Source organism: Oncorhynchus kisutch, linkage group LG17 (assembly GCF_002021735.2).
Source record: "Oncorhynchus kisutch isolate 150728-3 linkage group LG17, Okis_V2, whole genome shotgun sequence".
NCBI lineage: Eukaryota > Metazoa > Chordata > Actinopteri > Salmoniformes > Salmonidae > Oncorhynchus > Oncorhynchus kisutch.
Genome location: NC_034190.2, coordinates 33,628,944 through 33,755,195, shown reverse-complemented (window position 1 = coordinate 33,755,195; position 126,252 = coordinate 33,628,944). Strand labels below are relative to the sequence as shown.

The window sequence follows — 126,252 nt, the reverse complement described above, 5'->3', positions numbered from 1 at the left end:
GGAGAGAATAAAGTAGATGTCACGGGTCAAAATTTGATTGATGACCCTATGTGAACTCTATGTGAACCCCTATGTAGTGATGACGTGTGCATGTCTTCTGGGTCAGGCAAGCCTGGTTAGGTGGGGGCTATGGGGTGAGTAAGGGTCCATTTGACAGGCCGTTAATGATTGATGACCCAAGCCTGATAGACAAGCCTGGTAGGTGGGGGCTATGGGGTGAGTAAGGGTTCCCTTGACAGGCCGTTAATGATTGATGACCCAAGCCTGATTTATGACCCTATGTAATGATTTATGACCCTATGTCATGTAGAAGGGTGCATGCCCTGGGTTGAGTAAGTGACCATGTGTCAGGTCAACCTGTTACGTTTCTCACGGTTTGGGTTGGTTAAGGCCCCTTATAAAGCCGCTGAACAATACCTTTTAAGAGTGCACAAGATCTTAAGAATAACCATGGAATTTGGGATCGGTACCAAAGCAGTGATGACTGTAACAACTGAAACAGGCCTTCGGGTTGCCCATAGATCAAGGGCAAAGTATCAACCAGCAATATATGATGCGCCAAAAAAACGTTTTTTAAATGTGTATAGAACCCAAATACCGCCAACAAATGCTCTGACAGATCAAGTGTTGATGTCTAATGGCCAGCAGTGGGGTATCGGTTTGATTACCTGGCCTGTAGAGTGACCCTCTATACGGTAGATGAAGGAGAAGAATATACAGACCAGACTGTAGGCTTGGAATATGGTGTTGAAGACTGGTCGGTTTTTCGCAAGGTTGTGTGTCCTGAACTGAGCCTTATCACCAAGGGGTATAGTGTGTTCACGGGCCACGAGACCCGTTGGGAAGGTACCCCGGACTCCTCAGGACAAATATTTCACAGGGTGAAAATACAAAGAAAGAATGGCCGACCGTGCGGCAGCGTGGAGTTCTATATCGGCACGAGGCAAGCCGAAACCACAAACTTAGGGGTGGTGGCCTGACTGGGGATACCCGAACTGCGTCTGCTTATTCCTTTTAACAGTTGGGATGTACTGGAATTGAAAATGTTGCAACCGTTGGATGCTCTCTTTGTACAGAGCCAACAGCGTCAGAGCCTTGTTCATTTAAAGAAGTGCATAATATATACGAATCGTAAAGATTACGATGCAAAAGAGCCTCAAGAAGATACAGCGTCAGAAGAAAACTAAGTAAGCGGATGCTTTAACCCCGCCCCCCCAGATACCCAAGGGCCTTGTTCTACAATAAAAAGAAAAAAAGCAGACAGTTCTTCATTTCAGCATACACCATGGATCTCCAGACCATCTACGAGGAAGCCACTACGTCATGGGGGCCCGACACTAAAGACTCTATGCACGAAGCCCTACACTCTACGCACCCCTGGCAAGACCCGTGACACCCCCGACATTTACCCAGCCTGAGGATGTGTTTGATGGGGTGGCCAGTACTGTTTTTGTGGATACAATCAAGGCCTCTGTAGCTACACTTTTAAACGTGGTGATTGGCGAATATATACGAGAAAAATGCATCGGCTGTGAGATCAATCATCCCAGCCAGCGTCGTCATCCTTGCCTCTACGACCCTCCTAGATACTACTTTTTCAATCATTTTGAGGAGCTGGTGAAAAGACTGTGGTCCTGCCGTTTATACCAGCGCTGGTCATCGCCCTGGAGTCTATGGGTATTGCGCCGTCTATCCCTAGAGTTTACGGGGTAACCGAAGCCTTCCTACATGAACTGAAGGAGGCCCTCTTCATCCATGAGAAACTCAAAGAAATCCGACACACCCTGGTGGACGACAACAAATACAGGGAAGCTGTGATGGCTGATGTGATGCTTTTCTGGCTCAATAAATCCCAAGAGACCGAGTGACATTTTGTTTATTTAGAGCTATGGGTAACTATGTGTCTACGATGTTTGAGCGAATAAATACATTTTTTCTTTTGAGAGACCTTACAAATGTTATGCATCAGATTATTGAAAATAAAGTGAACAATGTAAAGTTCTACACAACCCACAATACAGGGGTTATTGTAGAGCGTGTGTTAAAAATGGAGCAAATCATGAAACATGTCCGACATACGGGCGAGAGTTTACAATGGTCACATATGGTATCAAGGCTTGTTGAGGATTCTGAAGAACTAGAAATAACTTTGGCTAAGATTTTACATTATTTGTTTGAACCACCCTTTAATGTGAATGTGTATCATATTTGTTGTTTATATACTTATATATCAGACGTGTGTGTTTTAAAAAATTCAGCGAAACAAACCTGTAAATCTAAACAATATATACAGGGTGTTGCATGCTGTGATTGTTGAGAAAACGGGGACTTGTATCTTGCAACAAATCCTGAATTGTCTGTATACGTAATAATTGTTGCATTCTTAAAATAAAAATTCACAAACTGAAATGTTGTCGTTATATGAAAGTGGCTCATTACAGTTATTGTACCTCAGAGAGGCAAGAAGGATGGCTGAGCAGCTGTTGAAAAACATATATTATAATCCCTCTAACCCCGGGTCTTATGGGGGTAAAGAGCGTTTACAGAGAGCTATAGTCGAAGAAACAGGTAGTCTGTTAAGCGATGCTAAAGTGAATGAATGGTTATCAGAGCAAGATGCCTACACTCTACATAAACCTGTAAGAAAACATTTTCCAAGAAATAGAGTTTTTTCTACGCATCCATTATCCCAATTTCAGGCGGATCTATGTGACATGCAGTCCCTTGCCGATAAAAATGATGGAAATCGCTACATGCTAACGGTTATAGATATTTTCTCTAAATTAGCCTATGTAAGGGTGTTAAAAAATAAGAGCGGGGCAGAGGTGACCAGGGCCTTTGAATCGATCTTGAAGGCAGGAGGCGCCCCCAAGAAAGTGCAGACGGATGGCGGAAAAGAATTTTTAATCAAACATTTCAGAAGCTAATGAATAAGTATAATATAGTACATTTTGCTACAGGCTCTGATTTGAAAGCTTCGGTTGTGGAACGCTTTAATAGGACTTTGAAAGAGCGGATGTGGCGCTATTTTACAGCTCACAACACCAACCGATATACAGACATAGTTCAGGATTTAGTAAACGGTTACAACCACAGCTACCATAAGACTATACGTATGAAGCCCTCGGAGGTCTCTTCGGAAAACTCTTTTCAAGTCTTTAAAAAATATGTATGGTTTGTTCCCACTTCGCCGTAAGAAAAAAATGACTTTTAAATTCCTAGTGGGTGACTTGGTGCGTATATCAAAGTTGAGGGGTGTTTTCGACAAAAAATACGAACAAGGCTTTAGCTCGGAGTTGTTTACCGTTACCGAATGTCTGCCACGCATTCCGCCGGTCTACAAATTAAAAGATTATGACGGGGATCTTATAGAGGGATCTTTTTATGAGAAGGAATTACAGAAGGTCCAGTTGGGTAAAGACAAAGTCTTTCACGTGGAGGAGATTCTAGATCAGAAGAGAGAAAAGGGTAAAAAATGGTTGCTGGTCCGCTGGAAAAACTGGCCTCAAAAGTTCAACAGTTGGGTATTGGAGCAGGATGTGGTGGAGGCAACGGGGGTTAATTTAAACCCCTAGTCATGATAACTAGCGCATCATTCGCGTGTACACAGTTGGGCATCATGGAACACAGCGGCTTCTACCTGACTCTCCCCAGTAATGCGTCGGCACAGATATATCGTAATAATCAGAGTTCGAAGTATACAACCAATTTTCCAAAGCCTATAGAGTTATCAGAGGCTTGGGAAGTAGGTCTCAGCGAGATTACATACCCCCATAGTTGGTATAATATCAAAGCTAAGGACCGTGATTTTTATTGCAAAAGGTTCTCGGAACCTGCGAAACTTATTAAGCTTAAAAAAGGTTTCTATAGAACCGTCGACAGGATCGTCTCAGAGTTGAATGAACACCTAACCCTGAACAAGATGGAAATATTCCTAGTCTACAATCCAATCCATAAAAGGATACAAATCTCAGGGCCTGCTAACGGAGGTATAAAGACCAGCGGTAATTTATCCTACATGTTGGGGATGGGTCCCAATAAATGGACGTATGTGAACGATAAATTATTCCCATTCCCTGCGGATATACATGCAGGCTTTTACAACATATTTGTCTATACCGACATCATAACCTATCAAAGGGTCGGAGACAGCTGTGTGCCCCTCCTGCGAACAGTTCATATAGACGGCAAGGATGGGGACATCGTCACTGTCAATTATGACAAGCCGCACTACGTACATGTCAGCAAGAACTATATTGAAAACATTCTGGTTGAGCTTAAAACGGATCAGAACGAAAACATTGAATTTACTTATGGTAAAACGATTGTAAAACTCCACTTTAGACCCACCAAAACCTCTCTACATATATAATAGCTGTATTATATTTATAAACATAATACAAATAAAAGGGTTATGGAGCACCATCAGCTCGACCCTAACCGTTATGTTTCATACTATGTGGATCAAGTGGGTAATGGACTACCAGGATATCATGGAGCGCCGACAATGTATGGTTCGGGGATAGGAGGTATATTCCGTAACCTCTTCAGGATGGTTTTACCGTTTATGAAGAGAGGCTTCAGCATAGCCAAACCACATTTAAAATCAGCGGCTAAAAATATAGTAAGTGAGGTTGTAGCCAATGCTATGACCCGAAGGGCGTCACCAGAGGTGGAGCATCAAGAAGGCTCGGGGCTTATGATATTGTCTCGAAGGCCAAAAAAGAGACCTCCTGGTTTAAGGCGTAGACCTGCACCTAAAAAGCGGCGGTTAACTGTTAAAAGAACCTCAGTAAGTCAAAGACGGGGTAAAGTGAGGAGGTCTGTACCAAAACAGGCTAAAAGAATACTAGGAAGTATTTTCTAAAAGAATAAGTGACATGGCTCTTTTACATCGAATGTCCTCTGAAGCTATAAAGACAGAACTTGATCTTTTCACGGCACCGTTAACGCAGCATTCAATAGATAGATCCAGTTATGTGGAGATAGCCCCTCTCTCTGCTATTACCGATAACGGGCCTATCGAATTTTTCATACCAGGCCATGGTGACAACTATCTGGACCTCAACAACACCTTGGTGCATTTACGTCTAAAAGTGACCAAAAGAGATGGGTCTAATATTGCAGACGATGCCAAAGTGAGTCTCATTAATTACCCCTTGGCCACCATTTTCTCCCAAGTTGATGTGACTTTGGGTGAACGCCTAATCAGTCAAAGCAGCGCTACATACCCTTATAGAGCCATCATGGAGTGTTTACTAAACTACTCCGAAGACACTCTCAAAACCCAATTTAGCGCCGGGCTGTTTAGCAAGGATACTGCAGGAGCCTCTATGGAATCGACAGACCCTTCCACCGGTGCAAACAAAGGACTAGCGGCACGAGCTCGCTACTGCGCCGAATCTCGAGAGTTTCATTTGCTAGGCCCTATACACTCTGACATTTTCTTTCAAGAACGGTTACTCTTAAATTCGGTTGATTTAAGATTAAAATTAACCAGGGCCAAGGATGATTTTTGCCTGATGTCTCCCCAAGACGGGGATTTTAGTTTGAAAGTGTTGGGGGCAACCCTTTTTATTAAAAAAGTATCTGTATCTCCGGCCGTGCGCCTGGGTCACTCACATGCTTTGATGAAAGGAAATGCCCTTTACCCTCTCCAAAGAATTACCATGAAAACCTTTAGCATACCTGTGGGCAGTAGAATCTGCAGTCAAGAAAACCTATTTCTAGGCCCTTTACCTAGATATGTGGTTATAGGTCTGGTTGATCACGCCTCTAATACGGGCAGTTTAGATAAAAAACCCTTTAATTTTCAGCACTTCAATGCAGAGTATGTAGCGCTCTGTCAGGACGGACGTCAGGTTCCGGCGAAGGCTTTCCAACCACAATTTAATAACAACATATCTGTGCGAGAATTTTACAATCTATTCCTGGCTACAGGGCGACATCTAAAAGATCTCTCTTTACCTATTGACAGAAATGATTTTGCAGAGGGTTACACATTGTATGCTTTCAATTTATCACCTGATGATGACACCTCAGGAAATCTGTCTGTGGTGTCCCAAGGTAACCTCAGGCTGGAAATGCGTTTCCGTACACCTTTAGCCTGTACAGTTAGCATGATTGTTTACGCATGCTCTGATTCAATCTTGGAAGTGAATGCCCGAAGACAGGTCTTAGTGGATTATTATTAAGGACCTTTGAACAAAGACATGAATACCCAAGAGTTGGACGGGCTCATGAGCCGCTTGATTGGAAAACAATTTTGTGGAGTGTTGGCTTGTGATGAATTACCTATGGAGATATGGTCTGAGAGGCCTGCAATGTTTATTGTCAATACCCATCCTAAACACATGCCTGGTGAACATTGGCTAGCTATGACATTAGAACAGGAAGGTGGACGAAAAATCTCAACTTTTTTTGATTCCTATGGCTTTCCCCCCGGTTTTTCACATTTCCCTAAATCTATTAAAGATTTTTTGACCCTAAACGGTACAAAGATCTACTACAACATCAAACAAGTGCAAGATAACCTTTCCACTACATGCGGTCACCACTGTGTATTTTACCTGTGCCAAAGAGCCCGGGGAGTTTCTTTTGAAGATGTTATGTCTCTTTATAAGGATGATTTAAGAAGTAATGATAACCTTGTATCTTGTTTTGTTAGAAAATATCAAAAGTGTTCAAATGTGTGTCCTTTAAGAACGCGTAATCAAGGCGTATGCTCACGTCATATGTTTCAAGAATGCCACAAATGTTAACTTGCTTATTTTTCAAATAAAAAATTTATTGAATTTAATCATAGTCATTCAAAAGTCATTTTCAAAAGTCTAACCACGCCGAGAGATCGGGTTTAGGAAAAGGTCCTGAGACGTTCATGGGAGTAAATGAGTTAGCATCATCGCTTTCATATGGGGCCGGTGTCGTTGGGGCATCTTTAGGGGTGCTGTATCTCGTTGAAGGCTTTTGTTTTAAAGCTTGAATCTGTTGACGAAGCTTATGGTTGGGTACACCGGAGAGGGGGATGTTGAGGATTGCCAGGGCCTTAAGAAACTGACGCCAGCCGGGAGGCCTTCGGTCATCAGCAACCTTGTGGGCAGCCGTGGTACTTTTAAGCAAGTCCTGCATATGGGACCCCCTAACCACAGAGCCCTGAAGGATAAACTCTCCAGAGTCGTTCCAAGCAGCTATCCCCTTTGAGTCTTTTATCTTGTTCATAATGTATTTAACATTCTTCCTGTTACGTAAAGGCACATGTGTCAGTAGGTCATGCATAACTTTATCTTCAAATGGCATTTGAGCTTCACCCGACATATTATCGCCACTAGGTAAGATCGACGGTACAGGCCTTACAGGGGCATGGCTATCGTTAGGTTCGACATCTGTTAAAGGGTCCGGTAGGGAAAGGGTTAAATGGTTAGTCTCTCTCTCCCCTTGCTTTACCCGAGTCAAATACCTTTGCATTAGGTTTGTGTATTTTTGAATCTTATCATAGGGGTTCAATCCTTTTCGGTTCAAAACATCCTTCATGGCCATATCCAAATCATTTTCCGCTGTTTGTCTGATATCTTCAGGACCCTGCATTTGTTTTTAAGTCTATCCAACTCTTGTTGAGGCACCAAGTACATTTTAGTGGCCATCACACCCCGTGTTCAACCACCACGTCTGGCCGCAATAAGGCTGGTGATGAAGGGCACGGCTATACTGAGTAAAGGTAGAAGAAAACCCCCAGACTGTTGTATACTATGTCTTTTCTTTTGAAGACTGGCCCTTTTATTGGCAAAGAGTTTGATCGTTGTCTTTTGTCTCCTTAATTTTTTCAATTGGTTCAGGGTGAGTGGAATGCGTCCTTTGAGAAGATTCAAAGCAATCTCACATAGGGCTAATATGAGATCTGAAGAACAGCGACCCAAGATGGCCTTCCGTTCTTTAGCTGTAGAACCTACTAGCCTTCTCAAGAGGGGGAGGTTTCTTTTTAAACGCAGAGACATAGCGTTTACTTTTTAGGAAGGTATGCAGCAGGCCTCTCCCCCGGAAACAGCCCTGTACGTAGCCTAAGGTGTTCTGGAGTATTTGCTTTTAAATCCACGATTAAATAAGAAAATGGCTCTTTGGTAGCGTCCTCATAGCTCTCCATAAAGTATGATTTCCGTCCAGGGTACATCTGCTGAGCTAGAGTGCTAATTTGCAGTTTGTCTCTAGGATTTTTAAACAATACCATGTAGTTGGCATTCAAGCTAATGGTCCGACTATTTTTACCTTGGTGAAACACATTCTGGACCAAGTAAAGCACGGACAGGTTTCTATGATGAGTATATTGGGTAAAAGCTCGTGCAATTTCAGGGTGTTCGCTACCAGCAAATAGCATATCGTCCAAAACCAGCAGATTATTTACATGTGGGGGGAGAAGTTCATCATCAGACAGAGAATCGGGTATTCCTTCAACAAACTTGATTTTTATTGTCTTCAATAATTCATCATACAGAGGTTGGTAACATGAATAACACCATACAATATTGTCAGGCTTTTGAGATAACACATGTTCAGAATTCTCTAAAATACTTTTTACAAAAAAAGTTTTGCCACTGTTTGAAGGGCCGGCAATTAATGCTGAAAAAGGCAATTGTAGCCGGGGGTCAAAACCCTCGACAGCAGTCATAATATCTTAAGCTTTAAGACACACTGGGGCTTGTAGCATAAGTCAGTAGCCAAAGGGCAATGTGGTACCGTCAGGCAATAGCTGTCTCTTGTCATAGACTACCCTGAATCTTTTAGTGAGTGGTGCGTTTCTTAGATGGAACCCCTTTTTATCCCTCACTATTTTGTTGTAGGAGCTCAAAATCTCCAAGTCACTATTCTTGTCCTTTACGAACCCCTCGACCAAGCGCGTGATTGATTCCAAGTTTACACGCGGTGCATTTTCATAGTTTTGAGTCACGCCTTTGGCTTTCAACACCACGTGATTGGCTTTAGTCCTAAAAGCATAGCTTTTTGGACCACATGAGGACCATTCTGTAATATGGTCACCCTCTTCGAGTTCACTCGTTAAACCCCCAAGATAGTTGCTAAGTGGGGGGGTCCAATCCCCCGGTTTGCTTACATAGACCACAGAGTCTGTGTCGTGGTAAAGAACCCGCCTCTGAAGCTGTTCCATGAGGGTGTACAGTTCAAGGCGGCCATAGGCTGTGGTAAATGCTGCAAGAAACACATTTACATTACCCGGGGGTAGAACCCACTTTTGGTGGCGCCTCCATTGCACCAAGGCAATGTCTTGACTCAAGAAGGAAAAATGTGAAATTTCGTATTGGTCCGAAAAAACAAATTCCAAAAATTCTTCGGGGTCTTTAATGATCGAAGTTGTTAGCATATTGCATCTCTGCGCTAATTTCCCCCAAAGGGAGTTCAAGTACAATTTCGACACATTTCTTTTGGTTTTGTTGACCTCTATTCTGTCAGGGTCAAGAAGTATGCCTTCTCTGTCATGGTAGTCTTGAATGTACTGGTCTTTACTTTCTTGATCTGTGACCGATGCAGGATAGCCTGAAGCCATCTGCTTGCATCTCAAGAAGGTTTTGATGTACTCTTTAAAAAGTGTGTCTGATTTCCTGGAAAAGTTCCACACTTCAAAGATTTTGGCCACACGATACCCCTTCTCTAAAGCCTTAGAGAATTCTACAGTGACCCATACACCGGTCAGGGCTCTTTCTTGATCTGTGTGATCACAGGGGTTTTCCTGGTTGTGGTTTTCACAGCATGTGCGACAAAGGGGAAAGAAAAGTTTTCCTTTAGGACCCTTGTAAGGCAACACAGGTATAAACAGCCCCCTAGGAGGGTAGACAGTCGCTTTGATTAAACCAAAATAATTTTGGGGTTCGTCAAAGTCGCTGTGAATAATTTCAGGATGCCCTATAGGATAGAATGAGGAACTCATTACATGAGGATATAGGGATGTAAAATCTACATAGCCTATTGTCTCGTCGGGTTGAGCTACATAACGCAATGTCAAAGCATTGGTCCGGCCTCCAAACAAGGCCTGTCGCGGTTCCAGGGGCTCTGGAGGGTCATAATGGGTAAGGAAGGCCTTAACACTAGGATCTGCCTTTTTGAGGGCTGTCCATTCGTGCTCCCACAAAACCACAACTTTTAACCCGTAAGTAGCCTTTAAAGAATTCAGTTTGTCTTGAAACTCTTGGTACATTTCCCCAAAAGTCTTTTGGGTTAGGACACACAAGGTGTGGGGGACAAAGCATAATTTACAACCGTGGAAGAAACAACCGTTGTACTCATACACTGTCTCAACCCCGTCAATCTGTGTGTATCCATCTACATGGTAAGGCCCAAAAGCCTTCTCCCCCCGATTCAAAGCATGTTGGATAAAAATATCTTTATCCTGGGCCAAGTACTCCAACCATTGAATGGAACCACTAGAGTAGGCCTTGAATTGGCGTCGGTAGTTGTCTGGCGATGGGATAGCTATAGATTCAGGAGTTAGATAGTGTGTACGATAGGTTTTCATGCACGCTGATGCAATAGTTGTACAGCTCCAGGGGTCAATGCCCGCATCTTTGATTACCTCTTCTCTGAATCTGAGGCATCCTTCACGAAGTATAACAACGTCATTGTCACAGTATGATTCCATCTCTTTATGGAAATCAAAAGTGCCATGTCTTACGGTCTCGTACCATGTCATGAATCTCTCACGCTCTTTGGGAGACATTTGATCACACCCGTACATTTCGGGGGCTGGATAAGATCCTATATAATGTAGATTCTCCTCAGATGTGAAGAAATGAGGGAAATAGCCTTTGACAGAGTTTTCAAAACCCAAGGCCTCTGGCATTTGAGCCAATCTCATGGGTAAGAAGCTTAAGCTGTCAATGTATCTCTGTTTGAAGGCGGGGTCAACAAAGCATAATATTTTACTCCCTTGAGCTATGACACTGGGTGCCACGCCTTGCTGTATCAAAGGGTTCAGAAGCAGATAGGAGTCATAGGCCCTAGCATTGTGAGCTATAAACGTGAAGTTTCTGTACTGGGCTTTTCTAAAATGTTTTAGAAAGAGTCGGGCACAATCGGGTCCCTCGGCCGACCATTTTTCACCCTTGAAAGTCATGGTTGACACAAAAATAGGCAAATGAACCCCTGATTGCTGAGTTGTCTCAAAATCATAAAACACATATTTCTCTGTATGTTCATCTTCAGCCAAGGGCTGAATGTAACACTCATGTGTTACTTCTTGAACTGCTTCCGCGTCTCTGCTTTTCAAAGGACCTTTACAGATTGGGCAGTGTATAATTCCACAAACATGAGGTTTAGGGCTATCTATTTTAAGGTTGTAATTGCAATGACATTTTGGACATTTCTTGTTAATGTCACAACTGCTTACAGATTTACATGCCTTGGGATGCCATGTTTCAGTTTTGTGTTTTTCGTAACAGTAGGCCGAACGACATGTGCGGTGACAATCCGCACAGGGGGTCAAGTTTAGCGGCTGCATAGGGCAATGTTTATCCAGACATACTGAACAGTTGTAACGGCACGAGTGCCCCCCCATGCGTGTGTAGCCGGTATGACAGGCTGGACAGACATATGGCGCGCCTAAAAAGGCTGTGATGTTAGTTACGGCATAGTAATGCTCATTTTGCACATAAAAGTACATAGTCTTAGGATGTGGTTCGGGTATATTTTGGAACTTGAGGAGAGCGTCATTAGCCCTACTGTGGTACAAAACCACAATCTTGATGTTCAGAAAGTTTTCAAATTTGACTATGTCTGAGAAAGCCACAGCATCCTGTATACCGAGACCCACCGCAGTTTGTAGCTCGAGAGCTTTATGTAACGCGGATTGATCCGTACATCCTGGGCTGAGTAAGTGGGCCAAACCTATGGCAAAACATAGCTTATTACCTGGATTGTGAACGTTTATGAGATAGGCCCTTTTATTGCTTATGATTTCGGACTGCATTAAACTCTCGAGCTTTCGTCTCTGACCCCCGCCCCCTTGTGGTTGGCGTACTAATTGTACTACAAGTTCGAGGGTCCTATCTGCTAGCACGTTTAAATTTGACTGTACAAGGCGTTCTAGCAGTTTAACAAATTGTTCAAGCTCTGCTTCACCATTCTGTAAAATAAGCGATACCTTGCTCTGTAGACTGTCTCCACAAATTTCCAACTGTAAGAGATCCCTAGGTTCGCTATAATCTCTAATCCTCGCTAACAGTTCATTCAAAGTGTCCATAAGCATTACGTAAAACACAGCATATTCCCGAATCTGACCCCCCCATGCGAAATTGAAAAACTGGCGAACCTCAATATTGTTGAATTTATTTCGACGCAAAACATGTACACTTCGATCAAGACCTCCCCCCTCCAGATTTACTAGGCAATTGTCCAACTGTTCAAAAACATCGTATTGGGTTTCAGACTCTTCGGACATTGGTGTTAAAGGCGGATTTATAGGTGTCTGGGGTGCCGAATTAAACCTAGCGCTCTCGTTCTGTACACTGATCTCAAGACCGCCCCCCTCCAGATTTGCTAGACATTTGTCCAACTGTTCAAAAACATCATATTGACTTTCAGACTCTTCGGACAATGTTGTTAAAGGCTGTCTTAGAGGTGTCTGTGGGGCCGAATTAAACCTAGGGCTCGCGTTAAGCTGGGTAATTAGAGATATGATGGTTTCGGGAATCTGTGTTAACATGTTTTCCTCGGAAGGCCCTGACTCATTCATACGTGTAATAATGTCTATGAGTTCGGAGGGAATCTGGGATAATAGATTTTCATCTATTGTCCTTATGTCAATTACCCCCGAATCATTCATATGGTTAACTATATCTTGGAGCTCTGTAGGGATCCTGGCTAAGAGTGTTTCAATTGTCTCACTTTGGTCTATAGGGGGCGCCATCTGTCTAATTAAGGATGTGTGTGTGTGTGTGTGTGTGTGTTTACATGTGTGTTTTTTAACGGCGGTATTTGCTTGTTTTAGCCCTAATGTTTTTTAACATACGGGGTAGCTCGCTACGCCAGAATGACACATCCTGATTGTATTGATGCTCGAGTAGAATACACATGCGCCTCTGGAGTAGAGCCTTTCGTGATTTTAAACCCAGGGTAAACGCTTTGAAAAAACGTTCTTGGTCTATTTCAGAATCTGCTGTTTCCCCCACAGAATTGGCCGATTCAAGAAGGTTGGCAGCTTCACAGAACATCAAATCGTCTACCTCAGAAATGTCATTTAAATCTTTGACATCATCAGGTTTCGCTGGTGTCTTTGGAGCCTCCTCGGGGATGCTTGTCTGGGCATCCTCCGATGTTTGTGCGTTGTGTTCATAAGCCGGTGAGGAGTCTGAAATAAAAATAATACATACACAAATAGGTTATTAACCCTAAAATATGTTAAAAATGCCAAATACATTTCAGATATAAGCCTATATATTAACAATACATTAATTAAATACCTCGGCTTTTTTGACGAGGGCTGTTCTGAAGAAGCTCTGAAACCAGGGGCTTTTGTCTTTGTTCAACCTGTATTACAACATCTGCAGGTCCGGTAGATGGGGAGCCTGAAAAAAACAAAAAAACAGCATTAGGCCTTGTTTTAACATATTCCGGCATAAAAAAAATATATAAATATTAAAATAATAATATATATAAATAATAATATATAATTGATTCATACCTAGTCCTTGGAACGACGTCTCGTGAATATCGGCCAAGTAGAATTGTTCGGGTGAAGCGGAACTGTGGATCTGAGCACTAATTATCCTTTGGTGTTTAGAAATATGGGGGACAACGTTGTCCTGGCCAAGGGGAGTTGACCTGCCGTTTAAAGTCTCTGTTCGCTGCTTTTGGGTAAATACATCCTGGGAGTAGGGCAGAATTGTCTCGTAGTCATATGCTTCGCAGAAACCGTTCAGGCTCCATAGGGCATCGTTTAACCTTCTAGGCTTTAGGTCCTCTGTAAACATATAAAATAACTTTTAATATAAGATGCCCACACTTTTTGTTTTTAAGGTATAAATATTTTTATGTATGGAATTCTTGGAGCTTACTTACGTTGACAATTCAGGGCAGGCGTTTGTTTCGGAGCCCCATGGGATGATTCGAGCTCAGTTATACCTCGGAGTATCTGCGTGAATGCTTCAGAATCTATAAAACATTCGACAATATTAAAGCTATAATCACTTTAGCTAATATTGCCTTGTTATACGGTAAGCATACTGATCCTAATGATTGTTTAATATTTCTATAACATCCCACGCTTTTCAAACAATTCCCCACAACAATCAAATCTAATAAAGATTTATTTCAAGAACTCACCTTGCGATAGATCCATTAGACTGTTTTCCCCGATTATCTTTTTTAACGCTTCAGTCCGATAACGATTCTTGGAGTTTCTGGAGGTGCTGTTTGCATCGGAACTAAAACGCTGCTAACATTGCCCATGGTTTCTAGCGCTTTTGTACCCTACGACCTAGAGAAAAACCCCTGAATGATTTTTTTACATAGCATTTGGGGTTTGTCGTTTTTTTTGGGCTATACCCCCGCCCATGGTATATTTGACACATTTCAAACACATGGTATTGGGTGTGTCTAAACATTAGGATCCTTTTGGAGCTTCTAAAATCTCCGGGGTGCTAGCACCTAGATGCATGGGGGTGTGTTGTTCTCGACATCGCTGGGATGAATGACTTTTTAGCCCACCTAAAAAAAATAGTTTTATGAAAGGCCTTTAAGATTAGGAGTCGTAAGACACAATATTATTGTTGGGGGGTAGGCATCTGTTTTGCAGGCTAGTGTAAACCTTGGTTTCAAACGACCCACCAGGCATGCATGGGTATTTTTTTAACAAACAACCCGCCCCCCTTTTTCTGTTTTTGAAACACACACACACACACACACACACACACACAGCCACTACCGAAAACTCCCTCACGCACATGCGCGCGCACATGGCTTTTTCCGCAAGATTTTTCTCAGGGACAGACTGCGCTAAGAGTGAACAAACGCGAGAGTTCATAACGTGGTGAGATTCTGATTTTAAAACCATTTATTTCATTCAAAATATTTAGTACATACATTTTATATCGTTACATTCTTAAGGTATTTTACGATGCCTTTCTTACAGATCCTGGGAGCTTATGCAACCAACCGCAATTGTCCGTGTCGAGTTCACCCTCAAAAGGCAAGGCTCTCTTGCTATGTCCATCAACACATGGTAAGTTTTCACTCCAGGGGTAGATCCGCCGTCGGGCCTTTTGGTCTTGACTCTGTCTCAAGGAAAGCCTCGCCCAGCGCTTTAACTGTTCCCCATTTTGGAAGAGAATGTCCAGCTTATTCATAAGTGTTATGAAAATTGGATAATCCACCCATTTAAAACTAAACACAGGAATAAAAAAGTTTACATGTTTGCGGGCTCTGGAAGCTACCGGAGAATTGACAGACTTTGTAGCATTAGCCTTATCATAAAGGTCACAGGCTAAAATTGTCACTTTGTTGTCAGGGCTATAGTCCATTGAAGCAATTCTTAGAGCCTTGAGATCACTGCGGCCGCAGACCTGTTCTTCCAACGCATATCCTGGCACATTTGTAACACTTAGGACCTGTTCAATTTTACAAAGAGCCAGCCTGATGTTTAGCCATTCTCTCATCCCCAGAGCCGGGGGAAAACTCCCAGGTTTTGCAGGATAAAGGGGTTTGGGTCCACGGTCTGTGAATATCTTTACCGTAGAATCCTCCGGGTGGAATATGTAAGACATGTGGCCCTCACTCGTACCCAAAAATCCTTTAAAACATTCTGGAGCTTCACACAGAACTTCTTCAAGGCTTTGGTCACTGGGTTCATGACAAGCCGAGCATAACATCCCTAAAATTGGCATAGGTGTCATTTTTGTTTAATATTCAGGGGGGTTATCATGTACAGTCTTAAACAGGTATTGTTCAGCGGCTTTATAAGGGGCCTTAACCAACCCAAACCGTGAGAAACAGTAACAGGTTGACCTGACACATGGTCACTTACTCAACCCAGGGCATGCACCCTTCTACATGACATAGGGTCATAAATCATTACATAGGGTCATAAATCAGGCTTGGGTCATCAATCATTAACGGCCTGTCAAAGGGACCCTTACTCACCCCATAGCCCCCACCTAACCAGGCTTGTCTATCAGGCTTGGGTCATCAATCATTAACGGCCTGTCAAATGGACCCTTACTCACCCCATAGCCCCCACCTAACCAGGCTTGCCTGACCAGAAGACATGCACACGTCATCACTACATAGGGTTCACATAGAGTTCACATAGGGTCATCAATCAAAATTTTGACCCGTGACATCTACTTTATTCTCTCTCACCACTTTATTTTAAGAATGTGAAATGTCAGAATAATAGTAGAGAGAATGATTTATCTAAGCTTTTATTTCTTTCATCACATTCCCATCGGTTCAGAAGTTTATATACACTCAATTAGTATTTGGTAGCATTGCCTTTAAATTGTTTAACTTTGGTCAAGCGTTTTGGATAGCCTTCCACAAGCTTTCCTCAATAAATTGGGGGAATTTTGGCCCATTCCTGCTGACAGAGCTGGTGTAACTGAGTCAGGTTTGTAGGCCTCCTTGCCTCCACACGCTTTTTCAGGTCTGCCCACAAATCTTCTATAGGATTGAGGTCAGGGCTTTGTGATGGCTACTCCAATACCTTGACTTTGTTATCCTTATCCATTTTGCCACAACTTTGAAAGTATGCCTGGGGTCATTGTCCATTTGGAAGACCCATTTGCAACCAAGGTTCAACTTCTTGACTGATGTCTTGAGATGTTGCTTCAATATACCCACATAATTTTCCAACCTCATGATGTAATCTATTTTTTGAAGTGCACCAGTCCTTCCTGCAGCAAAGCACCCCCAACAGGATGCTGCCACCCCCGTGCTTCACGGTTGGGATGAGGTTGTTCCCCCTTTTTCATCCAAACATAACAGTGGTCATTATGGCCAAACAGTTCTATTTTTGTTTCATCAGACCAGAGGACATTTCTCCAGAATGTATGATCTTTGTCCCCATGTGCAGTTGCAAACCGTAGTCTGGCTTTTTATGGCGGTTTTGGAGCAGTGGCTTCTTCCTTGCTGAGTGGCCTTTCAGGTTTTGTCAATATAGGACTCGTTTTACTGTGGATGTACAGTGGGGCAAAAAAGTATTTGGTCAGCCACCAATTGTGCAAGTTAACCCACTTAAAAAGATGACAGAGGCCTGTAATTTTCATCATAGGTACACTTCAACTATAACAGACAAAATGAGAAAAGAAATTCCAGAAAATCACATTGTAGGATTTTTAATGAATTTATTTGCAAATTATGGTGGAAAATATGTATTTGGACACCTAAAAACAAGCAAGATTTCTGGCTCTCACAGACCTGTAACTTCTTCTTTAAGAGGCTCCTCTGTCCTCCACTCGTTACCTGTATTAATGGCACATGTTTGAACTTATTATCAGTATAAAAGACACCTGTCCACAACCTCAAACAGTCACACTCCAAACTCCACTATGGCCAAGACCAAAGAGCTGTCAAAGGACAACAGAAACAAAATTGTAGACCAGCACCAGGCTGGGAAGACTGAATCTGCAATAGGTAAGCAGCTTGGCTTGAAGAAATCAACTGTGGGAGCAATTATTAGGAAATGGAAGACATACAAGACCACTGATAATCTCCCTCGATCTGGGGCTCCACGCAAGATCTCACCCCGTGGGGTCAAAATGATCACAAGAACGGTGAGCAAAAATCCCAGAACCACACGAATGACCTGCAGAGAGCTGAGACCAAAGTAACAAAGCCTACCATCAGCAAGGGCATTGAAGATGAAATGTGGCTGGGTCTTTCAGCATGACAATGATCCCAAACACACCGCCCGGGCAACGAAGGAGTGGCTTCGTAAGAAGCATTTCAAGGTCCTGGAGTGGCCTAGCCAGTGTCCAGATCTCAACCCCATAGAAAATCTTTGGAGGGAGTTGAAAGTCTGTGTTGCCCAGCAACAGCCCCAAAACATCACTGCTCTAGAGGAGATCTGCATGGAGGAATGGGCCAAAATACCAGCAACAGTCTGTGAAAACCTTGTGAAAACTTACAGAAAACGTTTGACCTCTGTCATTGCCAACAAAGGGTATATAACAAAGTATTGAGATAAACTTTTGTTATTGACCAAATACTTATTTTCCACCATCATTTGCAAATAAATTCATAAAAAATCCTACAATGTGATTTTCTGAAAATTTTCCCCCTCAATTTGTCTGTCATAGTTGAAGTGTATCTATGATGAAAATTACAGGCCTCTCTCATCTTTTTAAGTGGGAGAACTTGCACAATTGGTGGCTGACTAAATACTTTTTTGCCCCACTGTAGATACTTTTGTACCGGTTTCCTCCAACATCTTCATAAGATCCTTTGCTGTTGTTCTGGGATTGATTTGCACTTTTCGCACCAAAGTATATTCATCTTCAGGAGACAGAACGCGTCTCCTTCATGAGCAGTATGATGGCTATGTGATCCCATGGTGTTTATAGTTTGTTAACAAGACATTTGTGGAGTGGTTGAAAAATGAGTTTTAATGACTCCAACCTAAGTCTATGTAAACTTCCGACTTCAACTGTATATCATACTTTTTATGTTTCTACTTTACAGACATACTGTCCATTTTCATTATGTAGTTCTCATTACTTTATATGAATATGTATTTCAATGTGATTTTTTTTTCTTTTCTATATGAAACTGATTAAGTTTGAAAAAGTAACAGTATGATTTTGTGTGTTGTACTTTGTCAATTGAAAATGTGCTTAAGAGTTTTGAAACAACTGCCTTTTTGCTTTGACAGTAACTGGGTTTGATATTGTGGTTATTGTTAAACTAATTCAAAAACAGATGGGGTTTTAAAGGAGAAAAAAAGTGTCATTTATTCACCTAAATCTGTTTCTATTGGTTTATTAACAGTCTCTTGATGTATTTCTGTTTTTGATTCATTCATTCTGATTTACATACTGTAAATAAATATCTGTTGCGATGTGATGATGTCTCCCACATTTTGAACAGAAATGACAAGTTATGAAAACAATGCTGGAAAAAAACTATTCACTTTTGCTAGATGTTACAAACTAAGTGCTATGCTGTAACACACTGTCAACACGCTGGAAGAAGGAGTATCACTACTGTCTTAATGAAGACTATATTAATAACTTTGAGGTTTTTCTTTAGCTTTAGGATTATATTTCTGCTATACAGGTATACCAATAAAAAAAATGTCATCTGGAAATTGTTAACATCAATGTAAAACTAGTTATAAAACTATAATGATGCCACCTTCTTTTTTTTTTGTGTGTTTTTTTGTTGTTGTGTTTCTTACCCCTTTTCTCCCCAATTTCATGGTATCCAATTGTTGTAGTAGCTACTATCTTGTCTCATCGCTACAAGGAAGGTTGAAAGTCATGAGTCCTCCGATACACAACCCAACCAGCCGTACTGCTTCTTAACACAGCGAGCTTCCAACCCGGAAGCCAGCCGCACCAATGTGTCGGAGGGTACACCGTGCACCTGGCAACCTTGGTTAGCTTTTACTGCGCCCGGCCCGCCACAGGAGTCGCTGGTTCGCGACATCCCTACCGACCAAGCCCTCCCTAACCCGGACGACGCTAGGCCAATTGTGCGTCGCCCCACGGACCTCCCGGTCACGGCCGGTTACGACAGAGCCTAGGCGCGAACCCAGGGACTCTGATGGCACAGCTGGCGCTGCAGTACAGCGCCCTTAACCACTGCGCCACCCGGGAGGCCCATGATGCCACCTTTTTAGGCTACAAATATATCCCTGGGTTTTTGTGATACATATTCCATGGTGTGCAGTAATGCGCCGCTACATCATTGTATAGCCGTTTTAAATCAAATCAAATCAAAATGTATTCGTCACGTGCGCCGAATACAACAGGTGTAAACCTTACAGTGAAATACTTACTTACAGGCTCTAACCAATAGTGCAAAAAGGGTATTAGGTGAACAATAGGTAGGTAAAGAAATAAAACAACAGTCAAAAGACAGGCTATATACAGTAGAGAGGCTATAAAAGTAGCGAGGCTACATACAGACACCGGTTAGTCAAGCTGATTGAGGTAGTATGTACATGTAGATATGGTTAATTTGACTATGCATATATGATGAACAGAGAGTAGCAGTAGTGTAAAGGATGGGTTGGTGGGTGGTGGGTGGTGGGTGGTGGGTGGTGGGTGGGACACAATGCAGATAGCCCAGTTAGCCAATGTGTGGGAGCACTGGTTGGTCGGCCCAGGTAGTATGTACATGAATGAATAGTTAAAGTGACTATGCATATATGATAAACAGAGAGTAGCAGCAGTGTAAAAAGAGGGGTTGGGGGGAGGTTTGGGGGGAACACAATGCAAATAGTCTGGATAGCCATTTGATTACCTGTTCAGGAGTCTTAAGGCTTGGGGGTGATAACTTTTGAGAAGCCTTTTTGTCCTAGACTTGGCACTCCGGTACTGCTTGCCATGCGGTATTAGAGAGAACAGTCTATGACTGGGGTGGCTGGGGTCTTTGACCATTTTTAGGGCCTTCCTCTGACACCGCCTGGTGTAGAGGTTCTGGATGGCAGGCAGCTTAGCCCCAGTGGTGTACTGGGCCATAAGCACTACCATTTGTAGTGCCTTGCGGTCAGAGGCCAAGCAATTGCCGTACCAGGCAGTGATGCAACCAGTCAGGATGCTCTCAATGTTGCACCTGTAGAACCATTTGAGGATCTCAGGACCCATGCCAAATCTTTTTAGTTTCCTGAGGGGGAATAGGTTTTGTCGTGCCCTGTTCATGACTGTCTTGGTGTTTGGACCATTCTAGTTTGTTGTTGATGTGGACACCAAGGAACTTGAAGCTGTCAACCTGCTTCGCTACAGCCCTGTCGATGAGAATGGGGCCGTGCTCGGTCCTTCTTTTCCTGTAGTCCACAATCATCTCCTTAGTCTTGGTTACATTGAGAGATCTGGCACCACACAGCCAGGTCTCTGATCTCCTCCCTAAAGGCTGTCTCGTCGTTGTCGGTGATCAGGCCTATCACTCTTGTGTTGTCTGCAAACTTAATGATGGTTTTGGAGTCGTACCTGGCCATGCAGTCGTGGGTGAACAGGGAGTACAGGAGGGGACTGAGCATGCACCCCTGGGGAGCTCCAGTGTTGAGGATCAGCCTGGCAGATTTGTTGCTACCTACCCTCACCACCTGGGGGCAGCCCGTCAGGAAGTCCAGGATCTAGTTTCAGAGGGAGGTGTTTAGTCCCAGGATCCATAGCTAAGTGATGAGCTTTGAAGTTACTATGGTGTTGAACGCTGGGCTGTAGTCAGTTCTCACATAAGTGTTCCTTTTGTCCACGTGGGAAAGGGCAGTGTGGAGTGCAATAGAGACTGCATCATCTGTGGATCTGTTTGGGCGGTATGCAAATTGGAGTGGGTCTAGGGTTTCTGGGATAATGGTGTTGATGTGAGCCATTACCAACCTTTCAAAGCACTTGATGGCTACGGACGTGAGTGCTACGGGTCTGTAGTCATTTAGGCAGGTTGGCTTTGTGTTCTTGGGCACAGGGACTATGGTGGTCTGCTTGAAACATGTTGGTATTACAGACTCAACCAGGGACATGTTGAAAATGTCAGTGAAGACACCTGCCAATTGGTCAGCACATGCCCGGAGCACACGTCCTGGTAATCCATCTGGCCCCGCAGCCTTGTGTATGTTGACCTGTTTAATAAAGGTCTTACTCACGTTGGCTACGGAGAGCATGATAACACAGTCGTATGGAACAGCTGATGCTCTCATACATGCCTCAGTGTTGCTTGCCTCGAAGCAAGCATAGAAGTGATTTAGCTCGTCTGGTAGGCTCGTGTCACTGGTCAGCTCGCGGCTGGGCTTCCCTTTGTAGCCTGTAATAGTTTGCAAGCCCTGCCACATAAGACGAGCATCGGAGCCATTATTCTTAACAATTCTGTACAAATTATCTTCTCATATCATTACAGTTTTATAACAGCCACATTGGGGGTGGCCTGAGTGCCAGTAGGTTTGTGCTATCATGCCAAAGAGTTGGTAAGAGAGCAGAAACAGTACCCAGGCTATTTAAAAAATATATTTTGTGATTTATTTTTCTATGTAACTGTTAGGTTGAGGATTACAATCACAAATGTGTATATACGGTTGATTTACTATCTGATGACATCACACCTCATCAGATACTGTCCCCTTCATTCTCTGGTACACAGGCTATACTGTTGCCCTCACAGTTCATCTAGTTACTTGACCTTTGACCCCGCAGGCCAGACATCAACATGGCTGTTAAGACACAGTTACTGTTATCACTAATCAGACATGTATGAAAAGAATACACACAACTACAACCCTCATTATAGTTCACCCATGGGAAGCAATATGGCAGACAAGGCAGATCTATGTCATAGACAGCATAGACAGAATGACCAGTTGTCTACTGGAGAAAGACTAGTGAACTGGTGTAGATTATGTAAGCATTATTGATGCCTACATATCAGTGGTTCTCAAACCTCTCCCCAGGAACCCCTATAATTAAATGTATTCATCGGTATCACCATTAAAACATCTCAATAATCAATTACATTTACTTGCACTTTCTCTTTCAACTTATGTTTCTCAGTTCTGCCTGGTGCCTGATGACATTGTAATTCTTTCATCTCCTATTGGATCATAATTCCTCCACTGGTGTGTTTTCATGTCATCTACATCATCATACCCAACAGTCACTCATTATGTTTTAGGTGTGAAATAAACATAACACCATAGCAAACATTTGGTGACTGTATTGGCAAGAAATAGTCATTATACAATATATATAATTAAGTGATCCTATTAAGCTTCTAATGTCATTCAAAATGTAATCTTGCTGAAATATTTTTATACATCCAATTAACAGAAGAAATCAGATGCCTAATAAGGGAAGCTCACCCTAGATCGATAACTAGGGGAAACTTCACCTGACAGACACCAACATTTAAAATGACTCATCATGTGATTTCTTTGAAACAAGTAGTGAGGAGAGTTACAGTCTACATATAGATGGCACTGTGGCATTGTTTATCCTTCACTGTAGCCTGTGCGACGGCTGGTTTGTCTCTTATTGTTCATTTCTGGGACTTTCCATTCACAAACTGAACTTGCTTTGGTTATTCCCGTCACGCACATACCAGAACACACTGGGAGTGGGCAAGATTTCCAGAACATGGTTCCATCTGGTAGAGAATGTGTAAATATTGGTGAACAATAAGATGAGACCTGGTTAGTGCTGTAGTTACTTTAAAACATGGTCAAAGAGTTCACATCTATTATCTCCTGCCACTGTATTTAATTTAACATGTACGTATTTACATAGAGTGAGACAAAAAACCCTTGTTGAATAGCGAGATTGTATGTTCATGACAATAACAAACAAATCATATTTATCAATGCAAAGCATCCCACTCAGCAGTATGGATATGAACAACCGTGTATAGGCTACTAGAACTAGATGATGCTTCAGTGTGTCGGCCATCTCATGATTGAGGATAGATAGACACAAGATGGCTGCATACTGACACTCTACTGGAAAGGGTGTGGGACTTACCTCAACACTTTTGAGGTGTTGTGTATAGCCAAACAAAAACGTTTTTTTTTCTTCTAAATATCAGCTTGCTGGCTAGCATTTATGAGGCCAGCTAACACATGCAACTACTGTTTCGACCACAAAGCGACTTTTGTGATTCTAGACCTGTCTTTTCAATGTGATCTTCATATTCTGATAGCAGAAGTTGCATGTAAGTGTCAAGTGTAGACACGACCTGAGATAGCTCTATTGTGCAATCCTCCCAAACCACAAGCCCCCTGAGAATACTATAGGAAGAATACATTGTTTCTCCTCTTTCACTTCAAAGTAATCCTCCTCCCATGTTATTGATTTGAGTCACGGCCATTGTAAGAACTAAACCTACAGCAGCAGATTGCTATAAGATCTCCCTGTATGTAGGCCTACCACCATACGCTTGCAGGTTATCTAGACTGGCTTGTCTTAGATGAGAAATATATTACTTTATTGTCAATTGTCACAGACTATTTGTCTATTTCTTTTATCCCAATACGTCTGACATTTGCCAAAGAATGACCTGTCAACGCGTTGTGGTACATTTTAGAGCTGGGGACCTACTGTATAACTACATGAACCTGGCAAAGATCAAGATATGGCTTCTCATTCCCAAGTCGGACCATAATACAGGTCATTCTATAGAGTGTTAGGTCCTCGCATTGATGTGGTGACCTTTTACTGTATGTATCTGTATTACATCCGTTGAACTATCACAGACTTAATGACATTATGACTGTCAGTCCTTTTCTTCTGATTCAGATCAAATACAGTTTTACATTAGTTTGCTTGTCTGTCCTCATTTCCCCCTGCAACATGTGCTGTGTTTTCATGACAAGCTGACACTGAAACCTACGAACTCATATCCGTGCTGGAGTGATGCTGTTTGGGACACTGCTCTGTTAATATACATGATATCAGTCTAACAGGAGGAGGAATAGAACAGAGATGAACAACAGCCTCACACACTAGTGCTGATGACCATGACAATGAATCAGCATACTCTAATCTAGACTTCCAAGGGGCACGTGAGGTAATGACATAGATATTGACATAAATAATATGTCATTTGGTCATTTATAGGTCTTTAGTTTGTCACTATGTCTGAACCTACATGCACTCTCTGGAGACACTGTTTTAGGTCTAATGGTTGATTGAAATTCATACTACTTACTTTCAGATTCGTAAAACATTGTATTTTTTAAATCAAGCTCTGCCGGTTGGTTCCACACAGATTTTAGGCTACTGGTGCTTGAGCTAGCTCATTTGGAATTGGTAAAAAAATTATATACAAGCTAATATAGTTTTTTTCTAATAATTTGTGCTTGATGCCTCAAGAGGGAAAGATTGGCAGAGAAAACACATCAGGAATCCAGGGGCCAACGTTAAAATGAAGGGTTTTATCCTTCTTGTGCTGGGAATAGGCCTTGTAACAACGGTTAATGGAATAACACTGGTTAATGTAATAACTTTTCTATTTGTAATAACTTTTAGATTTTTTTATGTAATATAACTGGTTAATTGAATAACTTGCCGGTTAACATAATACAATTTTGAGCGGTTAAGGTAATAACGTTTTCCACTAAATGTAATAAGTTATTACATTAACCGATGAGGAACAACTTTTGGGATGATGTAATAATGTAATAACATTCACCATAATACTAAAATCAACGTTTTATGTACTACTTCCCTCAATATGAAGCACATACCACCACCCACTGCCAATCACAACACAAACAAACTCATGCACATCCTGTATGCTCATACATAGAGACAGCCAAGGACACATTGAAATGTACACACCTGCACAGTCATAGCCCCAAGGCTGGGAAATGCCAGAGACCTCATGAAACGATATTATCACGATACTTGGGTGCCGATACGATATGCATCGGGATTCTCAAGATTGTTTATGTATTATGATTCGATAATGTGATTTTTTTAGCAATTCGATGTTCCAAACATACTGCTCATTATGTCTGCTGCAGAGGGACAAGAGAGAGACATGATAATATGAGTTTTGATCAGTAAAAGTGCTGAAGACAAATTGGCTCCCTATTTAAAAAGAGAGTGAATGAAAAGCTATGAAGGAAAAATACTGGAGTTTTAGTGCAGGTACCACAAACAAAATGATCCGACATATTGTAAAAAATATACTAATATCCCAATATGTAACTGTATAATTTTTTCCCCATCCCTAATAGACACACAAACACACACACACATGCATCCTCTCTCTCTCTCTTTCTTATACGTCTATCTAGCCTCAATCAGAAGATGGCCTACACACTGAAGCATCATCTAGTTCCAGTATCACACACACACACACACACACACACACACACACACACACACACACACACACACACTCTTTATGTTTCTTTCTTTCAGGCCAACAGTGACTACCTGCCTTTATTCTGCTTCTGACGTCATCACTGAAACAGAAAGAAAATGCTTCATCCTGTCGTTGTTCATCATTTATCTTCTGACTTTTCACACTGTAGTTCTGAAGAGACTTCATTCACAAGTGTTTGCTACTGGCAATGGATAGATATTACACACTAGACAACATACCCCTTCATTCTCTGGTACATACTGTAGGCTATACTGTAGTCCTCTCTGCTCTCCTCTCATCTAGTTACTTGACCTCTCAGGCCAGTCACCGACAGGGCTGTTAAGGCACAGTTACTGTCATCACTAATCATACATGTATGAAAAAGAAAGCACATATCTACAACCCTCATTATAGTTCATTCATGGGAACAAACATGGCAGACCAGCCAGTCCTGTCATAGACAGGATTTGAATGACCAGTTACCTAATGGAGAACGACTTGTGAACTAGTGTAGGCTATTAGTGAGGCCTATATACAGTATATCACAAAAGTGAGTACACCCCTCACATTTTTGTAAATATTTGAGTGTATCTTTTCATGTGACAACACTGTTGAAATGACACTTTGCTACAATGTAAAGTAGTGCGTGTACAGCTTGTATAACAGTGTAAATTTGCTGTCCCCTCAAAATAACTCAACACACATCCATTAATGTGTAAACCGCTGGCAACAAAAGTGAGTACACCCCTAAGTTAAAATGTCCAAATTGGGCACAAAGTGTCAATATTTTGTGTGGCCACCATCATTTTCTAGCACTGCCTTAACCCTCTTGGGCATGGTGTTCACCAGAGCTTCACAGGTTGCCACTGGATTCCTCTTCTACTCCTCCATGACGACATCATGGAGCTGGTGGATGTTAGAGACCTTGCACTCCTCTACCTTCCGTTTGAGGATGCCCCACATATGCTCAATAGGGTTTAGGTCTGGAGACATGCTTGGCCAGTCCATCACTGCTACTTAATATAATGTTTACATACCCTACATTATTCATCTCATATGTATACATATATACTGTACTCTATATCATCTACTGCATCTTTATGTAATACATGCATCACTAGCCACTTTAAACTATGCCACTTTGTTTACATACCCTACATTACTCATCTCACATGTATATACTGTACTCGATACCATCTACTGCATCTTGCCTATGCCGCTCTGTACCATCACTCATTCATATCTTTATGTACATATTCTTTATCCCGTTACACTTGTGTATAAAGTAGCAGTTTTGGAATTGTTAGTTAGATTACTCGTTGGTTATTACTGCATTGTCGGAACTAGAAGCACAAGCATTTCGCTACACTCGCATTAACATCTGCTAACCATGTGTATGTGACAAATAAATTTGATTTGATCTTTACCCTCAGCTTCTTTAGCAAGGCAGTGGTCGTCTTGGAGGTGTGTTTGGGGTCGTTATCATGTTGGAATACTGCCCTGCGGCCCAGTGTAACTCTGTGTTGTCTGTTCACACTGCTATGCTTTATCTTGGCCAGGTCGAAGTTGAAAATGAGAACTTGTTCTCAACTAGCCTACCTGGTTAAATAAAGGTGAAATAAAAAATAAATAAAAGTCTCCAAAGGGAGGGGATCATGCTCTGCTTCAGTATGCCACAGTACATGTTGGCATTCATGGTTCCCTCAATGAACTGTAGCTCCCCTGTATGGTTTTGGCCACCGTGCTGCAGCTCAGTTTCAGGGTCTTGGCAAACTTCTTATAGCCCAGGCCATCTTTATGTAGAGCAACAATTATTTTTTTTCAGATCCCCAGAGAGTTCTTTGCGATGATGTCCCATGTTGAACTTCCAGTGACCAGTCAGTATGAGGGAGTGTGAGAGTGATGACACCAAATTTAACACACCTGCTCCCCATTCACACCTGAGACCTTGTAACACTAACGAGTCACATGACACCGGGGAGGGAAAATGGCTAATTGGGCCCAATTTGGACATTTTCACTTAGGGGTGTACTCACTTTTGTTGCCAGTGGTTTAGACATTAATGGCTGTGTGTTGAGTTATTTTGAGGGGACAGCAAATGTACACTGTTATACAAGCTGTACACTCATTACTTTACATTGAAACAAAGTGTCATTTCTTCAGTGTTGTCACATGAAAAGATATACTCAAATATTTACAAAAATGTGAGGGGTGTACTCACTTTGGTGATATTGTCACGCCCTGGTCAAAGTATTTTGTGTTTATCTTTATGTATTTGGTCAGGCCAGGGTGTGGCATGGGGTTTTTGTAATTGTGGTGTGTTTGTCTTGGGGTTTTGGTGGTGGTATTGGGATTGTAGCTTAGTGGGTTGTCTAGCAAAGTCTATGGCTGTCTGGAGTGGTTCTCAATCAGAGGCAGGTGCTTATCGTTGTCTCTGATTGGGAACCATATTTAGGCAGCCATATTCTTTGAGTTTGTCGTGGGTGATTGTCCTTAGTGTCCTATGTGTACTCTTTGTCAGTTTGCACCAGATAGGCTGTTTCGTTTATTGTTTTTGTAGTGTTCGTGTAAGTTCGTGTTTCTTTGTTTCATTAAATATGTATCTCAATCAACACGCTGCGTTTTGGTCCGATCCTTGTTCTACCTCTTCGTCAGAGGAGGATATAGAAGAAAACCGTAACAGATATAAACAATAAATATCTTGTGTGATATACAGTATAACTATAAACAATATATAATGTTATTTATTCATCTGTATCACCATTAAAACATCTCACTAATCAATGACATTTACATGCACTTTCTTTTTCAACTTATGTTTCTCCGTTCTGCCTGGTACCTGATGACATTGTAATTCTTTCATCTCCTATTGGATCATAATTCCTCCACTGGTGTGTTTTCATATCACCTACATCATCATACCCAGCAGTCACTCATTATTCCATGATGTTTTCTTTTTTATGTGTGAAATAACATCCATAACACCACAGCAAGCATTTTAACCATAACGACTTTATTGCTAAAACATGGTTTTTGTTATAATGAAGAGATCCTATTCAACTTCTAATGCCATTCAAATATCGCCTAATATGTTTTATATATCCATTCAACAGATAAAATCAGCTAACTTTTGAATAGAAAATATCTCATTTTTCAGTCTTCCCAAGTCGGAATGTCACAGAATATACTGACTGTTTGCAGAATGCAGAGAAACAAGGTAACGAGAAGGATTCCATGACCTGATACTTTCCACTGATTAACAAGCTATGGCTTCTGCTCTGATGATCTTACTTCCTGGTGCATGTGCCAAATTCCAGTTCTCTGTTGACAATAACAACTGGCTTTGCCAGAGGGAGTCGATAGAAGTTTACCCCAACCACTTTACCCCAAATTTCTTTCACCACCCATTTTTTATGTTAGGATTGGAAGTAGGGTAATCTGATCCAAGATTTGTGATGAGAGGCAACTCCTACATTGAGCATGACCGAGATGGAGTAGGGGGAAGTTGCCCTAAGATGCTGATCTTGGGTCAGTTTTGCATTTGGGGGAGGGGAAGCGGATCCTCGATCTGTTCCTAGAGGAATCTTTGCCCTGGAGGGACAAAAACACCCAAAAGTCAAGTGACTCATCAGGTGATTTCTTTGAAACAGTAGTGAGGAGAGTTACAGTCTACCTATAGATGGCACTGTGGCATTGTTTATCCTTCACTGTAGCCTGTGGTTTGATCCCTTTTATGAATCTTATCAGGGGCTTTTCATTCACAGACTTATTAACTAACTGAACTTGATTTGGTTATCCCCTCCACATACATACCAGAACACACTGTGGTAGTGTTAAACAATTCCAGAACATATTTTCACTGGGGAGAGAAAATGTGAAAATATGATCAAAGATGACTTTGTTGGACCTGTAGTTACTGTAGTTATGATCAACGAGTTTTCAGCTGGTATACACTGGCTCTGTTTAAAAGAAAATCAGCAGCCTTTGTGAGACAAAAGCACTTTTTAAATGAAAATAATGTAAGCTAACGAGCAAAGAATGTTTCAACGTAAGGCATCCTACTCAGCAGTTTGATTATGTTAAACCATGATGCTTCAGTGTGTCAGCCATCTCAGGGTTGAGGATAGACAGACACAAGATGGCTGCATGCTGACGTGCTTACGGGAAAGGGTGTGGGACTTACCTCAACACTGTTTGACTCCACTTTCCATTGTATATAAAAGGTACTTGCCATTGCAATTCAATGCTGTATTATTTTATTGCTGTGTTTTTCAATGTGATGATATAAAACCATTTCCTATCAAATGGAACTAGATCCAACACAATGTACGTCCTTCAATGGGTCACATAAAGTATGCCAAATAAACCTCCATAGACCTTACCCTGAGATAGCGCTATTGTGTCATCCTTCCAAACCACACACAGCCCATTGAGAATACTTTACACAGGCTATAGGCATAGGTTTTTCCTCTTTAGCATCAAAGCATGTTATTGATTTGAGTCAAGACCATTGTAAGAACTAGGCCTACAGCAGTAGGTTGTTGCCAGACCTCCCTGTATGTAGGCCTACCACAATATGCTTGCAGTATCTAGACTGGCTCGTCTTAAAATGATTTATTGTCAGTTTGTTGTCAATTGTCAGAGACACTGAGATTTTATTTTTCCATTATCCAAAAACACCTGACATACTGTTTGCTAAAGAAGGACATGTCAAATTTCAGAGGTGGGGAATTACAGCTGAAGTCGGAAATTTACACACACCATAGCCAAATACATTTGAACTCACTTTTTCACAAATCCTGACATTTAATCCTAGTAAAAATACCTGTCTTAGGTCAGTTAGGATCACCACTTCATTTTAAGAATATGAAATGTCAGAATAATAGTAGAGAGAATGATTTATTTCAGCTTTTATTTATTTCATCACATTCCCAGTGGGTCAGAAGTATTTGGTAGCATTGTCTTTAAATTGTTTAACTTGGGTGAAATGTTTCAGGTAGCCTTCCACAAGCTTCCCACAATAAATTGGGTGAATTTTGGCCCATTTCTCCTGACAGAGCTGGTGTAACTGAGTCAGGTTTGTAGGCCTCCTTGCTCGCACACGCTTTTTCAGTTTTCCCTACAAAGTTTCTATAGGATTGAGGTCAGGGCTTTGTGATGGCCACTCCAATGCCTTGACTTTGTTGTCCTTTAGCCATTTTGCCACAACTTTGGAAGTATGCTTGGCGTCATTGTCCATTTGGAAGACCCATTTGCAACCAAGCTTTAACTTCCTGACTGAAGTCTTGAGATGTTGCTTAAATATATCCACATAATTTCCCTCCCTCATGATGCCATCTATTTTGTGAAGTGCACCAGTCCCTCCTGCAGCAAAGCACCACCACAACATGATGCTGCCACCCCCGTGCTTCACGAGTGGGATGCTGTTCTTCGACTTACAAGCCTCCCCCTTTTTCTTCCAAACATAACGATGGTCATTATGGCCAAACAGTTCCATTTGTGTTTCATCAGACCAGAGGACATTTCTCCAAAAAGTACGATCTTTGTCCCCATGTGCAGTTGCAAACCGTACTCTGGCTTTTTTATGGCAGTTTTGGAGCAGTGGCTTCTTCCTTGCTGCGCGGCCTTTCAGGTTATGTCAATATAGGACTTGTTTTACTGTGGATATAGATACATTTGTACCTGGTTCCTCCAGCATCTTCACAAGGTCCTTTGCTGTTGTTCTGGGATTGATTTGCACTTTTCGCACCAGAGTACGTTCATCTCTAAGAGACAGAACATGTCTCCTTCCAGCGGTATGACAGCTGCGTGGTCCCATGGTGTTTATACTTGCGTACTATTGTTTGTACAGATGAACGTGGTACCCTCAGGCATTTGGAAATTGCTCCCAAGGATGAACCAGACTTGTGGAGGTCTACACATTTTCTTCTGAGGTCTTGGCTGATTTCTTTAGATTTTTCCATGATGTCAAGCAAAGAGGCACTGAGTTTGAAGTTCGGCCTTGAAATACATCCACAGGTACACCTCCAATTGACTCAAATTATGTCAATTCGCCTATCAGAAGCTTCTAAAGCAATGACATAATTTTCTGGAATTTTCCATGCTATTTAAAGGCACAGTCAACTTAGTGTATGTAAACTTCTGACCAACTGGAATTGTGATACAGTGAATTATGTGAAATAATCTGTCTGTAAACAATTGTTGGAAAAATGACTTGTGTCATGCACAAAGTAGATGTCCTGACCGACTTGCCAAAACTATAGTTTGTTAACAAGAAATTTGTGGAGTGGTTGAAAAATGAGTTTTAATGACTCCAACCTAAGTGTATGTCTGACTTCAACTGTACATCTACAAGAACCTGTCAACGATCAAGCTGTCTTTGCATTTATAAGTCTAGTCATAAATAATACAGGGTCTATCTAGCAAAGGGCTAGGACTTCTTACTGAGTCGATTAGGTGTGTTAGCAGTGATGCTGGTTGGGACCATGTTCTGTTTTTACATGATCTCAGTGTAACAGAGAGATACAGCACAAACAGAACAGAGATGAAGAAGAGCCTCAAGCTCTAGTGCTTTGACTAACTGACCATGAAAACTGATCTGCATCACTCTCTAGAGACTCCATTTCAAGAGGCAAGGGAGGTCAAGTTAAAAGTTGACAAAAATCTTTGATGTCCTTTATGCACTGGAATATCGATGATTGCATAATTTCAGTAAAATTACATTGAAAGTATACTGTGTAATCAAAAACATCTGCAATGACAAATGTATTTTTGATATATAGTCAATGAGAAAGGCGAAAGAAAAAATGTGTATGTTTTTCATTCATAGACCTTTTGTTTCTCACTGTATTTGAACCTGAACACACTCTCTGGATTCATACACTACCGGTCAAAAGTTTTAGAACACCTACTCATTCAAGGGTTTTACTTTATTTTTACTATTTTCTACATTGTAGAATAATAGTGAAGACACCAAAAACTATGAAATAACACATATGGAATCATGTAGTAACCAGAAAAGTGTGAAACAAATCAAAATATATTTTATATTTGAAATTCTTCAACTAGCCACCCTTTGCCTTGATGGCAGCTTTGCACACTCTTGGCATTCTCTCAGCTTCAGCTGGAATGCTTTTTCAACAGTCTTGAAGGAGTTCCCACACATGTTGAGCACTTGTTGGCTGCTTTTCCTTCACTCTACGGTCCGACTCATCCCAAACCATCTCAATTGGGTTAAGGTTGGGAGATTGTGGAGGTCAGGTCATCTGATGCAGCACTCCATCACTCTCCTTCTTGGTCAAATAGCCCTTACACAGGCTGGAGGTGTGTTGGGTCATTGTCCTGTTGAAAAACATGATGATAGTCATGTCCAAACCAGATGGGATGGTGTATCACTGCAGAATGCTGTGGTAGCCATGCTGGTTAAGTGTGGTTGGAACCAAAAATCTCCAATTTGGACTCCAGACCAAAGGACACATTTCCACCAGTCTAATGTCCATTGCTTGTGTTTCTTTTATTTAATTTGTTACTTTTTTAATTGAATATTGGAAAGATACAATAGACTTGCAGTGAAGCCGCTCAACAACTACATCATACCAACAGATTCCTATTCAGAGCAACACACAGAAGCATCCAGGGTCAATGCCCTGCTCAACTTACGTTGACCGATCTACCACCAGGCCAAAAAACGTGAACCCGAACCCTCCAAGATCCCCCCACAGTTCCTCAATAGCTGTCCCTCAACCATTCGAGACCCCTTCCACAGTCCTCCCCCAGAAAGAAAAAATAAAAATAAAAAATACAATTATTTCCATTCCCCACCCCAAAGAACCCCCCCCCCCCCAATGCTGTAATCAATTGGTTGTACTCTTGGATTGAGCAGACCTTTCCGTACAATTCTGATAACTCCATGAAGGACATAACTCTACCATTCCATTTTACAATGTTATTTAAGAACAAAATACCCTTTTCAAACATCTTTCCCATAAATACAGGTGTTTTATCAACCAACACATTTGAGTTCAGCCATAATATTTGCTGTAATATTTGTTCTATTTTTTCAGGGGGATGAAATTTAAATTGTAGCCAGCTCTGAAATGCTTGTTTGAAAAATAGAGATATTTTGAAAAAAGTATCATTTTCAATTAATCGAAAATGAGATATGGCAATCTGCACAAAGGCAAAAAGGTAATTTTAAAACAATGGATGAGCTTTTCTTAGTAATCTACTTGAGAACCATTTAGGGTTCAAATAAAACTGTTGAATGAGTGAAGCTTTTAGAGAGAGGTTCAGTGCTTTTATATTTAATCATCTCAACCCACCCAATTCACATTCATTATATAGATAGGCTCGTTTTATTTTGTCTGGTTTAGCGTCCAGATAAAGCAACATATTTTTTGCTCATATGATTTGAAAAACAAATCACCAGGAGTAGACAGCTCCATAAGTAAGTGTGTAAACTGACATATGGAGTTAATCAGGACAATATTTCCATAAATAAACAGGCATTTACCTCTCCATGGTTGCAGGATCTTGTTTATTTTTACAAGTTTTCTATAGAAATTCATTGTGGAGAGCTTATGTGTTGTGATCTTTTTTGCTCGTGTTTCTTGGCCGAAGCAAGTCTCTTCTTCTTATTGGTGTCCTTTAGTAGTGGTTTCTTTGCAGCAATTAGACCATGAAGGCCTGATTCACACTGTCTCCTCTGAACAGTTGATGTTGAAATGTGCCTGTTACTTGAACTCTGTGAAGCATTTATTTGGGCTGCAATTTCTGAGGCTGGTAACTCTAATGAACTTGTCCTCTGCAGCAGAGGTAACTCTGGGTCTTCCTTTCCTGTGACAGTCCTCATGAGAGACAGTTTCATCATAGCACTTGATGGTTGTTGCGACTGCACTTGAAGAAACTTTCAAAGCTCTTTAAATGTTCATTATTGACTGACCTTCAATGTCTCAAAGTAATGATGGACTGTCATTTCTTAGCTTATTTGAGCTGTTGCCATAATATGGACTTGCCCCCCCCCCCCACCACACACACACACACACACACACCTTGCCACAACACAACTGGTTGGCTTAAACACATTAAGAAGGTAAGAAATTCCCCAAATGAACTTTTAACAAGGCACACCTGTTAATTGAAATGCATTCCAGGTGACAACCTCATGAAGATGGCTGAGGGAATGCCAAGAATGTGCAAAGCTGTCATCAATGCAAAGGGTGGCTACTTTGAAGAACCTCAATTATAAAATATATTTTTGATTTGTTTAACACTTGTTTGGTTACTACATGATTCCATATCTATTATTTCATAGTGTTGATGTCTTCACTATTATTCTACAATGTAAAAACTAGTAAAAATAAAGAAAAAGCCTTGAATGAGTAGGCTTCTAAACTTTTGACCGGTAGTGTACATTATCTTGAGTTGCAGTAAACCATCAAAGTTAATCGTAAAAATATATAGACCACCAGCCCCAGGCCCAATGAGAGCACTATTTTTGGCTGAATGGTTTACTGACGACACACAACTTACTTTCAGTTTCGTAAGTGAACCTTTGCTGCTCAGTTCCGACCGGATTCTATTGACGCTTGAGCTGGCTAAATTATCATTGGCTCAAAAAACGACAGACAAGCGCACTATAAATTGATGCGAAAGAAAAACGTCACCACAGTCGTATCCTTACTACTGAAGTGGGTAACGCAGTGAGAGAATCTGAATATAATATCTATCCGAGTTAACACGTCGTCAACATGAAGGGTATTATCTTGCTGGTGCTGGGAATAGGCCTTCTTCATACAGCATCTGCTGGTCAGTATAAAGTTATTTTAGATGTTACATAAATATATTTCGTTTATGTAGGTAATTTATTTAAGGCCTATCGTTATGCTGATATTAATTATACTGGATTTTAGCAATGAAGTCTTGTATATACTTCCTCAGAGCCAGATGAACTCGTAGATATCATTTTTATGTCTGCATGCAGTTTGAAGGACGTTGCTAACTAGCGTTAGTTAGCGCAATGAGTGGAAGTCTATGGCTACAGATAGTCATTGCGCTAACTAACGCTAGTTAGCTCGCAAAACTACCTTCATTCTAACTTTCATTCGTACTGGATGCAGAGACATACTACAGCCTAGGTCTATGTTCTTTATTCCGATACAAAAAAATATGATTGATGGATTTATGCAATATGGTAATTATAAATAAAATAACATGTAGATCTGTAGGAGTTTTGGATATTCAAAATCACTTTTGGGGCTGCCACCAAAATTGATTATTTTTTTGAACCTTTTATTTAATTTGGCAAGTTAGTTAAGAACAAAACTCATATTTAAAATAACGACATACCCCGCAAAACCGTCCCCTAAGGAAGCTGGGATAATTGTTATCCGGCCTGTGGGAATCCCGGCCGGGGTTCGAGCGGGGTTCGAACCATGCTCTATAGTGACCACTACTTGCACTGAGATGCAGTGCTTTATGCCGCTGCGCCACTCGAGCTTCTTTGTTGAATAGTGTTGAATTTATGGGAATGGAAAAACCTGAAGATTTGCTGTCCATTAAGTTACGTGACTCCCCCTGTCCTGCCAAGTAATACCTTGATATGACTGTTCCCTCACCTAACTGACCAGATGATAGTGGGTTGTTACTAGATAAAGTGTTCACCTGAATGTAATAAGCGTATGAGGGGTGTAATCACGGCCCGGGAATGTGTACTGTATTTTTAATATTTTTAAGTTACAGTATGTTCAGTTTCAGTTCCAATATTTTTGTGATGAAGGTGAAGATGTAGGATATTATGAAAGTACATCAATTTGGCCTGCAAGGAAAATAAATGTGGCATGTTATTTTGCAGTAACATCCTCAAGGTGGCAGTATAATACCAGAAATAAAGTTACTCTGCTGTCTCTTACAGAAGTAAGCATCCCTTTGCCTCTCAAATCAAATTTGTCACATGCGCCGAATTCAACAGTTGTAGACTTTAGCGTGAAATGCTTATTAAGAGCCCTTTCCCAACGATGCAGAGTTAGATTAAAATAATAATACAAGTTAGATATGAACATTTTAAATAAAACACAAGAGGAATGAAATACACAAGAATGAGTCTATATACAGGGAGTACCAGTACCATGTCGATGCACAGAGAGAGGTACGAGGTAGTTGAGGTAGATATGTACATATAGGCAGGGTAACGTGACTAGGCATCAGGATAGATAGATAATATATATATATATATATATATATATATATATATATATATATATATTTAAATAGTAGCGTTGGCATATATGATGAACATGAAAGTGGGTGGTTGTGTGTTGAAGGGAAAAAATATTTCATTATTTTCTTGAACAAGAGAGTTAACCCACTGTTCCTAGGACATCGTTGTAAATAAGAATGTGTTCTTAACTGACTTGCCTAGTAAAATGTAATTGGTCAGACCTGGGCAGAAAATGGTTCTATTTTGTAGTTTATTTGAAAACTTTTAAAATACTCAAGGTTGTCAACTATACTTTATATAGTTTCAACTAAAAGGCAACTATTTTCATAGATATTCAAATACATGTCTCAGGAAAAAAAATGAATATTTGATAGTATTTTGAATACCTCTCAGAAAACTATTTGAATATATGCAAGTTATTTGAAAAAAATATATATATTTATTTGGTGTGTGTGTGTGTGTGTGTGTGTGGCGTCAGTATGTCTGTGTGTTATGTGTCTGCATAAGTAATGTATGTGCGTGTGTGTTGGTTTGTGTGAGCGTGTGTGGGTGGGTAGAGACTTGTGAGTGTGCATAGAGTCAGTGCAAGATAGGGTCAATGCAGATAGTCCAGGTAAGGATTTGAAGCTCACTCAGAGCCTGTTGGTCAGAGAACCGATGCTCCTGTACTGCTTGCTGGTCTGTAGTGGAGAGAACATTCTATGGCTTAGGTGGCTGAAGTCTTTTCGGGCCTTCCACAGACATCTGTGATGTACTGAGACACGGGACGATAGTAATTTAAGGTTCCTTGGAGTTTCTGGGGAACAGAGATAATGGTGGTCAGCTTGAAATATGTTGGGATTGCAGACTGGGACAAGGAGAAGTTGAAAATGTCTGCGAAGACCCTTGCCAGTTAATCTGCGCATGCTCTGAGAATGTGCCCTGGTATTCCGTCTGGCCCAGCAGCCTTCAATCAAACAATCAAATGTATTTATAAAGCCCTTCTTACATCAGCTGATGTCACAAAGTGCTGTACATAAACTCAGCCTAAAACCCCAAACAGCAAGCAATGCAGGTGTAGAAGCACGGTGGCTAGGAAAAACTCCCTAGAAAGGCCAGAACCTAGGAAGAAACCTAGAGAGGAACCAGGCTATGAGGGGTGGCCAGTCCTCTTCCGGGTGAAGATTATAACAGAACATGGCCAAGATGTTCAAATGTTCATAGATGACCAGCAGGGTCAAATAATAATAATCACAGTGGTTGTCGAGGGTGCAACAGGAGTAAATGTCATTTGGCTTTTCATAGCCGATCATTGAGAGTATCGCTACCGCTCCTGCTGTCTCTAGAGAGTTGAAAACAGCAGGTCTGGGACAGGTAGCACGTCCGGTGAACAGGTCAGGGTTCCATAGCCACAGGCAGAACAGTTGAAACTGGAGCAGCAGCACGGCCAGATGGACTGGGGACAGCAAGGAGTCGTCAGGCCAGGTAGTCCTGAGGCATGGTCCTCCGAGAGAGAGAGAAAGAAAGAAAGAGAGAATTAGAGAGAGAACATACTTAAAATCACACAGGACACCTTGCGAGTGTTAACCTGTTTAAAAGTCTTAATCACATCGGCCTATAGCTTGCTCAGTGCCAACAGTGGGGTGCTACTGACATAATCAGAAAGAGGCTAAACAGTCAATTCTGCCAGCTTTGAGAAACAGAATTGACCATTTACCTTCCTCTCTGAATATGATGTCAGTGTCACACCACAGTACTGTGACCATTGATAGGTATTTCCCCTGGACTACAAAAATCAAGAAAATGTTAATGTGTTTTTGCAGTTTTCTCCCTTTAATGAAATATAATCCGCTAATAGTCTATCATAGAAGTCTATTTTGATGCCATATTACATTTAGCTGAGTCTGCACTGAATCAAATAGTATAGATCACTTGGTAGTTCCTATCAGGGGATGAATACAGTATAAGGTTGAATGTATATGTGCTAAAAAGTAGTGCCATCTTATCTATTAGTCTTACAGTGATAGTGGTCTTGGGCCTGAGTTATTATCAGTGTAAGTCTGACACATTTGTTCCGAACATGAACACATACTGTACATTTGGAAGGGATACCATGCTTTCACTTGAGTATATCACAGGTAATGAATTCACAGAAATATCTGCTGTGAATGTCACATTGTTCCATTTCAGAATACTTTTCTTAATGTTCAGTGTCTCCATCTATATATCAGACCCTGATTCCAGATAATTATCTTGATAAAACGTTATTGTCTGATACACAGCACGTGTAATATCTTGGTGTTACATGGTGTCTTAGCAACTTTCCTTTTAAAAATGTCATCCTGCAGTATAACAAAAACACCTATTTTGGTAAAAAAGTAAAAGTGTTCAAAGTAATATGTAATAAACAACCAGTTTATTTAACAGTAGTGTGGAGGAAACTAAAATCGTGAATGTAGAGAAAATGTAAACCTCAGTTTTGCGTATATGGCTTTGAAAAATGATTCAGAATTCAACATTAACATTGTCTGTCTTTCCCTCTAGTGACTCACTCCCTGAAGTATTTCTACACCGCATCTTCTGAAGTTCCCAACTTCCCAGAGTTCGTGGTTGTGGGGATGGTGGATGGTGTTCAGATGGTTCACTATGACAGCAACAGCCAGAGAGCGGTGCCCAAACAGGACTGGGTAAACAAGGCAGCAGACCCACAGTACTGGGAGAGGAACACTGGGAATTTTAAGGGGTCCCAGCAGACTTTCAAAGCCAACATCGATATTGTAAAGCAGCGTTTTAACCAAAGTGGAGGTAAATCTTTCATCTTTACTTCATCTGATCAGTTGCACTTGTGTGTGTGCTTATAAACTATCAAAACGGGCACTTCCTTATTCTAGGAGACAAGTATTACACAGGATTAGAGAAGTGATCGCTAAAGTTACAAATCTAGAATATCAGGCATGTACAGATCCGCTCCTCCCGTCCTGTTTCTGTTTTCTCCACACACTTACCACACAGCATAATTTGCTGATATCAGTATTTCAAAGCATCTAGCATGGTCTCCTTTGTTTCTCTGCTTATGTTTACTGTATGTATGGTCCCAATTCTTTCTCCTGGACACCAGCACAGCATTCATTTTATTACTACTGTGTACTGTTTTAAGTGCGTGAGGTACAGAGGACAATGACCATACCACTACTGTAAATGGCATCGAACTATAAGCATGCCATCTTTATGCTTGTATGGCATTGGTAAGGTCACTCTCCAATCACCTGAGTGGCAGGTTGGTGAATGTCAGATCTCAATGTGATTTCTCTTTGAGATACTTGTGTAGGTTTAATTTGTCAGTCATTACTTCAGCGAGTCTCTCTAGTCTGATCTGTGGGGCTTCATGCTGTGTATGTACTGTGTGTGTGTGTGTGTGTGTGTGTTATCCACACTACCCAGCTGTGTGCTCCCAGTCTGTGTCCCCCACAGTATAGCTGTAGTCTCCTCAGCCTCCCTGAGTGTCTCTCTGATCTGATGGGACTGTAGAGCTGTAGTCTCCTCAGCCTCCCTGAGTGTCTCTCTGATCTGATGGGACTGTAGAGCTGTAGTCTCCTCAGCCTCCCTGAGTGTCTCTCTGATCTGATGGGACTGTAGAGCTGTAGTCTCCTCAGCCTCCCTGAGTGTCTCTCTGATCTGATGGGACAGTAGAGAGAAGCAGAGGAGCAGAACATGGTGATGATGATGGTGATAGTGATGATGATGGTGATAGTGATGATGATGGTGATAGTGATGATGATAGTGATAGTGATGTGTGTTTAGTCTTCTCTGCTCTAATGGACCAAAGCTCCCAGTGACTCCCTGTGGACTCTGCTGCTGGAGCTGATCAGGCTTCTCACAGGAAGGAACTCTACTAGGGCTGACCCCATTTAGTCAACTGGTTGATTGTTTGATCGCTAGGCTGTTGGTCGACTGAGATTTCTTTAGTGGAACAGTTGCAAATTGTTCGTTTTTTTGCACGGTGCACACGCCATCTGTCTGATTTGCTCTTATCTCAGTAGACTAATCCATTAAGGTGATGATGCCACAGTCCTTCAAAGACATGCTACTGAAATTGGATATGTTTCTATTATATAAGAATAACGGTGCAACACTAATAAAAGTTATATTATTTTATATCAAATGCGCTTTCACCCACGTTGGTAGTTGTCGCTGTCCGCAGTCCTGAAAGATGATCTACAATGCGCCATTGAATTGGCGCCTTTCCCTATATGTTGCTATGTGCATAATAGCTAAGTTAACCAGCGTATTGGTGTTGAGAACAATGTGGCGGAGGCAGCATAGAAGTGAGGAGACGAGGAAACAGCCCTTGCCTTAATTGTGAAAGAAAGGTGAGGAGAGAGGAAACTCAACTTAATTAGGTCCGTAATCAACAGCCCAACTGTTAAACGTTCCTGACTTTGTAAATCATCCATATATATCTCCAGAAATAAGACAGATCCTGCTTGTGTTGCCTGATTGAGTGTTTAATAGCCTACTGATTCCAAGCGTCGTGCAACTGCAACATGTCGGATAAAACAGTTTCACAAATGCGGATGTTTTTAATATTTGCTATGCTGTAATAAAGGCATTACTATTATTATTTTTTCGTTAGAAAAGACTGGTATTACTTATACTTGATTTAGTGTTGTTTACTCTGTTTCAAACAGGCAGAAAAATTATATTGTAATCTAACAGCACCTGTTTTGTCACACAATATGCACGCAGCTCTCACGCCTATACCCTCCTTTATCTTGATCTCCTTCTCACTGTTATTATTAAAGTTATTATTGTGATCATCATTATAATAATAAGTCATGAAGTTATCATTAGTAGGCTTCGTAGAGTAGTAGCCTTGTATAACCAGCATTGAGCTGGAGGCCTAAGAGCGCGTCCTGTTAATACCGTAACTTACTTACTGGCCAGTATTTCAATATATAGACCACTGTATCAATCGATCAATCATTCATTCATGTCATCACACAGACCAGTCATTCATGCGTTGAAATGCAATCAAGCGTTTTAGTTTTAAAACTAAATAAGAAAGGGAGAATTTAATAATTAGCCTAAACAATAAATAAACCACAATCCATGAATGCATGCAGCTGTTTTTGGTCTTTGCTATTGTGTTGATTCCCTATGAACAGGCCCTGACACAGGAGAGAGCTGTACAAAACACATCCACAAGAATCAGCTTCCCAAATGTTACTCTTTTAGGGTGAAGTTCCCATTTATTGCGCATATCTAATATAAGTAGCTCTAATACATGTTCCTGTAGAAAAGGTTCAGAGAGATGCTTCTATCAGCTGTGTCTGTGATACAGTAACAACTGTATGTCCTATTTTCTCTCCTGTACTAACCCTTCCTGGTCACTTGTCCTAGCTATATACACGCACACACACACACACACACACACACACACACACACACACGTGACCAGTGACCCATGACCCCAACATATAGTCCCCTCTAGTGTACAAAACAGGTTAAAATAACCCTTGACAAACAACATACACACAACACATAAACAGGACAAAATGGCTCCTTATTGTTCTCTGACTTAAGCAAGAAACAATTATACAAATGCAAAAAAAGGAGCCAACAATGTTTGTGTCTTCATGGAGGGATGATCTGCAGGACCAGAGGTTGCTAGCACTTAGCCCCATCTCAGCCTATAACAAGTACAGCTCTGTAGTCACTTAGCCCCATCTCAGCCTATAACAAGGTCAGCTCTGTAGTCACTTAGCCCCATCTCAGCCTATAACAAGTACAGCTCTGTAGTCACTTAGCCCCATCTCAGCCTATAACAAGGTCAGCTCTGTAGTCACTTAGCCCCATCTCAGCCTATAACAAGTACAGCTCTGTAGTCACTTAGCCCCATCTCAGCCTATAACAAGTACAGCTCTGTAGTCCCTTAGCCCCATCTCAGCCTATAACAAGGTCAGCTCTGTAGTCACTTAGCCCATCTCAGCCTATAACAAGGTCAGCTCTGTAGTCGCTTAGCCCCATCTCAGCCTATAACAAGGTCAGCTCTGTAGTCGCTTAGCCCCATCTCAGCCTATAACAAGGTCAGCTCTGTAGTCGCTTAGCCCCATCTCAGCCTATAACAAGGTCAGCTCTGTAGTCACTTAGCCCCATCTCAGCCTATAACAAGTACAGCTCTGTAGTCACTTAGCCCCATCTCAGCCTATAACAAGGTCAGCTCTGTAGTCACTTAGCCCCATCTCAGCCTATAACAAGGTCAGCTCTGTAGTCACTTAGCCCCATCTCAGCTTATAACAAGGTCAGCTCTGTAGTCACTTAGCCCCATCTCAGCCTATAACAAGGTCAGCTCTGTAGTCACTTAGCCCCATCTCAGCCTATAACAAGGTCAGCTCTGTAGTCACTTAGCCCCATCTCAGCCTATAACAAGGTCAGCTCTGTAGTCGCTTAGCCCCATCTCAGCCTATAACAAGGTCAGCTCTGTAGTCGCTTAGCCCCATCCCAGCCTATAACAAGGTCAGCTCTGTAGTCACTTAGCCCCATCTCAGCCTATAACAAGGTCAGCTCTGTAGTCGCTTAGCCCCATCTCAGCCTATAACAAGGTCAGCTCTGAAGTCGTCCAAGGCAGCATCCTGTAGCATGGAGCGTGTCGTTCCTGCGTGTCTCATGTAGATGGGGTGGGCAGTAACAGCAGGGCAGCCAATCTTTCCCGGGTTGTCACCACCTTCTCCTAAGGGACCGCCGGAGACCCACACCAATCGGGTCACAGCGGTGTGAGGTCCATCTCCAACACTGTCGTTATCAGTGGGGCCAATGGCCCGTGGAGCATCGCTGCCAATCAGCAACTCCACGCCGGCCCCAATACGACCCTGCTGTACATGGTCAGACTGCCCCTGTTTCACACAGTCCACAATTTTGAGTATTCTTTTTCATTATACATCTGTCAATATCTTAAATGTTCTGCGGATATCTTCAGTAAACATCTTCTCAGAGCAGTTGTTCTGGGAGAGAACGTTGTTCTACACATCCTTTACAGTCCGTCTTCATCTCACGCAGCCCATTCAGCAGAATGTTTATTCAATGTTCAGTGTTAAGTGTTAAGATAATACAGAGCCCAATACTCTGTTCTAATGCTCAGAAATGAAGCATCGACATACCGGATAGCATTTCCCTATGAAACACTGGCCCCACTTCCTATTCCACAATGCTACAATTGACAAAACAGTGTTCAACTCGCACCGCACAGCACAAGAGTGAAGCGCAAGTACCCATATCCTTTTGGTGAGCGACGGCGCGGAGGATTTGGCTCCTGGATTCTTCTCGTTTCTCCGGGAAATGTTTGCCACGACCCTTGTTCGTTGTCGTAGGCACAGCAGGAGTGATTCCAATAATCTGACGTGCTGCATGCAAAGATCCATTAGTCCAGTTTCCAACGAGAGTTAAGTTCTTACTGTTGTAGTGGCGATTCCCTATGATCAGCCTCTGACACAGGAGAGAGCTGTACACAACGCGTCCACGAGAATCAGCTTTCCCAAACGTTACTCTTTTAGGGTGAAGTTCCTATTTATTGCTCATATCTAATATAAGTAGCTCCAATACACATGTTCCTGTAGAAGCATCTCTCTGTACCTTTTCTATCAGCTGTATCTGTGATACGGTAACAACTGTATGTCGTCTCCTCTCTCCTGTACTAACCCTTCCTGGTCACCTGTGCTCGCTATATACATACACACACACGTGACCAGTGACCCATGACCCCAACATATAGTCCCCTCTATTGTACAAAACAGGTTCAAATAGCCCTTGACAGACAACATACACACGACACATAAACAGGACAAAACGGCTCCTACAGCTGTAATAAAGGCTTTATATATATTTTCTGTTTTATTCATTGGAACAGACTCTCTGGTATACTTATCAGTTATTTAGTGTTTACACTGTTCCGCATGATCAGAAAACATGATATTGTAATGTAACAGCACCTGTTTGTCACCCGTCACACAGTGCTTTCTCCTAGACCCTCCTTTTATGTGATCTCCAGTAGTTTCCACCCATCTGACTTCCCGTTTCCCTCCTGAGCAACCAGTAAACATTCCCCCGTTTCCAGTTTCTTTTTTTCCGTCCCCCGCATCCTTTTAGTTGTGTTGCGGTGTTGGGTGTTTGTTCTAACCAGTGTGTTGATGTGATTATGAAAGGCTATAGATCCGGCCCTATTGGTCACATGCATGCGATGCGTACACGCGTCACGTAAAGAGAGCGAGGGTTGAGGGAACAGGGAATGTTTTTCCTAAACAAATTAGGGATTTCGGTTTCAACTTCTCCCAGTCCGAGAAACAAGTTAGAAACTACACGGCTGTAATTGTGAAGCTTCAGCGCGGACAGCGGCGATAAACGCTTGCTGTGCTGTGGTGCCTGTTCGCTGCAGCAGGGAGGAGAGAGCGACAACGTGCGCCAGTCACAGGCAGTAGCTGTCATTTTTAACACAGCGTAGTCCTCCTGAGTCATTTGTTTGTCTTCAGTATTTCATCAAACAGTCTATATATAGAAAAATATACACGTTTTGACAAAGAACAGACGACTCTCGGTCGACCAAGATTTTGTTTTGTCAGGGGGCAGTCCTACTCTACACACTCACACACACCCACCCACACACTCAGGATCTGGGGATCACACACACACTGTATTGCTCCAGTAGACTCACGTTATTGAGAGATCATCTTCCTCATGTGAGTCTCTCCATCTCTCTCCTGTTGTTCCTGACTGAACAGAGGATCCTCTCTCACTTCCTCTATTTATCTCTGACATCATCACTAGAGGACAGTCTTCATTTATCAACAGGGTTTTATTCATTGACACACCTCACTGAAAACAGTCTTATATAACATCCATTAGTTAGAATAACACTACTCTACTGAACACGACGTGCATCTTCAACACAGTAGACAGAACCAAGCCAACATCAGCTGGTGTAGAATAGATCCACACTCTCTGAGTCTCCTCATCAACTCTCTCTGTCTCCGTGGTGAAGGTGTGACATCATCATCACACTGTAGAGGTCTGAGCTGATCTGTTTTATTCCAGTCTGAACAACTAACACATGATGATAGAGATCCCACTGGCAGACTGAATCTGGAGGACAGATGGAGCCGTTGATTTACTGTGTTGGTGTGTGTGTGTGTGTGTGTTCCACACGGCCCAGCTGTGTGCGCCCCCCTACAGTGGTTCCTTGTTTAAAAGTAGTGTCATACTGCAGCACAGCTTGCAGGGTGCTGGGGTACGGTACAGCATGTCACAGTGCTTGACGTCAGAGTATTCTGCTGTCAGCCGTTGTTGCCGTTAATGCTCGTTGAAACCTCCAGCGGGCGTCTTTGAAACCTCCAGCGGGTGTCTTTGAAACCTCCAGCGGGCGTCTTTGAAACCTCCAGCGGGCGTCTTCATAAAGCTTTGCTTACTTCCCCAAGTAATCCTACAGAGGTCCATGCAGGCCAGATGTTTTGATTCCTATACCCTATCAGAGGTCCATGCAGGCCAGACGCTTTGATCCCTATACCCTATCAGAGGTCCATGCAGGCCAGACGTTTTGATCCCTATACCCTATCAGAGGTCCATGCAGGCCAGACGTTTTGATTCCTATACCCTAGCAGAGGTCCATGCAGGCCAGACGTTTTGATTCCTATACCCTATCAGAGGTCCATGCAGGCCAGACGTTTTGATTCCTATACCCTAGCAGAGGTCCATGCAGGCCAGACGTTTTGATTCCTATACCCTATCTGAAAGAGCATAACAACGTAATGAATTTCCTTGACATGAAGCAAGCCATAGCCTCAGCTACTACAGCACAGAAATACATCTTAAAACACGCTATTCTGTTCTTTTGAAGTAAATAGTCTTAGTATCATGTTTAGTCATTTATGATATTTATCTTAATGTAGGCCTACTGCTAGAGTGTAAGATACACGTGTTTGGGTAAATCCAGGGACAGGTTTTGATGTGGAGCTGTAGGACTGTTTTACTGCAGCTGTCTGAACATAACTTACATACCGCACTGAAGGCCTGCGTCAACATACTGGACATCAATCATTCATTCATGGATTTGTGCTCATCATCACCCCAGGTAGCACACATACTGGTCCCGCGTGGGAGTCAAACCCACAACCCTGGCGTTGCAAGCACCATGCTCTACCAACTGAGCTGCACGGGACTGGACTAGCCTTTTAGTGACTTTGTTTTGTGGGTGAAATGAAGAGAGAAGATTCATGTTCATGTCTCGTTTATGAGGATATTGCTACACCATCAAGTTGTTAAAAGAACTCCAGCACCGAGAAGAGAAAAGGAGCCGTGAATAACGGTAAATCAACCGGCAACATGTCGGCTAAACCAGGAACCAATTCAACTGTTATTAATCTTGGCTGTGCTAAAGACTTTAAAACCTCTTCTGTTAGAATAGACCAAATGGGATTGATTCTAATTTGTTAGTCGGTTATTCTTGTGTTTGTTGCGTTTCCACGGTTAGAAATGCTCGGAGAACAGATGAATCACGCGCTCTGTAATGAGCAGGCAGAGCTTGCTCCTCCTACCCTCCTTGATCTCTGTCTTCACGTCATTATCATTAGTAGATAAACATCCATTAATACATCTCAAGTCCCTAAAAATAGAAATCAACTTGGCAAGAGTCGTCCTGCTAATAGCCCATCGTGGATGGATGGATTGTTGCCTCTGCCTGTCTGAGGTGGACTTCCAGAGCTCACTGGTGTGCCTGGCATTGTGACTCCCATCTCGTTCCTCGCCCTCTTCAACGCCTCATTCTCCGTCAATGCCGCCTGGCTCTGGACCAATGCATCAGCTGTGACCCGTGTCTCTGCCCTCCGAGAATGTTTCTCTCTCTCTGCTGGTCTGCCTTCGATGACTCGATCTCCGTCTTCAAAGTTTGAGTCTGATCCGTGTGCACCTTCATCAGAGGAGCGGAGTGGTACCGCCCTGAGCCCCCATCGATTACAGTTGGCTATGATAGAAACAGTAGGTCAATGATGAATTACAAGCGGCGATAAACACTCTCTACTCCTACACACAAATGCTGTGTACAGAAACACATTTTAAGAATCTAGCAAAACACACCTCTTTCTTGGCAACCATGTGTTTTTGGGGTGCGCCCCGTTGTTCAGCCCTTTGTCCACTGATCTCCACGGGACGGTTGTCGGCATGGTTGTATGCTCTGCAAACACACGTTCACGTTTTTAAGTGCACAATTATCGATTTTATTACACAGTATGCCTACACATTGATAGGCTATTTTCTTGTATAGAAAATGCACTGAAATCAAAATACCTTTTTAGTTTCAGTGATCCTCTCAGCTCCGGCTCATTTTCAAGTCCTCTGGTGGTTACGGTCCTAAACCCTGGAACGGGTAGCACCACAGAAAGAAGCTGGCTCGCTGAAAACTATGTCCACTCGGTCTGTTCTCTTTGGTCGCAATGAAACAATTCTGAGGTAAACAGATGATTTTTGAATGGTAACTGTGTTACGGGTGGAGTTTGGGGCGGGGTGAGGAGTACTGGAAAGGTGTGACTCTAGGTTACGATAGGCCATCAGTCTACAGCAGACCTCCCACTTACCTCACTGGGATGATGCTGTAACACATAATGTAGCGACACGACCAGGATCTCTATTCAGTGAAGTCAGCTGATTTTGGGCTTTCAGGAGGAATGGAAATGTTTCCAAAATACTATTAGACTTGGGGGGGATTACGGTCACGGACAGTGCTATTCTCGCAAACTCTATCGTCAGACTCCTGTGTTACATCCAGTTACAGCTTCTTCTGACAAAGTAGAAACAAAAAGAAAAGTGTATATTTTTAAGTGTGCTCGCGTGGGACAGAGGAAGAGGAATTCTTACGCTGTTGTTTTTTAAATTCAATCACTCTCTTCTTCTTCGTCCTCATCATTCAGTTCACTCAAATTCAATTGTAATACATTTAGTCTCTCCCGTTCAACAACTCCAAATCGCTTCTGCATGTGCTTCACAGGGATAACTTTGACATAACATGATATAGGTTCATGAAATAATCAACCCTCTACACATTCACCTGTCACCCTCAGGACCTGGGGGTCACACACACGTACAGCTCCAGTAGGCTGACACTAGAGCCTATTCCCCTGAGAGAGAATGAAAAAAAGCGACCTGGCTCTACGTATTTGACTAGTTTGTGACTCACCGACTCTGCCCCACGGTTCGAGGGGAATAGGGGATAGCCGAGGGTGACGGGGGGGGGGGGGGGTGTTGTAGAGAGTTTCCCTGAGAGGCCTGAGCAGCTCCAGCAGCCGATCCCACAGGGAGCCACTGGGAGCAGTCCCAAGAGTTAACACACGGGAACTTGATTCACACACAGGAGAACATGAACACGGGGGTTAAACGGTAGTGGTTCTGTAATGGACAGAAACAGAGGGAATGAATACACACATACCCAATGACTACAGCAGGGCACAAAGGCAGAGATACAGAATGTTACAGAATACAGCAGTAAAGACTGTATAGATTGCGTATGCCACCTGCAGAGTATTACAGCACACAGTAAACTCACGAGGGGCAACATGCAATAGACAACAGTAGTAACTAACTATGAAGAACGATATACACACGTCACAACTCACTTCGGGCAGCACTCCAACCCATCCAGAGATATGAGTGAGTCCAGTTGTTGACGGGTAGAGACAGAGATGTTGCTCTCTGCCACTGCTTGAGGGAGACTGACAGTGTGACCTGCAGAGTCAAGAGGACGGGGAGATGTCCAGCCCCCTAGTAACCTCCCTAGCAACCTATCAGGGAACAGGTCATTCAGGTCGGAGAGAGTTTGAGAGGCAGGTTTATGGTACCCTCTAGATCAGTGTTTCTCAGCTGGTTTTGCCTGCAGACCAAAATTTGACAGTGACAATTGAGTCGCGACCCAATATTATGGACTGTCGATGATTACCTTTTGTAATGTTGTGTTGCAGCTGCCTTCCTGGGAAAGCTTCAGCTTTGTAAAATAGACTCTGTCTCAGTTATGGTGGTAAAGAAAGTCATTACACAGCCATGTTAACTAGGAAGACATTTATTATCAGTTCAGGATAAAAAAATGTTGTAACAGTATTTTTATTGGAATTTCACAATTTTCACCCATATTAAGAGATACAACAACGGATACAAAGCAACAAAAAAACAGCACTCACTTACACATACCTACACATATATATATATATATATATATATATACATACACACATACACACATGCATATACACATATATACGCGTTCACACATACATACCACACACACCCATACATACGTACACCATTTCCCTCTTCCCGCTCGGTGCTTCTCTCACCCCATCCCCGTCATTGCGTCTCTCAATACATACATTTTAAACAAACTCACAAACAGAAATTAAACAAAACAAAAAAGCTCCGTTTAGAATGAGCCATTTAATTAGGAGGCCCGTTCAGGAGTGGGGTGTAATACATGATCAGACTCAGAACATCAAAACCAGTCCAATAATGTCAATGAACAGTAACACATACCAGTGTTTAAAGTAGAGAAAACAACCATCATCAGGAATTCTTAATCCTCAAGTACCATGGGAATAGTTTCACAAGCTTGAAATGTCTTTTTAAAGGTGTTTTTAACCCGTTCAATGAAATGTCATGAATGTCAGAGCTAATTAACCATAATAATTAACATAGTGAACAATAACTAATTCACCTGTTTATTTATTGTGTGTGTCTGAGACCTATCGGTGGGGGGGAGGTTTCTGCAGTTTGATAAGTTCACTGAAGTCTGAGGAGATGGTTGACAGGCCAACTTGGAGGTCATGCTGGCTGCCCAGTTTGTTTCTGCTTTTAGTTTTCAGCACGGCCTTAGCAGAGGAGCCACTTTCACACAGACGGGTAGTGCTGAACGGCAGCATGACTCATGACAGGCGAGAGCAGGATACTCTCCCATTAGGCTGCAGCAGAACTGTGGCGGTGTCACTTCCCGGGAAGCGTATGCTCAGTCCGCCATCAAATGACAGCACCATCAGCAGATCCTTTTCGTTGCCTGGCAATGTGACGCTTCCCATCTCCACTCGAAAGGGGTTACCTGTCCAGTCATCTAGTCCCCTGTTCTCCTACGGGAAGTGGTCGCTCTCCTCCGGGAAGTAGTCGCAAAACCTTCCCAGCAGCTTGACCAAGATGATGTTTAAGGGTTTTTCTTCAGTGTGACGCGGTGCGTCACCAGGAACTGGTCCTCCAAGTTGTTATCCCAGACGTGTCTGACATAGACCATTAGAATGGCATGGTTAGCCACATCTGTGGATTCATCCGGCTGCAGTGCGTTATGGCCATTTGCACTGATGCTCTCTGATGTCTGGCGTGTTTTGTCCTCAGACATGTCCAGGATTCTCCTCCTCGCGGTGTCATTGGATAGGGGGTGTGGTTTGAAGTGTGTTGGCGGCTGACACTCCTACGGGTTCAAGTGCACATATCAATCGCAGCAGGGAGAATGAGATCCTCTGCGCTGGTGTGTTTTAGTTTTTTTTGCACTTAGCAAATGCTGGACGACAAGGTATGAAGGTGCAAAGTGCCTTTTCTTCTACCGTTCAGACGTTGTTCAATGAATCGTGTTCAAGGCCTCCAGATACTGACATTTCCTTTAAAAAAAAAAAGTCAGCTGTCTTATCTTTGTGGCTTGTATCTTGGTGCCCAGATGCCTTTTCATGTTGGAGAGTTTCCTGCTCTCATTAGCTAACAGCTGGTTGCATAGGACCCGCTGCGGTCTACACTCACCCTGACTGTCTTCTATATATGTAAAACCATATTTGATGAAGTCGGGGGCGGCGTACTCTCTTCTGACGGGGACCGGTGTTGTCTGCCTTGTTGGTTGACGTTGGAAGCAGCGGTAGATGAAGAGGAGAGCTGCGCGTTTTTAAAATTTTACTCTGACAGCAAGCCTACATGATTTAAATGACAGCTGACTATCCACATGTGCAATGCCTGCAGAACACGTCTGCATAGTTATCTGTCAATCAGAAGATCTGTATTATCTGATTGGACGGGTCACATTTAAAGCTAAACAATGTTGCAGAACGACGTTTTCATTGGATCAGTGTGTCAAGTCAAATGTTTATTGGTCACATACACGTATTTAGCGGATGTTATTGGGCGTGTAGCGAAATGCTTGTGTGTGTGTGTGTGTTGAGAAATCTGTAATTTCATTGGCTCAGTTGTGTGTGGGGCGAGAACGTTACTGTATTGGCCAGCGAGTGAGTGCAGCGTGAAAACCCTCAGAGTCTGAGCGTAGCTAATCGTTTCACCACTGCAGACGCACTGCATCTGTTAAGTCAGCAACAATAAGCGGTGCAGCGGTATCTTGTCAAAATAAATGTTTTGGTGCGGCGGTTACCTTTCAAAATAATGTTGTTTAAATTTTATTATAATAAGTCTCGCGGCCCCTTAAAATCCTCCCATGGGGGTCACGACCCCCCAGTTGAGAACCACTGCTCTAGACTGTCAGGCTCCAGTCCTGGGGGGATGGGTAGGGGAATGTGCAGCTCCAGGTTGTGAGGTGCTGATAACAGTCACCAGCAGGGAATTAGTAACAGTTAATCTTCCTCATGTTAGTCTCTCCATCTCTCTCTCCTGTTGTTCCTGACTGAACAGAGGATCCTCTCTCACTTCCTCTATTTATCTCTGACATCATCACTAGAGGACAGTCTGAGGCGCTACTGCAGCCTGGGGTTCGATCCCAGGCTGTGTCCCAACCGGCTGTGACCGGGAGCCCCATAGGACAGCGCACAATTGGCCCCGTGCAAGCTGACCTCGTGTTTCAGTCGAACAGTGTTTCCTCTGACACATTGGTGCGGCTGACATCTGGGGTAAGAAGTAGGCGTACTATGTTTTCTGAGGGTGCATGACTCAACCTTTGCCTCTTCCAAGCCCACTGTTGTGGGTCGGGCCTGGTTAGTACTGGGACGGGAGACCACCTGGGAATACCGTAGTGTAACTAGTGTTACACTACCCAACATAAGCTTGTGTAGACTAGATACACACACTGAGTCTCCACATTAAAAGGTCAAATGGGATGCTTATATTTGTGTAGTGTGAAATGGAAATATGTTTTTTTGCACTCCCCCTGAGTCAGAGCCAGGGATCAGCCAATGACAGCTATCCTGGAGCAATTAGGGTTAAGTGTCTTGCTCAAGAGCAGATAGACAGATTTTTCACCAGGTCAGCTCAGGGTTTTGAACTAGCAATCTTTCGGTTCCTGGCCCAACACTCTTAACCTGCCGCACTGTAGGCGATCTGCCACCCATTACTGTAACTTCCTCTGTCTCTGTGGTGAAGGTGTGACAACATCACACAGTAGGGTTCTGAGCTGGTTCTCTTTCTGTTTTTATTACAGTCTGGTTAAATCGTTTTGTTTTCTGTTTAAAGAACTACTAATAAATGATAACGGAGATCTCACCATCAGACTGAATCTGGAGAGCAGCCAGAAGAATGCAGAGTTCATCCTTCTCTCTCTCTTCCACTCTCTTTCTCTCAGGTGTGCACATTGTCCAGATGATGTACGGTTGTGAGTGGGATGATGAGACTGGAGTCACAGAGGGGTTTGAACAGCATGGATATGATGGAGAGGATTTCATAGCATTTGACCTGAAAACAACAAAATGGATCGCTCCAATGCCACAGGCAGTCATCACCAAACACAAGTTGGACAGTAACACAGCTAACAATGAGTACAAAAAAAACTACTACACCCAGACCTGCATTGATTGGCTGAAGAAGTATGTGGACTATGGGAAGAGCACTCTGATGAGGACAGGTACAGAGACACATGACATGATGTAACTCTGTGATGTTGCAGAGTATAATATCATAATGTATTGTATTTAAGTCATATAAAATGGTACTTTTGAAGAACAAAATTATTATCTTAATTTTGTAATTTAATCATTTTTTTGTCATTAACCTTGCGTCCACAATACTCTTTGTTATTTTCTCTCCCATCTCTATCTCTGTATGTCTCTCTCTATTTCCTACACTACGCTTTCTCTCTTTCTCTTCCACACTCTTCTTTTTAACTCTCATGTTCTCTCTTTTTTTCTGCCACCCGCTCTGTCATTTTCTCTTTCTATCTCTGTGTGTCTGACTATTCCCTCCCCATCCCCTTCTCTCCAGTCTGTCCCTCAGTGTCTCTGTTCCAGAAGACCTCCTCCTCTCTAGTGACCTGCCACGCGACAGGTTTCTACCCCAGTGATGTCATGGTGTCCTGGCAGAAAGACGGACAAGATCACCATGAAGATGTGGAGTATGGAGAGACTCTCCCCAACGATGATGGAACCTTCCAGAAAAGCTCCCACCTGACAGTGACGCCTGAGGACAGGAAGAACAGCAAGTATCAGTGTGTGGTTCAAGTCAAGGGTATCAAGGAGGACTTCATCAAGGTTCTGCCTGACCTGGGTAAGAGGGAGAGATTCAAATATACGCTATACCCAACATTCCTACTGAATGTGCCCAATATTCTTAATTTCTAAGTTCACTCATCTGTTTAGGGGCGCTACCTTTCTGACTGCATGTTCTCCTTGACCTCCTGACCTTTTATTGACATTGACAAGGATGCTGCTTACAGTTAATTTTTTGATGAAAATGTACCATCTAGTACTAATTTCTGAATGCTCTGTTCTGATGATTACAGATGCCGCCAACGTTGTCCCCATCATTGTAGGGGTGGTAGCTCTCCTCTTGGTCGTCGTTGCTGTTGTTGTTGGGGTCGTCATTTGGAGGAAGAGGAGCAAGAAAGGTGAGTGAGGAGAGAACGACCCTTTCTATTTTCCTATGTAGGCGACATTGTCATCTTAGATATTATCAGCAGTGTTTTAGTTAGCTTAGAAGTAGTTTACAATCAAGTGTTGTAATTAGTGATGGTAGAGGAATGTTTGATTGAATCTGATTCATGTAAATAAAGAGGAATGTTGTATGTGATGTCTGCAGGTAGGATATGCAGTAGAGATACAGGATTCAGAATACTCTCAAACTGATGCTCTCTTATTCCACCAAACCAAGCTGTCAGAGTCAATAACAACATCACGTTCATCTCTGTGTTTCAGGCTTTGTTCCAACCAGCAGTAAGTGCCTTCCTTCATGTTGTTCTCCATTCTGAAAATATCACTGATTTGTGTTGTGTTGGACTGTATGATATCCATTTTAGAGTATGGCTGTCTTTTCCATGTAGATTCTAATGCTGGTTCAAACTTAGATGTCAATTTATGTAGCTACCTAGTTAATATGGCTGCATTTACTGTGAACCATGCGTTAGGATCTTGTGAATGAATCTTTTTTAAATATTTTTATATTGGGGTTTAATTTCTTTTAGCTTCCGACACTGACTCTGACAACTCTGGGAGAGCTGCCCCGCAGATTTGAGAGACCTCTGCACTTCTGTAACATCAGAGTAAGTCACTTAAGGTCCCCTCGTATTAATGACCAAACTGATACCACCATTACCACACTGGTACACAGTCTGACTGTGTATACTGTGTTTATGTGTGTGTGTGACCTCTCTCTTCTTATGTGTTGCAGGAAGGTGCTGAAGAGGAACTTCTCAAGAACATAACACACTTATACTTGCACACACACAACACAGGAGGTTGGTGTCACCTTAATTGGGTAGAGCGGGCTTGTGGTAATTGCTAGAGTGGAATGAGTGGAATGGTACCAAATATATCAAACACATGGTTTGATCTACTCCGTTCCAGCCATTATTATGAGCTGTCCTCCCCTTCAGAAGCCTCCTGTGACACACACACACTGTAAACACAGATCCATACATCAATGACAAAAATCTGCTGTCAAAAATATTATTTGTTGATTTTCATTTGAACAGTTCTACTTTCATTTAATCTATGGTTTGGCTTTTTAAAGTATTGTTATGTGTTTTTAATTGTTAAATGTTAAATGTTATATTGCCACTATGAGGTTTCTCATTCTTACAGGTATACTAGAATCATTGTTGTGAGATGTTAAATTAAGATTTGAACTTAAATTGTTCTACAGATAAAACACAAATTTGTTTGATTTTCTTTTAACCGAAGCCATCAAAACAACCACATTTAAAAGATATTGCCGGAAAAAATAAATGACTTTGTGTGTGTAGCTGCACATGTGTAGGTTTTAGTGGGATAACAGAGTAATTGTGTGACATATTCAAACTTTGCTCACTCTGTCTTGTTTAATTGTATGGCCATAAACCAGACAAGGCCTATCATCAACATGTTCCATTTGTAAATGTTTCTCTTTTAACTAAAGTGGCTTTATTGCTGTAGTTTTTATGATACGTTTGATTTCTGATATTTTTTTGGGGGGGGTAGTTAGTTGTGTAGAAATAAGTTGGTGATGGGGCAAGTTGAACAATTATTTTATTACAAATGTTTGTGCTTTGTACATTATGGATGCTCCACACAAAGTAATGATCGACCAAATCTAATGCAAGTCCAGAAAACAGCATGGCAAATTTGATCCATTTAAGAGATAGATAATGAAGCAGCGAAACCACAAATTAGAGACCAAATTCATGCGTTCTGTCATAATGCTCTTACACTTTTCAATAAAGTCTACCAAATTTGAATCAAAGTGTCATACTCTGCCTTTTAATAATGTTTGCAGTAAGATATGTTCTAAACAGCAAAGGATTTGAAGTGAAACAAATATCATTTTGTATATGGGTTTAAGAAGAAGTAATATATATTTTGATGATCTGTATGAAAGATGCTGGGGTGGCAGGTAGGTTAGTGTGAGTGTTGGGCCACTAGCCGACTAGGAAAAAATCTGTCTGTGCCCTTAAGCAAGACACTTAAACCCCTATTGCTCCTGTAAATTGCTCTGGGTAACAACGTCTGATGACTAAAGTGTCAAATATAAATGTTTGAATAAAATACTTCTTAAAAAAGGGGGATAATCTCTACACTGTTTATTTTGTCCTGAACATTACCATATGGTACAGATTAGGATAAATCACCGCTGGTTTTCATTTCTTCATTATCTTCTGATCAGGGACTGAGTCAGACCTGGAAAACCAGGTGAGTGAACTTTGGCCATTGAATCAGTGATATGTATTGATCAATAAACAGCCAGACAGAGAAGCTGAAGCAGTACATTGCCTTCTAGGGCTGAAATGAATAGTGCTATAAAAACCTGTTGCACAGAATCCTGCCTGGCAGCATGACATCAACGTTGGGTTCATTTTCAAATGGGCTGCTGTTGATACTGAAGACTTATGGAACGGTGTTGCTATAAGGGATGCAATTCTCTTTATAACAACCCATTGGGACCTATACTATACTCTCCATGTAACTACTGTATAACACACTGGGACCTATACTATACTCCCCATGTAACTACTGTATAACACACTGGGACCTATAATATACTCCCCATGTAACTACTGTATAACACACTGGGACCTATACTATACTCCCCATGTAACTACTGTATAACACACTGGGACCTATACTATACTCCCCATGTAACTACTGTATAACACACTGGGACCTATACTATACTCCCCATGTAACTACTGTATAACACACTGGGACCTATACTATACTCCCCATGTAACTACTGTATAACACACTGGGACCTATACTATACTCCCCATGTAACTACTGTATAACACACTGGGACCTATACTATACTCCCCATGTAACTACTGTATAACACACTGGGACCTATACTATACTCCCCATGTAACTACTGTATAACACACTGGGACCTATACTATACTCCCCATGTAACTACTGTATAACACACTGGGACCTATACTATACTCCCCATGTAACTACTGTATAACACACTGGGACCTATACTATACTCCCCATGTAACTACTGTATAACACACTGGGACCTATAATATACTCCCCATGTAACTACTGTATAACACACTGGGACCTATACTATACTCCCCATGTAACTACTGTATAACACACTGGGACCTATACTATACTCCCCATGTAACTACTGTATAACACACTGGGACCTATACTATACTCCCCATGTAACTACTGTATAACACACTGGGACCTATACTATACTCCCCATGTAACTACTGTATAACACACTGGGACCTATACTATACTCCCCATGTAACTACTGTATAACACACTGGGACCTATACTATACTCCCCATGTAACTACTGTATAACACACTGGGACCTATACTATACTCCCCATGTAACTACTGTATAACACACTGGGACCTATACTATACTATACTCCCCATGTAACTACTGTATAACACACTGGGACCTATACTATACTCCCCATGTAACTACTGCACACAATATTCATATCCACAGTGACTCATTTATCAACCTGAGAAAATACACATAATATGGGAGAACTAGGCTACTTCAGGTTGTAAGGTTGTAAATGTATTCCAATAATTTAAGTGCCTTATTAGAAAACGTCCTCTGATAGCACAAACATGGTGTTTGTAGAATTTAATTTGCACAATTAACTACAAAACTAGGGTGTAACTTTATGGTATGGTGCCAATCAGAAGATACATGGGTCCCAGGTAAACAATTATGCTGTAAACAGTGCTTGACTTGGGAAGGAGCTCACTGCAGCTGAGTACCGGAACCTCAAATGTTCTACTGCTTGAGCTCCTGTTCCTCTTATTGTAAACAAGCGGCAGCGTAGCCTAGTGGTTAGAGCTTTGGACTAGTAACCGGAAGGTTGCGAGTTCAAACCCCCGAGCTGACAAGGTACAAATCTGTCGTTCTGCCCCTGAACAGGCAGTTAACCCACTGTTCCCAGGCCGTCATTGAAAATAAGAATGTGTTCTTAACTGACTTGCCTGGTTAAATAAATGTTAAATAAATGTTAAATAAAAAAGCATTTTATTCAAATGTCTTTCATACAGAACAGTTCTATTTTTGCTTCATTAGACCAGAGGACATTTCTCCAAAATAGTACGATCTTTGTCCTCTGGTCTGATGAAGCAAAAATAGAACTGTTTGGCCATAATGGCCATCGTTATGTTCGGAGGAAAAAGGGGGAGGCTTGCAAACCGAAGCACACCATCCCAACTGTGAAGCACGGGGGTGGCAGCATCATTTTGTGGGGGTGCTTTGCTGCAGGAGGGACTGGTGCACTTCACAGAATAGATGGCATCATGAGGTATGAAAATTATGTGGATATATTGAAGCAACATCTCAAGACAGCAGTCAGGAAGTTAAGGCTTGGTTGCAAATGGGTCTTCCAAATGGACAATGACCCCAAGCATACTTCCAAAGTTGTGTCAAAAGTCAACAAAGTTGTGTCAGACAACGAAGTCAAGTGATAGAAGAATTTATATGTTTAAGATAATGACTAAAGTATTCCACCCTGAAACCATATAATTGTATGAAATGTGTTAGAGTCATAATCCAATAATGTGTGTGACTAGGCCATTGTGTTACTATTTCACAATATGAGCAGGGTATAGTTGAGACATTCAAGGACATCTGAACTGTCGACTTGTGATAACGGTGAAACTAATAACTGGAAAGAGAACTCTCCACCCTAGGGAGGAAAAAACTGTTAGAAACGGCTAGGCTTGCGAAGATGATGAAACATGTTGCAGAAGTGTGATAAACAATGTGTGTGGAAAAATACAGCCCACCTAAAGAGAGGTGGAGTTTCTACTGATGTGAGTTAAGTTGTGTGTGTGCTATAAAAGACTGGCTCTGCATTTGAGGGGCAGAGCGCTCTCTGAATAAAGAATTGATCTATTGCAGGCTGAGGGTGTCTATTTCTTTGAACTGGAGATTTACAACCTTCAGGAATTAGACAGAGATATATAATTGTTCAGTTAGAACATTTGAGATAGAATTTCTTATGACATCAAGGTATTGGAGTGGCCATCACAAAGCCCTGACCTCAATCCTTGTAACGGAATTCCTCTTCTTCTTCAGAGGAGGAGCAAGGATCAGACCAATGTGCAGCGTGGTAAGTGTCCATAATGATATATTTAATAAATCAACAGAAAACTTAACAAAATAACAAAAGTACACGCAAACAACCGAAACAGTCCCGTATGGTGAAAACACTAACACAGGATACAACCACCCACAAAACACAATAGAAAACAGGCTACCTATATATGGCTCCCAATCAGAGACAACGACTGACACCTGCCTCTGATTGAGAACCATACTAGGCCAAACACATAGAAATATAACAACAGAACAAAACATAGAAAAACAACATAGAATGCCCACCCCAACTCACGCCCTGACTAAAATAAAGACATAAAAAAGGAACTAAGGTCAGAACGTGACAATCCTACAGAAAATTTGTGGGCAGAACTGAAAAAGTGTGTGCAAGCAAGGAGGCCTACAATCGAAACTCAATTACACCAGCTCTGTCAGGAGGAATGGGCCAAAATTCACCCAACTTATTGTGGGAAGCTTGTGGAAGGCTACCCAAAACATTCGACCCAAGTTAAACAATTTAAATGCAATGCTACCAAATACTAATTGAGTGTATGTAAACTTCTGACCCACTGGGAATGTGATGAAAGAAATAAAAGCTGAAATAAATCATTCTCTCTACTATTATTCTGACATTTCACATTCTTAAAGTGGTGATCCTAACTGACCTAAAACAGGGACTTTTTACCCTGATTAAATGCCAGGAATTGTGAAAAACTTAGTTTAAATGTATTTGGCTAAGGTGTATGTAAACTTCAAACTTCAACTGTAAGTGAACTCTGGCCAATGAATCAATGATATTTATTGATCAATAAACTGCCAAGGAGAACAGAGCAGCTGTAGCAGTACTTCTGTCCTCTTCCATGCTGAAATTGAATTGCCTATTGTAAGGTATTCACCAAGACCTGTTGCACAGAATCCTGCCTGGCAACAGATGACATCGATGTTGGTAGACTTTTATGTAATGCAGTTGCTATAAGGGATGTAATTCACTTTTTATCATAACATGTTGGCACCTACAGTATACTCCCAATGTAATGACTGCACACACTATTCCACTATTCATATCCACAGTGACTCGTTTATCAAGCTGAGAAAATGAACATAATATGGGAGAAATAGCCTACTTCAGATGTTATGGCAAATTCATCACATTAATTAAAAGCTTCCTTTGATAGCACATTGTGTTTGTAATGTTTGATTTGTACAGTGAACTCCTACACTAAGATGGACATTTACAGAATGGTGCCAACCAAAAGCAACTGGGCGAACACATCCGACTGGTTTGTGACATGTACTGTACTTGTGTTTCAGGAAACAGTTTGTTTTACGCTTGACAGGACGATAAGGACTTTACTTACTCCTTCAATCGTTGGTTATGAGGTTATGTTATTTGACCCTTTTGCGTGCTAAAATACTTGACTAAACCTCTTCAAGTCACAAAGTTGTCAAGTCCCAATTTATTTAACGTGTATTTCACAAGTCTCAACAGACTACAGAGAAAATACAAATCCAGGTTTGTATGACTGGCACTGGGAAACAACTGGTCGATTCTCATATACCAGGGTTCCCCAACTGGTGGCCCGAGGGTGAGTTTTGGACATAAAATACTTGAAAAACACCAGCAAATCAGCTCCAAGTGATTCTAATTTGGGAAATCTGTTCCAAAGTATTCCCACGCATAAATATAGATACACTGAGTGTACAAAAATCTAGGAACACCTTCCTAATATTGAGTTGCAAGAAAAAAATTAATCTATTCATCTGGGAATGGACTCTACAAGATGTCGAAAGCGTTCCACAGGGATGCTGGCCCATGTTGACTCCAATGCTTCCCACAGTTGTGTCAAGTTGCCTGGATGTCCTTTGGGTGGTGGACCTACTTGATACAAACGGGATACAAGAACAACCCAGCGGCATTGCAGTTGACACAAACAGGTGTGACACAAACAGGTGTGACACAAACAGGTGTGACACAAACAGGTGTGACACAAACAGGTGTGACACAAACAGGTGTGACACAAACAGGTGTGACACAAACAGGTGTGACACAAACAGGTGTGACACAAACGGGTGTGACACAAACGGGTGTGACACAAACAGGTGTGACACAAACAGGTGTGACACAAACAGGTGTGCCTTGCACCTACTATCATACCCCATTCAAAGCTAACTAAATATTTTGTCTTGCCCATTCACCCTATGAATGGCACATACACAATCCATTGTGCACCGCCTGATGGGTTTCCCGGTCACGGCCAGCTGCGACAGAGCCTGAACTTGAACCAGGATCTCTAGTGGCACAGCTAACACTGCGATGTAGATGCAGTACCTTAGACCACTGCACCACTCGAGAGGCCCGTGACAATTTACTTGACATAAACATGGTTAGGCATGTAAGATCTCCAGGTTAAACAATAGAGGCCAGAGTATACAGTTTGAAAACCGTCTTTATTTGGAGCAGTGTTGGGATCAGTTGAGAGAGAACACAGTGTGTCTGTGTGGGTGTGGAAACTGATCTGGGATCAGAACATGCCTTTCCTGTAGCGGTGGATCAGCTCTGAAACGTCTTCTTTACACACCTTTATCCAGCCGTCCTCCTGCATGTGGTACACTGGACAAACACACAGACAGTTACACATACATGCATTTAAAAAGACATAAATGAATTTAAAGCTATTGTTTACATTTGATTTTTCCTTTGGCTTCAGCATATAATAAATGGTTATGAGATAAGATTATAATTGAACATTTAGTTCTAACCTCTTACATGGAATTCACACCTGGAATTTACACAACAAACACCTATCTTATGATTCACATGCTCACACAAGATATGACTAAGTCAAGTCAAATCAAATCAAAATAGTCACAGAATGAGTATAGGTTTAGAACAAGGTCACTCACGGTTGACCACTCCTCCGGAGTAGGCGTCTCTGTGTGTGGCGTGGGTGATACCGCGGCGGCCCAGCTCGTACGCCTCCTCTACCGTCATGTCCTCACGGTAGCCGCTGTCAATCACTCCGTACGCATAGCTGCTACCACAACCAGTAGAGAACATGCGACCAGAGAGACGTGTGGCGTTGTCATCCACATAGTACAAACCAGGGCCCTGGACAGCAAGACACAAATAAATTGAAACTCATCAACAGACGTGACAATTGGAGGCACTCAAACATGTTGGGTACCATAAGGATGAAAACGGAGGCCTTCTAATACACATGCAGGCTCGCGCACACACACACATACCACACACACACACACATTCCACACATACACGCACATTCCACTCTTCACTCCCACCCACCCTGTACCTTATTGTCCCAGCCAACGATCATGCTGCCCATGGAGAGGCCCATGCCCCTGTAGCCCAGCATCATGTTACACAGCAGCTTAGAGGCTGCAGACACTGAGATCCTCTGCTTGTTCCTCAGTTTGTACAGCCTGAGACACAAAGAGATGGAGGGTCAGTCACTGTATGAGACAAGGCGGTCAGAGTGCTAACACACTGGTTTACCTCCCGATACATTTTAACAAATACCTAAAGGGTCAAGGCATTAATATGGCTTAGAAAGCAGACCAAGAAGACTAAGATAGGGAGAGGGCGAGTCTAGATCAGCATTATGGACAAAACGTTAATTAGATGGTAACCACAAAGTCACTGGTTGATACTGATATGGTTGTGAGGTAATTACTTTATGTCTTGTGCATTTGTTGTGAGTGTAAGGAAATTGATTGGTAAATGTTCTCTTCATCCAACCCATGCCTACAAACCTGACTTACACCGACAGGCATTGATGACTGTGATATTAACGCCGTGTAACTGTATAGCGGGACTCAATCCCAGAGACAAGCTCCAACAGACCTGCACTCCTTAGCCAGCAGTCTCTCCCAGTACTGGCAGTCAGCAGCACTACCGGACATGGTCCCCAGCAGGTAAGGGTTGATCTCTATCACCTTGTTAGCCTCCTTCGACTCTGCAGGGAAAGACAAAGACACGGCAACAGGGTTAGAGAATGGTTGCTTTATGTTTGGTTATAGATGTCCGGGGAAACTGAGATACATTCTGCATCTGGAGGTGTCGGATGTGTCTACGACTGCTTCTGGAACAGAACTCTAAATGGACCAACTCAAGGCTAATCACATCAACCTTCCAAGGTAAATCACATCAAAATGGATGAGCTTACAAACACCACTTGTAAATTTGGTTTAGTACTCGCAATACAGTGGGCAGTTATAGAAGTAACAGTAGTATGTCATAGATCCTTTATAGCTTAGATGGTAGAGCATGGTGGTTGTAACGCCAGGGTAGTGGGTTCTATTCCCGGGACCACCCATATGTAAAATGTATGCACGCATGACTGTAAATCACTTTGGATAAAACTGTCTGCTAAATGACATATATGAAGTATATATGCTATTACTGGTGTATTACTGTGTATAGGTGTTGTCAGATGAACACAAGTGTATGAGAGATTAAAGCTAATTTTCTTAAATTATAAATCTGAACCACATGCACTGAAGACTCCGCAAGGCTGATGGGGTGAAGCTAAACCTTATGGAATATGATGTTTACCAATGTAGCTGCCAGCTGAGGCCCTCGAGTCCACAGCCACAATGACACCATGGCGGAATGTGAAAGCCAGGGTAGTAGTACCATGGTTCAGATCTATGGACACACCACCTTCACGGCTGCATGACTTGAGGAACCCTGAGGGCTAGAGAGAAAGAGAGCAATATAGAGGGGAACTGAGAAATAGATGGATCCAACCGTTTAAAAATGAGTGAGACAGCAGCTTTAGTCAGCATCTTTTCTGGAGCGTGCGCGCACATGTATGGTTGTGCGTGGCGTGCGTAAAACTGTGCCTGAGGTGAGTTGTGCTTCTCCATTGAACCATGCGTAATTCTATAGTTCACTTCACATAAGAATAGTTCACTTCACATAAGCACCACAGAAGAAACAGAAACTACGTGCAAATTGAAAGAAGCTTAAAATTGATTTTGGCACATACCCAAGATCACGGTCTCCTTTAACAAACTAATACGAAGACTAATTGATGCATTGCCATTTTTTAAAATTGAATATCATGAAATACAATTTCCAATATTTCTTATTAAAAATGAATAGGATACTCACATCCACTCCAACGGGAACAGAAAATTGCTGATTCGGTCGGTCGATAAAATGCCCTACTCCTGTTCCAATAATCTGCCCACGAAGTTCCGAGTGGGATTTATAACCACTTACATCGAAAAGGGCCATACTGATTCAATCAAATATACGAATGTAGGCTCAAATATAACAATATATGCTATCTCTTCATTAAATCTGAAAGAAAAAATACAGCCTTACTTCGCTCGGTTGCATCAAGGAAATGTCTTTCCTTACAATGCACACGAAACCGAAAGGGTTTTTAAGGTAATTTCTCATTCGTGATCGTAAAAGTTACCAACACAGCATCTATAGGCTAATGTGTATTTGACAATAGCCTAGCCTAGCCAAGCCTATAGTCATACTGATAAACAAGTGTTCATAGTCTTGGAAGTTTTGCCATAATATATCACAACAAAATACAGTAAATTGAGTGTAAATGTATCACACATTTTGCCAATCGCTGAGCATTATTTGTGGCATCGTCGTCAGTAAATATGGAGACCTGTTAGGAGGTTTCATGTGGTTAACATTATGGTGTATTGCGTTTCACAATTTGTTCACTATTTGAAACATTTAAAATATCGAAATCCCCTGGAAGGTAGTAGCAGGTATATTCTTCATTGGTGAACCATGGCAAGATTATTAAAAACACACCAAAATGAAGATGATGTGAGAACTGTGCTAAAAGGGAAAGCTAAAAGTGAGGAGGGAAAACTCAACACATTTTCATGAAAAATAATGTAGACTTTTTATTCAATCAATCACTTTCCAATATTTCACCCACTAGCTTAGGTATTTTATACCTGTTCAAAATGTATCGCTGCCTACAGTTCATTCAACTAAGATCTTTATGTCACAAGGTTTTTATGGCTTTGCATTGTAGTGTCACCTTGTAGTCAAGTCTTGTCATTATTAGGTGTCTTTTATTCATTTCTTTTATGTCTGAATATTGTGATTAGCCTCTGTGTGACTGTCTCCAGCCTCTCTTTGTCGTTTCTGAGTGGTCAGGTTCAGGCAGTATCCATCTGCTGGACTGTCTCCTGCACTACCTCCAGCTCCAGAGGGACTATTTTCTCTGTCAAAATAGATGTTGTACCTGGACCATACTTGTATCTCTTCTGCCTGAATGAGAGAGGGTGAGAGAGAGAGAGTGGGAATGAGAGAGAAGTGAGAGAAATGAACCACTGTTTTGACAAACAACAATAATTTTCGCAAATATGCTGTCTAGACTAATACTTGAAGCAGAATCTGAGGATGGTGACATCATTTACCTCTTGTCTTTGTACTCTGACTCCTGGTACGGCCTGATGTAGTCCACCCCCTGTTTAGTGATGACACAGATATCTATGTTGTTTCCTGAGCCCAGGTCACTCATGATGCCAGAGTGGATGGCATCCCGGACCAGCTCCTTAGCCTCCTCCATCTAGTAGGACACAGGAATGGGGAGTGAATGAAGGACTGGGATGGGGGAGGTAGGACTGCAAAACATTCAGATTAATGTAAACAAATCTCATGCATTCTTTATGGCGAGTCCATTGACTTAACTCTTGAGACTTGAACTCTGTTGACGCGATAGCATATGAACTAAATGTATGACAACTTCTAGCCTGCCTAAGGAAAAGTCACAAACCTCCATATTAGGTTTGAACCTGTCCTCCAGAATCCCCAAAGCAGCCAAGTCTCCAGACCCTACACAAAACACAATTCAAAGTAAAACACAAATATGAATCAACTAAATGTAATTATTTATAGATTATTCATGACTAGTTGATTAATCAACTAATAATGGCCCAAACAATAACAGTATATGGGTGTATGCTTATGTATGCTTGACACAGTAGCAGTCCCTCACCCATTGCAAGGTATGGCACATTGTCTATGCTTCCATAGGGCCCCACTGTGTAGAGGTGATTGCCGCTGCAGTCCACCCCTCCTAGGATTAGACTGGCCCCTATCTGGCCCCGGTACCTATGAGAGAATTATGAGATAGATTATTAACAAACAAGAATTGCTATTTTGAAGCAAACTTATCTGACATGAAAGGCTGTTACATTGGAGCGTGGTTGAGGTGAGTTTTTTCAACAGACAGTCATGTTTAAATGGGCAATCTGCGATTGCTACATCCATTTTTGGACTTTTAAATGAATGATATATACCCATTGATTCTTGAAGAGTGTAACTTATAAATGCCTCATGGGCTTATTAGCTCAACTGTCGTACCCCTATCAGAACCCAAAATAGAAGCATTTTTAACTCCACTGTTTATAAACAATGTATTTGTAGACAAACACTGGAATAGCCTCAAAACATGGGCCTAGATTCAGTCAGTTCAGCTTTAACCAGCGATAACCGACAACAGCATAGCATAGCTTTTGTTTAGGCAATGTCGGAGGTGTAACTGCGTTGGAGTGGTCAAACCCAGAAGTGGTTCGCCGGCGTTATACCTATCGCCGACATTATACCTATCGGCGACATTATACCTATCGCCGACATTATACCTATCGCCGACATTGCCATAGGATGCACTAGAGTCGCAGTAGTAGAAATCCCATGCAGCCGTGTTACAGGTTTGAACACCGGAATGTGCGACATAATCTACACCTCGATTAGGCTGATAGAAACCCTTATTATTTTGTTTAATGATTTCCAATTTGAGCGTCATTATTTCTACAGAGCCTACACTTTCTCGTTCTGAACTTGTAACGCTAATGGCGTGGCTTTGTGACAATAACCACACGAGCAGCCGCTCACCGAATCATTAAACCTCTGACATCGCCTGAATAAAAACTGTGAAATGTGATTGTTGGTTATCGCAGGTTAACACTGATCTGATTGAATCTAGGCCATAGTAAAAAATATTATAATAACTGACCTCGCAGATGGTCAGTCCTTTCATCCATTGCTTTGTGGATTAATTTGAGAGTGGTTCCATTTCTCCAGCCCCATCCCTCAGCTGTTTACCAAATCTGTGTCTGGGTAACTGCTTTGTTGTTTTTTAAACTGCAGATTGCCACTTAAATGCTCTAACAAAGTGTAATGTTTAATACTCCAATGCAGTGGTTCCCAACTCTGTTCCCCGAGTACCCCCAACAGTACATATTTCTGTTTTGGCCCCGGACAAGCACACCTGATTCTACTTGTCAACTAATCATCAACCCTTTGACAAGTTAAATGAGGTGTGTTTGTCTGGGGCTTCGACAAAAACGTGTGCTGTTGGGGTTACTCGAGGACCGGAGTTGGGAACCACTGCTGTAATGGAGAGTGGTAAAGATACACACACTCGCACACACACCTGAATAGCATGTCCTGCAGTATGTTTACTGCCATCACGACACGTGGGTTCCTGCCGCTGTTCATAGAAAAGATGGTGAGGTTGGAGGAGAGCAGGTCGGTCGTCTTCTCTGTATCCGCTGCAGTTCCTGCACCACAGCAGCTGAGAGAGGGAGTAGACAGGAGAGACAGGACAGGAGAACAATGGATGTGCGTGCAGGCATGGATATCTCAAATAAAAGGGACAGCCTCCATTTTTTTCACTACTCTCCCACTTCTCTCTTACACACACACGACAATCAATTCCATTCTAAACATAAGTCACACATTTACTATCCCTTAAAACAGGTGTAGGCCTACTCACTATATATTGGGGGAGATGTAGTGGATCTTGGCGCACATCTTATCAGCCACCACTTCACCGGAGGTGGCCCGTGTGTCTGCTCCCAGTACCACTCCCTCCTGCCCAAAGAACACTCCATTTAATACCCAATTAATTTCAATACATTCTGTCCATCATTATTGTCTTTTTTAAGTCACATATAGACAGGCAAGGATCATGATAAGGTACAGGGAACAAACATGTAAACACAACATGCAACAATTTCAAAGATTGTACTGACTTACAGTTCATAGAAGGAAACCAGCCCATTTAAATATATTCATTAGGCCCTAATCTATGGATTGCACATGACTGGGAATATAGATATGCATCTGTTGGTCACAGATACCTTAAAGAAAAAGTAGGGGCATGGATCAGAAAACCAGTCAGTATCTGTTGTGACAATAATTTGCCTCATGCAAATTTGACTCATGCAGCGTCTCCTTCACATAGAGTTGATCAGGCTGTTGATTGTGGCCTGGTTGTCCCACTCTTCGTCAATGGCTGTGCAAAATTGCTGGATATTAGCGGGAACTGGAACTTGCTGTGGTACACGTCGATCCAGAGCATCCCAAACATGCTCAATGGGTGACATGTCTGTGAGTATGCAGGCCATGGAAGAACTGGGACATTTTCAGCTTCCAGGAATTGTGTACAGACCCTTGCGACATGGGGCCGTGCATTATCATGCTGAAACATGAGGTGATGGCAGTGGATGAATGGCACGACAATGGGCCTCAGGATCTCATCACTGTATCTTTGTGCATTCAAATTTTCATTGATAAAATGTAATTGTGTTCGCTGTCCGTTGTCAATGGCTGTGCGAAGTTGATGGATATTGGCGGGAACTGGAACATGCTGTGGTACACGTCGATCCAGAGCATCCCAAACATGCTCAATGGGTGACATGTCTGTGAGTATGCAGGCCATGGAAGAACTGGGACATTTTCAGCTTCCAGGAATTGTGTACAGACCCTTGCGATATGGGGCCGTGCATTATCATGCTGAAACATGAGGTGATGGCAGTGGATGAATGGCACGACAATGGGCCTCAGGATCTCATCACGGTATCTTTGCGCATTCAAATTTTCATCGATAAAATGTAATTGTGTTCGTTGTCCGTCGCTTATGCCTGTCCATACCATAACCCCACCACCACCATGGGGCACTCTGTTCACAATGTTGACATCAGCAAATCACTCCCCCCCCACACATCGCCATACACATTATTTACCATCTGCCCGGTACATTTGAAACCGGGATTCATCTGTGAAAAGCACACTTCTCCAGTGTGCCAATAGCCATCAAAGGTGAGCATTTGCCCACTGAAGTCAGTTATGAAGCCAAACTGCAGTCAGGTCAAGACCCTGGTGAGGACGATGAGCACACAGATGAGCTTCCCTGAGATGGCTTCTGACAGTTTGTGCAGAAATTCTTTGGTTGTATAAACCCACAGTTTCATCATCTGTCAGGGTTGACTGGTCTTAGATGATCCCGCAGGTGAAGAAGCCGGATGTGGAGGTCCTGGGCTGTCGTCGTTACAAGTGGTCTGCAGTTGTGAGGCCGTTTGGATGTACTGACAAACTCTAAAATGATATTGGAGGCGGCTTATGGTAGAGAAATTAATATTAAATCCTCTGGCAACAGCTCTGGTGGACATTCCTGCAGTCAGCATGCCAATTGCATGCTCCCTCAAAACTTGAGACCTCTGTGGCATTATGTTGTGTGACAGAACTGCACATTTTAGAGTGGCCTTTTCTTGTCCCCAGCATAAGGTGCACCTGTGTAATGATCCTGCTGTTTAATCAGCTTCTTGATATACCACATCTGTCAGGTGGATGAAATTGTTCACTAACCGGGATGTAAAACATTTGTGCAGGCAATTTGAGAGAAACTGTTGTTTTGTGCATACGGAACATTTCTGGGATCTTTTATTTCAGTTTATGAAACATGGGACCAACACTTGACATGTTATATTTTTGTTCAGTACAGTGCTTGACTTGGGCTTGTGCTCACCAGAGCTGAGTACTGGCACCTCAAATGTTCTACTGCTTGAGCTCCTGTTCCTGTTATATAATATTATCTCAAAAGTATTGTGGAGCACCTGCACCTAAATATAAGAAGTACCAGCAACCAAAATAAGTACTTGCACCTACAGTATGTCAGTCCAAATATGTCACAATCAAATATATTATTATTATTATTAACAAAAAACACAAATATAACTTGAGAAATTCAATGCAAGCACTGGTTCATTATATTATGTTAAATTTACTTAAAATACATTAAATGGGACCACTGAAAATTGGCCCGCTATATGGATCTTCCACTTATTAGAGATTCCTTCCCATTTCAGTGGACATCACTCTCACCTTGCACACTAGTCCAGCTATGGTGGTCCCAGTCTTCATAGGCTTAGGGGTCTTGGTCTGTCCTCCCTCAAGCAGGCCCTCCAGAGCAACATTTCTGTTTGATGAAGATATAAACCAATCAAATACACAATACCAATACAGTGTACCACAAAATCATACAAAGAAAAGCCCTATCTAATGGTGACCAGATCAATAACATTGCAATCAGCTGATTAACACACAGTAGTATGACTTTCATTAAAAGAAAATGCAGAAAGAATCAAATGCAGCCTTAAAAATGATTTAGTCTTGCGGGTCTTTTTATAAAACATATTTTCATAGATAATACGAGATTTATTACTTTCACTTTTGACATAGGCTTAGTTTGGATTACGATTTACAAAACAAACTCAATGTTATTATCCTTAAAAATAAAAGGGAAATCATACCTGGCGACGTTCTCGAAATTAAATCCCGATGTAGGTATTTCGAGAACATTTGATAGCGCCATACCTGAAAAGGTTATTTTTCACTCACTTCTGACTTCCCTTACAACCCTTTGCACGTCGCACGAGGTCGCAATATTCTCGATCTGATGTGACCCTACAGTATGTGACTAAGGAACACAGTTTTATCCCTCTTTAATCGGTTTTAATAATGGAAAGACACTTAATGGACTCTCAAATCAAAGGAGTTAGCACAGGCGTAAGTAAAACATTTGTTATATTTTGTATCTGATCATGTTATACATTTTCCTAAATTGAAACAGCGATATACAGTAGCCTACATTTTGGGACCAATTTACCTGAATTTATGAGGATTTTAGTTCTAGGTTGCCTTGTTGATTTTGTCATTAATTCATCTCGGTACACTAAAGCTGAAATTCATGTAAAACGTTTATACATTTAACTTAATAATAACTTCATATTTTCTGAAGAACAAAGGGCTGAATTTACTTTCGTTTTCGAGTCATTTATCTGCAACTCAAACTCAGGGTAGAAATTCACCTACGTACATGCTCCCAAAATCCCAACTACAGCCCATCCATTGACTATAGACCAAGGGTGTCAAACTCATTTTGCTCTGGGGGCCGCGTTCAGTTTTTAACAAGGTCGGGAGGGCTGCACTGAAAATTGGTTATATTTCTATTGGTTATAAAAAATAGTCCTCTAGCCATCGAATTTCCCATGCTCCCTGTATGAAACTGTATGATTGTAATTCATTTCTACACAATTTCGATTTGGTTTTAGTCATTTTAAAGACTTTTTTAACACAAACCACCCGGATTGGACCCCCTCACCGGCTGGATGTTGAACACCCCTCGTATAGACCATATTCATAAGGAGGGAAATGACCTTAGATCAGATATAATAAATGTCATAAATATATGATCATACAAATATATAATTTTTATTATAACTTATATTGTAATTGTATGCTCCCTCTATCCCCATCTAGCTGATTATACATGCTCTGCATTTGATCTCCTACAGACCACCATCTTGGCGGTGACGTTCAATGGAGGGGTCATCATTGGCTCAGATTCCAGGGCGTCCATTGGAGGGTAACATGCTGACCACACCGCTCGTGTTACATGCGCGAGCGAGCGCTGCAAAATAAATGTACACATACATGTTATTCAATCATTGCATTCAAACTGCTCACGTGCGTCAACAAACGTCTGCGTAGCCAGGAGCTAAAATAGAACTTGGTTCTATTTGTGACGCTTGACCCTCTGCAAGTCCCGCCTCTCCCATCTCCTCATTGGTTTTTTGGAGCATATACCCACGTGGGTGATTGAAAGATGAACTGAGGTCCACACTCCAGTCCAGTTGGTGGTGGTAATGCACCAAGTTTGTTGCCAACCGCCATATAAAGTCTGAAGAAAAAGAAGAAGACTGAAGGAGGAGCGATTACTAGAAACTAACTTGTGTACCCTTTTATCTGTGGATTAATGGTCGGAGTAGAGGACCTTGTGCATTTCAGGTAAAATAACAACCCAATGTTTATATCCCAGGACAAATTAGCTAACAGCAAGGTAGCCATGAATGTTTGATTCTTTTCAACCTGGCCCCAATTTAATATAGTTGGTTCAGAATTAGTTTTGATATTTCAACCTGCATGTCCTGATCGCGTCTGGTGTGGATGAACAAAATCAACATGTGCGCAATGGCTCACGCGGAAGCACGCGCGAAACCGGTCTAGTTAGCCTGTGAGGAGGATCTTCAACACCTATTAACACCTTGCACCAAGTTAATCATATTGCTCCTCCTTTCCTCTAGACATGTCTTTATGATCAAATACGTCTGTGTCACGCAACATATTAAATAAATCAGCCATCACTTATAGCAATATATACATTGGACTGTGTCACCAGGAGTCTGTCTAATGTGTCTCTATCTCCACTTCACCCACAGGTACTACGTGTCCTCTAAGACCATCAACAAGCTGATCCAGGTCCATGACAGGATATTCTGCTGCATCGCCGGCTCCCTGGCAGACGCTCAGGCCGTCACCAAGGCTGCCAAGTTCCAGATCTCCTTCCACAGGTATAGACCACCCTTTCCCTGTCTCTGTTCCTGGCCTTGTCTGGATCGACATAGCTCGTGATGATTGATGTCAAACTAATGAAGCTTGACTGATGTGTGATTGATTTGTATTATTATCAGCAATGGGGAGAACTCCATTTCAGAGGTGATCTTAGTAGTAATGTGCGGCCTACGTTTACATTTTAGTCATTTAGCAGACACTCTTATCCTGAGCAACTTACAGTAGCAATTAGGGTTAAGTGCCATGCTCAAGGGCACATTGACAAAAATGTTTTTACCTAGTCGGCTCGGGGATCAAACCAGCGACCTTTCGGTTACTGGTCCGAAGCTCTTAATCGCTAGGCCTCTTGAACTACAATAGACATAGAAACCAACTGTGGAATAATCCTGAAGCTAAATGATGACACCCATGTCTTCTCTGTGTCTGCCCTGTGTGGTAAGTATTCAGATGGAGTCCCCTCCTCTGGTGAAGGCAGCAGCGTCCGTGTTGAAGGAGCTGTGCTACAACAACAAGGAGGAGCTGCAGGCCGGCTTCATCACTGCAGGCTGGGACAGGAAGAAAGGGCCACAGGTGAAGCACTGGGGCATAACAAACAGTCAAACAGACCTATAGAATAGAACACAACAGAATCGAACACACACCATTTCTGACTGTTATCTCACCTGTAGGTTTACACAGTGGCCCTGGGCGGTATGTTACTCAGTCAGCCATTCACCATCGGAGGATCAGGCAGCACATACATCTACGGTTACGCCGACGCCAAATACAAACCTGACATGAGCAAAGAGGAGTGCCTGCAGTTTGCTACAAATGGTAAAAGTTGATTTTCCCTTTAGGATTCCTTGTTTTATCCGAATGGCACTGTTTTTATACAGGATAAAAGACGTCAGATATTGAATTATTTTTCTATAAAAAAAAAAAAAACATCTTCCAGTGGAGTGGGACAGGAGAGTGATTGTAGGATGGGTTTGCTATGGCATTATTGGCACTGGAACACAACAGACCTGTTTCCTGAAAATGTGGAAGGATATGGTTCCATACCCATCTCTGCCTGCCATCTGACCTATTTTCCTCTCTTTCCTCCCTCCCCCTTCTTTTTCTCTTCACCCCACCTAGCTCTTGCCCTGGCTATGGGCAGAGACAATGTCAGCGGGGGTGTGGCACACCTGGTAGTGATCACGGAGGAGGGGGTGGAGCATATTGTCATCCCTGGAGACAAGCTGCCCAAGTTCCACGACGAGTAGTGACACTTCAATCAGCCAATCAGCTGTGACACTCTGTGAGAGGAATTTGGAACCTTCACCCAGCCAATCACTGTTGTTCATACTGTACATGCAGCATTTGGTGTTCATAGGCCTAACTATTCACATCAGTTTTGGGACTGTGGTTAGAAATAAACACTAATGATTTCCAAGAGTTCAATGTGAGAATCTACTCTGCTCCTGTCTATGTGTTTTCTAATCCACACTGTGTTCACTTTGTTTCTGTGCTTTATATATATTTTTTTATCTGATGACCTTTGTATGGAATCCATCAAATCAAAGTAAAAAATATCTTTACACTGCGTGTAAGTGTGTTTGATTAGAAATGTGTCAATCTGACAGTCCCCACTATAATTGATTAGGCTATTTCTGAGGGAATACGCCCCATTTACTTTGAGGCATCATTAGCAATAGATTAGGAAACATCAAATCAAATTTTATTTGTCACAAGCGCCGAATACAACAGGTGTAGTAGACCTTATAGTGAAATGCTTACTTACAAGCCCTTAACCAACAATGCACTTAAGAAAAATAAGAGTTAAGAAAATATTTACTAAATAAACAAAAGTTAAAAATAAAAGAGCAACAGTACAATCATAAAATGAAGCTATATACAGGGGGTGCCAGTCCTGAGGCAATGTACAGGGCTAAAGGTTAGTTGAGGTAATATGTACATGTACACTACCGTTCAAAAGTTTGGGGTCACTTAGACATTTCCTTGTTTTTGAAAGAAAAGCAATTTTTTTGTCCATTAAAATAACACCAAATTGATCAGAAATACAGAGTAGAAATTGTTAATGTTGTAAATGTCTATTGTAGCTGGAAACAAATGATTTTTTATGGAATATCTACAGAGGCCCATTATCAGCAACCATTACTCCTGTGTTCCAATGGCACGTTGTGTTAGCTAATCAAAGTTTGTCATTTTAAATGGCTAATTGATCATTAGAAAACCTGTTTGCAATTATGTTAGAACAGCTGAAAGCTATTGTCCTGATTAAAGAAGCAATAAAATTGTTCTTCTTTAGACTAGTTGAGTATCTGGAGCATCAGCATTTGTGGGTTCGATTACAGGCTCAAAATGGCCAGAAACAAAGACTTTCTTCTGAAACTCCTCAGTCTATTCTTGTTCTGAGAAATTAAGGCTATTTCATGCGAGAAATTGCCAAGAAACTGAAGATCTTGTACAAAGCTGTGTACTACTCCCTCCACAGAACAGCGCAAACTGGCTTTAACCAGAATAGAGTGGTTGGCCCCAGTGCACAACTGAGCATGAAGACAAGTACATTAAAGTGTCTAGTTTGAGAAACAGACGCCTCACAAGTCCTCAGACACCACATAAGTCCTCAACTGGCAGCTTCATTAAATAGTACCGGCAAATCACAAGTCTCAACATCAACAGTGAAGAGGCGACTCCGGGATCCTGGCCTTCTAGGCAGAGTTGCAAAGAAAAAGCCATATCTCAGACTGGCCAATAAAAAGAAAAGATTAAGATGGGCAAAAGAACACAGACACTGGACAGAGGAACTCTGCCTAGAATGGATGGACATTTCTAAGTGACCCCAAACTTTCGAACGGTATTGTAGGTAGGGATAAAGTGAGCCTGTTATAACTAATGCGTATTTAAACCTGTGTTTACATGACAGCAACATACAAAAAATAAAAAATGTAAATATTGGTATAACTTAAAACTGTTATATAATGAGTGAGACAGGCGCACGAATACGATACCCCAAGACATGCTAACCTCTCACCATTACAATAACGGGAGGTTATTTTAAAAATATATTTATGCCTCTGTAACTTTCTCACTCATCATTATTTACGATTCATTCAGGATTATCCCTAATCATGGTAGCATCCACATTAATGTAGAAGTGTTTAGAAACATATTATATTCTTATCTACAATAAAAGTGACTCCAAAATTACACAATTCATTATTTACCATTCCTTTCTATTGGGCACAAATGAATCTGAAACACATCCAAAACAAACACCAAATGCATCCAACAAGTTTGTAGAGTCGCAAGCTTGATGTAGTCATTGCGTGCTATGAATATGGGACCACACTACTTAATTTTAGACTACTCTACTACACGTATAACTTAATTTGTCCCAATACTTCTGTTCCCCTAAAATGAAGGGACTATGTACAAAAAGTGCCGTAATTTCTAAACGGTTCACCCGGTATGGATGAAAATACCTTAACATTTAAACGGACAGTCTACACTTTAACCTCATAGTCATAGTACCATTTCAATTCCAAAGTGTTGGAGTACAGAGCCAAAACAACAACAAAATATTGTCTCTGACCCCATGCTTTTGGAGCTCTGTATGTTTCTTGGGAAATAATTTCAGCCTCTCACTGACAATCTAACTTTCATTTTCATTTTCTTCTGGAAAATGGTGGACCAGACAGAAAGGTATGACGGCTTCTTTCTCAAATTTCTCTAATAGTTGATTCTAAATACAAAATTGTAGTTTAATAGCAATCGCTTGCGTATGTCCTAAATGAGGCGTCGTTTGGTTTTAAATTGCATGTTTTCTTTCTCTTTCCATTTCGCGTTGAGTCAATAGGCTTCTCACACACCGTGCGCACTGAACAGGTATCAACGCGACCAGCCACTTATTATCTATCGGGCGCAAAAATCAAGCGCTTTAAGATGTTAGAAGAATCATCAGAGCCAGGGTGGCTATCTGAAGAAGTAAAAACTGGGGTGAGTATATATTTTGGTGACATGTATGGAGGTTGAATTGATATTAGCCTATAATGTTGGGGTGTTCATTCTGTTTTTGTCTATTTATTTGTAGGAATGTATAAATATAATCTATTGCCTTTTCCAAATGGTCAGTGTCAAAGTGAACTTAGCTGTGTTGAGTCATTCAAATTAGTCATTTAATTATGCTCTCAAGACGCTTAATCAAAATTGTGTCTGTTTTCCTATCAGACCACCATCATTGCTATTGAGTTTGATGGAGGTGTGGTGCTGGGCTCTGACTCTCGAGTGTCTGCTGGGTAAATTGCTGTACCAAGTCTTTGAAAGCCAATCATTTACTATGAACATTCAAAAAGTGATGGTCCTCCCTCAACCCTCTGTTTTTCCTCCATCCATCCTCCCTCTTCTCTCCATCCCTCACAGGGAGACTGTGGTGAACCGGGTGATGAACAAGCTCTCTCTCCTCCATGACAAGATCTACTGCGCCCTGTCAGGCTCGGCTGCGGACGCCCAGACCATCGCTGAGATGGTTAACTACCAGCTGGATGTGCACAGGTATTACCCGTGTTACCTGCTGCATGGCTATTTATTGTGGTCGACAATAGCTCTAGTCCTATGTATAACACATTAAGTTGAGTTAATAAATGTATGGAAAGGTCAATAGGCCTTCACTGTGCATTTTCTCATGTTCTCCTTTTATTTTTATTTAACCTTTATTTAATTAACTATGCAATAGGGGATTGCCTTTATACAGTAGATGCAGTTAAAGAATTCTGCTATTAAGCTGTGTCTTATGTGACTTGTGACCTCTTGAACTCAGCATTGAGGTTGGAGAGGATCCTCAAGTTCGTTCAGCTGCCACTCTGGTGAAAAACATCTCGTACAAGTACAAAGAAGAGCTGTCAGCACATCTCATTGTTGCAGGGTGGGACAAGAGAGGAGGGGGACAGGTCAGTCGCTACATAGAAATGCCACATCTATAAACACTAGTCCCATCTGTATTCATTTCTTTATTGTGCACCTTTCGGGAACATTGTCTTGCACCTTGAACATTTAAACTGATGCCTGAAGCTCAGAAGAGGTCATTTTAAATTGAATTGAACAATTTTGTAATAGTTTTGAGTGCATGCTTAAATGAACTTTTAGTACAATTAGTAGGGGAGAGCCGGGACAAAAGTAAAACGGGGTGAAAGTAACACACCCATTTGCTCAGATGAGACAGGAGCTAGAATCAGATAGTGAAATCAGCACGTTACTAATGCAGAGGACGAGCAACCTGCAAAAAAACTGCCCAGTCCAACCAAATTATCAACAAAAAGTAGTTTTGAGTAATGTAAGTACCCGGATGTGTTTTTCGGTTATAGAGTTGTGTTGAATTTAAGGTTCCAAACAGATGTTGTTTTCTTAACCCATTTAGTGACTAAATGACAGCACAGGTTTCAAGTAAAATGCTAGCTAGTCTTGGTTGTTAGCCTGGGAGACGTTACAGGACAGATGGGTGGGACGAATGGAACACAATGTTACCTGATGACCTGGATTAAAATAAAATGTCTCTTCTAGTTCATAATGCTTTTATAATATTATCAAGATATCAACAAGTGACAATGTTTAAAAATGTGATCTGACATCATTAGTATTATGCCTTAATCAATTGACTTGAGTTGGGTCAGTTTCTCAAAAAGCTTTTATCGACAGGCTAGTGGTTAAAAATATTTATCTTTATGATTCTGGGGATCAATTACCTTGTGTTAAGCCATGGAAATGTGATAAGCATGATGAGTTATCTGTTTGTGAAGAGAATAAAAACAGTTTATTCTATCAAGACTCCAGGAGTGCAGTAAACCTGATTGGTAGGGACACCGTTTAAAAAAAATAAAAACACAAAAAATGATTTCACCTTTATTTAACCAGGTAGGCCAGATGGTGATAAACATCTACTACATTCCCATTGAAGTGAGATGAGAAAATGATGGTTAATATCTATTATGTGATCCATTTTAGTCCGATTAATATTGTAAGGCAAAATATTGTGACGCAATGTTGATTTTCATACAAATAGAACTTATAGCATTAATTATTATTCAAATCGACACGAAAATGTATTTATGGCTGATAGTACATTTGTTGAAAGTAACGAGCATTACAAATCAGAAACATGGAGATGAGACAGCTATTGTGCACTTCTCGCCAGGTGTTACTCCCGCCCCGCCAGCAGGTACAAAAGTAACGTTGCGGTAGTTCTGTTGCCGGCCTATTTCATGTCAATTCATTTACCCTAGAAATTAAATTACAGTTGCTAATGGTAGAGGACATATATAAATTGAATTGTCATGAAATATGATCTATCTAGCTCTATCGATCCGAGTAATTAGGAAAAGTCCTAAAAGTGTTACTTTCGTTCTGGTTCTCCCCTACATAATCAAACTCACAGTTGTTCACTAGTCTGCATAATATTTGACTTACTTCAGAGTTTGCTAGGTTGCTGTGCTCAAGCATCCCCCTCTCATTGATCCGTCCCAGGTGTACGTGACCCTGAATGGCTTGTTGTCCAGACAACCCTTTGCGGTAGGCGGCTCCGGAAGCGCTTATGTCTATGGGTTTGTTGATGCAGAGTACCGGAAGGCCATGAGCAAAGAGGACTGCCAACAGTTTGTTGTCAACAGTGAGTGACATTGCACTTTTAAAATACTTATATGTGTTGATATATGACCTAAACAGCATGACTTTGGAAGCTATTAAGATGTATAATTTTTTATAATAAATTCTCCCTCTCTCTCTTTCTTCACCTCTCCTCTCTCAGCACTTTCATTGGCCATGAGTCGAGATGGTTCGAGTGGAGGTGTGGCCTACCTTGTCACTATCGATGAAAAGGGTGCAGAGGAGAAATGCATCCTGGGCAACGAGTTGCCCACTTTTTATGATCAGTAAAAACTGTGTTGTGAAAACTGAAACACTCAAGTTGTCGTAGTTATTGAACAGTGAGTGGACATTTGGCCGACTTATGAACAAACAGTATTAAATCTACACAGGATATAGAATGTTTGAATAAGGTTATAAATCATGCTGGCACAATGTTCAATATTCTCATCCCCACATCACTACACATACTACTTTTGTATTATATTCATAATAGTTAAGCCCTCTGTTGAAGACACTGATTTTATTTTGGGCACCCAGGGACCTCATGCTGGACTGTGTCTTTGGGTGGTTCACAAGTCAATAAACCATCTCTCAATTAAACTTTCTTTGGCTATTTCTCTGTATGTTTATTTTTTTCAACACCAAAACAACTATTCAAGAAGTATTCTGCCACCATCAAAAGTGTTGGTAATTTTTGTTATTATGATTATGTTTGCCGGGATATAAGCCATGCACTTGTGAGGCCATGGGAATTTTCGTAGCAAATTGTATTCATTTTAGGTGATGAGTCATCAGTTACCAAGTGGATATGAAGCCAGCAGGTTTCATTAAAAAAAAACGAATTGTTGACTTGTGTTCATTAAAGCTAGCATATGACAGACCTACATTAGCCTACTTAGGTTATCCTAGTGAGTGGTTAAGTTGAAATAGTAGACAATATACCAGCTATATCAATGGGGTTAATGAGGTCACAGACATGGTCACGTATATTTGTGGACTGTGGGAACTGTTACCTCACATGAACTCCAAAAGGCGCCAAAGCGGGGAGCGCAAACGAGACCAGTGCATATACACACGCATACACAAAAGGGGTTCTTCCGTTGTCCCCATAGGAGACCCCTTTTTGGTTCCAGGTAGAACTATTTTGGGTTCCATGTAGAACCATCTGTGGAAAGGGATCTACCTGGAACAGAAAGGGGTTCTCCTATGGGGAGAGCCCTTTTAGGTTATAGATAGCACCTTTTTTCCCCCGAAGAACGTAGGATAGACATGTCACCATTAACTACTATACTAGCAGTATTGTTTGTTTTTTATTATGTCACAGAATACAAGCTAAATGGAAAGGTGCACAGTATTGTGCAGAATATTTCCCTGATTCTGATGAAGGCATATGGGAAATTGAAACTGAAACTAAAACGCTGCCTCTGAAAATATCTGAAAAGTCCATTCAGTGGACAGGATCTTCATGAATTCGGGGACTTGCCATCTCTCACCTTTTAATTAATAGGTAGGTTATAGATTTTAAAAAACATTTAGATGACAAAAATGATGCTCAGAACGTGCGTGTTCGCTATGGCTGTAGGTCTATGCATTGACATAACGACATTGGCTTTTGGCGCATCTATTTCCAAAACTGGAACAAGAACTTCTGATGCTTTCGGGAATGTGGTGCGTCTATGGGTTGTAGCGGGGATTCGGTTAGTTTTACTACTCGGTTTATCGCTACTCACACTAGGATCGATAAAACCCGTATTCAAGCGCTGGTTAGCGGTGCACTGTTTCCTTGCCCCGGTCTATGAGACTGGGCGACTTATGCTGTATGGAGGTTCACCGGAGCGCGTGTATCGATCTTTGGGTCTGGGGAGTCCAAGTTTGTGGCCATTGTGTACCGTGGCAGCAGCTGCAGCAGCCTTATTTTGGGAGACAACCTTCCCTGACAGCAATGGAGAAAGCAACGGGAAACAGAAGAAGCAGAAGGCACGAGTGCTGTTCATGAGAGTCCTCATCTTCTACAGACCTGACATCCTCCTTTTAGTTGGGGCATTTATATTCCTGTCACTGGCTGTCCTCTGTAAGTATTTCATTGCTGTTTTGAAAAAAGTAGTATTATATGATGATGATGAAGTTGATGATGATAGTGGTGGTGTGTGTTTTCAGGTGAGATGTTCATCCCATTCTACACTGGAAAAGTGATTGACATCTTGGGTACCCAGTACAAGTGGAATAACTTTCTCACAGCTATCATCCTCATGGGGCTTTACTCTTTGGGAAGGTAAGTTGATACAGCAGTATATACAGTCTCCGGTCAATATCGCACATTCCACGTTGTACGTTGAATTGTTTCAAAATGTTGGTGATTGAAGACACCGACTTCTCTGCTGCAATGTGAACATCAGATTGATTATTCCAACACACCAATAGCTTAATATGTCTGTTTGTTGCAGCTCTTTCAGTGCTGGCTGTCGTGGTGGCCTCTTCATGTGTGCCATCAACAGCTTCACCTGCAGAATGAAAGTGAAGCTGTTTGGGGCCCTGGTGAAGCAGGAGATTGGCTTCTTTGAGACCATCAAGACAGGTAGAGACACGTTAATGATTCCAAACATCTTATGGTGGTGATCCGAAAGTATGATCAGCGTGCAATCTGTTGTCTCACTGGATCAAGTGGAAACCTTGTTTGTTTATGATATTTCCACTGTAGCTAAAATGCACATTCTATGGAACTTTCTTTGTCATTCAATAGACTGTCCTCTGGTGCGTGGCAGAATATCTCTTGAACCCACCGCCAGTTTGTTCTTCTATGCTCCTTGGTTATTCGACGACGTTAAAACAATTTGCTTTCACCTCTGAACTGTCGTAGGTGACATCACGTCCCGGCTGTCCACAGACACCACCCTGATGGGCCGGGCGGTGGCCCTAAATGTCAACGTCCTACTGAGGACCCTCATTAAGACCGTGGGTATGCTGTCGCTCATGATGAGCCTGTCCTGGAAGCTCACTCTGCTCATGCTGATGGAGACGCCCATCACCGGCCTGTTGCAAAGCGTCCATGACAACTATTACCAGGTATAGTACAGTCGTTTGTGTCCAGAACAGAAGGTCCGGGAAATGATCTATTGGTGCCTGCAGACCCTGAAATTATTAGCTGAAATCGTTATAATTTTTTATTTTTGGTGTGAAAATACAGTACATTAGATGTTGACTGCTAAATGTACTGGGTAACCTTATAAAACAGAGTCCAGTAAATGTTATTGAGGATTGATTGTTCCTCAGAGGCTCTCTAAGGAGGTGCAGGACTCTATAGCCAGGGCGAACGAGGCAGCGGGGGAAACAGTTGGCGGAATCCGGACCGTACGAAGCTTCAAAACTGAGCAGCATGAGGCTGGTCGCTATAACGACAGGTTGATGGACACCCACAATCTCAAGACCAGGCGGGACACCGTCATGGCAGTCTACCTGCTCCTGAGAAGAGTGAGTATGCAGGGATCACTCCCTGCTCAGAATATGCTCAGAATACTTCAATTGTTTTTATTTGATTAGGAATAAGGAAAACTGCCTGTCACCATCTTTTATGATCTTCTGTGCACATTCTCATCACATTCTGTGTGTTTGTGTGTTACAGCTAACAGCAGTGGTAATGCAGGTGGCTATGCTGTACTATGGCAGACTGTTTATCCAGCGAGGTCAGATGACCACTGGGAACCTGGTCTCTTTCATCCTCTACCAGTCTGACCTGGCAGACAATATCAGGGTACGCTAATGCTACTTTACCTTTGTGTCTCAGCCCCATCCTTCACAGTGAGACAAATATCTTATCAACAACCGTTAACGTTCCATCAACCATTAAGAGTGTAATACATTTTACAAGTTTAATCGCAATGTATTCATTAAGAAAGTACATCATGTAAAAGTTGCTATAGAGACGAGAAAGATCATACAACATAAATACGTAGTAACTGTTGAAAATGTTGATTCCAAACACTAACGTTTTTTTGAGTTACGATGACACAATTCTGTACAATAAATCTGCCCTCTGCCCTCTCAGACTTTGATTTACATTTTTGGCGACATGCTGAATTCAGTGGGAGCAGCTGGTAAGGTGTTTGAGTACCTGGACAGAGAGCCCCAGGTCAGCACCAAGGGGACCCTCCAACCAGAGACCTTGACTGGACACGTCCAGTTCCACAACCTCTCCTTCTCCTACCCTACCCGCCAGGAACGTAAAGTACTGCAGGTAAAGCTTGCCTAAGAGGAGGTTGGAACAAGAGGCCGTTTCATCATCACCACATTTTTGCATTTCCTTGTGCCATTGCTGAAGTAGTGTGTCATTGGCTCTCTGCTTGTGTTAGGGCTTCTCTCTGGAGCTGAGGCCGGGTCAGCTGACTGCTCTGGTGGGGCCATCAGGAGGGGGGAAGAGCACCTGTGTCAGTCTGCTGGAGAGGTTCTACCAGCCTCAGCAGGGAGAGATCCTATTGGACGGACTGCCACTGCAGAGTTACCAGCACCACTACCTACACAGGAAGGTAATGTCGACAGCTACCAGAACCACTTCCAACACACCTGCACAGCAAAGTAATACAGCTACTCTTACACAGATATTGGCATTTTTACATGTCTAGAGAGCACAGGAAGATAACTGTAGCATGCCGCATTGTCTACCAACATCATTCCCTATTAGAAATCTTTGCAGAAGAAGAAACATTGCATTAAATTTGATGGGATGTTTGGTGATAAAGTTTTTCCCTGCTTGGGTTTTCCCTCTACCAGATAGCCATGGTAGGCCAGGAGCCTGTTCTGTTCTCTGGGTCCGTCAAGGACAACATTGCCTACGGCCTGGCAGACTGCTCTCTGGAGAGGGTACAGGAAGCTGCTCGCAGAGCCAACGCCCACAGCTTCATCAGCCAACTGGAGAAGGGTTACGACACAGGTACACTGGCCCATGTTCAATGACAAATAGGAATATTCTATATATCACCGCTGGATGACCACAAGGAGAGACTCGATAAATGTATTGTCTGTCTGTCCATCTATTAGATGTAGGAGAGCGGGGTGGTCAGCTGTCCGGCGGTGAGAAGCAGCGTATCGCCATCGCCAGAGCTCTGATCAGAGAGCCACAGGTCCTCATCCTGGACGAGGTCACCAGCGCACTGGACACGGAGAGCGAACACATGGTACGGCATCCCTCCTCACATGAACCATATAGCTTTAGCCTTCCATCATTCATACTCTCAATATGGTTAGTGCTAGTAGTTTCACATACGTACTGCCTATGACATTCTCTGTAGGGTTATCGCTAGTTAGCGGTTTCACATATCTGTTTTCACTGTCTCAGGTCCAGGAGGCCCTGGCTAGCTGCCCCTCCCAGACCCTGCTGGTGATCGCTCACAGGCTGAAGACCATTGAGAGGGCAGATCAGATCATTCTGATTGACCAGGGGACTGTACAGGAGCAGGGCACTCACCAGGAGTTGATGGACAGGAAGGGGAGCTACTACAAACTAAAAGAGAGACTCTTCACCGAAGACGACGTGCCACATTGACAAAACAATGCTACTGTTTGAACTGTAAATAGTGATGTCATTTTCTCACTCTCTCTGACCAATACTCACTACCTCCCAATATACTGTAAACCACATGTACAGTACATCAAATTTATGTAAATATTGAATATAGTTAGATTTAGGGGGGTTTCGTAAGAGATGGACACTTCTGTTGGTGACATTTTGTTATCTTGTATGAGTGGTTTTGATTTGATTTGATTGTATTGTATTCTTCCTATTCTATTTCTTAATGTTTGAATAATGCATAGAGGGACAGTGAGTGACCCATGTTCTAAAAAGGTTTATGATGTTCTGGAGCAAAAGTCTATTACGTTGCCTACCCAAGAGAATAAATCATCTATTAAACATTGAAATCTTTTGCTAAACCACATCATTTGATCTGACGCTTGTTTTACATTTCCTGTACACATCCATACCCATCGTTGTGAATGCTGTTTTTAATGTTTTATCGGTGCGACAGACTTGTCTGCAGCCATTTTTGTGGTGAAGTGTAGCCAAAAGCAATGTTTGCCGGTATTTTTTATTGTGCATGAGCTTTTGTCTTACTTTTTAGTGTTGTCTGGTCCATTTGAATGTGTACATGAGCACATTTGATTGGGGTATGGAATAATTGTTATCACACAGAGCACTTGGAAAGTCCCTGGAGAACCGTCCCTTGTTCTTTGCCAATGTTTTTGGCAGTCTGCCTGTCTGCACTATGGCTAAAGCCACAACAACATGTCAGTGCTCCAACACCCCCTACCGGAGAACAATAACACATAGACACAGACCTCAAGAGAGATACTGGCACCCATTTTAACGACCAGATCTGACTAGTGCACATCACCATGAAATGGCGGCAGTCGAGTGTCATACTAATAGTGAGAGTTTCTTTTGGAGAATCCTTAACACTGATCAGGAAAAAAAACACTGCTACAATGTGTCTTGCAGGTGTTTTGAAGTATTCACTTGGTCAGTGTCTTGTGAGTTTTCTGCTCACCTTTACTGTTTGTGCATCTGCAGCACTGGTGTAGACATGCATCATCTAGTCATCCAAATCATCAACTTAATCAAAGTGGTGATAAGAAGTACCTGAGTTTGTTCATTTTGGGGCTCTTGCGGTTTGAGCTCAGGACATTCGTGAGATAAGTGTCATGTGGCAACATTCATCAACTCAATTATTTTCTCAGTAGAAGTTTGCATTGTCAGTTCGACATATACAGTATATTTTCCTGTCCCTTTAGGTTGGTGACATATCAACAACAATCCACCTAACCCACTGCCAACGGATACCGATAAGAAGGGGTGGAGGGAGAGCACAAAGGTGAAAATACCAGCGGCCATCTCATCTCAAGACCTTCTGGCATCACAAAATGGCCGACAATAACATGATCTGTTTGGGTGAAGCGACAATTGTGCAACCACTCCATGCCGAATCAGTTGGCTTGCAATCCCGCCAGTACTTTCTGCCTTTGCTTTCACTTTCATTTCAGTATACTTCACCAAGCAAAACAAGCCAACGCCAAATCCTGTGTCTTGTGACTGCTATTTAGTCTTTGATACTCAATGCTGTTAAACAAGGACGCTGGCCGACGCATTCTATTTTACTAAAATATGTGCCACTCCATTTAGTATATGTTACTTTACGTTAGGTAACATTACATCGACTAACAGTGGGGCAAAAAAGTATTTAGTCAGCCCCCAATTGTGCAAGTTCTCCCACTTAAAAAGATGAGAGAGGCCTGTAATTTTCATCATAGGTACATTTCAACTATGAAGAAATGAGAAAAGAAATCCAGAAAATCACATTGTAGGATTTTTAATGAATTTATTTGCAAATTATGGTGGAAAATAAGTATTTGGTCAATAACAAAAGTTTATCTCAATACTTTGTTAAATACCCTTTGTTGGCAATGACAGAGGTCAAACGTTTTCTGTAAGTCTTCACAAGGTTTTCACACACTGTTGCTGGTATTTTGGCCCATTCCTCCATGCAGATCTCCTTTAGAGCAGTGATGTTTTGGGGCTGTTGCTGGGCAACACGGACTTTCAACTCCCTCCAAAGATTTTCTATGGGGTTGAGATCTGGAGACTGGCTAGGCCACTCCAGGACCTTGAAATGCTTCTTACGAAGCCACTCCTTCGTTGCCCGGGCGGTGTGTTTGGGATCATTGTCATGCTGAAAGACCCAGCCACGTTTCATCTTCAATGCCCTTGCTGATGGAAGGAGGTTTACACTCAAAATCTCACAATACATGGCCCCATTCATTCTTTGCTTTACACGGATCAGTCGTCCTGGTCCCTTTGCAGAAAAACAGCCCCAAAGCATGATGTTTCTACCCCCATGCTTCACAGTAGGTATGGTGTTCTTTGGATGCAACTCAGCATTCTTTGTCCTCCAAACACGACGAGTTGAGTTTTTACCAAAAAGTTATATTTTGGTTTCATCTGACCATATGACATTCTCCCAATCTTCTTCTGGATCATCCAAATGCTCTCTAGCAACCTTCAGACGGAACTGGACATGTACTGGCCTAAGCAGGGGGACACGTCTGGCACTGCAGGATTTGAGTCCCTGGTGGCGTAGTGTGTTACTGATGGTAGGCTTGGTTACTTTGGTCCCAGCTCTCTGCAGGTCATTCACTAGGTCCCCTCGTGTGGTTCTGGGATTTTTGCTCACCATTCTTGTGATCATTTTGACCCCACGGGGTGAGATCTTGCGTGGAGCCCCAGATAGAGGGATATTATCTGTGGTCTTGTATGTCTTCCATTTCCTAATAATTGCTCCCACAGTTGATTTCTTCAAGCAAAGCTGCTTACCTATTGCAGATTCAGTCTTCCCAGCCTGGTGCAGGTCTACAATTTTGTTTCTGGTGTCCTTTGACAGCTCTTTGGTCTTGGCCATAGTGGAGTTTGGAGTGTGACTGTTTGAGTTTGTGGATAGGTGTCTTTTATACTGATAACAAGTTCAAACAGGTGCCATTAATACAGGTAACGAGTGGAGGACAGAGGAGCCTCTTAAAGAAGAAGTTAGAGGTCTGTGAGAGCCAGAAATCTTGCTTGTTTGTAGGTGACCAAATATTTATTTTCCACCATAATTTGCAAATAAATTCATAAAAATCCTACAATGTGATTTTCTGGAGAAAAAAAATCTAATTTTGTCTGTCATAGTTGAAGTGTACCTATGATGAAAATTACAGGCCTCTCTCATCTTTTTAAGTGGGAGAACTTGCACAATTGGTGGCTGACTAAATACTTTTTTGCCCCACTGTACCAATGCAATAGCGGTCGTACAATATAAAACTAATTGTAGGACGTATAGTATCGTATGTCTGGCTTGATTTTGACCCGTTTAGTATGATATATTACGTTCAACAGTTTTAGTCTGATATGATATTTTCAACTTGCATCAATATGCTACGTTCTGTTAGGATTTAAGGTTAGGGTTAGGAGTTATGTTAAAGGGTTAGGGGGAGTGTTGGCTAACATGCTAAGTAGTTGCAAAGTAGCTAAAAAGTAGTAAGCAGTTGCAAAAGTTGACCGTGATGAGATTTGAATAAGCAACCTTTGGGTTGGTCGACGTTTGCATAACACCACCCTCCTTTAGTTTTTGCCTTAAGTAATCTACTGTCTGAAGAATTGCAACATTTGCCTAGAACTAACGCTGCAGATAGCAATACTGGGTGATTTGAAAAGCCATAGTCATTGGTGAGATTTTGGGGCTGCTTCTTTGCGATTTTGGGGCTGTTTCTTGGCAATGTCTCACATGGAATAGCCTTCATTTCTCAGAACAAGAATAGACTGACGAGTTTCAGAAGAAAGGTCTTTGTTTCTGGCCATATTGAGCCTGTTATCGAACCCACAAATGCTGATGCTCCAGATACTCAACTAGTCTAAAGACGGACAGTTTTATTGCTTCTTTAATCAGCAAAACAGTTTTCAGCTATGCTAACATAATTGCAAAAGGGTTTTCTAATGATCAATTAGCCTTTTAAAATGATAAACTTGGGTTAGCCAACACAACGTGCCATTGGAACACAGGAGTGATGGTTGCTGATAATGGGCCTCTGTACACCTATGTACTGCAGATATTCCATTAAAAATCATCTGTTTCCAGCTACAATAGTCATTTACAACATTAACAATGTCTACACTGTATTTCTGATCAATTTGATGTTATTTTAATGGACATAAAATGTGCTTTTCTTTCAAAAACAAGGACATTTCTAAGTGACCCCAAACCTTTGAACGGTAGTGTATACAGTGCCTTGCGAAAGTATTTGGCCCCCTTGAACTTTGCGACCTTTTGCCACATTTCAGGCTTCAAACATAAAGATATAAAACTGTATTTTTTTGTGAAGAATCAACAAGAAGTGGGACACAATCATGAAGTGGAACAACATTTATTGGATATTTCAAACTTTTTTAACAAATCAAAAACTGAAAAATTGGGCGTGCAAAATTATTCAGCCCCCTTAAGTTAATACTTTGTAGCGCCACCTTTTGCTGCGATTACAGCTGTAAGTCGCTTGGGGTATGTCTCTATCAGTTTTGCACATCGAGAGACCGACATTTTTTCTCATTCTTTTTTTATTTATTTATTTTATTTCACCTTTATTTAACCAGGTAGGCTAGTTGAGAACAAGTTCTCATTTGCAACTGCGACCTGGCCAAGATAAAGCATAGCAGTGTGAGCATACAACAAAGAGTTACACATGGAGTAAACAATTAACAAGTCAATAACACAGTAGAAAACGAAGGGGGGGTCTATATACAATGTGTGCAAAAGGCATGAGGAGGTAGGCAAATAATTACAATTTTGCAGATTAACACTGGAGTGATAAAAGATCAGATGGTCATGTACAGGTAGAGATATTGGTGTGCAGAAGAGCAGAAAAGTAAATAAATAGAAACAGTACGGGGATGAGGTAGGTGAAAAGGGTGGGCTATTTACCAATAGACTATGTACAGCTGCAGCGATGGGTTAGCTGCTCAGATAGCTGATGTTTGAAGTTGGTGAGGGAGATAAAAGTCTCCAACTTCAGCGATTTTTGCAATTCGTTCCAGTCACAGGCAGCAGAGTACTGGAACGAAAGGCGGCCAAATGAGGTGTTGGCTTTAGGGATGATCAGTGAGATACACCTGCTGGAGCGCGTGCTACGGATGGGTGTTGCCATCGTGACCAGTGAGCTGAGATAAGGCGGAGCTTTACCTAGCATAGACTTGTAGATGACCTGGAGCCAGTGGGTCTGGCGACGAATATGTAGCGAGGGCCAGCCGACTAGAGCATACAAGTCGCAGTGGTGGGTAGTATAAGGTGCTTTAGTGACAAAACGGATGGCACTGTGATAGACTGCATCCAGTTTGCTGAGTAGAGTGTTGGAAGCCATTTTGTAGATGACATCGCCGAAGTCGAGGATCGGTAGGATAGTCAGTTTTACTAGGGTAAGCTTGGCGGCTTGAGTGAAGGAGGCTTTGTTGCGGAATAGAAAGCCGACTCTTGATTTGATTTTCGATTGGAGATGTTTGATATGAGTCTGGAAGGAGAGTTTGCAGTCTAGCCAGACACCTAGGTACTTATAGACGTCCACATATTCTAGGTCGGAACCATCCAGGGTGGTGATGCTAGTCGGGCATGCAGGTGCAGGCAGCGACCGGTTGAAAAGCATGCATTTGGTTTTACTAGCGTTTAAGAGCAGTTGGAGGCCACGGAAGGAGTGTTGTATGGCATTGAAGCTTGTTTGGAGGTTAGATAGCACAGTGTCCAAAGACTGGCCGAAAGTATATAGAATCGTGTCGTCTGCGTAGAGGTGGATCAGGGAGTCGCCCGCAGCAAGAGCAACATCATTGATATACACAGAGAAAAGAGTCGGCCCGAGAATTGAACCCTGTGGCACCCCCATAGAGACTGCCAGAGGACCGGACAGCATGCCCTCCGATTTGACACACTGAACTCTGTCTGCAAAGTAATTGGTGAACCAGGCAAGGCAGTCATCCGAAAAACCGAGGCTACTGAGTCTGCCGATAAGAATATGGTGATTGACAGAGTCGAAAGCCTTGGCGAGGTCGATGAAGACGGCTGCACAGTACTGTCTTTTATCGATGGCGGTTATGATGTCGTTTAGTACCTTGAGTGTGGCTGAGGTGCACCCATGACCGGCTCGGAAACCAGATTGCACAGCGGAGAAGGTACGGTGGGATTCGAGATGGTCAGTGACCTGTTTGTTGACTTGGCTTTCGAAGACCTTAGATAGGCAGGGCAGGATGGATATAGGTCTGTAACAGTTTGGGTCCAGGGTGTCTCCCCCTTTGAAGAGGGGGATGACTGCGGCAGCTTTCCAATCCTTGGGGATCTCAGACGAGATGAAAGAGAGGTTGAACAGGCTGGTAATAGGGGTTGCGACAATGGTGGCAGATAGTTTCAGAAATAGAGGGTCCAGATTGTCAAGCCCAGCTGATTTGTACGGGTCCAGGTTTTGCAGCTCTTTCAGAACATCTGCTATCTGGATTTGGGTAAAGGAGAACCTGGAGAGGCTTGGGCGAGGAGCTGCGGGGGGGGCGGAGCTGTTGGCCGAGGTTGAAGTAGCCAGGCGGAAGGCATGGCCAGCCGTTGAGAAATGCTTATTGAAGTTTTCGATAATCATGGATTTATCAGTGGTGACCGTGTTACCTAGCCTCAGTGCAGTGGGCAGCTGGGAGGAGGTGCTCTTGTTCTCCATGGACTTCACAGTGTCCCAGAACTTTTTGGAGTTGGAGCTACATGATGCAAACTTCTGCCTGAAGAAGCTGGCCTTAGCTTTCCTGACTGACTGCGTGTATTGGTTCCGGACTTCCCTGAACAGTTGCATATCACGGGGACTATTCGATGCTATTGCAGTCCGCCACAGGATGTTTTTGTGCTGGTCGAGGGCAGTCAGGTCTGGGGTGAACCAAGGGCTGTATCTGTTCTTAGTTCTGCATTTTTTGAACGGAGCATGCTTATCTAAAATGGTGAGGAATTGCAAAACAGCTCGAGCTCAGTGAGGTTGGATGGAGAGCATTTGTGAACAGCAGTTTTCAGTTCTTTCCACAGATTCTCGATTGGATTCAGGTCTGGACTTTGACTTGGCCATTCTAACACCTGGATATGTTTATTTCTGAACCATTCCATTGTAGATTTTGCTTTATGTTTTGGATCATTGTCTTGTTGGAAGACAAATCTCCGTCCCAGTCTCAGGTCTTTTGCAGACTCCATCAGGTTTTCTTCCAGAATTGTCCTGTATTTGGCTCCATCCATCTTCCCATCAATTTTAACCATCTTCCCTGTCTCTGCTGAAGAAAAGCATGCCCAAACCATGATGCTGCCACCACCATGTTTGACAGTGGGGATGGTGTGTTCAGGGTGATGCGCTGTGTTGCTTTTACGCCAAACATAACGTTTTGCATTGTTGCCAAAAAGTTCAATTTTGGTTTCATCTGACCATAGCACCTTCTTCCACATGTTTGGTGTGTCTCCCAGGTGGCTTGTGGCAAACTTTAAACAACACTTTTTATGGATATCTTTAAGAAATGGCTTTCTTCTTGCCATTCTTCCATAAAGGCCAGATTTGTGCAATATACGACTGATTGTTGTCCTATGGACAGAGTCTCCCACCTCAGCTGTAGATCTCTGCAGTTCATCCAGAGTGATCATGGGCCTCTTGGCTGCATCTCTGATCAGTCTTCTCCTTGTATGAGCTGAAAGTTTAGAGGGACGGCCAGGTCTTGGTAGATTTGCAGTGGTCTGATACTCCTTCCATTTCAATATTATCACTTGCACAGTGCTCCTTGGGATGTTTAAAGCTTGGGAAATCTTTTTGTATCCAAATCCGGCTTTAAATTTCTTCACAACATTATCTCGGACCTGCCTGGTGTGTTCATTGTTCTTCATGATGCTCTCTGCGCTTTTAACGGACCTCTGAGACTATCACAGTGCAGGTGCATTTATATGGAGACTTGATTACACACAGGTGGATTGTATTTATCATCATTAGTCATTTAGGTCAACATTGGATCATTCAGAGATCCTCACTGAACTTCTGGAGAGAGTTTGCTGCACTGAAAGTAAAGGGGCTGAATAATTTTGCACGCCCAATTTTTCAGTTTTTGATTTGTTAAACAAGTTTGAAATATCCAATAAATGTCGTTCCACTTCATGATTGTGTCCCACTTGTTGTTGATTCTTCACAAAAAAAGACAGTTTTATATCTTTATGTTTGAAGCCTGAAATGTGGCAAAAGGTCGCAAAGTTCAAGGGGGCCGAATACTTTCGCAAGGCACTGTATTATTTTACACTAATACAATTGCTAAGAGAAATATATTTTGTTTAACAAATAATATTTTTTTGTTCTTAAAAAAATAGGGGTCAAAATTATTGCCACCCCTGTTTTCAATATCTTTCAATGCCTCACCTCGCAAGGATAACGGCACTGAGCCTTTTTCAAAAATGTTTTATGAAAATGGAGAACACATTGGGAGGGATCTTTCACCATACCTCTGTACAGAATCTTTCCAGATCCTTGACCACCTTCGTCTGAGCTCATGAACTGCCCTCTTGAAGTCCTGAGACTGAGACGGCCATTTTGTTCATGTTGATTTTGTTGTCAATGAAACATTTAAAGGTCCAGGCTATCTGTCCCTTCCAGACCCTGCTGGTGATCGCTCACAAGCTGAAGTCCATTGAGAGGGCAGATCAGATCATTCTGATTGACCGGGGGACTGTCCAGAAGCAGGGCACTCACCAGGAGTTGATGGACAGGAAGGGGAGCTACTACAAACTAAGAGAGAGACTGTTCACCGAAGACGATGCGCCACATTGACCAGAGCAATGCTACTGTTTGAACTGTAAATAGTGATGTCATTTTCTCACTCTCACTCTGACCAATACTCACTACCTCCCAATATACTGTAAATCCCATACACATCATGACAGTGACATGTATAAAGCCAAATTGATGTAAATATTGAATGCAGTTAGAGATCGGCAAGCAGCCAAGTGGTTAGAGAGTTGAGCCAGTTAGGGAAAGGTCAAAAGACTTACTACTGTAAGTCACTCTGAATAAGAGTGTCTGCTAAATGTAAGATACTTTCACATCAGTGATGGAAACTTCATTTTTTTGGGTGTGAGTTGTTTTGATTTTAAGGTATTGTATTGTACTGTATTCTTCCCTTCATTTTGAGTGGCCCACGCTCTCTATTGTTCTTCTGTGACCCCCAGTTGACTGTAAAACCATTTATGGAGCAAAGGTCTATCATGTTACCTATCCAAGAGATAGGAACTAGTGTAGTGAACCTGCCATGGTGTAACTACTCCCTGCCAAATCTGATGCTTTTTATTGGCTATTGAGAGGCTTTGAAGTCACTCCCAAGTAAGAGCAGTCCTCCGGCAAATGGAATTCTGCAGTATTTCAATGAAATGTTTCAAGGACAAAATGACTTAAGTGATGTATTTAAGTATATTTGTTGTTGTAGTGGGAAAGTAACATTAGTAATCCCTGAAAATGATACTTTAAGGAAGCTGACTTTAAGCTTCTGGGGCTCGTAGAGTGTTTGTGAGAGTGTCGTCTTTCCATTGAGGGGTCATAATAGTTTGTTGTAGCTGCAGCAGCCACATTTGCCAAAGTCTATTTCAGTAACCAAGATAACTGAAAAGGGTTTCCAATGTATGATATTACCGTGATATCATATGATATAGTGGACCCCCCCCCTCCCAAGGGGCGCCCCAGGACAGAGTTTGGGAAACCCTGCTCCACAGGAATGAATGAAATTCTACAATATTTCAATAAAAATTTTCAGGGACAAAATAACATGTATTTAAGTATTTTTGTTGTAGTAGGGACAGTAACATTCGTAATTCCTAAAAATGCTAATTTTATATATTTTTATTTTGTCATTTTTTATGTTTAGCTCATATAATATCATTTAAAAGTATGCATGAAGGCGTCTGTAATAGAATGCATGTGGCAAAAATAAATGTAAACATTAATACATTAATTTCTATAGCTTCCAAAATATTTTTTTTTACAATAGTGGGAGAATGCCAAGATGGAGGCACGGCGGCTTCAACACGTCTCGCCCCTATCAGTCATCTAGTGTATATATGAAATATTGGTTTGCACCCCACAGGCGTATAATATCTCAGCACACTGCCCCCACCACATGATTTCAAATAATTTAAACTCAGATCTGGAATTAGGTCACGAGAAGTGGAGGAAACTGGCACAATAACAAAATTGAGGACAATCACAAGGGATAGTCAACTGCTGTGTTGGCTACATGCAAGAATGGTTTGGCTTTAGAAGTTTCCGTAGTTGGCTGTTTCCTTACTTACTGGCTCATAAGAACCTGATCCTTCCTAGTTTGCCTAGTAACTGATTATGTATTGGCAGTCAAATCATAGTTGGGAGCTCCCAAAATTACTGCAAGGAGTTAAGAGCATTAAGGTATAAAATCAAGGTGACTGATATCCTTGGGATGTCCCTACCATAATCTCTAATCCTAACCTTAACCCCTACCCTTACCCTAAACCTTAACCAGGACCCTTACCTAACCCCACCTTAACTCTTACCTTACCCCTTTTAAAATTCAACTTCAATGGAGTGACTTCAGAGTTGTAACATCTCAAGAATCCCACTTAGACATTTTCCAGAAAATAATGGTTAAAAGGCACTAATAGATGGCCTTTGCTGCTATCTAGTCAGTGGACGAAATTGGAGTTAGGCAAACAACCACAATATTGGCAACTTTTTCTGACACAAATTCTAAAATAATCATAGAAACCCCATTTTATTTAATAGAGAACACATTGTATTTCATAGAGAACACATTGTATTTCATAGAGAACACATTGTATTTCATAGAAAACACATTTCACATTTTGAAATGGTGACGACGTCGAGGGCTTTGTGGTCTGTGGGGAAATGACAGGAAGCCACAGGTGAAGAGAGGAAAGCGAGGCAGTACCGATGTGGCTATTATCTTAGGTCACACACATTCCTCATGGCAGCTTTCAAAATAACTCATTGTTGACTTGAAGACTCACAGGGTGAGCTACACTCTTATTTAGATTGATGGGGCAGCGGTAGAGACAGTAGATAGTTTCAAATCCCTGTATATTCAGATCTCTGTGTAGGCCTATAGTTACTCGATGCATACCAAGGGACGAATGAGCTGAATATCCAACTCCTCCTGTAAATGTGTTTATCTTGATGTCATATTAGACGATGTATATATCTTTCCCCATCCTATATTTTTCAATTCTCCCCCAACCCCCATTTAATTTAAGGATCTACAAGCTGAGGAACTAAGAGAGGATCTCAGTATCTGCTGCCTCTACGCTCCTTGCCAACATGGTGGTCAACTACAGAGGGATGGGTCTCAGGGGCACAATGATATGTGGTTGTGACAAGTAGGCAAGTTAAAGTTAGGCCCTTCAGGTTGCTTGGTTTGTGTGTCTCACTGTTAGAATAGATTGTCTAGTCTAGTCTTTTATTAACAAGTGATCAATGACATGGTCAATCATTTGATAATGTCAATATTCAGTAATATCAAACACTCATTAGTTGAAATTGTATGCTACTAATAGACATTCATGATGATTATTATTGTTATTATGATTGCAGGGTCCTGGGCTGTATTACGTTGATGACAATGGTCTGAGACTGGGGAAACATGCTCACCACTGGGTCTGGTAACTATGGTATGATGGACAGTGGCTCCCAATATGACTTGTCTGTTCCAGAAGCCTATGATTTGGCACAGAGGGCCATCTTTCATGCTACACACAGAGATGCTTACTCTGGGGGAACAGTCAACAGTAAGTCTGAGCTTATTACCTGGTTTATAATGGTGTGTGTGTGTGTGTGTGTGTGTGTGTGTGTGTGTGTGTGTGTGTGTGTGTGTGTGTGTGTGTGTGTGTGTGTGTGTGTGTGTGTGTGTGTGTGTGTGTGTGTGTGTGTGTGTGTGTGTGTGTGTGTGTGTGTGTGTGTGTGTGCGAGTGTGCGTGCATGCGTAAGGTGTGTGCTTAACTCTGTCTTTGTTATTTGCACTGTATCACATGAGAGAGACTGGTTGGATCAAAGTTTCTCAAGAGGATATTGGTGACCTGTACCACCACTTTTACAATGAGAAGAAGCTAATCTGACCCATTAAAACTATATTCACGGTCACATCAATACATCACACACATAGTCAAATAAGTATGTAAAATAATAAGTATCATGGAGCCGTGACCTTCTCTCGGGCAACATTAAATGGCAGTCACTGTCTTCAATAAAATACTTTTTTTAGATAACTGTCATAGTATTTTTTTTAAACAATGTGGTTATGAGTATAAGACAATTATTTTATTTCAAATATTGAAAAAAATAACATCTTTAAAATTGTCTTTCAAATATAAGTTCACATTTAGAATGTATTTTCTCCTGCCACAGAAGTTTCTAATGTGTTTTACAATAAACTCTCGTTAGATCTCACAGATATTTAGAGAAAAAAAACAGGGCTGACATGACATTTTTGCTCCCCAAGAGGTCTAATACCCTTTTCATACCACTGAGCTAATCCAAACCAAGCTGAGCCGAGCTGAACTGTGCTGGCCTAGTTACGCATCTGGTTACGCATCCACCATTGATGCTGGAACCATTCTGAAAAGGACAATGTGAAAATAAAATATCTGAATAGTTCCCGATCTAGTTCTGATCGTTCTGATTGCGACGTCACATCAGAATCAGAACGATTTGGAACTATTCCATGCTGGGTGAATTTTCTTTTCAGAGAAAATGTACGTGTAGTGATGTCCTGATATTTTTGTCATTGTATTGTCATTTTAAATTTTACAATAAAAATAAATAAACACAAAATAAATATATACTATTTCATGCTGGGAAGATTTTTCCATGACAGAGGCAACCAGAGTCAAGTATTTAGAGAGTTGGGTTAGCTTTAAAAAATATATATATATTGTTCTTATTCTAAACATTCAGTGACATATCCTTATTTAAATATTACAACAAGGCTGGCATAGAATGGTGTAATGTCATGTAAATGCATCATAATGTAGAAACTTCAACCATAGACACATACCATTCTATATATCTATGGGCCCTAGTCTCTAAATACATGGCTCTGGAGGCAACCAAATCTCATTTATGGCACGCAAGAGTTAGAGGCGGGTCCGGTCCACATTATATTATGGTACGGAATTCATGTTTCTTATTTTACTACACAGAAAGTCCCTGGAGGCCCGTCCCTTGTTCTTTGTCTATGTTTTTGGCAGCCTGCCTGGCTGCGCCACTGCTAAAGCCACAAGACATCAGTACTCCACCTCCCCCTACCGGGGAACAATAACCTATCGATATAGACCTTAGGTGATACTGGCAACCATTTTATGGCCAGATCTGCGACTGGGACACATCACCACGAAATGGTCGCATACAAATATTGAGCATTTCCTTTTGAGAATCCTTAACACTGATCAGGGAAAACACTTTGTGCATTTATCTTGCAGGTGTTTTGAAGTATTCACTTGGTCAGTGTCTTGTGAGTCTTCTGCTCACCTTTTCTGTTTGTGCATCTGCAGCACTGGTGCAGACATACATCATCTAGTCATCCAAATCATTGACTTAATCAATCAAAGTTTTGATAAGAAGTGCCTGAGTTTATATACAGTATCCTCTCCTCTCCTGCCCCTATAGGTTGGTGACTCATTAACAACAATGCACCTACCTACTGCCTACAGAGAGGGAGGGAGAGCACAAAGGGGAAATACCAGGCAGCCATCTCATCTCAAGACCTTCTAGCATCACAAACTGGCCGACAATCAGTTGATCTGTATCTGACATGGGTGAAGCTGCAATTGTGTAACCACTCCATGCAAGTTGGCTTGCAATCACACCCAATGATGTACAGTGCATTTGGAAAGTATTCCGACCCTTTGACATTTTTTCTTACGTTACAGCCTTATTCTAAAATTGATTAAGTTGTTGTCCCGTCCCCCCATTAATCTACACACACTACCCATAATGACAAAGCAAAAACAGGTTTTCAGAAATGTTTGCAAATGTATAAAAAACGGAAATATCACATTTACATAAGTATTCAGACCCTTTACTCAGTACTTTGTTGAAGCACCTTTGGCAGCGCTTACAGTCTTGAGTCTTCTTGGGTATGACGCTACAAGCTTGGTGCACCTGTATTTGGGGAGTTTCTCCCATTTTTCTCTGCAGATCCTCTCAAGCTCTGTCAGGTTGGCTGAGGAGCGTCGCTGCACAGCTATTTTCATGTCTCTCCAGAGATGTTTGATCAGGTTCAAGTCCGGGTTCTGGCTGGGCCACTCAATGTCATTCAGAGACTTGTTCCGAAGCCACTCCTGCGTTGTCTTGGCTGTGTGCTTAGGGTAGTTGTCCTGTTGGAAAGTGAACCTTCACCCCAGTCTGAGGTCCTGAGCGATCTGGAGCAGGTTTTTATCAGGGATCTCTCTGTACTTTGCTCCGTTCATCTTTCCCTCGACCCTGACTGGTCTCCCTGCCTCTGAAAAACATACACACAGCATGATGCTGGCACCACGCTTCACTGTAGGTATTCAGACCTTCAGAATCTTGTTTCTCATGGTCTGAGTCCTTTAGGTGCCTTTTGGAACACTCCAATGAGGCTGTCATGTGCCTTATTGGTGGAGTGCTGCAGAGATGGTTGTCCTTCTGGAAGTTTCTCCCATCTCCACAGAGGAACCTTGGAGCTCTGTCAGAGTGACCATCAGGTTCTTGGTTACCTCCCTGACCAAGGCCCTTCTCCCCCGATTGCCAGTTCTAGGAAAAATCTTGGTGGTTCAAAATGTCTTCAATTTAAGAATGATGGAGGCCACTGTGTTCTTGGGGAGCTTCAATGCTGCACAAATGTTTTGGTACCCTTCCCCAGATCTGTGCCTTGACACAATCCCGTCTCAGAGCTCTACGGACAATTCCTTCGACCTCATGGCTTGGTTTTTGCTTTGACATGCACTGTCAACTGTGGGACCTTATAGACAGGTGTGTGCCTTTCCAAATCATGTCCACTCAATTGAATTTACCACAGGTGGACTTCAATCAAGTTGTAGAAACATCTCAAGGATGGTCAATGGAAACAGGATGCACCTGAGCTCAATTTCGAGTCTCATAGCAAAGGGTCTGAAAACTTAAGTAAATAAGGCAAAAATTATAAAAAACTGTTTTTATTTTGTCATTATGGGGTATTTTATGAGTGTGTAGATTTATGAGAATTTGTTTTATTTAATCCATTTTAGAATAAGACTCTAACGTAACAAAATGTGGAAAAAGTCAAGGAGCCTGAATAGTTTCCAAATGTACTGTATATACATTCTGGATTGCTGATGCTATGTATTGGCCATTGACAGGCTTGGTAGTCACCGGTCGGCCATATTGGCACTCCCCAGTAAGAGCAGTCCATAGTAATGGATGGAATTCTACAGTATTTCAGTTCAATGTTTCAAGTACAAAATTACATGTATTTAAGTATTTGTTTTGTTCTAGTGGGGACAGTAACATTAGTCATCTTTAAAAATTATACTTTAAGGACATTTTTTAAATACTTTTTACTTTTATCATTAGCTCAATTAATATAATTTAAAAGTATCACTAAAGTTGTCTGTAATATAATAAATGTGGTAAAAGCTTTACAAACTATAGCTTGCAAAATATTTCTTACAACGATGGGGGAGTGCCAAAATGGAGGCACGGTGGCTTCAACACAGCGCCCCATAACCGTCATCTAGTGTATATATAATTTATTGATCGCATCATGTTGGAAAGTACCTTCTGCCTTTGCTTTCACTTTAGTAAAACCACTTCACCAAACAAAACCATGCCAAGCCCTGGGTCTCGTGACTGATATTGATCCTTTGATACACAATATTGCTGTTCAACAAGGACACCTTATCTGATCGTAATAAACAAAAGGCTGCATTAGATTTCATTACACAGACTTGGTTTGGTGTTAGATATTTGAGAATAGTCTTAGCAAATGAAGCACAACTTCCAAGCCTCATCATCAGCCTCACCTTAGGTAACCCATGTTGATGGTGAGTCACCACGGTGACCTGACACCGAAGATGATATCAAACATGCTGATTGTGGTAAACAAACAGCAGAAGTCCACTGCGATGTAAAACTAGAGAAGCCAGTTTGCAGCCACAGAGGATGTGTCACACACCAAACCAAAATAGGCAGATGATCTAAGATGTCTTCCTGTTTGTTAAAGCTATAGGAAACTAGATAGTCTAGACCGGACCATTACTGAATTTGTTGTAGCTGCAGCAGCCTCATTTCCCAAAGTCTATTTCAGATGTAAGATCACTGAAAAGGGCTTCCAATGTATAATATCACCATGATATCACATGATATAGTGGACCTAGTGTGGTATCCAGCTATGTTATTTTGATTGTCCTGATTTCTGACTAAGATACAGTGGTATTGTGCATTATTAAGGATTTATACCAGCCTTCTCCTGACACCACAGAACTTAGTATTACATGCTTGGGGGGTGTCAGGTAAACTCCCGTTGTCTTGTTGTGAATCCCCTAGATTACCCTGAAGAGAGCACATTTTATTGGCACTTATTGGTTCATCATCTTACAAGACGACATGCAGTTTCCTGTCCTGTTACAAAAAAATGTGAATGTGGTCTACTGGAAAGTCCTTTTGAGTGTGTTGAATTAAGGATTACAGTAGTTAGGGAGTTGCGCCCCACAGAGGTACAATATCTCAGCACACTGCCCCCACCACGTGATTTCAAAGAATTGAAACTCGGATCTGGAATTAGGTCACTAATGTGGGAGACAAGAATAGGAGGGAACTGGCACAATTTCAAACTTGAGGAAACTCTCAAGGGATAGTCAACTGCTGTTTTGGCTAATAAAAGATGGAATTGGCTACATGCAAGAATTGTTCCGCTTCAGAAGATTCCTTAGTTTCCTTACTTCCAGGCTCATCAGAATCGGATCCTTCCTAACTCCCATAGTAACTGATTATGTAATAGCAGTCCAATCAAAGAACACCCAAAACGAATGCCAGGAGTTAAGAGGAACAAATAGATTGTATTTTCTGCTTTCTAGTGGATGAGATTGGATTTAGGCAAACAACCACATTATTGGCAACATTCAGCTACTTTTTCTTGACACTAATTCCGAAACAATCTTAGAAAATATTTTATGTCATAGGAAACACATTAAACTTAAAAAAATAAATATATATTGTGGTTACACTTAAAAATATGAAGAGGTCAAATGGGCTCCCGAGTGGCACAGCAGTCTAAGGCACTGCATCTCAGTGCTTGAGGTGCCATTACAGACACCCTGGTTCAAATTCAGGCTGGATCACAACCGGCTGTGATTTGGAGTCCCATAAGGTGGCACACAATTGCCCCAGTGTCCATGTAGGCTGTAAATTGGCTGGTGTAGGCTGTCATTGTAAATAAGAATTTGTTCCTAACTGACTTGCCTAGTTAAATTAAGGTTACACACAAGGGCTTTTGTGGTCTGTGGGGAAGCCACAGGTGGTGAGAGGCAGCACAGATGTGGCTAGGTCACACACATTCAGTATGGTGTAATTGCAGACTGCAATTTGGGGGTGTTTCTTGATGTCGGCTTTCCTTGATATCAGAAAACACCCATTGGTCAGTCCATTGATACCTGCCATTGGTCAGTTTTCACACTGCCCCACACTGCTTATTTCGAGGAGACTTCCCGGATTTACAATGTCCAAAAAACACTTGTTTTAAAGGAATGCTTTACATATGATAGGAATTGCATAATTTGTTCATACAGTACTAAGCGTGAATGTCTAGAACCAAAACATTGGATCATATTACTCCAGTGCTAACCTCCCTACACTGGCTTCCTGTTAAGACAATTACATGCATTACATGGGCTTGCTCCTACCTATCTTTCCGATTTGGTCCTGCCGTACATACCTACACGTACGCTACGGTCACAAGACGCAGGCCTCCTAATTGTCCCTAGAATTTCTAAGCAAACAGCTGGAGGCAGGGCGTTCTCCTATAGAGCTCGATTTTTATGGAATGGTCTGTCTACCCATGTAAGAGACGCAGACTCAGTCTCAACCTTTAAGTCTTTACTGAAGACTCATCTCTTCAGTGGGTCATATGATTGAGTGTAGTCTGGCCCAGGAGTGTGAAGGTGAACGGAAAGGCTCTGGAGCAACGAACCGCCCTTGCTGTCTCTGCCTAGCCGGTTCACCTCTCTCCACTGGGATTCTCTGCCTCTAACCCTATTACAGGGGCTGAGTCACTGGCCTACTGGTGCTCTTTCATGCCGTCCCTAGAAGGGGTGTGTCACTTGAGTGGGTTGAGTCACTGATGTGATCTTCCTGTCTGGGTTGGCGCCCCCCCTCAGGTTGTGCCGTGGTAGAGATCTTTGTGGGCTATACTCAGCCTTGTCTCAGGACGGTAAGTTGGTGGTTGAAGATATCCCTCTAGTGGTGTGGGGGCTGTGCTTTCGCAAAGTGGGTGGGGTTATATCATGCCTGTTTGGCCCTGTCCGGGGGTATCATCGGATGAGGCCACAGTGTTTCCTGACCTCTCCTGTCAGCCTCCAGTATTTATGCTGCAGTAGTTCATGTGTCAGGGGGCTAGGTTCAGTCTGTCATATCTGGAGTACTTCTCCTGTCTTATCCAGTGTCCTGTGTGAATGTAAGTATGCTCTCTCTAATTCTCTCATTCTCTCTCTCTCTCTTTCTTTCTTTCTTTCTTTCTTTCTTTCTTTCTTTCTTTCGGGGGACCTGAGCCCTAGGACCATGCCTCAGGTCTACCTGGCATAATGACTCCTTGCTGTCCCCAGTCCACCTGGCCGTGCTACTGCTCCAGTTTCAACTATTCTGCCTGCGGCTATGGAACCCTGACCTGTTCACCGGGCGAGCTACCTGTCCCAGACCTGCTGTTTTCAACTCTCTAGAGACAGCAGGAGCGGTAGAGATACTCTTAATGATCGGGTATGAAAAGCCAACTGACATTTACTCCTGAAGTCCTGACTTGTTGCACCCTCAACAACTACTGTGATTACTATTATTTGACCGTGCTGGTCATTTATGAACATTTGAACATCTTGGCCATGTTCTGTTATAATCTCCACTCGGCACAGCCAGAAGAAGATTGGCCACCCCTCATAGCCTGGTTCCTCTCTAGGTTTCTTCCTAGGTTTTGGCCTGTCTTGGGAGTTTTTCCTAGCCACCGTGCTTCCACACCTGCATTGCTTGCTGTTTGTGTTTTTAATTTGTATTTTTTTTTATTTTACCCCCCTTTCTCCCCAATTTTGTGGGAGAGACGAAAGTCATGCGTCCTCCGATACACAACCCAACCAAGCCGCACTGCTTCTTAACACAGCGCGCATCCAACCCGGAAGCGGAGTCCTGTGATGCTGGCCGCTGTTGTTGCTGCTGCTGCTGCTGTCGTCACTGTTTTTTACCACGCCGCTTGGTCCTTGGTTGGTGGGTGATTCTGTCACGGTCGTCCTCCTCTTCATCTGAAGAGGAGAGGCAAGAAGGATCGGATGACCAAAATGCGGCGTGGTATGTGTTCATGATGAAATTTAATAAAGAAAACACTGAACACTGAAACACACTATACAAAACAATAATCAAATAACGACTGTGAAGCTAAATGAGAACTGTGATGACACAAGCAATCAACATAGACAATCACCCAGAAACAGTGAAACCCAGGCTACCTAAGTATGATTCTCAATCAGAGACAACTAATGACACCTGCCTCTGATTAAGAACCATACTAGGCCGAAACATACAAATCCCCAAATCATAGAAAAACAAACATAGACTGCCCACCCCAACTCACGCCCTGACCATACTAAATAAATACAAAACATAGGAAATAAAAGTCAGAACATGACATCTGCACACAAACCTCTCCAGTGTCATCAGAAACAAACAACAAACACACAATAATAATAATAATAAATAACAATACATTTTATTTAAAAGCTTTTCAAGACACCCAAAGTCACTTAACACCCAGTCACTTAACACCCAAAGTCACTTAACACCCAGTCACTTAACACCCAAAGTCACTTAACACCCAAAGTCACTCAACACCCAAAGTCACTTAACACCCAGTCACTTAACACCCAAAGTCACTTAACACCCAGTCACTTAACACCCAGTCACTTAACACCCAAAGTCACTTAACACCCAGTCACTTAACACCCAAAGTCACTTAACACCCAAAGTCACTCAACACCCAAAGTCACTTAACACCCAGTCACTTAACACCCAAAGTCACTTAACACCCAAAGTCACTTAACACCCAAAGTCACTTAATACCCAAAGTCACTTAACACCCAAAGTCTCAGCCAACTTTCTTGCTCCAATCAAATCACGTCAAACTGAATTACAATCTTTCAATTCACACAGAAGCTTCAGTTTCTTAGTGCTTGGATTAGTAATCCTATAAGTTTTATTTTTGGTTTAGTTGGAGACATGAATCCTACATATCATTTGTTAACTTGTCAACAAGTTAATAGGCTATTTACTATATTGGAAAATTGATATTGAATTGTGTTTGGTTGTCAATGCAACCAAATATCAACATTTGAAGGAGATGTATATTTTGTGTCACTCACTAAGTCTGGCTTTAATTCAATGTATATGTTGGATTCACGTCTCAACCAAGAATCAAAGTTAAAGAATTGGACCAGATCAAGTCACAATTATTGCATTTAAAATTTGATTTAGTCCTCTTTTTTTACTTTGATTTTTGGTTGAGATGGAGACGTTAATCCAACATGTTAATGCTTAACTTGAAGTTCAAATTTGAAATCCATCACTTTAATAATGCCACTTGAAGAATGTTTACATATCTCATCTCATTCGGAAAGTATTCAGACCCCTTGACTTTTTCCTCAGTTTGTTAAGTTACAGCCTTCTTCTAAAATTGATTAAATTATAATTTTTCTCATTAATCTACACACAACACCATATAATTACAAAGCGAAAAAGGTTTTTAGAAAATTTTGCAAACAAAAAGACCTTATTTACATAAATATTCAGACCCTTTGCTATGAGACTCGAAATTGATCTCAGGTGCATCCTGGTTCCATTGATCATCTTTGAGATGTTTCTACAACAGATTGGAGTCCACTTGTGGTAAATTCAATTGATTGGACATGATTTAGAAAGGCACACTCCTGTCTATGTTTGTTAAGTTACAGCCTTCTTCTAAAATTGATTAAATTATATTTTTTCTCATTAATTTACACACAACACCATATAATGACAAAGCGAAAACAGGTTTTTAGAAAATTTTGCTAACAAAAAGACCTTATTTACATAAATATTCAGACCCTTTGCTATGAGACTCGAAATTGATCTCAGGTGCATCCTGGTTCCATTGATCATCTTTGAGATGTTTCTACAACAGATTGGAGTCCACCTGTGGTAAATTCAATTGATTGGACATGATTTAGAAAGGCACACTCCTGTCTATATAAGGTCCCACAGTTGACAGTGCATGTCAGAGCAAAAACCAAGCCATGAGGTCGAAGGAATTGTCCGTAGAGCTCAGAGACAGGATTATGTCAAGGCACAGATTTGGGGAATGGTACTAAAGAATGTCTGCAGCATTAACAGTCCCCAAGACCACAGTGGCCTCCATCATTCTTAATTGGAATCGGGGGAGAAGGGCCTTGGTCAGGGAGGTGACCAAGAACCCGACAGAGCTCCAGAGTTCCTCTGTGTAGATGGGAGAACCTTCCAGAAGAACAACCATCTCAGCAGCACTCCACCAATCAGGCCTTTATGGTAGAGTAGTCAGACCGAAGCCACTCCTCAGTAAAAGGTACATGACAGCCCACTTGGAGTTTGCCAAAGGGCACATAAAGACTCTCAGACCATGAGAAATAAGATTCTCTGGTCTGATGAAACCAAGATTGAACTCTTTGGCCTGAATGCCAAGCTTCATGTCTGGAGGAAACTTGGCAACGTCCCTACGGTGAAGCATGGTGGTGGCAGCATCATGCTGTGGGGACGTTTTTCAGCGGCAGGGACTGGGAGAATAGTCGGATCGAGGGAACAATGAAACGGAGCAAAGTACAGACTGGAGCGTAGGTTCACCTTCCAACAGGACAATGACCCTAAGCACACAGCCAAGACTATGCAGGAGTGGCTTTGGGACAAGTCTCTGAATGTCATTGTGGCCTAGCCAGAGCCCGGACTTGAACCCGATCGAACATCTCTGGAGAGACATAAAAATAGCTGTGCAACGACGCTCCCCATCCAACCTGACAGAGCTTGAGAGGACCTACAGAGAAGAATGGGAGAAACTCCCCAAATACAGGTATGCCAAGCTTGTAGCGTCATACCCAATAAGACTCAAGGCTGTAATCACTGCCAAAGGTTCTTCAACAAAGTACTAAGTAAAGGGTCTGAATACTTATGTAACATACCCTTCGGAGTGACTTTGATAGCAACAGTCAATATATTTCTACTGAACAAAACTATAAATGTAACATGCAACAATTTCAACTATTTTACTGAGTTACAGTTCATATAAGGAAATCTGTCAATTTAAATAAATACATTTGGCCCTAATCTATGGATTTCTCATGACTGGGCCGGGGCACAGCCATCACTGTGCCTGGGAGTGCATAGGCCCACCCACTGGGGAGCCAGTCCCAGCCAATAAAATTAGTTTTTTCCCCCACAAAAGGGCTTAATTACTGACAGAAATACTCCTGAGTTTCATCAGCTGTCCGGGTGGCTGGTCTCAGACAATCCCATAGGTGAAGAAGCCGGATGTGGAGGTCCTGGGCTAATGTGGTTACACATGGTTTACGGTTGTGAGGCCGGTTGGACATACACCAAATTCTCTAAAACGACGTTGAAGGCGGTTTATGGTAGAGAAATGAACATTAAATTATCTGGCAACAGCTCTGGTGGACATTTCTGCAGTCAGCATGTCAACTGCACACTCCCTCAATCTGTGGCATTGTGTTGTGTGACAAAACGGCACATTTTAGAGTGGCCTTTAATTGCCCCCAGCACAAGGTGCACCGGTGCAATGATCATCACGTTGAGAAAAAGTCCCTTCTGCCTTTGCTTTCACTTTCACTTTAATAGACTTCACCAAGCAAAACAAGCCAAGCCCTGGGTCTTGTGACTTCTATTGAAGCTGTTATACACAATATCGCTGTTCAACAATGACACCTTATCTGATTATAATAAACAAAAGGTTGCATTAGATTTCATTACACAGACTTGGTTTGGTGTTAGATATTTGAGAATAGTCTTAGCAAATGAAGCACAACTTCCAAGCCTCATTATCAGCCTCACCTTAGGTAACCCATGTTGATGGTGAGTCACCACGGTGACCTGACACAGTCGAGGATATCAAACACGCTGATGGTGATCAACAAACAGCAGAAGTCAACTGCAATGTGAAACTAGAGAAACCAGTTGGCAGACACAGAGGAAGTGTTGCACACCAAACCAATCTAAAATAGGCAGATGATCTAAGATCTCTTCTTGTTTGGCCAGAGTTCATGTAAGAATAACACTTACGGTTGCCCTGTGTTAAACTAGACTGGACCATTACTGAATTTGTTGTACCTGCATCAGCCTCATTTGCCAAAGTCCATTTCATTAAGTAGGATTACTGAAAACATTTTACAATGTATGATACCATGATATCACATGATATAGTGGACCTAGTGTGGTATCCAGCTACAGTATTTTGATTGTCATGGTTTCTGACTAAGACACAGTGGTATTGTGCATTATTATGGATATGACACCAGCCTTTTCCACCTCCTGAGATGACAGAATTTAGTATTACATGGTTGGTGGGTGTCAGGTAAACTCCCGTTGTCTTGTTGTGAATCCCCTAGATTACCCTGAGGACAGCACATTTTACTGGCCCTTATTAATTCATCATTTTACAAGATGAGATGCAGTTTCCTGCCCCATTACAAACATTTTTTAATGTGGTCTACTGGAAAGCCCCTTTGAGTGTGTTGAATTAAGGATTACAGTAGTTAGGGAGTTGCGCCCCACAGAGGTACAATATCTCAGCACACTGCCCCCACCACGTGATTTCAAAGAATTGAAACTCGGATCTGGAATTAGGTCACTAATGTGGGAGACAAGCACAACAAAATTGAGGATATTCTCAAGGGGTAGTCAACTGCTGTTTTGGTTAATAAAAGCCGTTGTTGGCTACATGCAAGAATTGTAGATGCCTTAGTTGACGGTCTCCTTACTTCCAGGTTCATCAGAACCTGATCCTTCCTTACTCCCATAGTAACTAATTATGTAACAGTGGTCCAATCATAGAACACCCCAAACTACTGCCAAGAGTTAAGAGGAACAAGTAGATGGTCTTTGCTGCTATCTAGTGGATGAGATTGGATTTAGGCAAACAACCATCATCCGTCTACTTTTTTTGTGACACTAATTCCAAAACAATCATAGAAAACCTATTTTATGTCATCGGAAACACATTTAACTTTTTGAAATGGTTATAATATGCGTACTCTTAAAAAGATGAAGAGGTCAAGGGCTTTGTTGTCTGTGGGGAACCTACATGTTGTAAGGGGAAAGAGAGGCAGCAGAAATGTGGCTATTATTTTAGGTCACACACATCCAGTATGGTGTAATTGCAGACCGCAATTTGGGGCGTTTCTTGATGTCGGCATTCCTTGATATCAGGAAACGCCAATTGGTGCTTGCCATTGGTTAGTTTCCGCACTGTTTATTTCAAGAATACTTCAAGATTTACAATGTCAAAAAAGCACTCGTTTTAAAGGAACGCTTTATATATGATAGGAATTGCATCATTTAAAAAAATACTAAGCGTGAATGTCTGGATGGCACATGATGGAAAACTATTTATCAGAATGAGCATTTAGCATTTTTTAATAGCACTAACAAACTTCACATTTACTCTTGTCCAACACCTCAAAATCATATTACATTACCTACAACCAACATATTAGACCGTAAAAATAGTAAATGACCCAGTTAACATTATTAATGTTTATTGAATAACCATTTAGAGTTGAAAACATAACAGTAACACTGACACAAGTAAACTAAACTTAGACTGTGTGTGTGTGTGTGTGTATGAATTTCTGGCAAAGTGAGAGACGATAACTCTGGTGTCTTCAGCTAAGCTAGAAACTTCACAATCTTAAAACACATCCTCAATTCGTCAGGGCATGAACTCTACAAGGTGTCGAAAACGTTCCACAGTGTCACAGTCGTCATAACGAGGAGACCAAGGCGCAGCGTGATAAGAATACATTCTTCTTTTATTACACGAAGACCACTAAACAAAACGACCGTGACGATATAGGACATGAGTGCTGACAGGCAACTACACATAGACAATAACCCACAAAACCAAAATGGAAAATGGCAACCTAAATAGGATCCCCAATCAGAGACTAAGATAAACAGCTGCCTCGGATTGGGAACCAATTCAGGCCACCATAGACCTACATTTACCTAGACAATACCAAAACCCCATAGATATATAAAAACCATAGACAAGACAAACACACATACCACCCTCATCACACCCTGACCTAACCAAAATAATAAAGAAAACAAAGATAACTAAGGTCAGGGCTTGACACACAGGGATGCTGGCCCATGTTGACTCCAATGTTGTGTAACGTTGTCTGGATGTCCTTTGGGTGGAGGACCATTCTTGATACACACCCGGGATACAACTGGCTCCTACTACCATACCCCGTTCAAAGGCACTTACATATTTTGCCTTGCCCATTTACCCTCTCAATGGCACACATACACAATCCAAGTCTCAATTGTCTCAAGGCTTAAAAATCCTTCTTTAACCTGTCTCCTCCCCTTCATCTACACTGATTGAAGTGTATTTAGCAAGTGACACCAATAAGGATCATAGCTTTCAGCTGATTAACCTGGTCAGTCTATGTCATGGAGTTAGAGGAGGAGAGAGAAATAGAACATTGACGTTACTCATTTTTTATTTAACCTTTATTTAACTAGAACAAATTCTCATTACATACAATGATAGCCTACCCCGGCCAAACCCTCCCCTAACCAGGGTGATGCTGGGCCGAGTGTGCGCTGCCCTATGGAACTCCCTATCACGACTGGTTGTGATACAGCCTTGGATTGATCCAGGGTCTGTAGTGACTCCTCTAGCACTGAGATGCAGTACCTTAGACTGCTGTGCCACCCAGGAGCCCCAAATGATGTTGATGACGTTATGACTTGCAACGAGTGCTACTATAGGATCTGGGTCAGAGGAACATAATACATACACACAGTCATAAACCTTAAAAACAGAGAGACATACTTGGTTTAACCCAGACCCCCCAGACACTCCCCAAACCAAGGGTGGCCAACCCTGATCCTGGAGAGCTATAGGGTGTGCAAGCTTGGCAGAGGTGTAGAGTAATTAAGTAAAAAATACTTTAAAGTAATACTTAAGTCGTTTTTTGGGGGGAATCTGTACTTTACTATTTATATTTCTGACAACTTTTACTTTTACTTCACTACATTCCTAAAGACAATAATGTACTTTTTACATTTTCCCAGACACCCAAAAGGTACTCGTTACATTTTGAATGCTTAGCAGGACAGGAAAATGGTCCAATTCACACACTTCCCTGGTCATCGATACTGCCTCTGATCTGGCAGACTCAGTAACCACAAATGCTTTGTTTGTAAGTTATGTTGGAGTGTGCCCCTGGCTATCCGTAAATAAATATACAACTAAATTGTACCGTCTAGTTTGCTTAATATAAAGAATTTGAAATTATTCATACTTTTGTGTGTGTGTGTGTGTGTGTGTGTGTGTGTGTGTGCGAGTGTCTGTGTGTATACGTGTGCGTGTGTGTGTGTGAGTGTGTGTGTACCTTGATCTTCTCCAAAGAAACCATGTTATTGGACAGCATGTATTCCTTCAGCATAGTGATGATGGGGTCACTCTTACTGTGCACTTCCTGGACCTCCTTAGGGGTACGCTGGTTCTTTGGCTGTCCCCATAGGATAACCTTTTTTTTTGTTCCAAGTAGAACCCTTATGGGTTTCATGCAGAACCCTCTGTGTAAAGGATTCTACCTGGAACCAAATAGGGTTATTCAAAGGGTTCTCCTATGGGGACAGCTTAAGAACCCTTTTAGGTTCTAGATATACCTTTTTTTTCTAAGAGTGTAGCTACAGGAAGTTAAAAAAAGGGGGTTTGACCTGATTAGCAGGGTTGAGCTCCAGCCCTTGGCTGATGAGAAAGAGAGACACATTGCCCTGGAAAGGAAGGGGTGCTAGAGTATTGGGATGCATAAAAAAAAAAAAACGCACTACACTGAGGGGTGTCTAGACAGACTAACATAGGGAGTGAGGGAGAGAGGCAACACAAAGAGGTGGGTATGGCTAAAACAGAACAGATTAAGGGAGGAGAGAGAGAGAGGAGAGGAGAGGAGAAGAGGAGAGGAGGTGTGGGGAGGAGTGAGGGGGTGGAGAGAGACCATGGGTCAGGTGATGGAGCTAAACTGACTAAGGCGCACCTCCAACAAAACAAAAAACATCACATAATTCTGTCCAAAAAAACATATTTTTAACACACCTTTTTCTCATCGCTGCAACGCCCCAACAGGCTCGGGAGAGGCAAAGGTTGAGTTAGGCGTCCTCAGCCTAACCGTGACAGCTCACCCCGGAAGCCAGCCTCACCAATGTGTTGGAGGAAACACTGTTCAACTGGCGACCGGGGTCAGCCTCCAGGCACCCAGCTCACCACAGGGAGTCGCTAGAGCACCTTGAGCCAAGTAAAGTCCCCCGACCAAACCCTCCCTAACCCCGGACGATGATGGGCCAATTGTGCGCCGTCCTATGGGAATCCCGGCCACGGCACAGACCAGGAATGAACCCGGATCTGCAGTAAGGCCTCTAGCACTGCAATGCAGTGCCTTAAACTGCTGTGCCACTCAGGAGGCCCCAGGGGTGCCACTTTCACTGGGGTGGGGGGAACATGACCTCCTCCACATTCTAAAATAGCATTTTTGTCCCACCCAAATGACCCCCCCTCCACATTCTGTGATGGCAAGGTAACTGCTGTTTTGACCTAACATAAATGTTTTTATTTATTCCCAGTGCTGAGTTAGTAGTATAACTAACATTTAATGTTACATCATGTTTCAGCCCCTCTCGACTGTTCAGTTCTGTCTGAAATGAACCCTTAACCTTTAAATTAACTCGCTAGCTAACTAGTAGCTACCACACAGCCAGTTCAGCTCTAGCTCCTAGCTATCTGTCAGGTAGCAGTTGTCGTGTGTATGGGCTGTCGTGTGTATGGGAATGTGTATGGGAATGTTTTGTAGCCTTTATGTCCTGTTTCAACAGAAATAAATGAGCCAAGAGTTGGCTAACGTTAGTTAGTTAGCTAGCTCACTAACTTCAGCTATGATTTTTGCCTCAATCCCACTAGACCCGAATCAAATGATGAAACCAGCGGCCAAACAATTTAAGACCTATATTTTGATGTTTTTTTTTACAGCACAATGTGAGTTTTTATTACAGTCAGTATAGCAATGTAATGTTATTGATCTGTCAGTTTCCCTAGCTAATTCCCTACTTTTCACACTGACACTGTATAAACAGCTCTACGGGCTACGCTGCCATGGTGTACAGTCAGTTCACAACACTATGCTCATCATGTCTTAGCGGGATCAGATGGTGACAGGTGTCCCAGCAGGCTCAGACAGCCAGGGAAGACCAGTATATAGAACAGGTGCATTTTCTAGTATACTATAACAATCAGTGAATGGATACAAAGTTCCATATTGAGTTGATGGGTAGGCTAGAGTCTGGGATCTGGGAATAATGTTCATGTCAATTATTGAACCATTGATTCTATTCTTGGATAATTTAAGGTATAAATGTACACCAAGGTAATTCTTTGTTATGCCTCATCTGAGCAGGATCAGATGACAACAGGAGTCTCAGCGGGGTCAGTCAACCAGGGAAGAATCTGTAGCAGTGCTGAGGTGAACTTTTGCAGAGTCTGTGACAGCGCTGAGGTGAACTTTTGCAGAGTCCGTGACAGCGCTGAGGTGAACTTTTGCAGATACAACACTATTATCTCGGTGCAGAAACACTGGACAAGCCAGAAGCTCCCAAGTTTGAAACTATTTTAAGAGAGCTGTCACGCCCTGACCTTAGTTATCTTTGTTTTCTTTATTATTTTGGTTAGGTCAGGGTGTGATGAGGGTGGTATGTGTGTTTTTGGCTTGTCTAGGGTTTTTGTTTATCAATGGGGATTTGGTATGTCTAGGTAAATGTAGGTCTATGGTGGCCTGAATTGGCTATTTATTGTTGTCTCTGATTGGGGATCCTATTTAGGTTGCCATTTTCCATTTTGGTTTTGTGGGTAATTGTCTATGTGTAGTTGCCTGTCATGTGTTATTGGCTATGTCTAGTTGCCTGTCAGCACTCGTGGTATACAGCGTCACTTTTGTTTGTTTGTTAGTTTATTTAGTGTTTTTCCTTCATTAAAAGGAGAACGTATGCTTATCACGCTGTGCCTTTGTCCCATCGTTACGATGAACGTGACAGAATAACCCACCAAATAAGGACCAAGCAGCGTGTGAATGAGGAGTGGACATCCTGGTCCCGGGAGAAAGATGAGTGGATGACATCCTCGACCTGGGAGGGGGTAATGGCAGGGGACAAGACCCTGCCATGGAAGCAGGTGGAGATGGCACAGGAGGAAAGGCGATGATACGAGGAGTCAAGGCAACCACAGAAACCCCAAGAAAATGTTTTGGGGGGCACATGGAGCAGTCTGCGGAGCCAAGGAGTAAACCAGAGCCAGTCTGGGAGAAGGAGGATTCGGATGAGCGAGAAATGGGGGAGTTGTTGAGTTGGTGGAGGAAGCACGGATCTGGAATAAAATAACGTGTTGTCAGTTTGGTGCCACCTGAGTCAGCTCCCCGTACTCGTCCTGAAACGTGTGTTAAAGTTCCGGAACAATTGATGCCGGCTATACACACCAGGTCTCCAGTGTACCTTCAAGACCCAGTGCGTCCTGTGCCAACTCCTCGCACTCTCACTCAAGTGCGCCTCCACAGTCCTGTTCCTGCTCCTCGCACTCGCCCTGAGGTGCGTGTCACCAGCCCGGTACCACCAGTGCCGGCACCATGCACCAAGCCTACAGTGCGCCTCGGTAGTCCAGAGTGTCCAGCGACAGTCTCCGGCGACGGTCCGGGGTCTCAGGCAATGCTCCACGCAGCGAGGGTCCCCAGCCCAGGGCCTACGGCGAGGATCCGCAGTCCAGAGCCTCCGACGATGATCCACAGGTCTGTGCCACAAGAGCAGACTCAGTGTAAAGAAGGGGGGCGGCGTCCAGAGCCGCCACCGAGGTTAGATGCCCACCCAGACCCTCCCATATAGGTTTAGGTTTGCGGCCGGGAGTCCGCACCTTTGGGGGGGGGGGGGGGGGAGGGGGGGTACTGTCATGCCATTTCTTGTCTAGGGTTTTTGTATATCTATGGGGTTTTGGTATGTCTAGGTAAATGTCGGTCTATGGTGGCCTGAAATGGTTCCCAATCAGAGGCAGCTGTTTATCGTTGTCTCTGATTGGGGATCCTATTTAGGTAGCCATTGTCCATTTTGGTTTTGTGGGTTATTGTCTGTGTAGTTGCCTGTCAGCACTCGTGTTATATAGCGGCATGTTCGGTTTGTTTTTGTTTGTTTGTTAGTTTGTTTAGTGTTTTTCCTTCATTAAAAGAGGAATGTATGCTTATCACGCTGTGCCTTGGTCTCATTGTTACGACGAACGTGACAAGAGCCTACAAACCCATAAAGCTTATTTCCAAACTTTATCAAGGGTTGATAGAGAATTATCCTATTGACACAAAACATGTTCACCAAAAATGTGAGGAAGTCCTAGGAGACACTATTAATGATGTTGAATAGATACAGATATGTTAGAATGCCCAGTCATGTTCATATACTCTCAGACATAGATTCCTGCAGTTTAAGACCATCCATAGAACGTACTATATGCCAGTGAAACTGAATATCATACACTCAGAAATGTTATTCCTCTGCCTGAAGTTTAAGGTGTAAAACACAAAAGGGGACATATTTGCATATGTTATGCTCTTGTGAAGGCTGGCTGAATTCTGGTTCTTTTATCTCTGCATGTCTACTTACTCTCTTCTCCCACTTTTTGATTGCTTGGAAATGTTGATACAGGAGACTGTTATCAGAAGAAACTGTGTAACCTAGCATTTATAGAGGCTAATAAATGCATTGCCATTAACTGGAAGGTTGGTTATCCAACCTTTTATCACAATGAGTAGCAGAAATGTCACGTTATGTATCATTCTATTTGATTTTGTACAAGATTACGGGTATACTGTGCAACTTTCATAAGCTCTGGATGATTTATATGGAATACGGTACGACAAAAGAGTCTGTATTGAAAACATGCCTACATCAGAGGCGATACTAATTTAGGCGATCCCTAGCTGCTGGTCTGCTCAGTCCTGGCCCTGGGGGTCTGCCGTACTGTTGGTTGTCACTCTGACCTTGGCCAATTTATGAATATTTCACTAAGATCCTGAAGCTGAGTGGGGGGTGTGTTGGTTTGGGGCGTTGCAGGACAGTGGACTCCTATGGGCAGGACCGGGCGATCCAGTGTGAAAGTAAAAAGAGCTCTACTGTACTATTAGGCTTATGATATGAATTACAGTGCCCTCTGTAATTATTGGGACAGGGAAGCATTTTTTCCCTCTTTTGGCTCTATACTTGGAATTGAAATAAAGCAAGGACTATGAACTGACTTGCCTAGATACATTGAAAAAAAAATATATATATATATACTGTATATATACATTGGGGCAAAAAAGTATTTAGTCAGCCATGGATGGATGCACCATGATTACGGATAATCCTGAATGAATCATGAATAATGATGAGTGATAAAGTTAGATGCACAAATATGATACCCATGCTAACCACATGCTAACCTCTCACCATTACAACAACAGGGGAGGTTAGCATTTTGGGGGGGTATTATATTTGTGTGTCTAACTTTCTCACTCATCTTTATTCATGATTCATTCAGGATTGTCCCTAATCATGGTAGCATCCACATTCATGTAGAAGTGTTTAGAACCATATTTTATTCTTATTTACAATATAAGTGACCCCCAAAATGAATCCAAAAGGGTCATATTAGATTGTGTAGAAGTGGGGGGAAATGAGCTTTTAGATGCCCAAAAATATTCGGAGGAAGGGCCCCCAGACCCCCCCCCCCCACCAGGTTATGTCACCCCCACTTCTAAAACCAAAATTGCTCCCCTGCCAAAAACAATGTACATTTCTCTTAACCAGTGGCATAGGTGAGCGCAAATGCCGCCCTGTGATAAGCAGTGCCCACTTTGTCAAAGGCAGGGGCGCAAAATATTTTGCTTGTCCATTCCCAGCACACCTCTCCAGAGTGCTGTTGGAGAGACTCATCGCTGCAATGCTCCACCCATGTTTCGTCAAAAAAAGCATCTAAAAAAATCTATATATAAAGGAAGAGAAGTTTAGGCCTATCGAGAGAGAGAGAGAGAGAGAGAGAGAGAGAGAGAGAGAGAGAGAGAGATATGTGTGTGTCGGCAGCATGCTACGACACCAACATGCATTTCTTTATCCTTGTCAGATAGGCTACTGCCTCTGCTATACAGATGTGGGAATACAGAAAGAGGCTAATTTTTGTTAATTTCGATCAGATTTGTAAAAGTAAAGACAATAATTGTATTATTAGGTTATAGGAGTAACTCTGGTAGCCATAAAACTTTCTTCCTCACCTCAAATTCAACTGCCAGATAGTTTTTATTTATTTATTTATTTCACCTTTATTTAACCAGGTAGGCAAGTTGAGAACAAGTTCTCATTTACAATTGCGACCTGGCCAAGATAAAGTTGTAGTTGGAGCGCCGGTGATCACTGCCTTCATATCATAGGCCCTCCGAATAATAGGCTAAAGTGTATACATTTTATTAGGATAATCAGGTTGTGATGGTGTGTGGGTGCTTTGCTGGTGACACTGTCTGTGATTTATTTAGAATTCAAGGCACACTTAACCAGCATGGCTACCACAGCATTCTGCAGCGATACGCCGTCCCATCTGGTTTGCGCTTAGTGGGACTATAATTTGTTTTTCAACAGAACATTGATCCAACACACCTCCAGCCTGTGTAAGGGCTATTTGACCAAGAAGGAGAGTGATGGAGTGTTGCATCAGATGACCTGGCCTCCACAATCACCCAACCTCAACCCTATTGAGATGGTATGGGATGAGTTGGACCGCAGAGTGAAGGAAAAGCAGCCAACAAGTGCTAAGCATATGTGGGAAGTCCTTCAAGACTGTTGGAAAAGCATTCCAGGTGAAGCTGGTTGAGAGAATGCCAAGAGTGTGCAAAGCTGTCAACAAAGCAAATGGTGGCTACTTTGTAAAATATAAAATATAGATTTATTTTAACACTTTTTTGGTTACTACATGATTCCATATGTGTTATTTCATAGTTTTGATGTCTTCACTGTTATGCTACAATGTAGAAATAGTAAAAATAAGGGAAAACCCTTATTAGGGTGTGTCCAAACTTTTGACTGGTATGGTATGTTGTGGCAAACACAACGTTATGGCGCAACAGAATAAAACAAAACACTTGCGAACTGGTTTAAAACTACATAAAAGTTTTTAACCGGCAATATTGCAGTAATTACCAAGAAAGGCTAGTGCCTACCCTACCCAACAAATGACAGCAATAGGCTAATTATGTATATTTTATAAAAGACCTACTAATAACCTATCACAATTAAAAACAGAATGAAACAAAACAAGTTTTGCATATTTAAAGTACTGGTTTAGATGAATAAATAGGCCTACAATAATAACAATAATATACAATAACAATAATAATAATAAAACAAATGAATATAAATATGGGGGAAAAAGTCAAGTAAAAAAATGGTAAGCTACCTGAATAGGGAGATAGATGCACAGTTGTCTGCATTTGTCAATTTGTGTGGTATTAAGACATATTCTGCTAACGTCTTCTATCGTAAGGCTGATTTCTTTTCCAGATCCTGCTAAAAAATCTTCCCTATGTGTTGAAATCCCACAAATGTTTCTGCTCAACTGTATGCCAGTATGCAAATGGTAGAATGAACAAGTTGTGCGTTCCATCTGGCCACCGCATTCAGCAGACTCTTTTGTGCATCACATATCACCTACATATGTAGAGTGGAAGCTTTTTGTGTTCATATTGTTGAAATCATTTTGGGATGGTTATTTTATGGTGATATGGGTGCGTCTATCGCTCCGTTCTTATTTGGGAACCCATTGATGGCATCATGGCATGGAAATTGTATGTATTGTATGTATTACTGCTCGTTTTGTTGATGATTGCATCATCCAAAACATTGGCTTATTGAGGGCTGTGAGATGCCCATCGACAAACTCCTGCTGAAACGTGCCAGTTGCCAAAAACCCGAGGATGGATAGCACTTCGATGTGCACCGGAATGGCACGCGTTTGCATTTTTAAAGTAGGTCTTCAATCCTTGCAAAAATCCTATAAGATTGTTTTTTGGATATGGTGTCTGAAGTCCCACCTGTTCCTGAAAACACGCTCTCTGCGAAATGCAGTGTGTGCCAAATCTTCCAACAGGGCAAGATCAGCCATCTCTCATTTGATTTCCCATTATGTCTTTTATAATATTTCAACAATGTTTTCACTTTCCCCAAGTGCCTCTAATTAAACAAATGACATTACTTGATATATATTATTATCGTAACAAATGCACTGATCTGATCAAATGATATAGCGTGCAAACAGGTGTTGCATGAATTCACAACGTAAATACAATGAAATCGATTTTTTTTTATTACACTCAAAATATTCAACATAGACAGTATTTTCCCCATTCAATGAAGGACAAGCAGTTCCCTTATTCCACCACTTGGCACTGTGTGTAAGCATGGTCATGGCCGTGCATAAAGCACACTCTCAAGCAAACGTTCATACATGCCATGTTCGAGAGCCTCAAAACCGTGATGTAGCATGGATAAATTATGACTGACTGACTGATCAACAAATAATAATGAGTACTTATTTATGATGCAGGGTGATTTGTAGATCAGTCCGTCGGCAGTTGCCTGCAGTCATCTTGATGCTCCCAAACACAGCCATTGATAAATCTGATAAATCTCACACTTTGTGGGGAAATGATCCCATACATGGTTTAGCACAGATTTGTGCCTACACATGAGGCCACAGGTCATTTGGTTGTGCTATTAGATGAAGCACAGTGTATAAATAAAGTTGTCTAAATACAAAATATCTGACATTGTATTCCCATTTTAACTTTATTTATACACATTTATAAAATATATTTAATTAAATATCAAAAACAAAAAAATACACTTATTTGTTTGGCTAAGCATGACCATCATCCACATACCACTTACATTTTTTTTTTAACCAAATGCTTTTTTGGCGTTAGCAATTGGATATTGTTCATAGAAGGGGGCTATTACCCCCGCCTTACCTTATATCACTCAACCCATGCATCCATTGCATTGAAATTAGATGACCATAATACTTTTCTGAAGTAGAATCAGTAGTAGGCTATTGATTATTTGCCCACCTACACCACATGGCAAAACATGGTTGGATCAACGTTGTTTCCAACCCATTTCAATCCCCCAAAAATCAATATGATGACATATAAAGATGAAAAAACTCGAGACCACCCTTAGTCCACACAGAGAGACATGTACAAATCTCTCCTTCGCCCTCCATTTTGATAATCTGACCATAATTATATCTTCCTGCTTACAAGCAAAAACTGAAGCAGCAAGTACCCGTGGCTGAGTCTGTAATACCTACATGTTTCAAGCAGACCACCATAGTCCCTGTGCCCAAGAACACCAAGGTAACCTGTCTAAATGACTACTGACCCGTAGCATTGTAGTCATGGCTCACATCAACACCATCATCCCAGAAACCCTAGACCCACTCCAATTCGCATACCGCCTCAACAGATCCACAGATGATGCAATCTCTATTGCACTCAAAAGTGCCCTTTCCCACCTGGACAAAAGGACCACCTACATGAGAATGCTGTTCATTGACTACAGCTCAGCGTTCAACACAATAGTGCCCTCAAAGCTCATCACTAAGGACCCTGGGACTAAACACCTCCCTCCGCAACTGGATCCTGGACTTCCTGACGGGCTGACACCCGGTGGTAAGGGTAGGCAACAACACATCTGCCACGCTGATCCTCAACACGGGGGCCCCTCAAGGGTGCGTGCTTAGTCCCCTCCTGTACTCCCTGTTCACCCATGACTGCATGGCCAAGCACGACTCCAACACCATCATTAAGTTTGCCAACTACATAACGGTGGTAGGCCTGATCACTGACAATGATGAGACAGCCTATAGGGAGGGGGTCAGAGACCTGAAAGTGTGGTGCCAAGACAGCAACCTCTCCCTCAATATGATCAAGACAAAGGAGATGATTGTGGACTACAGGAAAAGGAGGGCTGAGCACGCCCCCATTCTCCTCGACGGGGCTGTAGTGGAGCAGGTTGGGAGCTTCAAGATCCTTGGTGTCCACATCACCAACAAACTATCATGGTCCAAACACAGCAAGACAGTTGTGAAGAGGGGATGACAATGCCTATTCCCCCTCAGGAGACTGAAAAGATTTGGCATGGGTCCTCAGATCCTCAAAAGGTTCTACAGCTGCTCCATCAAGAGGGCACTTGACTGGTTGCATCACCACCTGGTATGTCAACTGCTTGGCCTCCGACCGCAAGGCGCTACAGAGGGTAGTGCGTACGGCCCTGTACATCACTGGAGACAAGTTTCCTGCCATCCAGGACCTCTATACCAGGCTGTGTCAGAGGAAGGCCCTAAACATTTCCAAAGACTCCAGCAACCCTAGTCATAAACTGTTCTCTCTGCTACCGCATGGCAAGTGGTACCGGAGCGCCAAATCTAGGTCCAAAAGGCTCCTGAACAGCTTCTACCCCCAAGCCATAAGACTGCTGACAGCTAATCAAATGGCTACCCGGACTATTTGCATTAACCCCCCACCCCACCCCCTTTGTTTATGCTGCTGCTTCTCGCTGTTTATTATCTATTATCTATGCATAGTCACTTTACCCCTACCTACATGTACATATTACGTCAACTAACCTGTACACCCACACATTGACTTGGTACTGGTACTCGCAGTATATAGCCTAGTTATTGTTATTTTATAGTTTAGTTTATTTAGTAACAAAAAAAAAATCTTAATTCTTACTTTCTTAAAACTGCATTGTTGATTAAGGGCTTGTAAGTAAGCATTTGTTAAGAATTGTTGTATTTGGCGCATGTGACAAATAAAATTGGATTTGATGTAATCAACGTGGAAAACTAATTGTGTTTTCAAAAAGTGATCAACATATGGGAATTTGGTCTTTTTTTCAACCAACTTTGAAACTAAATTCAATGACATTGTGAAATGTTTTGTTGACTTCACGTGGAATTCACGTTAGTTGACAACTCAACCAAATGCTAATAAAAACTAAACGTCGAACTGATGTCTGTCCCCGGTGGGACATGTATCCTTTTGGTATACAGAATGCAGCACGCTAATAATGACCACTAGATGACACTGTAGCACTGTGTTAACGGAGCATGTCATTATAATTGTTTCTAGATGGCGCTGCAGTACACAGTGACTTGAAATTGATCCGTTCATGTAAAATAAAAATTGTTAAAAAATGGTGACTGCAGGACAGGGTACCAAAGGTAACATGGTATATACACCATTGTGTATATCATTAATCTAGTAGAAGTATTAGCAAGGATGGTGGATAAATGAAGATGTCTTACTACCATTGAAAACAATTGTCACAATTCCGGTCTGCTTAAGGGGGTGGCTCTCCTATAGGCACCAACGTGATAGCAGCTGGGTCTGGTCTGCTTAGTTCATTGACTGTATATGAACCAGCCTGTATATGTCCATTTGGGACATCTCTTCTTTTTATTTTGACTAACCCACATGGTCTCATAGACCAGACGTAACATAGTAAATGGAAATCCGAAACGCTCCATTTAGCATGATGTTAACAGTATGTTAAGTTTGGTTTGGTTACATAAGACAGAAGGTTAAGGCAATAAGAAAGTAGAGTGGTTGGTTGGGGAGGATAGGTAGGCGAGTAACCCGAACCTCTAGCAACTCAAAGGTTGCGTTTTTTAATCTCATCATAGACAACTTTAGCATTATATCTAATTAGCCACTTTGCAACTACTTACTCATTTTTAGCTACTTTGCAACTACTTAGCATGTTAGCCAACCCTCCCCCTAACCTTTTAACCTAACTCATAACCTCAACCTTGATCCTAACCCTAGCTAATTTTAGCCACCTAGATAAAGCCAGCCACAACAAATTGGAATTTGTAACATATTGTAAGAACTGCAATCTGTAACATATAATTCAAATTATGTCTAACATATCATAGAAAAGGATGATGGACATCCACAAATGAATACATACCATATGAAACGTAAGATTTGTACTACCCTGGATTTACATTTACTCTGTTAAGGTCTAGCCCTGGATCCAGGTTGTACTGTCTGGCAAGTGCTGGTCAAATCAAATCAGTGTATCTTCCCCTCTGAACTGGTACCTCAGAGGGGAACCAGATTTTTCAGTTGATTCACAACAGTTAACAAAATAGGGCAAAGAACTTACTTCTCTTTTGTGAAAGTATGGAAACACAGCAGTTTGATAGGTATAGTTTTAAAAAAACATCTCGGAAAAGTCTTCAGACTTCTACTTTGACTAAATCTAGACATCCACGATGAAAACACCACTTTCTTTCTACTATGCATGTAGAAACTCTTGAATCTCAATGGTTGAATGAGATGAGAATCGTTAAGGGTTGTTTACCAGTGCATTTACAGGCTGCTCCCTTGGTTTCAATTCATTCTGTGGAGCCGAAAAACAGGGAAGGTAACACAATAGGATGGCATACCAGCCATTCACACCTCCCAGCCTGTTTGTCAACCATCCAGTTGAAAGTACTGTCTTTCTGCCTGTGGTTTCAGCTAACAGATGGGGTATAAGATAGTGAGAACAACCCTGATAATCACCAATTAGGTTCCACCCAAGAAATCATTTATTGACCAGACCAGTGCACTGATTCAATCACACAAGTGATCTGACATCATTCAGTTGTGGCTGCTTTGTGTGATGTATTGTTGTCTCTACTTTCGTGCCCTTTGTGCTGTTGTCTGTGCCCAGTAATGTTTGTACCATGTTTTGTGCTGCTACCATGTTGTGTTGCTATCATGTTGTTGTCATGTTGTGTTGCTATCATGCTGAGTTGTCATGTGTTGCTGCCTTGCTATGTTGTTGTCTTAGGTCTCTCTTTATGTAGTGTTGTGTTGTCTCTCTTGTTGTGATGTGTGTTTTGTCCTATAATTAAATTGCATTAATTAATTTATTTTAATCTCAGGCCCCCGTCCCGCACGAGGCCTTTTGCCTTTTGGTTGGCCATCATTATAAGTAAGAATTTGTTCTTAGCTGACTTGTCTAGTTAAATAAAGGTCAAATAACAAATAAATCAAATCCGAGCAAACTTGAACTGTCCCTGAAGGAAAACTTGAGCTCCCCTCGAAAAAAAGATGTACAAGTGAAACCAGTAAAATAGCGTATTGGTGCTTTTCTACATTACCAGGTAACTTACACTTATTTTGTATACCTGTGTGTCTGAGACATACAGTATGCTGCAAAACATAGGGATAGTTAGCTAGTTAGCTACACCGCTACATGGCAACAAAAAAAAGTAATTAACTACTGAAAACACTACAAAGATTTGATTTTAGTTCAACCACCACCAAGCTACTGCAAATTGTACTAAAATTACTAGTTGAACTAGATGTAGTTCACTACTCCAACACTGTAAACAGTTTGAAAAAGCTTTTTGAAAAAGCTTTAGTGAACTATGTCTGTTCCAGATTTGATTTGATTTGACAAATAAAATTTGATTTGATTTGAACACCCCAAAGCCTGAGTGTTCTCGTCCTTGGAGTAACCTTCTGAGGGAAGCAACCACTTCTATT

At 42.0% G+C, this 126,252-nt stretch overlaps 6 protein-coding genes and 1 pseudogene across 9 annotated transcripts; 5 read left to right on the top strand and 2 right to left on the bottom strand.

The window, feature by feature from the left end:
• Positions 1-35,662: 35,662 nt before the first annotated feature.
• Positions 35,663-57,168, top strand: LOC109907529 (class I histocompatibility antigen, F10 alpha chain). Its single transcript, XM_020505546.2, has 8 exons — positions 35,663-35,814; positions 39,749-40,009; positions 53,763-54,041; positions 54,398-54,679; positions 54,915-55,019; positions 55,327-55,344; positions 55,593-55,670; positions 55,799-57,168. The coding sequence occupies exons 1-7, from the start codon at positions 35,757-35,759 to the stop codon at positions 55,640-55,642; spliced, it is 1,053 nt and encodes a 350-aa protein (XP_020361135.1). The 5' UTR covers positions 35,663-35,756; the 3' UTR covers positions 55,643-55,670; positions 55,799-57,168.
• Positions 57,169-62,621: 5,453 nt separating this feature from the next.
• On the bottom strand, positions 62,622-65,750 carry LOC109907528 (proteasome subunit beta type-8-like). Its single transcript, XM_020505544.1, has 6 exons — positions 65,327-65,750; positions 64,766-64,907; positions 64,055-64,166; positions 63,504-63,633; positions 63,097-63,301; positions 62,622-62,803 (listed from the first exon to the last, which is right to left on the bottom strand). The coding sequence occupies exons 1-6, from the start codon at positions 65,450-65,452 to the stop codon at positions 62,715-62,717; spliced, it is 804 nt and encodes a 267-aa protein (XP_020361133.1). The 5' UTR covers positions 65,453-65,750; the 3' UTR covers positions 62,622-62,714.
• Positions 65,751-66,067: 317 nt separating this feature from the next.
• On the bottom strand, positions 66,068-72,280 carry LOC109907525 (proteasome subunit beta type-7). Its single transcript, XM_020505541.2, has 8 exons — positions 71,797-72,280; positions 71,369-71,462; positions 68,979-69,076; positions 68,637-68,777; positions 67,197-67,312; positions 66,975-67,033; positions 66,616-66,767; positions 66,068-66,466 (listed from the first exon to the last, which is right to left on the bottom strand). Exons 1-8 carry the CDS (start codon positions 71,856-71,858, stop codon positions 66,355-66,357), a joined length of 834 nt encoding a protein of 277 aa, XP_020361130.1. The 5' UTR covers positions 71,859-72,280; the 3' UTR covers positions 66,068-66,354.
• Positions 71,883-75,458, top strand: LOC109907527 (proteasome subunit beta type-6-B like protein). 3 transcript variants are annotated; one of them, XM_020505542.2, is made up of 6 exons: positions 71,883-72,052; positions 72,841-72,911; positions 73,765-73,896; positions 74,338-74,467; positions 74,566-74,710; positions 75,014-75,458. In XM_020505542.2, the coding sequence occupies exons 1-6, from the start codon at positions 72,005-72,007 to the stop codon at positions 75,139-75,141; spliced, it is 654 nt and encodes a 217-aa protein (XP_020361131.1). In that variant the 5' UTR covers positions 71,883-72,004; the 3' UTR covers positions 75,142-75,458. The 3 variants fall into 3 exon arrangements, with proteins under 3 accessions (XP_020361131.1, XP_020361132.1, XP_031649482.1); XM_020505543.2 differs by having other exon boundaries at positions 71,887-72,052; positions 72,841-73,333; XM_031793622.1 differs by having other exon boundaries at positions 71,940-72,052; positions 72,806-73,333.
• Positions 75,459-77,452: 1,994 nt separating this feature from the next.
• LOC109907524 (proteasome subunit beta type-9) lies at positions 77,453-81,131 on the top strand. Of its 2 annotated transcripts, none has more exons than XM_020505539.2 (7): positions 77,453-77,584; positions 77,739-77,878; positions 78,110-78,177; positions 78,302-78,433; positions 78,699-78,828; positions 80,399-80,540; positions 80,679-81,131. In XM_020505539.2, the coding sequence occupies exons 2-7, from the start codon at positions 77,825-77,827 to the stop codon at positions 80,804-80,806; spliced, it is 654 nt and encodes a 217-aa protein (XP_020361128.1). In that variant the 5' UTR covers positions 77,453-77,584; positions 77,739-77,824; the 3' UTR covers positions 80,807-81,131. The 2 variants fall into 2 exon arrangements, with proteins under 2 accessions (XP_020361128.1, XP_020361129.1); XM_020505540.2 differs by having other exon boundaries at positions 77,545-77,584; positions 77,732-77,878.
• A 524-nt stretch (positions 81,132-81,655) lies between these two features.
• Positions 81,656-86,445, top strand: LOC109907523 (antigen peptide transporter 2). The gene is made up of 11 exons (XM_020505538.2): positions 81,656-82,589; positions 82,676-82,790; positions 82,963-83,093; positions 83,376-83,581; positions 83,789-83,986; positions 84,138-84,266; positions 84,561-84,749; positions 84,865-85,038; positions 85,283-85,442; positions 85,550-85,686; positions 85,848-86,445. Exons 1-11 carry the CDS (start codon positions 82,055-82,057, stop codon positions 86,052-86,054), a joined length of 2,181 nt encoding a protein of 726 aa, XP_020361127.1. The 5' UTR covers positions 81,656-82,054; the 3' UTR covers positions 86,055-86,445.
• An 8,233-nt stretch (positions 86,446-94,678) lies between these two features.
• On the top strand, positions 94,679-98,214 carry LOC116354346 (proteasome subunit beta type-8-like; annotated as a pseudogene).
• The last annotated feature ends 28,038 nt before the right edge of the window (positions 98,215-126,252 follow it).

Excerpts from the sequence above, each read along its gene's own strand:
- LOC109907529 (XM_020505546.2), top strand. The coding sequence starts at position 35,757 with ATGAAGGGTATTATCTTGCTGGTGCTGGGAATAGGCCTTCTTCATACA. Across the intron at positions 54,042-54,397 it reads GAGCACTCTGATGAGGACAG|TCTGTCCCTCAGTGTCTCTG; the intron begins GTACAGAGACAC and ends CCTTCTCTCCAG. Across the intron at positions 54,680-54,914 it reads CAAGGTTCTGCCTGACCTGG|ATGCCGCCAACGTTGTCCCC; the intron begins GTAAGAGGGAGA and ends TGATGATTACAG.
- LOC109907528 (XM_020505544.1), bottom strand. The coding sequence starts at position 65,452 with ATGGCCCTTTTCGATGTAAGTGGTTATAAATCCCACTCGGAACTTCGT. Across the intron at positions 64,167-64,765 it reads CTCAGCTGGCAGCTACATTG|AGTCGAAGGAGGCTAACAAG; the intron begins GTAAACATCATA and ends CTTTCCCTGCAG. Across the intron at positions 63,634-64,054 it reads CTGCTGGCTAAGGAGTGCAG|GCTGTACAAACTGAGGAACA; the intron begins GTCTGTTGGAGC and ends TTTGTGTCTCAG.
- LOC109907525 (XM_020505541.2), bottom strand. The coding sequence starts at position 71,858 with ATGGCGCTATCAAATGTTCTCGAAATACCTACATCGGGATTTAATTTC. Across the intron at positions 71,463-71,796 it reads AATTTCGAGAACGTCGCCAG|AAATGTTGCTCTGGAGGGCC; the intron begins GTATGATTTCCC and ends TTCATCAAACAG. Across the intron at positions 69,077-71,368 it reads TAGCTGGACTAGTGTGCAAG|GAGGGAGTGGTACTGGGAGC; the intron begins GTGAGAGTGATG and ends TTCTTTGGGCAG.
- LOC109907527 (XM_020505542.2), top strand. The coding sequence starts at position 72,005 with ATGGAAAGACACTTAATGGACTCTCAAATCAAAGGAGTTAGCACAGGC. Across the intron at positions 72,053-72,840 it reads TCAAAGGAGTTAGCACAGGC|ACCACCATCTTGGCGGTGAC; the intron begins GTAAGTAAAACA and ends GATCTCCTACAG. Across the intron at positions 73,897-74,337 it reads TTCCAGATCTCCTTCCACAG|TATTCAGATGGAGTCCCCTC; the intron begins GTATAGACCACC and ends CTGTGTGGTAAG.
- LOC109907524 (XM_020505539.2), top strand. The coding sequence starts at position 77,825 with ATGTTAGAAGAATCATCAGAGCCAGGGTGGCTATCTGAAGAAGTAAAA. Across the intron at positions 77,879-78,109 it reads CTGAAGAAGTAAAAACTGGG|ACCACCATCATTGCTATTGA; the intron begins GTGAGTATATAT and ends TTTTCCTATCAG. Across the intron at positions 78,178-78,301 it reads GACTCTCGAGTGTCTGCTGG|GGAGACTGTGGTGAACCGGG; the intron begins GTAAATTGCTGT and ends CATCCCTCACAG.
- LOC109907523 (XM_020505538.2), top strand. The coding sequence starts at position 82,055 with ATGACAAAAATGATGCTCAGAACGTGCGTGTTCGCTATGGCTGTAGGT. Across the intron at positions 83,582-83,788 it reads TCCATGACAACTATTACCAG|AGGCTCTCTAAGGAGGTGCA; the intron begins GTATAGTACAGT and ends ATTGTTCCTCAG. Across the intron at positions 85,039-85,282 it reads ACCACTACCTACACAGGAAG|ATAGCCATGGTAGGCCAGGA; the intron begins GTAATGTCGACA and ends TCCCTCTACCAG.